Here is a 144179-nt window from a genome sequence, read left to right on the forward strand (position 1 = left end):
CCTTAGGGTTAACTGGTATTAGTAGTCTAAATCCTTTAATCTCCCTGAAACCACAGAAATTAGAAAATGTATGTATTCTATAAAAGTGCTCAGACAAGCAATTTGAATCAGGTTTTCATTCAATTTCTATTTGGGTTTAGATTCCCTTTAAGCAATTGTTTTAATGCTAAAGAGTGACTGATATCAGTGAGCCTCCAGGTGTCATAACATCGGTCACAAGCAATAAATATAAATAGAGCAGATGAAACTGAGAAATGTTTATGATGTTTTAGGTCCACTGGGGTTTTTTTTTGCTTTTCATTAATTAACTATTCTGTCCAGTTATTAAATACATTTTTCAATACATTTGTGCTGAAGTGTATATAACAAAAGTAAAGTACAATGGCAATGAAGTTGTAAGTTCTATAGATTTGTATGGGGGGGTAAAACGTGAGGGATGCATATGTTGGACGATAGAATGGATTATTGTGAACAGACTGGAGGGAGTTCTACATTGAATATTCAGTTTCTTAAGCCAAATTAGAAAGAATGCTGCCGCATAAAATATTATTTTTTTTCTAGGGATGCACCAAATCCACTATATTGGATTTGGTCGAACCCCCGAATTCTTCTCAAAAGATTTGGCAGAATACTGAACCAAATCCTAATTTGCATATGCAAATTAGGGGTGGGAAGGGAAAAACATTTTTTACTTCCTTGTTTTGTGACAAAAAGTCACATGATTTCCCTTCCTGCTCCCTAATTTGCATATGCATAGGCAAATTAGGATTCGGATTCGTTTCGGCTGGGCAGAAGGATTTGCCCGAATCCAAATCCTGCTGAAAAAGGCTGAATCCCGGTGCATCCCTATTTTTTTCACAATGCCAGCGGAACTGACCTGGGTTGGCCCACTCAACGCTAGGGTCCACATTTACCTATATAGTATACATCACTGAATAATAGAAATTAAAACAATTTCATTCTAAACCAGATATTGGGACACAACAAAATCAGGACCATAGCTATATATAAGGTTAATAAATTAGGCAATACATTAGGGCTGTAGTGATTCTGCTTGTAGATATAGGCCTGTGTCAGCAACCCATGCTGCATTCACTTCCCTGCAGTGAACTCTATCATATAGACCTTTACTGCATCCAGGGAGAACATAAGAAAGGCAACAATGTGACTGGTCTGTTTCCCAGTTAGAATCTCTTCCTTGGTTCTGATCCATAAATGGGATGTTCCCCAGACATCTTGTATTATTGCTGGAGAAGCAGTCAGTGTGTGGAGAGCAGTGTTTATTGGAGATTGGGGACTTCATTCGTTCTTTTAGGAATCCATTTTTTTTTCATGTAGGATTGTGCTAAATGCACTACTGTAAGTGGCTGGCAAACAGGTACATTTTTTCAGAGGAAATTCAGTGCTTTGCTATTAAAGGAGTTGTTCACCTTTGAGTTAACTTTTAGTATGATGTAGAGAGGGATATTGTAAGACAATTTGCAATTGGTTTTCATTTTTTTTTATTATTTGTGGTTTTTCGCTTTTTATTCAGCAGATTTCAATGTTTGCAATTTTGGCAGTCTGCAAGCATACATTGATTTGAATAAGAGACTGGAATATGGACGGGGAGGGCCTGTATACAAAGATGAATAATTCTAAAGTTGCAATAGTAATACATTTGTAGCCTTACAGATCATTTGTTTTCTTAAGATGTGGTCAGTGACTCCCAAATAATAATGAAGAGCAATTGAAAAGTTGCTTAGACTTGGCCATTAAATAACATATTATAAGTTAACTTAAAGGTGAACCACCCCTTTAAGCTCGTGTGGAGTTTGGAATATTCCCGCCGCCTGAGGCAGCAGCAGTTGCTGCTGCCCCCTCCCCCGTGCGCTTAGCTTTTTGCACTTGAGTAGGTCCAGGGGGGTCCACGCGGGCGGCTGAGACGGCCAGGAAGCTAGCACAGAGAGCCTAACTGCGCTAGAAGAGCCGAATTTCTGGTTTGAAAACCGGAAATTTGGCTCTTAAAGTACCAGGAGCTGCATTTTTGCCTCCCCGGTACCTAGTGGGCTGCTGCCGCCAGAGGCGACAGCCTCAACTCGCCTTATTGGCGAAGTGCCCCTGTTCCCCTAGAACTTCTGTTGGGGCCTTAGGTTTTGTCTGCTTACACATTAGCTATACGATTTCACTCTAATCACTGCCTTACAGGCAAAGCAAACATTTGTGGCCTAATAGTGGGTTCTTTGATTGTAAATGATTCTGGCATGTTTTTCTCTACTGGCTTCATGGGTTGTTGTCACATAATCGCATATTAAACCCAGGGGTTATGCCAAGCCTCGGATTAAGTGCTGCATATGTGAAACGTTAAGGTTATGCTGTAGCCTACATAAAATCACATGAATTTTTGATATCTTACACCCAACCGTGGGATGTGTTACTGCCTGCTGTTACTGGTGAGCCTCTGACTGTGGCTTTATCTCCTTGCCTTTGACACTGCAGAGCTTAAATAGATAAAGAATTCATTCATCATACTACTTATAGATAATACAGAATTTATGTTTTATATGTCCAGTACTAAAGCCATAGAAATAGCCATTCATGGAGTAATTTATGCTTTCCCCCCATATCCTTTGGCCACCCTAAGATAAGGGTTGCCTCCTGTCTGGTTTTGACCTGGACAGCCCAGTTTTCAGGAAGTAGGGTTGCCACCTTTTCTGGGAAAAAATACCGGCCTTCCTATATATTTATCTTTTTTTTCCTATTAATAACATTGGGATCAGCTATCATTTTTACCGGCCATACCGACCAGGTGGCAACCCTATCAGGAGGGCTTTTCAGGTCAAAACTGCCTGCCCGGTTTTGCTAATTTGGAAAACCGGGCAGGATTCCCTAAAATTGTCACGCGATTGGCCAATCTCCAAGTCATAGCTTTATCCACTGACCCACCCATGTGACATCACTGCCCACCCACAACCGCCCCCTGCCTGGAGTTCCTAGCAGGGAAAGGTGGCAACCCTGCCCCAGAACCTCAGTATCTTTTTATGCCCCATGTCTAGATATAAATTCAGTTCTAGCATGTCCTGAAGCTAGAATTAGCTTCCCCAAAAACATTATCTGGTAAACTGTTGTAGGGTTAGGCATCTTCACGGGCAGTTTGGACACCTAAAGTGGTCCTTTAATCCACCATCTATAATGCATCTTTTGTCCCTTTCCATTGTAAAGCACTGCGTATCTTGACAGCGCTATATAAATAAATGATGATGATAATTGCATTTAGTTCAGTGGTTGCCCAGTAGGTGGCAGTGATTAAAAGTATAAAAGGATATAGTACATGTGCTCAGGTCTCTCTCTTCCTGAATCCCACCTTGCAGGGAGGTGGGTACAGGAGTGGGCCTGAGCAGGTTACAGGCCCTGGTTAGGGTGAGTTATTTAGTGTCAGAAGTTCTGTATTTTCACTAGGAGTGAAAGTTACAAGCAGTTTATTTAGTGAGCAGCTTTCTGGCTCCAACAAGGAGAGTAGTTGGGGTTAGCACCCTTGCGGTGATCAAGCTGCCAGACAGGGACACGAGTGGGTGAGCTCAGGATCAAGGACAGTGCCAAGGAGCAAGATACAACGTGGGATCCCTAATGCTGGGGAAAATCAACAAGGCAGGTTGCACTACCCAATATTCAATGTGTGAAGGTTTTCCACTGATTGATTTTATATGAAGATTTTATTGCCTGAATGCTGTGAGACAGATCCACTGCCACTGTTCAATAAACAAGGTATTTGTTTCAAACAACACTCTGGCCTGCTGTCACTTTCATCCTTGTGCACCAATGGACACATATACTGCTGGGAGTTGCCCAAATCACAGAGGTATCTGGGAGGCACTGGGAGGAAAGCACACCAAGATCACACTACATAAACGCCATTCTCATGCCCACCCACGGTTGTGCTACTCTGTATTTTCTTACTCCCACCCTGGGAAATAGACTTTTTTCTCATGCCCATGCATTACTGTTAGGGTTGCCACCTTTTCTGGAAAAAAATACCGGCCTTCCTATATTCTTGCCATTTTTTCCTATTAACATTGGCATCAAGCTTAATTTTTACCGACCAGGTGGCAACCCTAATTACTGTCTGCACCCCCCATAGCTCCATCTGAAATATCTCTGCAATTATATTGATGGTTTTGGCACACATTAGTAATAGTATATGCTCTGTCCCCATGTAAGGCAACTACTAGCATGTCTGTGCATTTAAAGAAGTATTTCCCGGCATTGAGACTTTATAGTGTTTTTTCCCCAGGACTGTGAGTCATTTTACAAGGTGGCTTTAGCTGCGGTGGTGAAACAGCTGTGCCTCTAGACAGGAGGTGGTCTCCGGAGCGGGAAAGGGAAGATCCCAGCCGAGGGCCTGCTGATGTTTTTGTACAGAGCAGGGGAAGGTTGCACCACACTTGTAAATAAAGCTTCAAATTTGGCCTTTGTTTCCTCTGAATTGTGTGTTTCTTATTGTATGTCTGTGCTGATGTGTGATAAGAGTGGTGCTCTATAGCCACAAAAACATCAGGCTTGGCCCCATCCCTACGGAACTTACATTGGCTGATGCCCAAATATGAAGCTGTGTTTTCACCAGTCCCAACAAAGGCAAGTGATGTATCGCTGGTGAGTTAATGATGTAGCATTGACCTCTGCGCTGCCTCATTTGCTGAACCAAGACTGTACTTGGCAGCAGCTGGGAATCATTTCAGGATCATATAAGATACATAGACTATGAACAGATTGATTGTGTGTACAGAGCCACTAAATGCTCTTAGGCTATTGACACATGAGTTCATTCAGCCGATCGATCCTGTGTCTGCACTCACCGGAACTGTGTTGGCTGCGTTCACGCATTTTAAACCAAAATCCGTTCCATTTATTCTGAACATGTTTCAAACACATAAAATTCAGTGTGTTACAGTGAGAAAAATGCAGTGGAACACGACTGATCTAAAGCAGGTCTGAACAGATCTGGACTGGGATTCAAACTAGGCCCTAACATTTCAAGGACACAGAGACCAAAACAGCCCCCACACCAGTCCACTAAATAGTAACTGTCTATGGCAAATTACAGCACCCCTCTGGCATTTTTCCGAATCCACAGATTGCCAGTCCTGATCTGGATCCAACCAGGCAAAATAAAATGATAATATTTATTATTTGTGTTTTTTTTTTATTATTTCACTTTTTTGTTCAGCAACTCTCCAGATTGCTAGGGTCCAAATGACCTATGCAACTAGGCAGTGGTTGGAATGAGAGACTGGAATATGAATAGGAAAGGGCCTGAGTAGAAAGATAAGTAGTAAAAAGGAGGAATAACAACACAATTGTATCCTCACATTGCAATAGATTTTGGCTGCCTGGTCTGAAAAAAAGAAGGCAAATAATTCAAAAACTAGAAAAAATGAAGACCAATTAAAAAGTTGATTAGAATTTATCATTATATAACATACAAAAAGTTACCTTAAGGGTCAGGGCACTCAGATTCGGGGAGATTAGTCACCGATTGATAAATCTCCTCTTCTTCTGGCGACTAATCCCCCCCCCCAGAATTGCTTCCCCTGCCTCGTTTTCCGAAGTTGCCCGACTTCGGAAAACCAATTGCTCCGAGTGCCGATTTACATTTTAGCCGGTGGGAAGGCAGAACAGGCAGTTCAGGAAGATTAGTCGCCCCAAAGAGGAGATTTGTCGTCGGGCGACTAATCTCCCCGAATCTGCCTGTGTGCCCTGACCCTAAAGGTGAACTACCCTTTGTAGTTTGTTGATAATAAAGCTAAACTGTGCCCTTCCACCAGTACATCTGTACAAAAATGAAGAGAAACTAATGACAAAGGCAACCTATGTTGTAAAACTCTACCCCTAAAGTGGCCAAGCAGATGGTTCTATTTTTCATGAAGTGCCTGGAACAAGAGGCCTCCAAATGAAAAGCGGATATGCGCTAATCATTAAAAACCCATTAACTAACCATCTCCTTGTTTTCTTATTAAATGCACCAAGCCTGCCGAGTCTCCAATGGTGAGTAACATTTTCTCTTTGATGTGCCGTATTATTAATGGGGTGTGTTTTTAAAAGGGTAAAACCTTGTATTGGAATTATCTGCAAATGTGAGCACATCATTTTTTCAATAACCACTAGTCCGCAAGTTAGATACCACTATGAAGAATATATTTACCAAAATTGAAACAAAACTGGATGAGATGTGCTAAACCCACATCCTAATCCTGTTGCTTCCCGCAAACCAGTTCAGCCAGTGGTTAATAAAGTATTGATAAAACGTAACCTTTAATCACCAGTTAAAACATATAAAGTGTGGGCTTAGCACATCTCATACAGCTTTGTTTCATTTTTGGTATTTATATTGGAATTATCTTCTGGACAGTTGTTAAAGGGGTAGTTCAGCTTTCAGTTAATTTTTAGTTATATGTCATAGAATGGCCAGTTCTAAGCAACTTTTCAATTGGTCTTCATTATTTCTTTATTTTATAGTTTTTAAATGATTTGCCTTTTTCTTCTGATTTTTTCCAGCTTTCAAATGGGGGTCACTGACCCATCGAAAAAAATAAGCTCTGTAAAGCTACAAATGTTTTGTTATTGTTACATTTTATTATTAGTCTTTCTATTCAGGTCCTGTCCTATTCATATTCCAGTCTCTTATTCAAATCAAGTCATGGTTGCTAGGGTAGTTTGAACCCTAGCCACTAGATTGCTGAAATATCAAACTAGAGAGCTGCTGAATAAAAAGCTAAATAACTCAAAAACCATAATTAATTAAAAATGAAAAGCAGAATATCACTCTCTACATCATACTAAAAGTTAACCCAAAGGTGAACAACCCCTCAAAAAAAAATGATTATCACGTTCAGTCCCTTCCTAAGAGAATACAGTGGCAAGTCTCATGTACAGATATAAGACCTGTTATTGAGAATATTCTTCTGGATAAGGGATCTTCCTGTGATTTAGATCTCCATACTTTATGTCTACGTTTTATATTGCTAATTTAATAAATTGGAAACAACATTGGCACCCACTGGTCATTTTAGCTGATTGGCTGCAGTTGGGCACAATTAATTTCCAGAATTTAAGAACAGTGAAACAATGCAGGGTGTTTTCTTTCTCAGAAAATTGATTTTCAGCCTACTATAGCCAGTTTGCCAAAATGACCAGCAGGTGGCACTGTTTAACTTAGAAGAGCTCTCAGAGCAATTTTATGGTCGTATGTTTTGAGGATTTATATTCCTTTGATAATTTGATATTTTTCTAAGTTTTTATGCCATTATAAAGCACTCCAACTTCTCCCCCTTTAAAATTTAATCTGTTTAAAAGGAGACACTGAGCTCTGTAAAATCAGATACTATGCTGCAGCCTTTGCTAAGCTTTAAAAAAAAAAAGGGGGTTCCGTTTATTATACAGAGAGCTTATCAATGGACTGGTTGTGTTTACTACATGACACTCTGCAAACAGTGACTCGGCAGAACCAGGTGCCTTGCCTTGTATTTAGCATTAACAACATTATTTTTTTGAAGGTGGAGTTTTCATCATAAAAAGATCCGCACAAAGCCATTTCCAGCTATTTTTGGATGAGTGATATTGCAGGGTTGTGGCTATGGAGACAACAGTGATGTGGTGCCACTTCCCCAAGTGTTATTCATGGGTTTGTGCAAACACTGCGGGGAACTAGCAGGACGGGCGGTTGCTGTACAGTGGATGAATGAGCAGCAGCCAAATGTTTGTTCTATCTACAGGCAGGAGGAAAAGGATGCCATTTGCTACACTTTAATCTCTCCAATTGCCCTGTTGTGTTATCTGTTAAAGGAGAACCAAAGCCTAACTAAAGAAGTAGCTAGAAATGTTGTACATTAGGTTTTGGGCTTCTGTGTCAGCCCAAGGCAACCACAGCCCTTTAGCAGGGAAGATCTGTTCCTCTAAAAATGCCCCAGTAGCTCCCCATCTTCTTTTCTGCTGATTCACTGCACATGATCTGTGCTGCTGCCACTTACTGAGCTTAGGGACCCACTCACAATATACAGTACACATAGAATAGAAATGTCACAATTTAAGGCTGAATAGTAATTAATACAGACAATGACTACACGGCAGCACAGAAATGGTACTGCAATGGTACAATATAGAACCTGTGACTTTAGGTGGTCCACCTTTAAGTTAACTTTTACTATATTATAGAATAGCCATTTTTTTTCAATTGCCCTTCATTTTTTATAGTTTTTGAATTATTTGCTGCCTTCTGACTTCCAGCTTTCAAATGGGGGTCACTAACCCCATCTAAAAAACAAATGCTCTATAAGGGCAGAGACAGACGCGAAGATTCGGGGAGATTTAATTGCCTCATCTCCCCTAAAAGCCTTCCACTGGCTAGAATCAAAATGGCCGACGGGATAGCACTCAGAGCGCTTTGTTTTCCGAAGTTGCCAGAAGTTGCCTCACGAGGAAACTTCGGACGACCTTGGAAAACGAATCGATCCGAGCCCGTTCGATTTTAGCTGGCCTCTCCTATACATATTCCTGTCTCTAGGGTAATTAGACCCAAGCAACCGAACTGGAGAGCTGCTGATGAAAAAGCTAAATAATTAAAAAAATGAAAACTATATATAAATAATAAAAATTAAAACCAATTGCAAATTGTCTCCCTATAGTGGGATATCAGTGTGCAAAGTGGGCTGGAGGCAAAAGCAGAGGGGCCCACCAGGATTTTTCCCAGTGTCCCGGTGGGCCAGTCCGACCCTGTCCTTACATTATACTAAAAGTTACTGACCCCATGTTAAGTGTTCCTCAACCTAACATGTTTCTTTTTTACTGCTGCAAATGATTTGCTGCGAATCACAGACTGGCATTGGCAAACAGATTCATTATACCTCCTCCACAGTTCACCTGTGCCCCCCTTCCAACCCCCAGTATAATGACAAATAACACAGGAAAAGGCTCTATAAGAGAACATTTTTAGTTTTGAACATTTTATTACAAAGCCTTTTAAAAACATCTGCTCAGCACAACTGGAATGGCAAAAAAAAAAAAAAAAAAAAAGGATTTTGTTGACAATTTCATTTTGGCAAAGTGTGCTCCTTGTTTTATAGAGGGACACATCAATCTGTTTTATTCCACAACTGGCATCAAATCCCACTAAAGGCTAGCAAAAAGCAAATCATACAAAAACAAATACGACACAGTACAATTTACATCGTTACAATGAATCCAAGTGCTGGGCTTACTTTTTAATGGAGGGAAGGAGTAAACGTTGGGTCCATGTACAGATTGGGCATCGGATGGGAATGGGAAAGACAACTTTTACATTAAATATGCGCCTGATGTTGTAGAACATAAACTAAAAAAGACTGAATGTTAATTACATATAAAGAGGGGGTTGTTCTTACACTCTGTTGCTGTAGGGGGCGCTGTTGTGTTTTAAGGGGGGGAATGCAACAATGTTTTTCAGCTTCGGCACAATTGCAGTCATTTATGAAATGTGGTAGTCAGCCGCGCCTGTGCAGCCATGTGACTGTTGGCATGTTATATATATATATCTCTCTCTATACAATACTATTGTAAGAAAGCCTCAGACAACACTAGATGTCTTGCTCAGAGCACAGACTGATGGGAATTCCACGTGGGCAGTTTCACAAGCTACACAAATGAAAAACAGATTTCTTAGAAAAAAAAATCCAGAACAGGAAGCTTTTGTTTTTTTTTGCTGAAAAAGGTGACTTAAACCCCTAATAAAATAGACATCGTTCCTAAAATCTGATATATAAAAGCATTCAAGTTTCATGGAGAATAAACAATAACATGGTAAAAAAAAAAGAAAAAGAAATAACAGTTGATCCATTTGCTCCGTTTTTTAAATAAAAGAGGTTTTTGTCTCCTCCATGTTACATGTCCAAGGTCAGCGCTCTGTGCGTCGCGGGGAGCGTCACATACATGTGGAATTCTCCAGGAGGGAATGATGGGACAGGAGGAACTTTGCTTCTCTAATAATCCAAGTCTTCGTGTGGGGGGGGGATATGGATCTGGTGTGTGAGGCCAGGCTGATGGCAGGGGTTCCAGACATTTAGGCAGTGATTGTCTATGCAGTACATTGTCTCTTGAGCTGACTCGTCCATGTCATTAGCAGGCTCCTAGGGGAATAGCGGAGCTGCTTATGGAGACAATGGGAAATTTAACAAGCGCCCATCTCCAGAAGTCCTCCTGCACTTGCTGCCTTTGTTTTACAGGTTGAGAATGTGTTCTTCTTTCCTCCTGCAAAGAAACCAGACAGGAATTAATCACATGTGCAATGCAGCTAATAATAATAATAATAATAATAATAATGCTGCCCATCACTACCAAAGCTTTTATAAAGGCCCTTTAAAGAGATACTGACACCAGAAAATAATCTTTTTTTATATCCATCATAACATTATCATTGAATACTATTTATAATTTTGCCATAAAACTTTTCACCTGATGCTTTTATATTACCATTCTTACCCCCATGTTCCTCTATGAGGGGGCGGCCATATTTGTGCAGCAGTAGTTGGTTAACATTAGAAACCTTAACTGACAGGTTGAGAATATCTGACACAGGCAGCAGGGGTCTTAGTATCAGACACAGGCAGTGGGGGTCTCAGTATCAGACACGAGCAGTGGGCATCTCAGTATCAGACATCGGCAGTGGGGGTCTCAATATCAGACATCGGCAGTGGGGGTCTCAATATCAGACATCGGCAGTGGGGGTCTCAGTATCAGACATCGGCAGTGGGGGTCTCAATATCAGACATCGGCAGTGGGGGTCTCAGTATCAGACATCGGCAGTGGGGGTCTCAGTATCAGACATCGGCAGTGGGGGTCTCAATATCAGACATCGGCAGTGGGGGTCTCAGTATCAGACACAGGCAGTGGGGGTCTCAGTATCAGACACGGGCAGCGGGGGTCTCAGTATCAGACACAGGCAGTGGGGGTCTCAGTATCAGACACAGGCAGTGGGGGTCTCAATATCAGACACAGGCAGTGGGGGTCTCAGTATCAGACACAGGCAGTGGGGGTCTCAGTATCAGACACAGGCAGTGGGGGTCTCAGTATCAGACACAGGCAGTGGGGGTCTCAGTATCAGACACAGGCAGTGGGGGTCTCAGTATCAGACACAGGCAGTGGGGGTCTCAGTATCAGACACAGGCAGTGGGGGTCTCAGTATCAGACACAGGCAGTGGGGGTCTCAGTATCAGACACAGGCAGTGGGGGTCTCAGTATCAGACACAGGCAGTGGGGGTCTCAATATCAGACACAGGCAGTGGGGGTCTCAGTATCAGACACAGGCAGTGGGGGGTCTCAGTATCAGACACAGGCAGTGGGGGTCTCAGTATCAGACACAGGCAGTGGGGGTCTCAGTATCAGACACAGGCAGTGGGGGTCTCAGTATCAGACACAGGCAGTGGGGGTCTCAGTATAACACAGGGGCAATAGGGATCTCACAGGGATCTCACAGTTCAGTGTATTTTTTCTCTACCCATGTAATGTACAGGCCCTTCCCCTGCTGAATGTGTATACAAACACACCACACTGGTGAGGGAACATTGGTTACACTATAGTTTTTATTCACATCAATGAAATGTTAGGAGCAAGTGATGTGTGTGCTGTGAGTCATTCCCCTAATAACCATAACCATATATTGCGTTGTTGTGTGACAGTTAATAGAGGATGTCCAGGCAAGTCATTTGGCAGCTCCCACTCATATGTATTAATGCAAATGTGCAGCAAATGAATATGGAATTCAGCCAATAACCTCAGCCCTAAGTAAGGTGAAGCCGACATGTAGAAAAAAAATGGCAACAAAAAGGGGCTAACACATTGACCCCCCGCAGCTCCAAGCAGTAGCGCAGCCAATGTCATGCGGCAGAAAAGCTCTACAAAGCTCCCACTTGAAGAGAGCTTAAAGGCTGGCCAAACAAAGTGGCGAGAAACAGCAGCAGGAGCACCCCACCGATTCTATTTACTCTCAGCCTTTTCATCCCAGACTTTCAAAGAGCCGGGCCCAGGTTGCTCTTCCTGGGAAGGTTTTCCTCTGAGCCCTACAAAAAACATTGCGCTTCCTGTTGAGGAACGGCCCACAGGCGCCAGGCCACGGGTTCACAAGAGTCTCATTCAAAAGCCTGTGATTCAGAGCCGCTCTCCATTTCCAGCCAGGAATTTCTACTGCACTGGGAAAAATAAAATGCTGCTCTTTTCAGTCTCTCTTCCCCCGACTGCCTTTGAAGTCAAAAGGTTATAATAACTAGGCCCATTTGCACTGAGTCTCCACTCACCAACACAGACTCTATCTATCTATCTATCTATCTATCTATCTATCTATCTATCTATCTCTATTTATCTATATATATCTATTTATCTATCTATTGAATATATCTATCTATCTATCTATCTATCTATCTATCTATCTATCTATCTATCTATCTATCTATCTATCTATCTATCCATCTATCTATATCTATTTATCTATCTATTGCATATCTATCTATCTATCTATCTATCTATCTATCTATCTATCTATCTATCTATCTATCTATCTATCTATCTATCTATATCTATCTATCTATCTATCTATATCTATTTATCTATCTATTGAATATATCTATCTATCTATCTATCTATCTATCTATCTATCTATCTATCTATCTATCTATCTATCTATCTATCTATCTATCTATCTATCTATCTATCTATCTATCTATCTATCTATCTATCATCTATCTATCTATCTATATCTATCTATCTATCTATCTATATCTATTTATCTATCTATTGAATATATCTATCTATCTATCTATCTATCTATCTATCTATCTATCTATCTATATCTATTTATCTATCTATTGAATCTATCTATCTATCTGTCTGTCTGTCTGTCTGTCTGTCTCTCTCTCTAATCTATCTAATCTATCTAATCTATCTATCTATCTATCTATCTATCTATCTATCTATCTATCTATATCTATTTATCTATCTATTGAATCTATCTATTGAATCTATCTATTGAATCTATCTATTGAATCTATCTATCTATCTATCTATCTATCTATCTATCTATCTATCTATCTATCTATCTATCAATCAATCTATCTATCAATCATGTATCTATCTACCTATCCTATCTATGTATCTCTTGCCAGTGTCCATAGAAGCAGACAGAACATGGCAAGATAGTGTTACATAAATACAAGTAGTAAATGAAGTATACAGTGTAGAAGAATTTCCTTTGCATGTATATTCCCATTAACCCCTTGCACGCCATGACACCAGTACGGTACTATGGGGGATTGGGACTTTCTGCTGAGGTCCCTTGTGCAACACTTACAGTTGGTAACTACACATGACAAGTATCTCAAGAAGCAAACGGGGCTTTAGCACATGTAAAGGGCCTGGTAAACAGGAAGAAAGCTCAGAGGATGAGTCCCAAGCACATATTAGGAGTAAGGCATGTAACAGGGAAAACTGGGAATGCCTGGATTTAGTATAAGCACACTAAAAATAGAACCCCAGACCTTTCTGAATACTGGTCCAGTGTTGCTAACAGAAAAAATGCTTATTGTGCCTTTGTAACAATATTTTTCTTTTAGCTTTATTAATGACTACAACTTTGCTCAGGCTCTCTTTTATCTCCTATGTTACAGGTACATGAAAACAGGGATCCTTAAAAGTGGGCCTGGACCCTAAAATGGATCCCTGTATTGTTTAGAGTGGTCTTCATACCCTAAAATTCCAAACCAATTCTTTAGGTCGGTAACAAAAAGAATTATAATAATGTTAGGGAATAAACTGTCAGTTTCCAGCAAATACAGTACATGTGCTCAGGTAAGAGAGGGGTTAAGGAAACACCTTCAGTAACGGCTGCATTGCTTTGTTTGACAGAAAACAGGTCAAATCAGGATTCTTTTCAAGAAACCACAGGCATGCAACAAGCAGACGGAGCAATGGCCACATCTGAGACTTCACTGGGGGCTTTGTGCTGAAGTCTGGCCAAGTCAGGCATGCTGCTGCACGGCCCAATCCACAAGGAAAGGCGGCACAATCAAAGGCTGCAATTACAGCTCCCTGGCTGCGGTTAGGCTTCAAAGAAAGTGCTGCAAGTCACGTTTTACATATGCCTAGTCCTCGACTACATGCAAAATAAAAGCCACTGCATATTTATCATTTGGATTTCCGATTTGATGCTACCGCTGTGAAAGCACAGATAAAGCCAAACCTGCAACGTTATTTAGTTGTTCAACTGAGAAACACAACCTACTGCTGCTGCTGGAGCATGCTGGGAGTTGCTGGCTGATTTGTGAATTGTTTATTTAGAATAATATGGTAAATCTGGAAGCATTTAGCTGCAGTGCTACATTATGGGAAGTCTTATGGAATCTTGTGTGCAGGGCAGTGATAATATCACCCTTATTCAGTGTATTCCTTCCAACTTCTATAAACAGGAACACATGGACTAGGTTGTGTTGCAGCCTCCATGCAGATGGATCACAATTAGAAATCCCATAACGCTCAGCCAGCTGCTGGTTGGAGCTTCTGCTGGCATTGATACCCCTCCTACTTGAACCTCTTGCCTATCCAGCAACATTTCTGCAAAGATCTGTCCATGCAAAAAGCAATAACAGGGAAGCGCTGCTTGAGTCTTTGGGTACATTCTCTCCATCTTTCATTGTTTCCCACCCAACCTTCCTTTTGTGTTACAATACATTAACAAAAGGTCACATGCATGGTATGATGTTATTTAGGGAATAAAATGGTCTCTCTACAGCACTGATAATACTCTTGGTTTGTCTGTTGCCTGTACAGTAAAATACAGTGAATGTACAAAAGCATAGACATTTCCATTTTATTGTACAATTCTGCAGGTCACTGTCTCTAATAGCCAAGTCGCAACCCCAGGCAAGCTTGTAGGAGGAAAGCAGCACCCACAGCCCATGAACTAGTATGTAAGGAAAAGGTAACATGCTTGAGGTGTAATGGCGGCCACCCATTCAGCAATATTCTTAGTCAGTGGCTCCCGAGAGACCGTTTAGAGATGTCTAAAGGAACAATAACACAGAAAAATAAAAGTGCTTTGAAGTAATGAGAAAATAATATACTGTAGTGATGGTACAACTGGTGTGTTTACTTCAGAAACACTACTATAGTTTATATAAACAAACTGTTGTGTAGCAATGGGGGCAGCCATTCAAGCTGGAAAGGAAGAAAAGGCACAGGAGACACAGCAGATAACAGATACAAGTTCTGTAGCATAAAATGGAATTCTTCAGAACTATTATCTGAAGAATATATTATCTACTGTGTATCCTGTGCTTGTATGGCTGCTCCCATGGCTACACAGCAGCTTGTTTATATAAACTATATATAAACTATAGAAGTCTTTCTGAAGCAAACACACCAGTTTTGTTAGTGCAGTGCCACAATACATTGTATTGCCATTCCATTAAAACAATTTCATGTTTTGGTGTTACTGTTCCTTTAAAGTAGAAGGAAAGGCTAAAATGAAGTAAGCTTTACCAGAAAGGTCTATATAAATACATCAGGAAACCCTCAAAGTAATGCTGCTCTGAGTCCTCTGTCAAAATAAACACTTCATTTCTTTCATTTTATTGTGTACACATGGGCTTCTTTATCAGACTTCCTGTTTTCAGCATAAACCTCCAGGGCTAAGGCTTGAGCATGCTTAGTTTGCTCTTCTCTCCCTCCCTTCTCCCATCCCTGCTGTAATCTGAGTTCAGAGCTGTAAGTGAGCAGGGATAGACTCAGGCAGGAAGTGATGTCACACCAAGCTTATACGGCAGCTTCTATCCTAAACAAACAGACACAGTGTCTAGAGCTGTTTACTCAGGTACGGTAAAGCATTCTGCAGAATAAATATAGCATTCTAGCTTGCACTATTGTGGCTAATCTGTTGGCAAAAAACCGTCTTGGAGCTTTCCTTCTCCTTTAAGAGCTTTTACCAAGTGATTTTCTTGCCAAATAAAACGTTATAATGCTAGTTTCCTACATGACAAATGAGTGGCTATGTAAGACCTCCAGGGTCCTTTACTGTTTCCCCACAACAAACCATTAAATACCACAAAGAATTCATGTAATATTCTACAAGTACAATACTTGCCCTCTGGGTCCATGTTACTTAGGGAAATGAGAGTTGGGGCTTTTGAGCAAAAAAAACCTCCCAGACAAATAAAAAGAATGTGTTTTCCATTTTAGGGACAACATTGAAGTAACTGGACTCCACATGTGGTGGAAGCAACAGCAGCACGGAACTCCTTCCCTGTCTTTGGCTGGATTCTTGCCTCTTACACAGACTCCCTGTTTTATTCTCTATTTACCATTTGGAACAGCAAAGTCTTATCTGTTACAACTCAAACATATTTGGGTCATCGTTGATTCTTTTAAACACACAGATCAGTATTAGTCTATGCAAAGTGAATCTGCAGAAGTAATCAATATGGCAGCTTGAATTGAAAAGTAAAACAATAAATGTGCAAAGCGGGAGTACCGTTGGAAATATGGAAATATATTGGGGCCCATCACTATACATGTGCACCTGTTGTGGGCATACATGAGGCCCATAGCAGATCTATGAAGTTTATTTTAACTGGATGCCAATTGCAATTCAGCAAGAGATGTGGGGGCTAAATGATATTTCTTTCCTGTAAGAGAATGTATGTTCCTGTGTTCATGCCCACAAATAGCAACGGCATATGCCAAGGTTAAAATGTGACCCCCCTCTTCTCGTCCTGCAACAGTTTGCCCTTGTAGCTGACACAACGAGATCTGTTTCAGTGAAGGATTATTCAAAACATCCTCCCTAGTTCCAATAAAAATTCCGTCAGAAAGCAATCCAAGTAATTCATTACTGAACCAACAAACCACAATAGTCTATAATGACAGAGGCTTGTGAAAGCTAACTAGGTTCATCTTTCTTCAGAGCAAACAAAATCTTAAGTGAGACAGATGTGCTGGTCAGATGTGTGCAAGGAGGCCCCTGGGGATTGGTTCCATGGGGGGGGGTGTGCAAGGGAGTGGACAGGGAAAGGAGCCAATCAAAATACAGAGTGTGTAAATTCTGTTACTGCTTTAAACTCTCCCTGACTTATACAGCAGCATCGGGCTCCTCCCCTTTACATGGTATGTGTATACATTGAACAGGAAAAATTATACAAGTATTTATAAAGTATTAATATACTGCACAATTCTGTATCACACATATTTCATACCAATCCTGACAGATAAAGGGGGTTAGCGGGCCCTGTCTGCTGGAAATGAATGCTTGTCGCTATAATTTTGTCAAATTCTATATAATATACATTCTTATCTTATTCATTTGCACAGGATATTGTGGAGAAGAGGGTCCGGACTAGGGGTAAGTAGACAGAAGAGGTATGTGCCCATTGCCCCCTTCACCTTTGCACCCTAGTCACATGACTCTTCTGCCTACCCCTAGTTCCAGCCCTGTACCATTGACATAGACATTATGTATACAAGGAAGCAATTTTGTCAGCTGAAATACACCAAGAACAAAAGCCCTACAACTGAAATTATAGTAAATAAAATATATCAAGCTTTCTAAAATAAAACAATACAGAGTTTTCAGTGTTGGAGTGGACCTTTTAGGATGTGGGCAATAGGAAAGGTGTATTGTGAAATTTTCCCAGACTGTGGCCCACTGCTAATATGGAACTATCAAAGGTGTTTACTTCTCCTTTCAAGGTAGATCATTCTATTCCATGGTGCAGACTGCAGAGGATTATCCGTGAGCTAGTGATCTATTTATCTACATGGTAAAGACATTGAGTAGCTTCAGTTTTCTTGGCTGTCCTGTCAAAAACCATAATTGTTTTAAAAAAATATACAAAAGTATCTTTGGGGTACAGACTCATAATGCAGAATTTCAATCAGCTACAGTGAATGGTTACAACATGAATACAGTGTTGTATAAATACAAGACAAGGCAAAAATAACTCTGTAAAGTACATGAGAATGGGAGGCCTTGGGTTCTGCAACTCTGTGCAATACAAAAGTGATATTTTGTCAAGTTTTTCTTGTTTAGTATGACACAACAGCTACCTGTATATATAGCCATTAGTGTTCCAGAGGAACTAGGAAAGTGTTTTGTTTGGAAAGGTGGAATACTGACTTCTACCATTAGGTGGTAGCAAATTACTAAAGTTAGGCTGACAACACAGCGTGGGATCAGTGTATTTTCTAACAGTTTAATTAGGCTTTACCATTTAAAAGTTGACAGACAACTTCTTTAAGGTGTTGGCATAAATACAGACAACTTATATGCTGGGACCAGCAACTTGTTTTACTATAAATACAGACAAGACTACAATGGTACTAGACCAAGCAGAAAATAAACCAATCAAACATTGCATTTAATTTCTCTAAAAGCAATAAACTCAAACTACAAGGCCGGTTATTATTAGGATTGGGCTGTTTGGGTGATTCTTCGTGCAAGTGTAGTAAGCTGCTAGATAATGCTGTTTCTGCAAGCAACGGTAATGGCAACAATAAGGTGAATAAGAATTCTCCATAGACACCATCAGATACCCCATGTTAACTGGAAGTCTTTTTAAATAACCTGTGTTTCTGAAGCACAGGTTTGTAAAAGCATCAGCTGTTAAATGAGAGGGATGATCTGGCCTGCTTATCATATTGCCATCTGCTTTGCCTACAATTACTAGATGAATGGAAAATATAAGAAGGAATATTAAAAGCACATGCAGCAGAGCTGACTAACAGACAGTGGAGTTTAAATGCAGTCTGTACAGTGCTATTATGTGATTCATTTAATTTGTATAGTAACCCTAGTTAAGTATGCCAGATAGTCGGTCCAATGGTGTATGTGATCGACTGAAAGCCCAGATTAACAACGGCCCAATTAGTTAGTCACAGTGCTTAGAAAGGCACCAACATCTGCTCAGTTTAAATACAGTTCTAATTATATTTATCTGCATTAGTCCCTTGCCTGAAATACATTCATCCCACTAAAACCTGACATTAGAGACAAATTCCACCAAGTATGCCCTCCAGCATACAGTAACAGGTATTACCACACTTCAGACAGAGAGGCACACCAACCTAAACAACTGCCTCTCTGGCTACAAACTAGCATTCCCTTTAACAATCCCCTTCCAATACATTCATTTATGCAACATGCAGCAGTTGGATGGAAACACCAGTGGAACTGCAGGGGTTTCACCGAACCCAGTATAAGTCTACAAAATCAGAATAAAATGTTCTTTTTTAACTTGATAAAAATGTTCATCATTAATCATGGATTTCATTGGCACCCCCCAGTTATGTGGCTATAAGGATGATACAGATTGTAGTTTAACAGCTGGAAGGTCCCAGATATTGAATGTCTCTTCTCCTATTCACAGAACTGCTTGCCTTCGTTACACATATAAAAAGGTAAATGACACACTTTTCACTTCCAAACAGGATATAAACACAATTTTGCATTACTATTTATATTATTCAATTAAGTAACAGGAGGACAATGGCATCTTTATTTATAAGAGAAACATATTCTGAAAAAGAAATCTGTCCAAAAATGAATACTGCATACCGAGGATGCCGCAGATCTGGCTAAAGGTGGCCCTAGACATTACAATTATGATCTTTCCTGGAAAAGATCTTTTTGAGGAAAGATTGTTTGTTTCAATAAACACGTGTAGAGCTGAATATACAAGATAAACAGGTAGAAACAATAGAATTCTACCTGTATCTAATGATTCAGCATTAACAATGGCCGATGTTCAGGTGGCCGATCGACGAGCTGAACAATATCCAAGTCTTCTGCCAATATCGGTCGGCTCGTCTCCCACCACACTCACCAAATATCGTACGGAAATTTGTTCATGAGATATTATCGGTGTGTGTATATGGCCACCTTAAGACTACTGCATATAAGGGATGTAACAAGGTACTGGGCTAAACTAATAAAAGGGGTTCAGAGTAAAGTTATGTGCAGTGTTAAATCTGCAAATAATTGAGGCAGAAGATTCCATTGTGTTTACAGAATCCATTAGGTTGCACAATGAAAACCAGAAATTGGAGAGGGAACTTTCTACCATGATTAAAGACAAATGGAACAGCATAAGGTTGGCTCTGAGACACAGCTCTTAATTACAGCACTCTTACACTACTGCTCCATGTTCATTATGTGACATAATATAACCCACAGAGGAAAAAAACACACATGGTAATCTTCTCACATAATGAAGGGAACCAAGACATTGTTACATTACAGTCTCATGTACATTAAGGTTAGATGCTAGGATGATGTCACCTTACCTGAAACAGAAATAGGCTATATACAGTAGGAAGGGTGCGGATTAGGGTGTTACTGCAGAAGAGTTTCTGGAAAATCACTGGTGACATCCAATGACATTGACATGAAGGGCAAGTTGCTATATGTAAAGTCTCTAGCCTCTGAGGCCAAACTAAATTCTGCGCAATAAGCAGCTACTCTACACTGAGTGCATTGTTTTCCCCACCTATCTGTACCAGTCTGGGTAAATCTGTTTGTGTGACTGTCAGATAGCTTAAAGGAAAACTATACCCCCAAAATGAATACTTAAGCAACAGATAGTTTATATCATATTAAGTGGCATATTACAGAATCTTACCAAACTGGAATATATATTAAAGTAGATATTGTCCTTTTACATCTCTTGCATTGAACTACCATTTTGTGATGGTCTGTGTGCTGTGAGATCACCTGACCAGAAATACTGCAGCTCTAACTGTAACAGGAAGAAGTGTGGAAGCAAAAGACAGAACTCTGTCTGTTAATTGGTTCATGTGACCTAACATGTATGGTTTGTTTGTGTGCACCTGTGAATCATACGATCCCAGGGGGCTGCCCTAGTTTAAAGGTTTTGGATCTTTATCTTACCTTTAGTAAGGGTAAACCCAGCCTGTGGTAAATGCCGCCCCCCCCCAGCACGATTACATTTCCAGGTGGGGAGGCAGCAACGCTAGTGCAGAGAGCGCGATTGTGCTTTCTCGCCCTAGTAAAGCCGAATTTCCGGTTTAAAACCGGAAATTCGGCTCTTAAAGGCACCAGGAGCGGCTTTTTGCCGCCCCTGGAAACCTAGTTGGCGCTGCCGTCTGAGGCGAGCGCCTCAGCTCTCCTCATTGGCGGATCGCCCCTGGGTAAACCTATAAGCAGAGATCTATTCAAAAACTTTAAAAGAGTTGAATATCTACCTGCCTTGCTTGGTTCTCTAGACGGGTCACTTTAAAAAGCTTATTTTACATTCCCCCTTTAATCTAAAACACAGCCTATTAGTTCATGCTATTATATATAATAGCCAAGATTTGCAAAGCAGTGAGACAAACAGAGAGCCATCTGTTTTTTATGAAAGCTGAGCTCACTAATAAAAGCATCAAGGTTTACTTGTTGAATCAGCAACACAGAGTAATTTGTAATTTGGCAAGAACCTCCCACTAAAGAGATTTTCTCAGGCCTTGCTTAAATTAAGCTATTGTGTGAGCTGTATACACCTTTTTAAATGTTACTGTAAAGATATTGGCAGTCTTATGTGAAAAGAGGTAGACTGGTCACTGGTTCTGCTGTATTGGCTAAGACTTCTAGGTTTTTTTAGGACATCTAAGCTGAACGCATAATCATTATTTATTTACACCACGGCCGCATCTTACGGAATAGACAAAGGCTAAAATGCCAGTACTACGGGACTGATTACAGAGAAGAATCAGGACACATTAGCATCTCTGCTTCCATACCTATCTGATAATGCTGTTGAACTGCTCTGTACAACTTCTGTTTATGATTAAAGGGTGTTGTTATTAGCCCTACTTTTATAGGTGTTCAATTGAAGGATGAAGTGACAATCAAACAAAAAAAAAAACCAGAACCAGTTTGGCTCCTCCAAAGAAGTGTTTCAAACCAGTAGTTCTGGTGAGGCCTCAGCGTACCTCTGAGAAACTGCACTGCTCTAGCTTCAATACGGTAACCATGCCTCTCTGTTGAAACTGGGGTTAAACTGTTTTTTTTAGGCAGTGTTCATTCAATAGTAGGTCTTCTACTGTAGTACAGAGGTGGCCAAATGCTTTTTGTGCCATTAGAGCAAGGACACATGAAGCATATAGAACGCTTCTCTCAGCCTGTGGATTTTAATGAGGTGGAGAGAAGCGGATCAGCTCAATCGTCTATCTGCAGTGAAAAGTACAGCTTCCACCTTCTACAGCAGAGATCACATTGAAAATGTCTGTTTTCATGTGTTTCAGGCCGATCCCTGTTAATTGTAGCCTGAACGTTGCAACTTTGGGCGACTCCGGAAAACGAAGCGATCCGAGTGCCATCCCGCCTGCGATTTCCATTCTAGCCGGTGGGAAGGCAGTTTGGAGAGATTAGACGCCCCAAAGAAGAGGAGATTTGTCGACAGGTTACTAATCTTCCCGAATCGCAGCGTGTGTCTCTGCCCTTAGCCTTAAGACTCAGTTGAAGACCTAGTGCCAGAGCTGCTGATGAGAAGAATGGAGCAAGGCTCTGAGGCTTGAAACTGGGGTTCTTCTTTCTCTATATGTCAAATTAGAATTTAATTACCTGCTGGAAGTCCTGCACTAAAATCTAATTTCAACTGCCTAGCGTTTTAGAATTATATATCATTGTGTAATGTTTGTGCTACATAAATGTATGTGCACCAATAAGATGTGTGATAAAGTGGTCATAAAGGCATTAACTGGTTGTTTATGATCTGCCCCAGTCCCATCCCAAACACTGCTCACATTTAAACCAGCATTTCCATCTGATTTGCTGGGCACTAGTCTGGTGTGTCTATTGCATCCAGCAACACGCTGTGAGGACCTTGGAACTACTGGTAGGTTCTGGATGGTGGTAGTTCCAGAGTCCCCCAACATAAATACCTGCACACCGTTCATCAGAAGTGTCTTACTCACACTAGTAATTTTAACACTGATTATGGATGCTGTTTTTCTAAAGAAGATTTAGAAATAACTAGACTATAAGTTACAGTCAAAATGATCAAATGATCAAACATACCAGCAGAGATCAGTAAGGAGGGCAAGGTGCAACTCTCTGTTTCAGTCAGTACTGCTGGTGTGAACAGACCAAGTATATCTTCCCTTATAGGAATGTGCATGGGCAACAAGTAAGTGAAACATATTCTGGTAACAAGGCCAGTGAAAAATGATCACTTACAAGCAGCATGTATACCTTGTCTTGTATATACCTTGTCTACAGGAACACTTGGAAACCAAATGGCAGTAACATTTTATCAGTACAAGGTGTTCCTAGAGGTTTTGAGGAAGATTCAAATAACATAAAAATGTTTCCAGAAATATGGTGGAACTGGCAAGCTGTCCAGAACACTGCACTGAAGATTCTGAACAGAAAGTTCTTGTGTCGTATGTTAAAATAGGGCACGTCTGCCAACTGACATTTTGAAAGCTATCAGGCCCCACAGTCAACAATGGAAAGATTCCAAAAGAAGGGCCATTCTAAAATAAAATGTTTGTTCTATGAGCATGAGAAAATAGTAGTTAGCTGCAAGTGTGCAAATAACACATTTTCCCATTTCACTTGGATGTTACGGAACATAACTTTAGTGTGTGTGGGCTGAACTAGAAGATCTTGGGAATCAGTGGTCTGGAAAACTGCTGAGCAAATATCCAACAGTAGCCAAAATGGAGATGCTTCTTAGCTGCAGGCAGACAGCCAATATTCCTGCAGTTAAAGCTCTCTTCATCGGTTTTCTGGCTGCAAAGCTTGATTCAGACTAGTCCTAGGTTCAGAAGAGTCATTTGAGATTTTTCAGTTTCTGGTATTACAGTGCACTATGATAAAATAATACATGCTCATTTTTACAGAAGAATATGAAAAATAATACTGCTCTACTTAAAGGGATTGTTCACCTTTGAGATAACTTTTAATATGATGTAGAAAATGATATTCTAAGGCAATTTGCAATTTGTTTTAATTTTTTATTATCTGTGGTTTTTGAGTTATTTAGCTTTTTATTCAGCAGCTCTTCAATTTGCATCTTAAGAAATCTAGTAACTAGGGTCTAAACTACCCTAGCAACCATGCATTGATTTGAATAACAGACTGGAATATGAATAGGAGAGGGCCTATAGAAGGGAGTCAGTGACGCCCATTTGAAAGCTGCAAAGAGTCAGAAGAAAAAGGCAAATAACTATAAAACTATAAAAAATAAATAATATAAACCAATTGAAAAATCACTCTATTCTCATTTGATTCTCTTCCTCCCTTCTCCTGCCTTCTAAATACAACTCGGGAGATATTGTGGACATTATTGAACTATAACTCACACATATAATTTTGAAAAAGTTGAATTCCGGATTAAGAACTTTGGGGGTTCCATGAATGAATTTTATCTCAGAGGAAATCATTAATTAGCTACTGATTGCCTTGATTCGTAACAAGTGACCATTCATTTTATCAATTTTTTTATGAATTTGTATGGATTAACTTGGGGTCCTGGCCGGCCAGGTTTTAAGTGATTAAGTGTTTTATATAAGGATGAATAAAACTGTTGTGTATAAATATACAGTATATATCAATTCAGTTACACCTTTTAATTATTTATTGCTATCCTCAAAGGTATTAAGGACTGATTGTAGCGAAATCTTTCCCTTTAATGACACATTACTTTTTGGTTTTTTCTTTCACACAATTTACTTCACTTGAAATTAGAATAGCCCAAACTAAATGCAAGGTGGCATACATATAGAGCCACTGAAACTGAAAACTTTTTGCACATAGCCAGGCAGTGCCCACCAGTGGCTCAGTTATGGGCTGCAGTTAGCAACCTCCTATAAGAGAAAGAAAATCCCAGGTCTGTATCCTAGGGGCAATATATGAGCTAGTGGCCACAAACCATACAGCAGTTAGGTACCATTCTCTATAAATGTATACCAGAAAACTTCTCTTAGTAGGCTTACATTAACCCTTTACCTGCCAGTGTTTCGCCACGTTAAGATCCCTTTGGGAAAAGGGTGTTGCTAGGCAGAGTAAATTTTCCATAGTTTCCTTAAACCAAGAAAAGTGACTCACATCCTTATATGCTGTTTTACTGGTAATGAAATTAAATGAGCAGAAATAGCAATCTACATTTATATTAGAAAAAGTGTTAAGTTTCAGGACTCAGTTTACGGTCACGTCTGCATGCCGTTTCAACTTTACTGTCTTACACTATAATAATCAATCTTTGTAGGAATCCTAAAAATAGGCAACATTAACTTTGCTGAGCAATGTAGCAGTAGCAACTGGGGTTGGATTGTGACCCTACCTGCCACCCTGAGAAACTAATAGCAGTATGTCTTTTCATGGGTGTGTCCCTTTATATTAGACAAATCTAAAAGCAATATAAATATATATGTTCGGATGCTGTGTGTCTGTGTGTGACATGTATAATATCGAGGTAATGAAAGCATGTGTCTTGAATTGTGGCTAGTCATTTTATAAAGTTCAATATCTTATAGAAAACATTTTTAAACACCAAAGATATCATGTTTTCCAGTTTACTTTTCTCTGTGGCTGGCCCTTTAATAAAATAATCTAAAGGCTGTTCTGTAACTATTTGCAGCTGAGCATATGGGGTGGCTAGCACCACCCTTGATGTGGCAAACAATTATATGGTGCTTACTAATGTGCTTTCTGCATCACATTAGCACCTGATACATGTCTCTATTGGTTGCTAGGCTCTGCTAAACAATACTACAAATGGAGAGACTTTTCCAGCCACAGCACTTAGGTCGTAGAGCTTAGAGAAACACTTTGTAAGAGCGCAGCTTCAATGTCCGTCAGCTGTTTTGTAGGAATGGTTCCAGCTGATAACAGACAACCGAACAGAGCGTAAATCAGGAATCTACACAATGGGCTTTGCCAGCTTTTGATACACTACATTTCCCAACCACCTAAGCAAATGACATGCATCCTTACATTTACTCAATTCTCAATAGGCATTATTAGTGTAACACTATCTATAATTCAATGTTGATGAAAATTTGGGAAATGTGATAAAACCTCCAAGCGCTCACAGGTCATCTCCAATCTTTTACTGTGGACTTAAAGAGGAACTATCAAGAAAATTAAAATATAACATAAGCTTAATAATGGTGAAATTTTCTGAAATAAGCTAGTATGCCTTTACGTTATGCAGGAGTTAAGAGTCAGATTTAGGTTAGACCTAATATGTCCTTTGGGGGCAGGTTTGCACTTTTTGCCTAAAAGATGTATTAAAGCTCACTCTTTCAAAATAAATACCTGATAGAAACCATGTCTCACTTCATAAAGGACATGTGCCAGAGTCAGTTATTTTGTTTACTTTTGTTTGTGCTGGAATCAGTTATGGTACCACATTTATAATTGATTATAATAAGAAAGTTTCAGATTGCTATAAGATAAGGATTATATTAAACTTTCATTCTCGCAATAGTAAGAATTATCCTATAACAAATAAGACAATGGGCAGGCATGATTTGTACCATGCATACAATAAGTGCTCTCCTTAATCTTGGTGCATACTTGTACCACTGTTGCAGCAACCTATAGCAACTGACTATTATTCCATGTAGTGTTGCTAGAATAAAGAACATAAAACCATAACTGCTATGGATCACTGATTTGGAGCCAATTTGCACCAACACTAGTAAATGAGGGTCTATCCGTTTATAGTAAATTTATGAATGATAAACTGTACTTAATGCACTTTTTTAAATTTAACCTTATATCATCCTGCAATCCATCCCACAGCCGGTATAAGAACCATCTTGTTTTTTTAAAGTTTAACAATATGTAGGCATTTTTCATCATGAAGATCAACAACATCATTAGTATTAAAAGGATTTCTCTTTAGCAGAAAAAGGGTTATTTTCGATTAGATGGGAAATTTACAAGCAATCTGCATCCCAAAGCTAAAGAGATGTTCTTACCATGTTTCAGATGTAGGCAGCTGTCATTCTTGGGGGGCCTGCACCTGTAGGAGATTTTTTTTTCTTTAACAAAATTTTAAATTCAGAAGTGTACACTGTATATTTATTTATACATTAAACATGGTTTTTATACCAGCCATTAGGTTTTTTTTGTTTTTTTTTGAATGAATAGTTTTTTCTTTTTAAAATGCTGTTTGTAGTTTACCTTTGAAAGATATGAGGTAGTTTGGCATCTAAATCAATGTAGTATCTGCAATGCTTTGTACTGGGATGTAACACTTGGCAACCTGAGGCTGAAGGCTTGTGACAAATTTTGGCTATGTGTCCCTCACACAAAAATACCTTTCAAGTCAAATGTCATTTATTAATATAATATAGATAGTTTAAGATCTGAAGGACAACCTATAGGGCACATCTTCTGGTCAGTATCTACAGATGGAGCCAGCAGACCTCTAGCTGACAATGGTGCACTTGACCTTTATATAAAAAATATGATTCTTCCATCAAAACATCTTCTGAACATTGAATCATAATCATTAGATAAAAGAGGTAAGTGGGTTCTGGATATACAACTAAAGATGGCCATATGTCGCCAAATGAGCGGATCTCTCCCCGATATGCCCACCTTGAGGTGGGCTATATTGGGCTGATCCGATCATGGGCCCTAGGGCCCAACGATCAGATCCTAAAAATTGTAACGGGCGGTCGGATCGTGGGACGGCATCAACGAACAGATGCGGCCGTGATCCGACGGGATTTTTAGTCCCATCCGATCGAGATCTGCCTGACTTTCGGCCAGATCTCGATTGGGGAAGCCCGTCGGGGTGCCCCATACACGGGCCAATAAGCTGCCGACTCTGTCTGTTGGAAGCTTTTATCGGCCCGTGTATGGCCACCTTAATACAAAACTGTCTTCCCTCCAGCTGTAACATCTGGAATCCTGCAGGTAGCTCATCATAGCACTAAATAGTAGGAATGGTTTGTGCTAAACTCTAAACTTAAATTCTTCCATATAACAAGAACATTATATAGTTAATAAAGTACCCCCTCTTGTAAAATATAAAGATATTATAAGTTACAGGGGAGTTCCATGACCATATAAAAGTACGAGGCCAAAGGCAGAGTGTTTTTATACAGGCCATGGAAGTCCAAGGTAACTTCTAATTTCCTCATATTTTGCAACAGGGGGGACTTAATTTATTATAATACACAAGTTTCAGTGAGTCATTAAGCACTGTTTATATGGATGTAATTTACAGGATATGCATGGCTCCTATGTATTATATGAATAAAGCCCCCCAATCATTAGGCATCTTGGATAAAAGAAGAATAAATGCACAAATGTAAGCCATAATTTTACTGTTTATATAAAGCAAAGTGTTAACAAGCAAATTCCCATGATCCACGTTTGTTTTATAGACTACAGTATCCTTCTCTCACAGATAAGGGGTTATGTATTTTGGCCTGCCAACATTGCATCTGCGAAAACACAATATTCAGTGTCTGCAGAAGAATCACCAGTTCAGTAAGCTAACAGAAATATTTTTAGTTTTGGGTCCTCCAGACAGAAGTATAAAAATAGATGGAACTTTACTGAATTATGATGGGAAGGGCACGGAACCGTTTGCCCTACAGTATTTACTGAAAAGCAAAAAATGACACAACAAATGACAATGTTGCAGGGCAATAGCCCACACAAAAGAAGTCCATGACTAACGGGAAATTCTGAGCTGAACTAAATTTGAAACTGAATTTCCTTTAATATCCCTTCACCCGCAAGCTCTCCAGAAGTAAATGGGTTAATGTTTTTGTGTGTCCAAATGTGGCAGTTGGGATTTTTGTCGGAACGATGCTTTTAATTCCGCAGGAACAAATGTGACTTTCAACCTTCCCGATAATATTACATAATGTTTGGGATAGTTTGACAGCTGCTCAGAGAAATTAACTGCCAATAAATATGACATGCAAACCAAATGGTTAGACAGAATCTGAACTTAAGGGCGTTGGAGGTCAAAGCAAGAGAATGCCATAAATGTCAGTTGCATTTGTCTTTCCTACTGTCTTTCTCAAAGCTTAAGGATACCTGTGCCTAACTGAAAGCTCCCCCAGACATTGCGTAAACACTTCATAGTAAAAATCCATGAAAGGGGAACTATGGTGAAAATACACACCAGGAAATCTAGCACAGTCTAAAGGCAAAACCAATATGGCTTTGTTTATACATATCTCATGCCATAGGGCTGTTCAAAAAAAAATCTGATGTTGGACATAACTAAGACCTGATCAGGTGTTCCTCTTTGCTAAATACCCACTGGCCCAGGGTACTATTTTAGTGAGTGGTGCACTGCAATCTGGCCTTCTGCACGGTTGTGGCTGCCTGTGCTCATGTGCAGTAGAGTAAAAGTTTGGCTTTTACTGTCCAAGTTCCAATTTTATACATAAAGCCAAAGGCAGACTCTAGTGTGTCCCCAATCTAGGTGCATATTTGCAACACTATTGAAATAAGCTATAACAGCCAACAATCATTCTGTGTAATGCTTCTCCTTTAACATTAGCTGTCTCAAGGACCTGTAATATATATTCTAATCTGTCATATATAGGGTAACACTAATGTATAGTAATGTAAATAATACATCAAAATAAAGATAATTGTATGCTCATGGGAAAACATGGTTTAGCTTACAAACAATGCATAGTAAAAGGCATTATATTAGAAATGGATGTTGTCAGTACTATTGAAAATGTCTTTAATATATGAAAATCTTATTACTGGTTCTGAATAATATAAGGGCTCATATAAATGCACCATTTACTCATTTAAATGTTACACTTGTAGGAGGTAGCACGTGGGCATCCACTTGCATGCCTTACTTGCACATCATCGGAAATATGGTGTATTTGAAGGCCTATCATATATAGTTACAAAGCCAGAGTGGATTACGTGCATTTCTTGAGCTAAGAAGTAGAGGTTGTGTTTCTACAATCAACAAGAGCCATTGTTGAATTAATGGGACCCAAGAGCCAGCAATATGTAAGTGATTGAATATGCTGGGAATAAGTGATTGAATATGCTGGGAATTGTATGCAGCGTCCCAACAATTGGGCTTAATCCCTCTACTAGATAAAGTATAAGCAAGTTGCTGATATCTGTGATGGATCGCTGGATTTATTGCAGGGGCATAAAGAGAAGCTCTTGGTACATGGTTCCATCCTTGCTGCTTCAATAACAGATGCAACACTACTTTTAACAACAGGTTTCAGGAGTAACCAATGCATCCTGCAGGGGAATTATCCTAATTTGCACATAAATACAGTTAGGTCCATAAATATTTGGACAGACAACTTTTTTCTAATTTTGGTTCTGTACATTACCACAATGAATTTGAAATAAAACAACTAAGATGCAGTGGAACTGCAGACATTCATCTTAAATTCAGTGGGTTGAACAAAAAGATAGCATAAAAATGTGAGGAACTAAAGCCTTTTTTTTAACACAATCACTTCATTTCAGGGGCTCAAAAGTAATTGGAGAAATTGAAAAACTGAAAATAAAATGTTAATTTCTAATACTTGGTTGAAAACCCTTTGCTGGCAAGGACAGCCTGAAGTCTTGAACTCATGGACATCAACAGATTCTGGGTGTCATTTATTTATGGACCTAACTGTAGCTGATTAAGTGTTTTTAACACAAAACGCGTAAGGCGGAGGACACAATAAATCTTTTCTACTTGATTTCTACAATTTGTTGGATTATTGCCTTTATTTGAGTGCCTGCCACCAGATTCATTCACTAACTGTAGATTCTCCAAAAAGAAACACAGGGGCTGAGAAACTGATTTGTCTGCACAAATCCTAAGTGAGAGAATTTTCTCTGCCACAAATAATCATATTTTGCCATAGTCCAGAGTACAACTGATTCTATGTGTAAAAGAAAAGTATGGAAGCATGACTAATGAATTTAAAGAATACGGCAGCCTATATACCCCGAATTAGTGCAAATTAGCACACGCACCTGATGTGGATTCCTGCAACTTCTCCCGCTTCCTCTTCTTTTTTTTACCCTACAAACAAAAGTAACATTTGTTAAATGTCAGCAAATTAAGCACTTGCTGGGGACCTGGGGAGAAGGGTGAAATTTGTGATTGGGGAGGCTAGCTATTGATGGATATTGGTCTCTTTTTGGGGATCCCAAGCTTCCATTAATGTTTACAATTCTGGAGCTATGAGCTATTTCTGGAGCTACTTCTGTCGGATATGCTGCATTCACAATATGGGCAAGTAGTATACCCAACCAGCCACCAGCCAGGACAATGTTGTAAATGGTTCTCTTCATTCCTCAGCTATTGATGGATACCAATTTAGGACAGATTAAGTTGACTTCACTGAGGCAAGCACATAAGGCACATGGTGAAAATAATTTATTTCAATGAGAAAAATTATCTGGCTGTGTGTGCCAGTGGTTTCCATTAAGGGCAATGACAAGGAAGATTTTGCCACCCAAGCTTACTCTGCTACAGCACCTTTGTATTGGTGTCACGGTAAATTGGAGGTAGAACATTTGAATCGCGTAAGTGCTGGAATATGCAGGACAAGGCAATTTCCAAATGTAGCTGTTTTACTGACAGCGATTCACATTGAGGCAAAGTTTTTTTCCTGATGTAATATACCGTGTGGCATCACTCTTAACCTCCATTTGTATATATAAGGATTCCCTTGAAATCAAATTAATTTCAGTCTTGTTTGTTATTATCTCCGTAAATTGAGCATATACACAACCATACAGAATATACGGTGTCCCAGCTGATAAGTGGCATAACTCCTCAGGGGTTTGCAATATCCTATGACAAGACAAAGGGTAAACTGGTACGGCTACGGCCAAACATCTTCTTGCTACGCAAGAGAGTCAATTGGAAGTCACCCATCAGAGTTTCAGCCTAATAACCTGTTCCTTCTGTACAAACCTGTGCCAAGTACATTCACCTCTAGTCAGGTCTTCCTGATAAGTAGCTATGGTTAAGCTATATTAACATAAACCTGCAGTATACAAATACAACTGATTATTGTTGGTGCAAAATAAAGTTCTATGAGTAAGGTCCCAGACAACCCAGGTGCTCCCATTCTGCTAACAGGTCACCCTTTGTTTTGTAGTTATAAAAACTCTCATGAGCAAATACTCAACAAAACAGATTTCAAGATCAGACCAGTTAAAGCAATTTAATGAAATTACATGTTTTTCTTGTGTGAAAGTCTATTAAATACTCATTAAACTTTTATTAAAAAGATTTCATGATTAAACTCCCTTTGCGCTGTTAACTTTACAATCTCTGAGTAATGTCTGGCTGTATTTTTCACCCTCCTGACAATAGGAAGCCACAACCAACTTCCTGTCCTGAAAAACCATGACTGATATGAGTAACTAGGAAGTTTGCTTCCCTAAAGCTGCAGAATTCATTTATCAAGAATTTATTTTAAAATTACCACTGAATAATACATGGGCAATCAGGACTACAAAAACATTTTGAGAAACGTGCATTATGCTTATTGAGTTGATAAGAAAAGATAGGAAATGACTTACGTAGTTGTCCCTTGCAGACCATCCTGGATAGAGCTGCATGTGTAGTTGCCTTTCTTTGCGAGCTAACTCATAATATTTGGCCTGGTCCTCCCGGGACAATGCATGCCACTGTAGAAGGAAATGAGATTTTGGTAAGTGTGGAGGGAAAGCATCCTACAGCCCACTTTAAATCCTCTTATCAATCCTTAAAAACATTAGGCATTTTGTCTGTTGTATGGGTATTAAGACAATTAAATAATATTAAAAAAAGACATGAAAAAGACAAAATACAATAACCAATAATTAATAACAAATATTAGGCCAATATGGTACTGGAATGGGATCCATTATCTGGAAAACCGTTATCCAGAAAGCTCCGAATTGCGGAAAGGCCGTCTCCCCAAGACTCCATATTATCCAAATTTTTAAAAATGATTTCCTTTTTCTCTGTAATAATAAAATAAAGTACCTTGAACTTGATCCAAACTAAGATATCAAGCCTTATTGGAAGCAAAACCAGCCTATTGGGTTTATTTAATGTTTACATGAATTTCTAGTAGACTTAGGGGCAGATGTATGAAGGGTCAAATATTAAGGGTTAATTAACCCTCGATATTCGACTAGGAACTAAAATCGTTCGACTTCGAATATCGAAGTCAAACGATTTAGCGCAAATCCTGCGATCGAACGATCGAAGGATTATTCCTTCGATCGAACGATTAAATCCTTTGAATCGAACGATTCGAAGGATTTTAATCCAACGATCGAAGGAATATCCTTCGATCAAAAAATCTCAGGCGAGCCTATGGGGACCTTCCCCATAGGCTAACATTGACTTCGGTAGCTTTTAGCTGCCGAAGTAGGGGGTCGAAGTTTTTCTTAAAGAGACAGTACTTCGACTATCGAATGGTCGAATAGTCGAACGATTTTTAGTTCGAATCGTTCGATTCGTAGTCGTAGGTCGAAGTAGCCCATTCGATGGTCGAAGTAGCCCAAAAAACACTTCGAAATTCTAAGTTTTTTTAATTCGAATCCTTCACTCGAGCTTCATGAATCGGCCCCTGTAGGTATGAAGATCCAAATTATGGAAAGATTCATTGTTCGGCAAAGCCCAGGTCCCAAGCATTTCGGATAACAGGTCCCATACCTGTACTATATAATCACACTCGTGCAGCTTATATAAAATAAGCAGTATAATACACCATCCTTTCTTTCTCTTAAGCCTCCAAGTTATTTTGATCAGGCTTATTACAACCGGAACAGGGCCCAGAGTTTGTTGGAGAACAGAGGTGTTTAGGGCTCAGTGAGAGTTCTAACTGATACACAGTATCAGTATACCTTTGTATGTAGGCCTAACTAATTATCATTCCTATAAAATTGCTCACGTTATATCACTGTTTCGGCATCTTTGTTCAGGTGTTAATTATATTTTGAGACAAAAGACAATACATTCCGACTTAAAGTGCTATTTATTGCTGTAAACTACATTCCATACACATTCAGATACCTTTACATAAATTAGCATATGCCCTTGTGCTCTAATGTCAAAACTTTCAAATGATGTCACCATAATCCATTTTTCTGGCTCTATCTCCCCTCAGCCAGTGTGACACATGTGCCTAGGAAGTGAATGGGAGTTATGTTGCCATGGAAAATGGATCTTGGCTGTACAGGGTTTAAGACAGGGAATATAGATAGCCTTAGGCACGGGCATTAGACATCTCCAACGGGAGTAATATAAATGCTTATCCCAAAAAACATGTATCTTAAAAATAATAAAGTATAGGGAATTATTTCAAGGTCAAAACAAGCTTGCATCCAAAATGAAGAAAAAGCCCCATAAAATACCTGAACTGGAAAAAAATAGAACTATAAGGATATAATATTATGATTTTAAAAATATTTCGGCATCATGTATTAGTTTTGCATTTTATTAATCTAAAAGAAAATGCCTCAACTAACTATCTATCTCTATCTTGAACCAGGAATGCATGATATAGGATATCACTTCATAGGGTCTCCTATTGAAAGGCCATAATAAATGAAAACCATATCATGGGATGAATTTATGAAATAAGCACTCAATTTCACATGCTCTACCATCTAAAATTGCATGTGCACTTCAAGACACAAGAAAACACACAACTTAAATGTAACAAAGTATTCTTTCAGCTAGAAGCAAGTATTAGCTACAGATTTTTTAAGATGAGTATATTTTTCCCTCAGAAAACACACAAATTGGTTACAAATGTGCTTTTAGAATGAAAGAGAACATTGTGCTGGGTGAATATTTGATCCAGAACGACTGTGACGTGAAAGTCAGTCTTATATACAGCTAGGCATCTGAGGAGCTGCGCAAACCTCTGCAAATGCAGAAAAAAACTGTGGTTTACCAGAAGAGATCATCAAAATAGATAGAATAACTGCTGGGTCTCACACTTCCAAAGAAAAAGAAAATGCCGCTTTCTGATTTTGCTAGCTCTTGAGGTTAATTATTGAATACATGTTCCTTTAGTTTGTAAATTCTAGAATCTAATAAACTGGCTATCAACATTGTACATTCTACATACCCTGGCTTCTCTTTGATCTAAGCTGTGCCGCATGTCTGGCAGTAGCTAAAAGGTTAAAACAGCAGGGCTTCTGTGTATACTGATTTTACCATAACTGCTTTTTCTAATCTATAACTGCGATTTCTTTTCACATATATAGCACATAAACATAAATAACAGACATAGTATCCTATACCTATGACTGCAACTCGCTTACAGAAAGAAGCAAAGGCTGCCTTTCATTGACTGCGCCAAGTTACATATTACATAGGTATCCTGAAACGGTAAATGTAAGATTCATTAGTAAAAGAGCTATTTCACTGCTAGCAATTGTGGCAGTTTGGGGAACAGTGGACATGTTTTCCTGTTGATTCAAAAACGTAGATTCTAGATCTGGCATTCTGTTAAATCCCTTGTGGACTATGTGGAATCACTGTTGGCAAAGAAAGTGCTAAACCATTTTTGGTTTACTTCAGAGTTAAGTTATAGTTAAGAAAAAATGTTTTTGACGAATTTCACAACAGCTCTTAAAATGTCCATTTTCATTACATAACCTACAGATCTATTAGTTTTAAGCAGAGCTGGCGTATATGCTGATCAGATCCCAAATACTGAGCTTTTAAAGGAAAACTATACCTATGAACAATGTAGGTCTCTTTACAAATATATTGCATAACAGCTCATATATAAAACCCTGCTTCATAAAATAAATTTAAAAAATAAGGGCCACCCCCTGGGATCCTAGCATTCAAGGTGCACATAAACAAACCAACTAATGCATACATGGTATGTCACATGAGCCAATTAACAGACAAGGTTCTGACTTTTGCTTCCACACTTCTTCCCGTTAGGGCTAGGCCACACGGGAAGATTTCAGGGAGATTAGTCGCCTGGCGACTAATCACCGTGTCTAATCTCCCTGAATGGCTTGCTGGTATCTCGCACCCGCTAGCGCTAAAGTCGCCTGCGCCTATTCACACGCGGTGATACGTTTTTCAAAGTCTCTCGAAATTGCCTCACAAGGCAATTTCGAGCGACTTTGAAAAACGTGTCTAGCGGGTGCGAGATACAAGCAAGCCATTGAGGGAGATTAGTCACCTCAAAGACGCGGCGATTAGTTAAATATAGTATTTCTGGTCAGGTGATCTCTGAGGCAGCACACAGACCATCGCAAAATGGTGGTTCAAGATAAGAGATGTAAAAGGGTAATATTTACTTAAATATATATATAACACCACTTTTGTAAGATTCTTTAATATGCCCCTTAATATGATATAAACTATCTGTTGCTTAACTATTCATTTTGGGGGTATAGTTTTCCTTTAAGGGTTTCTGGGGAAAAAAGCAACAATATGCTAATATATCTTAATAACAAACTATGTGATGTGTGATTATAAAATCCGTTTAATTATACCCCAAGCTTTGCTCATGACCAAAGAAGTGATGAAAAAGCAGTAAATAAAGAGTGTATGTCTCTCATGTCTTAGTTTCAATGACAGAAATGTTTTTGGTATGCATTTGCTGTTCTCACACTGTAGTTTTCCAGACAAGACCAACCGGTATTTCAGCATTACGGTAATTTTACTTTAATTTATCGCTGAACATCAAACAACTTTGACGAGCCTACTTCAGATGTTTCATTTTTGGTGCCATTTAGGTCTGTGAACAATATGCTGAATTCCAAACCACTTTAATTAGTGTTTCTTCCGCAACAGGCACGCGGAAATATAGGATGATAGAGACACTGTGCTAATAAGTAGCTGGTAAGTCTATATACGAACAAGAAAATATTGCCATAGGATGTATCTGTTTTTAGATCAAATCAAACTGGTTTAGGGAATACTTTCGGAAATACACTTTTATACACATTTGTATCACAATGCAACTGCTTTACAGCATAGGTTATAAAGTTAAAATTAGCCTTGTTGCAATTAAACAATAGCGAACACAGTGGCACAATAGTGAACATAGTGGCGCAAAATGCAACCATATTCATGCTTTTTTGTGTCTCTGAACAACTGCTGTTGAGTAATGCAGTCTTACTCAGCAAGCCCAAGGCTATCATTTCAGTAGCAAGGTTCTACTACTTACCCTCCTTCCCAGAATCTGGTTGATGGCAGCACTTTCTTTGAGAGTACATTCTGCTACTACATTCGCTCTCATTTCTTTCATATACAACATGAAAGCATTCAAAGGTTTCTTTATGTGAGGTCTTTTGGGTTCCTGCTCTTTTCTCTGTTCGTGGTGTGGTTTCCTAGAATGTAAAACCAGGAACAACAAATGAAGCTTGCAATTAAACAAATCGCATGTAGTTGCATGACACTGTACTTAGAAGCAACTCAGAAACCTGGGACACATAAGAAGGTGCACTAGCTTTCCTGTAATCATGTGTGTGATGTATAGAATATAGATTCATTCTCTGGATCAAGTTACATCAGACATGTCCAAAGTCAGGCCCGGGGCCAAATGTGGCCCGTTTTCAAATTTACATCATGAAATTAATAATAATGTGGCCCGCCAGCACAATGCAATCAGTAATCACGTAGCCTTAGCAGTAATATTTGGGCACATTAGTGAAATGATCTGCCACTTGGTCTATACTGCTGCCTGTGTGCTGAAGGTGTTGGCAATAGACATGTACTGGCACATAGTGACGCGCCGCTTCACATTCTTCATTAGGGTTGAAGGTGTCAATAGAGGTACTGACGTGCCATTACTGTAAACTAAAGAATTATGCGAGAGCAGGGAGTCACTCCGTGACAGTACGTGTCTATTACTAACACCTTCAGCACACAGGCAGCAGTATAAACCAAGTGACAGATCATTTCACTAATGTGCCCAAATATTACTGCTACAGCTATGCGATTCCTTGTTTAAATTAGTTAAATGATGTTAATGGTTCAAAGAATGTCGGGCTGAATGGTCGGCCCCCACATATTTTCACATCACCAAATCTGGTCCTTGTTGCTAAAAGTTTGGACACCCATGAGTTACATTAAAGAGTTAGCCCAAAATGTTAGAGTAAAATAACAGCAGGGATATACAACTGGTATATACCTAACAATTGTCCAAAACCATATTTATATAAAAATGATCTGTGAATTTGCAGCTTTAAAGATTTCCTCCAGATGTTTCCATCTAAATAAATGATAATTAGAAGGGAAATAATACTCAGTGTACTCATTATGGGATTCCCTTATACATTTTGTTTACTGTCTAATTAAAGAAGCAAAGGATATTTTCTGAAAAGCATGTACAGGGTGGAACCCACCAGCACCACAAAAAGAAATCACATTGTAGAAGAAACACTTACATGTGCATTAGGTCATGGTCATTGTGTGAATGTTCTTGTTTAACCTGAGGATTGACAATAGCTGGGTGAGGAATTCCAGTTGCGTGAGGGCCCGGAGGACCAGAAACCATATGGTGTGGATACCTAAAAATAGGTTACACAATAAAATTGTAGCAAACCTTGGAACAGAAGTAGCATGTGCAATGTTTGCCTGAACTTATTAAAGGATTCTGAGTAAATGTAGAATTGATTTATTGGTTTGGAAGCATACAAGAAAATACATGTCTTGCGTACTCAAAAGGAAACGTATGACCTGCAGTATGTAAATAATACCATTACAAACAATCATTTATAATCATTTATGCTCAGTTAGAAAGATATCTTCTTTTATAAGTCAAAGACATTGCTGCAATATATATATTTAAATATATAAAGTTTCAACATATCAAACTTATGCTAAAGAGTTAGAATCAATGAGTATACTTCTATTTAGTTACCTCTATTTCTTATGTTACTTGCTTATTCTGCCTGACTTATGACTTCTGTCATGTAAGTTGTCTGCTTCTATCACTTTATCTGTTTCCATCACTATAGCACTTCACTTGACATTTATGTTGATGCATGAAAGTAGATTAAAAAATATACATTGGGGAACATGCTTCAGTGCTGCATTGTGATTTGCTAGTTATAAAATGTAAAAAAAAAAAGACTGCCTAGCAATCTGACTGTAAGTAGCACAGTAGCACCACTCCAAAAATAAGAGCACTAAAGCTTCTACAGATTTCAAATAAGAGGTGGTACAATATATTTTAGTATGCAAATAACAAACACATTCCTTGACCAATGCTTGTCTAAAAGCAATTTTGCTCTGTCCATTTTTGCTGATCCCTGGCTTTAAAAAAAAAGATAAGATTTGAACCCAGGACTGCAAGTATTATTGTATTATAGCTACTTTGAACTGCATGGATTTCATTGTGTTTTCTTTTGATTGGGAATGCTCTACACTTTGAACTGGATTAACATATTTAAAAAGAACAGTTCACACAGAATAATTGATTCATTCTTTGCTGACTTGGCTCAATCAATTTAGTTCAAACAATGTTATTGATTGGCAGATTTCATGTAACACTGGCTTTAAAAGCTGCAGGAGTCAGTAATGCCCCTACCCTGACAATCCTTGCACTTAGTGAATTATCTTTAGTGGCGGGTATGAAATGGAAGTGTGGGAGATTATGCTTTTGGGAATGATTAAAAGTTAAAGGCAGCTCTCTGCACAAGTATGTTCACTCAAGACAGTAAGTTTATAGTACACTTAGGATAATGACACACTGGTAGTATTTTGTTGCCTTGTCTCTTAGTAGCTCAATGGGTGGAGGAGATACAAATGAATGGAGGTTAAAACTCTTGAAATTGACTAACTGTGCCACTGGAGGCTGTAATGCTTAATTCTGTGAGCAGGGTTGTTTTTGCCTTTGTAGAAGAGCTGACACGGAGTGTGCGTTCAACCAAGGGTGAATGCCCTGGGTTTAAACATTGGGAGTCCCCATGGATCATGTAGATTAGAAGAGAGTGAGCATGTACTATGATAACACACCACAAACCAATCCCTTCACAATGTTGCAGCATCTCTTGAATGGTGTTCGTTTTTCCTTTTGAGGGCTTGAACAAGTTAATGTACTATGTATGATAAATAGCAGGTATAGTACAGGCAGCCAAAAACACTTAAAAACAATAACACCAAAAAAAATGAAATTGTTTTACAGTAATGAAAATATCATGTAGCGTTGCCCTGCACTGGTAAAACTGATGTCTTTGCTTCAGAAACACTACTATAGTTCATATAAACAAGCTGCTGAATAGCAATGGCGGAAATTGAAAAAAAGCTAAAAAAATTAGTTAGTATACATTGAACAAAACCCCACTAATTAAACTTTCAAATTGCAAAGTCTTTATTAAGAAATAACTTACCAAAACTCTTTTGCGCTCCTCTTCAGAAAAGGCGACGATCCATCGTGCAGCACTCGAGTTCTCCTCCCTGGCTATCTCCTATAAGGAAGGCAGGGAGGAGAAATCGCGCACTGCATGATGAATCACCCGATAGCTTTCTGAAGAGGAGCGCAAGTGGAGTTTTTCTTAATAAAGGCTTTGCGATTTGAAGGTTTAATTTGTCTTAGTGTTTTTCTTTCGATGTATACTAACAAATTTCTTTAAAAATTTTTTTGATGTTACAAGTCCTTTGAATAGTGGATAACAGATAACACCATTATGTTCTACAGAGCTTATATGTTATCTGCTGTGCAACCTTTTCTCCTTTGAATAGCTGCCCCCATGGCTACACAGCAGCTTATTTATTTAAACAATAGTAGTGTTTCTGAAGCAAACACAGCAGGTTTACCAGGGCAGGGCAACAATGAATAATATTTGCCTTACTTTAAAACATTTTCATTTTTTGATGTTAGTGTTCCTTTAAAGGAACACTAACACCAAAAAAATTTGAGTGTACTGAAGTAATGAAAATATAATGTATTGCTGTCCTGCACTGGTACAACTGGCATGTTTGCTTCAGAAAAACTGCTTTAGTAGCCATGGGGGCAGCCATTCAAAGCTGAAAAAGGAGAAAAGGCACAAGATACTCAGCAGATAACAGATTACCTCTGTAATATACAATGGGATTCTTCAGAATTTATCTGCAATCTACTGTGTATCCTGTGCTTGAATGGCTGCCCGCATGGCTACACAGCAGCTTGTTTATATAAACTATACATGTGTTTCAATAGCAAACACACCAGTTTTACCAGTGCAGGGAAACAGTAAATTATATAGACATACCTTTAAGCAACTTTTTTGGTGTTACTGTTCCTTTAATATTAGTGTTTCTGTGCCTGGGGTCCTCAGCTTGCAGTTGCAGTTAAATAGCAGCTGAAGGGACATATGTTGGACATTCCAACCTATTGTAAATAATGTGGCCCTGCAAAGCCTGGTTTACAGTTGATACTGTAATGGCCAGGATATATATTACATACAGCAAGGGGGAACCAGCTCAAGGGAACATGTCTGCCTGCAACTATGACTTTTCTGTAGCAGTATATTTTTAAAGTTTCCACAATGTGATCTACAAATAAAAAGGACATTATCCTAGATATGGATCAGAGAAATAAAAATAATCTCCCAGCACATAAATATTTGATTGCACTATTATTATTATTTTTACCAAATGAATAAGATCATTTGGATGTAATTACAAAACAATAAATTACTAAAAAGAGAACAACTGCATTAATGCATGCTGGTTAAAACAAATCATGGTTTAAACCCACAAAAACAAACATCTGACTTAGATTCTTCTTCAATGAACACCCGTGGAGTCAGGAAGTTATTTTTTCTTGTGTCGCATAATTAAGTTTGGTGCCACGTTAAAAAAAAAAAAAGATCTGAGCAAGTGCATGTAGAGACTATGTGCAGCTTAACAAACTAACACTATTTAATATCAAGGCGGGCCTATTAACCTCCCATGTTTTACAACAATGTAACATCCTGTTTTCTTGTCCTGTACCTAGCATGGTGTGAAACACCTCATGGAATGTCTCATGTATAACTTGAGGGTGAGAAATTCATTCCAAACCACTTCAACGAGAGATTTTTCTTGCAATTAACTTTTCATATTTTTGTTAGATAATACAGCTCATAGATAATTCACAACTGGGCTTTAAGTTTTATATGTATTACATATAATTATTATAAATTATTTAACTTTTCTGTTTTGCATCTCACCCGTTTCTACAATTTAGACTCTGGTCACTAGGCTCACAGACTGTTACTTCCAGATATTTGTTTAACTGTCAGATTGAACAGCAAATAGGGAGTACTTGAGAAGAAAGATAATCAAACAAATTATAATAACATCATAGCAATGATAATTATCTACCCTCACAATTAATCTAATTTAATTTTAGTTGCAAGAACTGCTGTTTTTAATTAAAGGAACAGTTCAGTGTAAAAATTAAAACTGGATAAATAGATATAATAGAATAAAAAAAAAATTCTAATATAGTTAGCCAAAAATGTAATGGATGTCTAACATAATAGCCAGACCACTACTTCCTGCTTTGCAGCTCTCTAACTCTGAGTTAGTCAGCGACTTGAAGTGGGGGGCACATGGGACATAACTGTTCACTGAGTTTTCATTTGATCTTTAGGATGCAGGTTAGATTCAAATTCAAACAATTATGACCCATATGGCCCCCCTTCAAGTCACTGACTGGTTACTGCCTGGTAACCAATCAGTGGAAACCAAAAGAGTTGCAAAGCAGGAAGTAGTGTTCTGCCTATTATGTTAGAAATCCAGTCACTGCAGCCTTTATACATTACATTTTTAGCTAACTAACTATATTGAAAACATTATTTATTTTGCACAGCCATTCACCCAGTTTTTTTATTCTGAACAATTCTTTTAAAGGTTGATGAAATAACAGAACAAAGTAGAAAGTACATGGTGATACCATTATTGGAGTCCCCTTCTGAAAAGCTATTGTTTCACTAAACATATTTATTTAGATCTAGAATAATATGCTATTATTTAGATCAGTGCCATTCATGGGGCCATAGGGTGGCAAAATAGAAGAGCTGCATTAAGCCCTGTGGCTGGGGGGAACCTTGTGCTGACTGCAGAACCGCCTGCTTACTGACTGCTCCATAATTGGGCTCCACACTCGGGCAGATTTATCAAGGGTCGAATTTCAAAGTGCAAAAAAAGTCGAAATTCGATCATCGAATAGGCTAGTTCATCATTCGAAGTCGAATTCGTAGGATTTTTAAGATCGCCCAATCATACTACAATCATACTATGATTGTACGATCTTACTTCGAATCGAAAGATTTAAGCTTACGATTTCACTTTGACTTCTAAAAACTTAGCCAAATGTTGGCTATATGTTCTAGGAGGTCCCCATAGGCTAACATAGCAATTCGGCAGGTTTAAGATGACGAAGTGCCGAAGTCAACGTTTTTTAAAGAGACAGTACTTCGATTATCGAATGGTCGAATAGTCTAAGCATTTTCACTTCGAATCAAAGTCGAATTTGGCCTTTTCGATGGTCGAACTGGCCAAAAATTACTTCAAAATTCGAAGTTTTTCAATTTGAATATTCACTTCTAATTCACTTCGACCCTTAGTAAATGTGCCCTTCAGTATCTTGTCCTGGACCCCTCAAACTTTTACAACTGCCCAGTAATAGAAAGTAGCAATAACAATATGTGTAGCCTTACAGAGCATTTGCAAGCTGGAAACAGTCAGAAGAAACAGCCAGAAGAAGAAGAATAACTCAAAAACCACAAAAAAGAAAAATTAAGGCCAATAAAAAAGTTGTTTAGAATTAGCCATTGTACCGTTATGTCATATGTAACATACTGATAGTTAACGTAAAACGGAACTATTGTGAAAATAAATGAAAAATTTATATAAGCTTCATCATACTGACATAAGAAACTTTCTAAATAAAATCAATTAAAAATTCTGCATTGTTTCTGAAATAAACAAGTTTATCTTCACTATTCCTCTCTCAGCATCTGTTTCTCTTCATTCTGTCTTCATGTAGGAGTTGGGTGTCAGATGAATGATCCAATATATCTTATAGGGGGGGCTCCCTTTCCTAGCAGATGTATTAGAGCTCACTCAAATAACTGATTCCAGTACAAACACAATCTAACAAAATAACTGCCTTTTGCACAAATCCTGCACGTAGAGAGACAGGATTTCTTGTGATTTTAATAGAGTGAGTTCTAAACCATCTTCGAGGCAAAATGAGTCCCATATAAGATATATTGGATCATTAATCTGACACCCAATGATGATCCTCTATTTGGAATGCTTATTTACAGCACCCATGTCTCAATCACATTTACCGTTAGGTAACTTACCAGCCCAATGGTGGTGTCATCTGGCCCACACTTCCTGGGGACATTGGGTAAAATGTAGGTAGGTCTGGTGCTTGAGGATGCCTGTGCATGCCTGGCAGTAAAGAAAAGAACATGTGTTGATACAGCTCCAAAGCATAACTTCCAAAAACTTTAGCTCACATGTCTATCCACAATAACCCCCATGCAAATTTCATAAACTGGGACATCTTTGAGGTATGCCAAAGGGTATTCTGGTACTTGTAGTTCTACAGCCCACAGTCTGGGCACTGCTACTTTAAGTATATGTAAGTAGATAGATCATTTGGAAAAGCAACAGATTATATTAAAAAAGTAAAATTATTTTATTTTACCCCTAAAGACATTAATTCCTACTCAACTCTCAACGGATTATTGAGTGTCCTCCAGTTCTGTGCTATTTTTGTTGGATGAGGAAAAATATACACGAGCAACGTGCATAATGGAATAACCATGAAATTTACATTTCTAAGGTGCTTAGGCACTTTCTAATCTCAGTTTTAACCCTCGCAACACACTGCCTTCAGGAATGGCCCTGTACCAATAAACTCTAAATAATGTTATGTGAGTGTATATGTATATCTCAAAGCTTATGAATAAAATTGGATGCTTTTAACCTATTTCTATAAAATAAAGATGAAGAAATTAAGAGCTCCAGAAATGTCACTCATAAAATAATGCTAAAATATGTAAGTGTATGTAATGTATAATTGGGCTTGTCCATTAATACCCTTTCCCTAAAGGTTGTGTGGATTTCCCATGCTCTACATATCCAACCACAGAGGATCAGGAGCTAATTATGAATAATTTCTAGTCTTCTAATGCATACACTTGATATAATTCACTTGGCACCCGAGTGTCACTCTGGCTTTTACTAAGCTTAGCATCGGCTTCACTCTAAGAGGCTGCAAGGTCATGCTGCTCAGAAGTGTTACTACTCCAAAACCAAAATAACAGTGTAATAAAGGCAAACCTCCCACTAGAAATGGCACTTTGTCTCATAGCCTTGGGAATGCAGAGCGCGGCAAGACCAAGAATCAGGGCATTGGAGCTAATCCCATTCCCAAATGGCAGTGTGCTCTTCTGTGCCATAAATCTCAGTTTTATTATGCGTCTCTCAGTTAGCACTTCAGATACTGCTTTTAGCAGTCAAAGCTCTCCTTGGGGTGCTCTTATGGAAGTTTGCTTGATCAAAGTAACAAAAACAACTATACGTAAGTTTACTTACATTTTAAAGGATATTATGCAAAGCAGCAAAACAAATAAAAACTGAACAAAGTTATATAGTTGATTTCATACCGAGAGGCAATGTGCACCTTACCCTGTTGAGAACCAAAGTTCCTTTCTGCAGACCAGAAATTCAGCAATTGCCCTGTTTGCACTAGCGGCCCTCGTCCCCGTCATGAGTGCATGGGTGGGGTGAGGGGGGCAGCACTGGGAAGACCCTCGGCTGCTTTAGTGTATGACGCCACAATGGGTGCCATATTTTGCCCCTAGCATGGCAACTGCTTTTAATTTAAGTATGCTATCTGATGCAATCTGATTCAGTTTGTAGGACAAAACGCGAAAAGTTTTTCAAGACTAGCCAACTCACAACTCAATAGATGTGCCATGTTCGTGTTTAAGTCTACTTACTATATTCTTCCATTCTTAAGCATTTTTTCCCATAAATAAATAGGGAATGACTATGAAATAGGCTAAATAGTTAGAAGCAAGAGGGCCCGCTGACACCTGGGCCAGTCTGACACTGTTTGTAGTGCACCAAATGGGCCAAATGATTAGAAAACGTATGTCTTAAACTTATTCTTATGGTTTATCTTGCAAAAAAGCAACTGATTTCTATGGAATTAAATGAAAGCAGCAGTTTCAATTCACACAAACATATTACATGAATATTCTTTAATCTGCTACTGGAAAACATCCTTGTTATACCTAAAGGAAGAAACATTACTAGAGAACTATGTGTTCCTAGGACATTTAGGACCTATTTGTTAAAACTCAAATTTTTCTGTTCGAGTTTTTAAGGGAACAAATCAGAATAATTTGATGGAAATCTTATTTTCTTACGCTCCAAAGGCACTAAAAATCCGAATCCGAAATGACTCCAGCTAAAACCTGTCAAAGTCATGTAAAAGTCAATGGCAAATGTGCCTTTTACAATTTGAAGATGTTTTTTTTGCCTTCATGGTTTTCAAGGATTTTGGGCTGTTTGGCGATGGTTTTCGTCCGAAAAATGTGTTGTTTTTTGGACGACAATTCCAAAAAATCGTGTGATTTGAATTGCAGCAACCTTTGACACACTTTTTTTTTTCGATCTGATTATTTAGTAAATTATGGCAATTCGTGTTTAAGCATTAGGTTGAATTTATTTTACTAAAAAAAGAGAAAAACATGAGTTTGAGTAACTAGGCCCCTTAAAGTGATTTTTTTAAAAAAAAACAAAAAACATTGGTCTCCTTATATCTGTTGTCTTTCTTTCTTATGAATAACATTGGCATTAAGTATCATTTTACAGGCTGGGCATGTAAAATACCAGTCAAGCATTAACCCTAAAATTGGAAGTTAAATTGAATGGTTTTTATTTGAAAAGATAAGGGTAAAGTGATCGATAGCTTTTGCTCACAATGCTTTCTACAGAGAAGGGGGCAAGAAGATCATTAGCACAGCCTAATATCAAGTAGTTCATTATGGGAATGGCCATCTGCAAAAGGTCAGTGACTAATGAGGAACAACAGAGGCCTAACCATTAGGAATCAGGAAGAGCAGGAGCCAAGTTTGCTTTGCCATAAACCCTAATGGAATGCAGCAGGCAGTACATGACTATGTTGCAATACCTCAGGCAGTGGCACCAAATGAGACACATGAATTTGTGTCCCAACAGTACTTTAGCTTCTCGTTTGATTTACACTTTAATCTGCTAGCACTTGTACTATAAATGGACACCAACATCTTTTTACTATTGCCCGTTTTTGACATATTCATTAACAGGAAATTAGGTCTTGAGGATTACAATTTTTTTTAAAATGTCTGATATTGGGTCCTAGATATTAAATCACAATAATTATTATTTTTTAAATGTCTGTCGTTGATATCAACATGAAATTCTGGTGGATTCTTAAAAATTGTTTTTTTTACAAATATTTTTATTTTTTTCTGGTAGTTTTCTGTTTTTTGTTTTTTTTAACAAAGGGTTTATGAATCTGCCTCCTCAACTTAATATGTTTAACTATGCTAAGTGTCAGCAGATCTGTCTGTGCCCAGAGCCGTTTTAAGGGGGGGGCCACATCGCTAGTGTAGAGAGCGCAATTGTGATCTTTCACTCTAGAAGGGCAGAATTTCTGGTTTCAAAACAGGAAATTTGGCCCTCAAGGTACCCGGAGCGGCTTTTTGCTACCCTTGTAACCGGAAGGGCATGAAGCCTGAGGCAAAGTTTTTTCCAAATACAAAAATTAGTTCAAGTCATGGAATGGAGTTAGGTTGACTTTTTTAAAGAAAAAAATAGATTAATTTGCGTTATAGCAAATAGGCCTCTTGCTGTATGAAATGACAGGACAGCTTACCTTGCTTTGTGTTGATATCTGATGGGATGTGTGATGGGTGTACTCCTGGTGCAAAGTGCTCGTCACTGTAAGTGATGAGTGGGGTTAGAGGATGGACGGCGTGCGATGGCTGCACCACTGGGACTTTGTTTGACTGTAATAAAATAATAAAAAAATTTGCATTTTCAGTGCAGGGTAATATTTTCAACATGCAACATTATTTCCAGTTTCTTTGTACCTGATGACAGCATCGCTATTAGCCAATGCCTTAAGTTTTCAGGAATATGCCGAGCAGCAAATCTATGACAACATAATTTTTGCCCAGTAACATAGGTGCAGGTCTCCCGCTTTTGTGGGTGGCTTCCACCGATATTTTACAGGATATCAGTGCATATATGTGGTAGATTTCAGGCAAAAAGCAAAAGTATGAATTTGTGCCAAATCCACCTCATGTGTACTAATTTCATGCAAACTAAAGGAGGTGGCAGAAAGCAGTGTTTGAGACGCTAACCTAAAGGTGGCCAAAGACGGAACAATTACAATCTTTCCTTTCAATACATATGTGCAGAGCTGAATAGTCAGATATACAGGTAGAAACAATAGAATTCTACTTGTATGGGACGATTCAGCACTAACAATGGCCGATATTTGGGTGCCTTCAGAGGCAGCCAATCAAAATTTTCCATCCAGCCTGATCGACGACATTACCAGATCTAGCAGCCGGAGCTCCAACAGCACATTGCTTTATTTTAAAGCTAACAGCATGGAGGTCATTTTGTGTCTATGACAATGTCTATCACAAAACATCACAACACATCCTGAGTTCCATTAACCCAAAATGGTTCCACTACAAAAGAACATGTTTAATTTTTTCTGAAGAACTGGTTAGGAAAAGTACAGTATAAAGAGGACACTTGCAATGCACAGCTTCTAAAATGAACACTGAATTTATTTAGCTTTATTTAGTACCAAAGTTAAATATTTATATGAAACTACAAGTTTAAAAGGGATACTATATCCTGAAATATCAAGAATTCCTAAGCTTTGGACGAACATGGGGGTGTTTCATCTGCAGCTAGGTCTATATAGTTCAATTTATGGGAGGAGCAAGGTCAAAATTTACCAAACTGTACTTCCAAATATGGGCATATATGGCAAGGCAGGGGGTCCATTGTGAAAGCTAATTCTGCAATATTCAGTCAGATTACCATGGGAGGTGGAGTCTGTGTAAGGGCAGTTTAAAGGGATCCTGTCATCAGAAAACATGTTTTTTTCAAAACGCATCAGTTAATAGTGCTACTCCAGCAGAATTCTGCACTGAAATCCATTTCTCAAAAGAGCAAACAGATTTTTTTTTATATTCAATTTTAAAATCTGACATGAGGCTAGACATTTTGTCAATTTCCCAGCTGCCCCAGGTCATGTGACTTGTGCCTGCACTTTAGGAGAGAAATGCTTTCTGGCAGACTGCTGTTTTTCTTCCTTCTCAATGTAACTGAAGGAGTCTCAGTGGGACATGGGTTTTTACTATTTAGTGTTGTCCTTAGATCTACCAGGCAGCTGTTATCTTGTGTTAGGGAGCTGTTATCTAGTTACCTTCCTATTGTTCTTTTGTTTGGCTGCTGGGGGGGGGGGAAAGGGAGGGGGGTGATATCATTCCAACTTGCAGTACAGCAGTAAAGAGTGATTGAAGTTTATCAGAGCACAAGTCACATGACTTGGGGCAGCTTGGAAATTGACAATATGTCTAGCCCCATGTCAGATTTTAAAATTGAATATAAAAAAATCTGTTTTTTTTCCCATGACAGTATCTCTTTAAGGCTAATGCACACTGGGCTGTGCCTCAGCTTTTCTCGACACTGAGAAGCTGATGTGCTCCTATCCCCTCTTCTGAGGCACAGAGTGGATGGGAACTCCTTAACTTCTCAGCACCTGTGGATAACGCTAAAGTATGCATTTTAAATGTAATATATCCATTCTGGAATGGAAGAGCGAATTTGAGCACTGGGGCACAGACCAAGACACAAGTACAAATATTGTCATCAGATACAACGTTTTATGCGTGTTGAGCAGGTATTTGGAAATACAGTTTACTTTGTACACAACAATATCTGTACTTGTCAGGCCACCTTAAAACAGCAAGCCAGTAACATGTTTAAAAGAACTTAAAGCAAAAGGAAATCGCTATACATTCTTCTTTTAATATTTCCATTACATGAATACAAAGGAAAAATAAAAATTAGAGGTTGTTTTAAATCAGGAATTAAGGGCCAACAGTTGCTCTTCTAGATTATTAAAGATCTTGGACTTGAAGCTCTTGAAATTTTTATCTCATAACATCATCATTATAATTTGCAGCTTGTGAACTGGTGTACATTAAAGGTAACTGCCCCAAATACAAATAAATAAAATATTTAATAGCACAAAAATACATTCTCTACAACAGTTTTATTTGTTTTAAACCATATTAAGCAAATGCCATATTATAAGCAAATGCCTATAATATTTTAGTTTAGTGATTTCATATTTGTCTTACTTTACATAAAATCATGTATTTCCCATACTATTTATCTCCTTGTTCCGGAGCCCCTGTAGACCGCAAGCTTCATCATTACATCCTTTTGTTTTGTACCAGACAGTTCTTATCTGCCATTGTCTCTGTTGGGCAGCTTAAATTTTTATTAATAAACTGCAATACTGCAGTCTTCACTGATTGTATCAGCTTTTCTTTTCTCTGGATTCATTATTCAAAAACTGGTCTTCTTTGGCACTGGGAAACGTTATACTCCTCCAGTGTGTAAAAACATTTAATTATATTACATGATCCATTAAACTATGTAAGTAGATCAAAAATTTTTCCACCCAGAACCTAACTCTGACCTGCACCCAATGCAGTCTAAGGGTAAGGGCACAACTGGCGATTCGGGGAGATTTAGTCGCCTGGCGACTAATCACCTCGTCTTTGCAGCGACTAATCTCCCCGAACGCCTTACCTCTGTCTTGCGCCGGCTATAATGAAAAGTCGCCTGGGGCATGGCACACGCAGAGCTTCGTATTCTGAAGTCACCAGAAGTCTCCTCGTGAGGCCATGCCATGTCACAGGCAACTTTTCATTATAGCCGGTGCAAGACAGAGGGAAGGCGTTCAGGGAGATTAATCGCTGCAAAGATGCGGTGATTAGTCGCCAGGCGACTAAATCTCCCTGAATCACCAGGTGTGCCCTTACCCTTAAGTTCTCTACTTTATGAGCAGCATTGAATCCAACTCACTCATATATGGGTGGGATCATTCACCATGGGGGTCAGCACAATTACCTAACCAAAATGGGAGGGCCCCTGCTTCAAGTCTGACCAGCTACCTGCCCAAACCCGTACCTGGGGCCCAACCTTCTTGTCCCAAACCCACCCAGCCTGCGGGTTTCAGGTCAACCCATTCATGAGTACTGTGGTGCAGGAAATAGCATATTTTTCAGCTTATTTTAATGATAAATAATATAAAACCGTGCATGGGAATTTGGTCAAGCTTTCTTTATTAAAAAAAATATTAGTACAATTTTAGTAAATAACCCCCTTAAAGTGGGTAACTGCATGTAACATCAGATTATTTGTCCGTCTCTGTTTATATATATATATTGCCAACAATTTACCATTGCAAGGCACACAATTAAAAGGGTTGAAAAAGAATGTAAGCAACCTCTCAAAATATATTTATTACACATTTTCAATGGTTTCAAAGTTGTAAATGTAATTGCTATTGAAAGTCATAGCTGTCTGTTACTACCAATTTTGGTATCATTGCTGGTTCTGACAATTTAAACAACAGAAGGAAACAGACTAGCAGATCTGTAAACCTACTTCAAATGCAGCTACCTTTACAAATAACTTAATACCAGTTTTTTTAAACAGTATTTTAATTCCATTTTTAAAGTGCTAACAATTACAGTTCTTATTGTTTGTTTTCTCCAAACATTCATGAAAACAAAAGTCTTACAAACTATTACATTAAGTAATAACAATAATATTCATAATGTATAGCTTGATCCAATTCTATCAAGGATGGCTTTACAGAGAAATACATTGTTAGTAGAGGTGAGTTGCCAATAATCTGTTTGTACAGTGACAACTGTGTGGTAAACATCAGTTTTAATGAATGTATACTGGAAATTTGTAAATAATTACATTTTATTTTACTAGGCAAAATGTTATCTTTGAGTTTATATCCTCTTTAGTATTTATCATATGTCTCTCTCTCTCTCTCTCTCTCTCTCTCTCTCTCTCTCTCTCTCTCTCTATATATTTATACATACACACACACAGGCTCTATCATTTGAAGGTGACATTGGGGGTGGGGATGCAAGAATAAAACATGTATTGTTTCTGCTTTATTTTCAAATTCTGCTATTTTTCCACCCACTATGTGTTAGAAGCTGCATTATTATTCTTATTAATGCCTGCCCTATCCCTCCAGCAATAGAGCTCAAAAAAAAATCTGGTACCATGAATTCTCTCTAAATTATGCTATCCTAGCTCTCTTCTTAATTTTACGGTTTTCAACACAGATTTGCATTCCTGTGAGAAGGAGATAAGAACCTAAGGATTTTAATTTAAGCTTTGGCCTTGTTTTATATTTTGCCGGGTGGAAAGAGAAAGCAGTGCCGGTAGGTGTGTATATATAAGATCCCCCTTTTGTTCCGAAATAACAAAAGAATGGTAAAATCCCACTAATATGTATGAGATAAATTCCAAAGGGAAGATATTCTGCTTGACATTATGCTGTCCCCTTTGGATGCTCTGCATAAAAAGTGGGGTCTAAGGTCTGTGAGGAAAAAAAAAGGTTGATTATGCTGTTACTTTTCAATAAGTTAAGTAATATGTCTCTTATCAGCAGCAACATTTTGTTTTTGTAGTCTTTACAGTTTATATTCTGAATATACATATCTCCGAGCAGCTGACATGGGGAAACGCCAAAAGCAGTGCTATTGGTTATAATGGGAAGCAAATACTTTATAGTGGGGAATATCTGTCTACTTCCCCCATTTTTATTTTCCAAAGTAATGTAAGAAGCAAATGTGGCTCATAAGCACTTCCTGCATTTTACTACAAAGAGGATTGAGGCGTTCAGCTTCTTTATGTGCCAAATAGTACCTGTACATCTGATAATGTGATTCTTCCCAAAACATTCTGTGTGTTTTCCATAAATATATATGGGACCACTAAAGAGCCTCTACACCTCCATTTTCTTTGTACTACAGCAGACCTTGCCTATGCACATGTTGAGCACTGGTAATTTATAGCACATATTGACTATTTTATTGAATTTAATTCTTGCATTTCTGGGCAGAAGGTACTGGCATGTCCACTAAACTGCACCTACATGCTACATGTTAGCCTAGGCAACCTAAGGACCAACAAATATTAATACACCTACTTTGTGGTTATAGATAGAATCCCCCTTTTAACATTTATGCAGATTATCAAAAACTTTTTTGATGTTCCATCCAGGATAAATTATATGTTTGTGGTAGTGCAACGGCAACTGCTGGCCTAAGGCCATACATGTTTATAAATGGGGCACATGTTAAAATATTACCACAAATCTTTAAAACCCACAAAAGCACAACAGAATGATTTCTCCCAAACATATGCCATACACGTCTCACTTCATCATCTCCCTTCAATTCATTAAATGAATGAAAATAAGAAATCCCCTATCTGCATACTTCCATGGGGCTAATTATCACAGCAAAGCGTTGTCAATAGGTATCCGCAATCAATGCCTGCAGTCATTCCTGAAGAAATAATCCTCAAAGCCCTTCAGTTGACATGATCGATAATGACCTGCCCTCTGACCCCATGTCAGCTACACAAGTCTCTAATACAGAAGCAGAAGTAATTACTCTAACTAGCTTCTTGTCCTTTGGCTAAATCACTGCAAGCTCATGGCTGACGTGCAGCATCAAACTCAGCAAAGACAGTTTTTTATTTTTTATTAACACATCTGTTTTTTCCTATGTGTCTCTTCAATCTCCAAGGCAAACCCCCTGAAATGCCATCCCCAGAGCAGAACAAAAGAAACCAAGCCTTTACTGAATTATTATTTTCAAAGTCTCCTTGGCTGAAAAAAGAAAAAAAAAAGGGGGGGGGGTGACATTTTTCCCTTCCAAAACAAAGTGTTTGTTCTCTTTCCATGTCTTAAATAATTAATCCTTTTTTCTTGTTAGTCTTATTTGTTGAAGTTAATACTTCTGAGAGGAAAAGCATAATTGCTCATGGTTATTAGCTAGAAGTGTTCAAATTGGCACTAATACAGGAGCATTTCCTTCAGTCACAACAATTATCTGTAATGGACAATTTTAAGGTAGATACATTTCCAGGCACCTACACTGGCCACTCACTTTTGGCGCAGTGGTTGTGGGGGAGCTGGAAACTCGCTGCAGACAACCTGACCATCCGGACCTCTCTCTCTACTTATTTAATAGTTTTGCCACTGTTTATATAGTGCCAGCATATTCTACAGTGCAAAACATCATTCACATTTGTGTCTATGGTCAGTTTTATTGGTAGCAGATGTACTAAAGAGAGAATTGTGGGTGAAAATTCACACTTCGCAGCAACAACGGCAATTTACTGAAATGCGAGTAACACACTTCGCTAGCGGAAAGCCTCAGTGCTACACTATTTGGCCAGGTGAATTTTTGCTCAGGTGAAGGATCGTTAATCCGCTAATCCGTGAAAGTTTCTATACGTTACCCTTTTCACCAAAGTCTATTTCGCCAGGTTCCAACTGGCGAATTAATAAAATGAAGCTACAGCTTTTTTAAATATTTAAAGTGGGATTATGTTAAATATAGCTTATTAACACTTTTGTTTAACATTGGAAGCTCTTGCCACATTTGTTTTAGGGTGGGCTCATGGCCTAGGACAATAGAGGATCTCTATTGTCTTCATTTTGCTTTCCTGACATTTTTTAATAAAAACTGGCAATTTCACCAACATCACTAATATAAAAATAATAATAAACAATATAAATAAAATACATACATATGACCTTTATATACCCACTGAATTAAAACTGAAGTAAGCGTAAGTAAATTAACAAATTCTCTTTCCAAGATGAAATTGCGCATCCCACTCCATTTTATTCTCTACATCGCCCGCCAACAACCCACCAGTATAAGAAACACTACTACATGTTTACAGTATTGGCAGATGGGACATTATGTTGCCCACAAGAAATGGCCTTGTAAGCAGTTAGAAAAATGCTTGTAAACACCTTTTCATTCAGTAGCAATATCACACACTTTAGTGCTCAAAAAAGCCCACTACAGCAACTCCAATGTCACTGGAAAGTAATATACTTTTGCCAATGTTGTTGCCTGCCTGAAAGGTTAAATTGCCCGGGTAAGAAAAAACCAAAACCACAGATAACTAAAAAGTAAAGAAAAGCAGTGTGGTGGTTTTAACAAGGGTCAAGTAGCATCCATGGCTCTCTATAGAACTGTCGATTAAATACCCATCATCCACCTCGTTGTGCAGAACCATTGTGACCCACTGTGTAAAAATTCATTACTAAAAACCCGTCATTAAAATCTATTACTTCCCTATACCAAAGTGCCTGGTGTTTTGAAACAATGCCTATTTAATATTTGCAGTATAGCTGCCAGCTAGATTATTGATAACAAGAGAACAAAGTCAACCTTGTGATATATCTTTAGATATAAAGGTTCTATTTCTTCCTGCAAGTGACCTCAGAGAACATACAGTGCTAAACTGAACAATCCTATCTCCAGCCTATCCTTCCGGTGGTCAGCTAATGTCAGAGTTCAAGATTACTCTAAGATGAAGAACAAAAAATTCAATTGATACTTGATCAATGCATTTTTTGAAAGGATTGTTTATTTATTTTGTGTATTGCAAACATATAACAAGAGAATATAAGGGGAGATAGAACGGAAGGAAGGAGAATCAATGCATTCTTCAATGACCACACTTATATAAACAGAATATTGTTTCCTCGTCTAGGACGAGGCCACTGGTACCTCACCTTTGACATGTCATCAAAAATACTACATTCTTAGTTAGTTTACAGGCTAAAATCAAAGAGTTTATTTGAATATAAGCTACAAAAAAAAGAGTATTTTAGGCCCCCACTAGCACAACTACTGATTTCACAATGAGGTGGATGGAGCTGTGGCCCTAAGGTCCCAAAAATAAGCCCTTCATAAATACCTGGAATCCCCAGGCACAAGGAGAATCGAGCTGGACCAACACTATTATTATGGAAATTGTCTATTCTGTTTTTAATATTATTGTGTCTTTTCATTGGTTATGGAAGTATGCCTGTGCTAAGGTGCATTATTTTGGGGTACTTTAGGCCATCAGAGAACCTGACCTCTAGAGCACCCTCATCCTGAGCAAAACAGAGTTCCTTGTCAGTTCTGCAGTCTGTGGCTCTCATCACCTAATAACAGATAGCCAGTGGAAGAAATCACTCATGTCAAGTGTCACACATTTAGCTTTAACACTCATGCAGTTTGACTATGACCCCATTAACCAAAAACATATTAACAATGAAATTGAAGCCTTACAGTCAGTCAGATTTTGTATTGCTTTTTGTATGGGCCCTCCACTAATCACATTTAAAGAAAAAAGGCCAATCTGCTTGGGGTGCCAAAAGTTAGGCACCCCCAAGCGATTATATATACACTTACCTCACACCCCAGGCCGTGCTCCTATCAAGAGAAAACTGCACCGGTCCGGGGGGTTCTCCCAGCAAGCACCACGGATCGATCGGCTTCCTTTGTCGTCTTTCTTCAAATTTCCCGGGGAAGACGCATGCACAGTAGAATGAAATAGCCAAATTCTTCGCTAAAGTTTGGCTTTTCACGCTACTGTGCATGCGCATCTGCGCAAATAAAGAACCCGGAAGCCAATTGATCTGTGGTGCTTGCTGGAAAACCCCTGGACCGGTGCACCTGCCCAAGGTTTCAGGTAAGTAAATACAATCACTTGGGGTTGCCTAACTTGTGGCACCCCCAAGTAAATACAGCCTTTTCTTCTTCTTTAAGGGTGGTGGCACACGGGGAGATTAGTCGCCCAGCAACAAATCTCCTGTACTGCTGGCGACTAATCTCCCCAAAATGCCTTCCCGCCGGCAAGAATGCTAATCACCATCGGGATGGCATTTGGATCGATTTCCGGAGTCTTCCGAAAACCGAAGCAATCCGTATGCCATCCCGCTAGCTAGCATTCTTGCCGGCGGGAAGCCATTTCGGGGAGCTTAGTCGACCACAGTAGAGGCGACTAATCTCACCAATCTTCACATGTGCCACCACCCTAAAGGAACAAAAACACCAAAAAAATTAAAGTGTTTTAAAGTAAAGAAAATATCATGTATTGTTATGCTGCACTGGTACAGCAGATGTATTTGCTTTAGAAACACATGATACACAGCAGATAACAGATAAGCTCTTTTGTATACAATGGGAAGCTTCGGAAAATATCTGTTATCTACTGTGTATCCTGTCTGTTGAAATGGCTGCCCCCATTGTTACACAGCAGCTTGTTTTTATAAACTATAGTAGTCTTTCTGAAGCAAACACACCATTTGTACCATTGTAGCGCAACAGTACATTTTACAGTACTGTCATTCCTATAAGACACTTTTTGGTGTTACTGCTCCTTTAAAGCTACCGCCTGTTTTCTAGGCTAGACAAGCCTTAGCACAAAATATCTGTTACAGAGCAGCACAACAACAATGTGCATAATTAAAAAAAACACACACACAAAAAAATCAAGACAATTGGCACATTCTCTTACAATACTACTGCTGGCAATATAGTAAAAGTACCTTTTAGGTGACCAAGCCCTTAAATGCCCTTGAGAGTTTGATTCAATCTCAGTTTACCAGCAGAGGAAACATAAGCTTTTAATTACTCTTTATAATACAAACAGTTCAATTAAACATATTAAAGTAAATTGAAATAGTGTCCAGGGAAGCATATCCTACATATTTCCTTCATTTTATAGCTATTTAATTTAACCTGGAGAAAAGGACGATCCCCATTTACTTATGGGGACACAGTGCTAGACACAAACATGAGCATAAACCCAATGCTTCATTCCTACAATGCAGTGTTCTTCCTAGATTTCTGGAATAAATACACCCGATGCGAACTTTGTTGAAGGTGCTAGGTGGGAGCTATGGTGTGCAACTTTTTTTGAGCACCACACAGGCAGGCCACAGTTTGCACTCAATTGAATGCAATTACACAGGTATATTTAAAAATAACATATCTGTGCCGCGTGCAAAGGGAGCTTTGTAATATATACCTTGTGTCTCATTTACCATAACAACCCAACTGGCAGAATGGACACTGCCACAGAAAACTGTCACTGCCTTTTGTGCCCACATTCGATTCTGTGTATTAGAAAAGTCTCAGTAAACAGTTAACAATGACATCAGTGAGGATAAAGGCAAAAATTCCACATATTACAATCCCTCAGTGTAAAAACATGGGTCTTTCCCAACTTTGTTTTTACTCCACATCTTATTCATTAGCTCACTGTTTGCCAGCCTGATCAAAGGCATGGGAAAGGTCAAGCATTTCTCTGGGACAGATACACTGTTACACTGAAGGGAAACAACTATCTTCCTACTTGTCTGCTTCTGACTTGCAAGGCCCGGGTCAAAAAAAATTGTCATTTTTTTTGTAACTGCTGTGACTGTTTCTTAATATAGTGATTTACTCTCACTCATTAGAAAGCAGCTACTACTTTCACTTCCACATTTTCAGAAACTTTTTAGAGCTTGGTGTTAGTTTGGGCCAATCAAAATGCAGTCCTTTAGCGAAATCTCCCACCAACCTCTGAGAGCAGAACCCTCCTCATGTACAGAGTGTAGAATGACAAGATCCTGTGTTAAATGAAAACTGTCTTCCTGTATGAAATTAGCATGTGGTAATACTCGCTATAGTTATGTGCACTCGTAAATTTCCTCAAGTCAAGTTATATGATATAGCTGAATGGCTCACTTCCTTCCAGGGGCAGAAGAAATGTAGGAACTCATACATATGTGGTTAGGTTGAATAAACAGCCAACAGAGTGGGGATATTGTTCAAATTCAGCTAGTGTGTTGCCATGTTAAATACATTCTCAAAAGGTTAAAGCTACATTACGGAAATGGAACATATAATGGTTCAGGCCATTTTATTCCTAAGGTGATTAATAGCTCCATGGCCAGGTGACAATTATTCTTATTTGACCATGACAGCACCCTGTTGTGGAAGGCTGTCTTTTAAATAATGGGGGAGCAATCAGTGACGTAACTAGATATTACTGGGCCCCACAGCAAATCATTTTTCAAACCCCCAAAATGTCTAGAGGTTGACCTGTTTTACCAGTATTTATTGAAATTGTATATGATGTAGGGCCTCATGGGGCCCTTATACCTCCTGGCAACCCCTCTGCTTCCTCTGTAGTTATGCCCCTGGGAGCAATTTTTTGTGAAGCCTGGCCAAAAAAAAAATCAGGATAAACCCCTTTACATATGCTATTTGTTCTGGTTTTAAAGTCTTAGACAACTGGGTCCAAAGATAATTCTTCATTCAGAAGAACACTGTCACACACAAGTGAGTCCCACTTTTAATACATTAAGTAAAATAATGGATAAAAATCTCAATGTGATACTCCATGTATACTTCCAGTCCAGGTTTCGGCATATGGTCTGTACACTATGGCGCAGATTTGGCCTTGAATGTTCACGGATGCCATCTTCTTTTTTCGGTCTTCTTCGGAATCTGAGCGGAGTTTCGGCGCATGCACAGTGGGAGTAAACTTCCGGTCATGACTGCACATGCACCGAAAGTCACAAAAATTTCCGAAAATATTTTGGAAATTATCGTGACTTTCAGTGCATGCGCAGTTGTTTACTCCAAATGCGCATGTGGCGAAACTCCACTCAGATTCTGAAGAAGAATGAAAAAAGAAGATGGCGCTTGTGAACTCCCGAGGCCAGATCTGCACAGAGGGGTAAGTAAAAAATTAGTGGCATTTGCCCGGGGGGCACTTAGGCTGTGGGGGAGGAGGGAGGTTGGTCTATGCAGGGTAGTGTTTTTTTCTAGTACGGGTTTGTTTCTCCTTTAAGGAGGAAAGGACATTTATAAGAAGAAGTGTTAACTTCAAGCATTTGCAGCAACATTTATAATAAAGACCTCCATACAACTTTAAATTACCGCCCTATGCAAATTGACATAAGTGCAAGATCACTAGTGAATTTTCGCTAGGCACAAATGAACTAGCACATCTTCGCTATGAAATGCTTGCACTGCTGAAGTAACGATAGCGAAAGGTCGCCAGCTTTCAGCGATCAGGGCGCAACTTCGCATATTAGTGAATTAGCGCAGTGGTAGCGAATTTGAGCCTGGAGAAGTGGTGCGATGTGTACGAATCGGTCGCTGGCGGCAATTTGCCCTTAAGATAATCTGCCCCTATATATATATATATATATATTTACACAAAGTGTGTTTCTCCTGGAAACAGCAAACTTGCTAAAATTTCAATTAGGAGTAGTTAAATGGCCTTCAGTGTGGTACTATATATTCCAGGTCCCATGTGACTATGTAAAAAAAACTGTGAAGAGAAAGATGGAAAGAAAAAAAAGAGATAGTTTACAAAAGCCACCCCTTTAGGCAGCCCTAGAGCGCATTGGATCTTACGGAAAAGAGTTGGCAAGAGCAACCATTTTTGATGAGAAGGCTCATTGATGTTGGCTCATCCAAGGTCCACTTCAGCTCTGCCCAAGTTCTTTGGTATTTCTGTTCCTTTTCCCAACTCTGCTTTAGCATAACTTTATTTTTGTCTTTTATCTCTAGATAACTGCTCCAAGGGACTGGAGGGATTGATTTTTTGTTTTGACTTATATTGTTTGAAGATCTGTAACTCAAAGCATTGCTCAGATCTCTGATGTCTCTGCTTGAGGAGCATAAAAGGTAAGCGTGGCCCTGTGTACTAAACTCAGCATCAGTGCTCTTCATAATCATTCATTTTCCTTGTTTCTACCTTTCATTTTCAGTTTTCCCTATGAGGAAAATATGACAACAATGCCGATATTACTGTATGTGGCTGTGAAAAAGACTGCCAGGAACCCAAAACAAAGAGATCTTTCTTTATACCCAAATAATAAACAAGGCATTCTTACAAAGACAGTGCTGTAGAAAATGAGCTTCTTTCACAATTTGTCTTTGGTTCATAAAAATAAAAAAAATAAAAACAAAAAGTCAGTTTAAAAAATGGAGTTGAAATATCCCATCAGAAAGTGACCCAGATACCAAAGTACAAATATCCGTGTGAGTATGGCTGTGTTTGTATAAATGATCTGGGGTTCCTATCATAAAGCTCTTCAAAAAGCATTTATCTCTTCAGCTTAGTGACCACCATCGTTAAAGTTGTTCGTGATCTGGCGTGCACTCCTGCTTGATGCAGACAAACATGCCGCAACAAAGCTATATTGAGTATTACAAGACACTGCCAGCTATCTAAGCTTCTAAAGCCTGGTTTCCTAATTGGCCTTTCCCCTGAGGGATAAGAAGCAAATTGGCACCTTGCGCTTACTCTGGCTACAATGTTTATCAGAAAGGATTTATATTTTGCAAATACTATGGCTCTGAGGAGGACAGCCGCTGCGTATACTGAGGCCCAAGCCTGATTAGAAGAAACAGAAGTTTCTTACCATTATGTGCACAAAGGGATGTCCCTTTACAGGCACAGAAAATGCCAATTATGAATGTAAAACCATTGTACGACACATGGAAATCAGACAGAAGGATTTCATTCAGTGGAAACACTGCCTGCAGTGTATTATCCAGCATCCAACCCATTGTCTTTTGTGGTATCTTCCGTTGACCAGATACATTTTGCAGGAGAACCGCTGTAAGCAGAGACAAGTAAATATATAGGGAGATACTTACACAAAGACAGGCACGGCACCTACTGCTTGATAAGCTTCCAAACCACCAGGAGGTCACTTTTGTAACAGAATGCATGAATGACCCACTGAAGACCCATCTCCCTATGCTCTCTGGAATCATCTCCAGCCACCCAAAATTCTGTAGCTTGCTCTAAATGAGACAGGAACATACTCACAGCTGGCCACAAAGAGGGACCAGATCATTCAACTTGGTCATTTTCAGATAAACCAAATGACCATCAGGCATATTCAGATGTTACTACAACAATACAGTGAACCTCTCTCTGACCCAATGAACATCATCACAAGGGGTGACATGTCAGAGGCCGGAGCTTGATGATGCTCCACTTTTGTAGTGATCTGGTGACTTTGCCCATAGCTGCACTTGAACTAGGTCTGATTCATCCTAACTGTGGGAACCGTTATTAACCTGTGTGGCACAGGTATGTGGCGCAGTTGCAGGACTCAGTATTCCTTGGTATTGGTATTAAAAATATGAAATTAGCCATTGAGACTGAGAAGCACAGCAATCTTTCTTTATGATTTTACTTTATGATCACTTGCTCAACAACCTATATATTAACTGCTACTAAATAAAACAGCACAAGCAATATCAGCGAGGAAAATACATGAGCTATTTTAAGATTTGCATTAGGAAATGTTCTGTTATATAGTGCAAAAATGCAGAGTTACTACAAAGACACTGCTTTAAGTGCCTGGACTGATGAATGGTTACAATATAGGTGTACAAAATTGAGCTGATTCCCTGAAACATGGGTAATAAAAAAGCTTTAGCTGTGGGGCCACTTTCAATGCTGGAAACAGTCGCTGTAGCTTTTGTATCCACAGTTATGATGCAGTTGGAGTGTCCTGGACAAAATATCTCCATGCCAGTTGTTCCAAAGGGAACATTTTATATAGTACTGTAAAGCAACCTAACAAAGAACCTGAAGTACCCTTACACTTTACAGAATGTTGTCAGTACTATGTACATTTTCCCTGCAAACACAAACGAAGCCAAGCCATGTGCCAGACCGCTGAATGGCTATACTTATGCCTTGCTTCACATGCCCTTGTGTGTCTCTCTGAACACACTCGCAGGTGTGAACTGAACATTTCCAAAACAAACACGCACAGTCTTATCTCATGCAGCAGTCATTTTTTCTCGGTTGCACGTCAATGATCTATGTTGTATGCATTCCTGCCAGTTGCCCAGCTTGCTAAAATACGCTTACATATTCAAGCATTATTTGCCAATTGTAACCTTATTTTCTGCTCTGCTGGACAGCATGACCAACATTTGTCATTGTGTTCCCCCTACACACTACATCACTCATGTGCCTATTATTGTCATCAGAATGTGGCGTGTCAGCAGGACTCTGCTCCCCATCACCACGCAGTCACTCAGGTAACAAACCCATAATCTCGTCCTGTTTCCATGATGGTTGAATTACACATAATTGTTCCTGCACAGTGATTGATTTCTGCCTGAATAGAGACCTCTGCCTTTTTTCAATGCAAGTGAGCGGCAGCCAAGTCTCCTCAACTGGGAGGAGGCAGCAGCCTTTGAAGAGATCAAAGCCAAGGCCGCAAGCAGTTGTGCACCCTGGGAATACGGAAAGCCTTTATGCTCTCACAACCCCATTTCCAGCATCATGTTGGATTGCAGCTGCATTATATCCTGCCAGGATTCTCAATGCTTTTAGTGCTGGCTCTGACATCACCCGTAGCTGTTTTCTTTAAGTAAAAAAAGCTGAAAAAGATTACTTATTTCACAGCTCGGTAATTGAATCATGCAACATCTATGCAGCAACCATTTGTTTTGGATTCCAGTGCCATGAACATTTAATGGATAAATATATCTTGCTTTTTTAGGTAAATATTTTCAGGATTCTCTATATGGACTGCTCAGTACAAACTGCAGCCAAAAAGGCAATAATTATTATATGGTAGGGCTACAGGCTATGGTAATACACAGCGTGTTTACTATTTCATCTGGCTGGCATTATATTAACTAGGAGCAAGAACCCGAGGAAACCGGATTACAGATACATGATACTCTTCACACATTACTCTGAATTTTTGCACAAGAGTGCTGCATTGAAATAAGCACAGCAATACTTTTATTTAAGATTTTAGCTTATACACAGGAAACTAGAAGAACACAATGGTTAAGAGACCTGTGTAATTGTTTCATAATTCAAAATCATCGCTCTAAAATTCCATTCCACTCGTTTCTACAGACACTTGTCTTTATGAAATACAGATAGACATCCTCCATCTTTTTAGAGGCACCTTTATCAAGGGTCGAATTTTAATTCATGTGAGTTTTTTAAGACTCCCTTTGAATTTGAAATTCGACTTGGGGAAATGTATTAATAAAATCAAATTTTTTAAGCTCGGACGAATTTAAACTACCCGAAAATTCTAATCGAATTCGAACAAGCTCTATTTGAGTTTTTTCCCCTGAAAAAAACGTGAATGTCAGGAAGGCTGCAAACATCTCCACCTTGATTCCTGGACCTCTCCCATTGACTTAAACAGTAATTCGGCAGCTTTTAGGTGGCGAATAATTCTTTAAGGACCAGAGTATGATAAATCTCTAAAAAATGTATTCGAATTGAGTTTGGATAATTCCCTAGTCGAATTTGAGTTTTGACCATAAAAAAAATTTGAAAATTCTAATTTTCAATTCAATCCTTCAACATCCAACATCATTTGGCTTCAGTCATATATATTGATAAAAAGGATTTCTCCACAAGCTTGACAAATTAATAGGCTGGGGTTCATTAACTGCTTAAATAGCGATACTTTTGTGGGTTAAAACATACTAGTTCCAAGTACTTGTAAGAAGACTTGGTTAAAACAGCCATTCTGCTATAATTCTAGGGATATCCAAAATTGTACCTAAGCATTCACCCAACTGGCATTTGGCAACCACTGTACTACATGGTTAATGTCAGATTGGTTTTCATTTGCCAAAAGATTTCCTTTTGGCCCACAAAAACAGGCAGCAAGGCTGACAGAGCTGTCTTACTGGAAAGGTAGGTTCACCAACACATACATATATCTTAGTTGACATCTTGTAATTTTTTACATGATTTTCTTCAATGCTGGAGAAAACCGGCCTTGACATAATAACACATCTTGTACCACTTTTATGTGAGAGGGTAATACCTGCTTGGTGCTCCTCTTTAAATGCTGATCAGAGTTTACACAGGATTAAGTGAACTATAGATGCAATATAATAAATTCTAGGTTGGCTTATCTATACCTGCTGGCCTATCTATACCTGCCTAGAGATTGACCCCCATCTAAAAACAAATGCTCTGTAAGGCTAATAAATGTATTGTAATTAATACTTTTTAATGCTCATCTTTCTTTTCAGGCCCTCTCCTATTCACAGTCCAGACTCTTATTCAAATCAGTGCATGGTTGCAAGGGTAACTTGGACCGTTGAAACTGCAAACTGGAGAGCTACTGAAAAAAAGGCTAAATAACTCATCAACCACAAATAATAAAAAATGGAAACCAATTGTAAAGTGTCTCAGGATATCACATATTGGAGAAACTACCCGGTATATTTATACACATATATATAAATATATATATATATATTCAAGATAAGTGGGCGCACACCAGGAACGTTTTAAACAAGTTTTAAAATTTAACAGGCCAATGTTTCGGTCTCCTCCTCAGACCTTTATCAAGGTCTTGATAAAGGTCTGAGGAGGAGACCAAATCGTTGGCCTGTTTTTAATTACTCTAATAAAATATGTTTACATTTTAAAACTTGTGCAAATGTTCCTGGTGTGCACCCACTTATCTTGAATATTTATTACTTACTTTATTGTGGGTAGCACCCGGGTCATTTACCACCATTTGGAGTGCAGAAAAAACACAAGGACTATTTATATATGACCAAACTTTTTTCAATAAATTATGCCCTGCATCTTTTATTTTCACCCCAGAGCTAAGCATACAATTATTATTATTTATTGTATTTTTACAGAAGTATTTTATACCAGCCATACCTAAAATGCTGCATATGGCATTGAGATATATGATTAGTGGTCACTGGTCCTATGTATGTATCCTAATTATCACCCCAGGTGCTTTTGTAATCCTGACAAAAAAGAGGAAACAGATGGTGCAGCGGTGGGCTTCTTATCTGACAGCAGAGCCAGCTCAGATCTCTGTATCACCACTTGGTGGGTATAACGGCCAGACAGACATTGTCACTCATTGTTGTCACACATCAGAAGTATAAGCGCTGCGTCTGTATGCATCCCACTTTGGGTTAAAAAGCAGTTGACAGTTGAAAAGCGCAACAGTTAAAAAGCAAGGCAAGGTAATAGCATAGAGATTGAGAGAGGAAAGGCCCCATTGTTTACTACCAAGGCTGTGGTTAATAGTATAATATGTCAGCTGGCTTCCGCTTCATAGATCAGATACAGCCAAACAGCCAGTAAAGCGGCTTACTGATGAATATAAGGGAAAAACTGTAAAAAAAAAAAAAAAAAGTAGTAACCATACTAGCTTTGGTTTCCAAGAAATGTGAAAACCATTAAAGGGGTTGTTCACCTTGCAACCCTTTTTTTCAATTCCGTTGGTTTCAGATATTTCACCAGAAATGAAGACTTTTTTTTTTTCAATTACTTTCCATTTTCTATGTGTAACTGTTCTAATATTAAAGTGTAAAGTTTTATTTTTTACCTTCTAATATCTTTCTAAAGCAACCATAGGAGGGGGTCGCCAACTCTGTAAATTGTTTTAAATTGATCACTTTAGTTGATTTATTACTTATCTTTGCAGAATCCCTGAATTTCCAATTGATACAATAGTTGGTAATATTCCACAGATGCTGCTGAGAAATGTACCAATTTATATGTAGAAAATTTTATACGGTCATAATCTGCACCTGGATCACTGAGCGGCCATACTGAAACACAGCCACAATAAACTTTAAAAGGATTGTTCACCTATAAATTAACTTTTAGTATGATGTGGAGTGATATTCTGAGACAATTTGCAATTGGCTTTCTTTTTTTTTCTTTTTTTTTTGTGGTTTTTGAGTTACCGTATTTAACTTTTTATTTAGCAGCTCTCCGGTTTGCAATATCAGCAAACTGATTGCTAGGGTCCAAATTACCATGGCATCCATGCATTGAATTGAATGAGAATATGAAATATAATTAGAGGAGGGTCTGAATAGAAAGATGAGTAATAAAAAGTAGCAATAACAATACATTTGTAGCCTTACAGATCATTTGTTTTTAGATGGGGTCAGCAGCCCCCATTTGAAAGCTGGAAAGAGTCAGAAGAAACTTGAAAATAATTCAAAAATTGTAAAAAATAAATAATGAAGACCAACTGAAAGGTTGCTTAGAACTGGCCATTCTATAACACACTAAAGTTAACTTAAAGGTGAACCACCCCTTTAAACATACATTTTGGAAAAACTAAAGAAATAAAAGATGCAGACCAATTGAAAAAGAAAATCTATATTTCTGGTGATCTGAAAACAACTGAAGTAAAAACCTTTAGAAAGAAAAACAAAGCAATTTACTCAATTAGCAGGTGTTGCTCATGTTATGTAAAATATTTCTTAGCACACCCATGTGCAGGAATACTATAATCATGGAATATATAATGGAATTTAGAATGAGTGTGACACAAAGGAGAACAGAGCCAACTGGCAATACAATAGAAACAGCACCCATTCACACTCACTAGTGTATGCATCCCATTTGTCAGTAATTATCTAATAGTAAAGTTGGTTATAAATAACAGACAAGGATGCCTATGGGGACCAAACTAACAAGTTTATTGCAGTTTCTGCCAACAAAAATAAAATGAATCTCTAAATTTTTTAAAATTATGAATGCGGCAAAATGCCCTTCCTAGGAGTTCTCATAACTTACATTCCAAATTTAGCTGGTGCCTTCTTTGCAACGTGACCAGAATACAGCCTTTCATGATTTTTGCAGCCCTCTGCCATACCTAAAGTTTGTATCTGCTCCTGTATATATTGAATGCTGCTGGGTCCATCACCTTATCAGATGCTTCCCTACAGCTGCCTCTCTAAATGAATCTCTACACTGGTACCCTTCAGCTTCCAGAATTCTATTTATGCTAGTAACACTAATATTTAAAATCCCATTCTGTATTGATCGTTACATTTTCACTACTGCATGGCCAGCTTCCTGACAACTTCCTCTCATCACCTTCAGGCATTTACCAGACATCGGAATTCTTGGATCTCCGTTTGATCCTCTATAAGTCAATAACTTGGGTGATTAGTAATAAGAGTATTAGGCAAAAATTATAAACTGGCACACTCATGATTTGTACAAAATGCAAATAGGAGATTTTTATTTATTCCATTTGTACTCTTTTGTGTCTGAGCTTAGGCAACAGCTGCTAAATCTTTTTAAATATATACCGGTATACAGTATATATAGTTATATATAGTGAGTACCCCTTGTAAATTATAAGGATATCATAAGTTATCGAGGAGTTTCATGACCTTGTTTTTATACAGGTCATGGAACTCTGAGGTAACTTCTAATATCCTCATATTTTGCAACAGGGGGTACTTTATTATAATACACAAGTTTTACTGAGACAAAAATGACATCACTACTCACCGTTTATAACTGATGACATCACTAGTCACGGTTTATAAGGATATAATTTGTGTACTATATATATATATATATATATATATATATATATATATATACAAGGATTGGAAAAACCGCACACACAGGACTTGTATTGAATGAAAGAAAACAAAATTTTATTGCGACGTTTCGGCTCTGATACTAGAGCCTTCCTCAGGTGCTGAGGAAGGCTCTAGTATCAGAGCCGAAACGTCGCAATAAAATTTTGTTTTCTTTCATTCAATACAAGTCCTGTGTCCAGATTCAAGGTTGGAAAATACCTTTATTGAAGCTCAACGTTTCGATCCTCCACAGGGATCTTCGTCACGAAGATCCCTGTGGGGGATCGAAACGTTGAGCTTCAATAAAGATTTTTTCCAACCTTGAATCTGTCGCAAATCCTGTGAGTGCCGCTATCCTCTACATTTGACTCTATTACATACCGGCAGGCACCCAGGTCTGTAACAATGGAAACGGTGTGCACCTTGGGACAGTGTATATATATATATATATATATATATATATATATATATATATATATATATATATATATATATATATATATATATATATATATATATATAAGCCTCCAATGTCCGCACACGCTATCAGACGATCGATAAATATCGGGTGCTGTGCAGGAACAGAGATTCGCACGCACACCAAATCCTCTTTTCTCCAAGGGATTTATGAGGATACAAAAAGCGTTACATAGTATTTACATCGACGTTTCAGTTGTGCTATCTACTTGAAAAAGGTTGTAGAGCACAACCGAAACGTCGATGTAAATACGATGTAACGATTTTTGTATCCTAATAAATCGTTTGGAGAAAAGAGGATTCGGTGTGCGTGCGAATCTCTGTTCCTAAATATATATATATATACATATATATATATATATATATATATATATATATATATATATATATATATATAAAGGTTGGAAGGATCAGCACACTCCATTTTGCGATGAACAAAGTGTTTTTTATTAAACACACATAACTCCAACGTTTCGGTTCCGCCTGGGAACCTTTATCAAGGTTCCCAGGCGGAACCGAAACGTTGGAGTTATGTGTGTTTAATAAAAAACACTTTGTTCATCGCAAAATGGAGTGTGCTGATCCTTCCAACCTTTATTTATGATTTATTGATCGTGCACCTCGAACTCACAAGCTAAGGAGTGCGGACACCACAGACAACTTTATATATATATATATATATATATATATATATATATATATATATATATATATATATATATATATACAAGCAATCCAAGAAGATCCGCACTCACAGGTCTTACTACTTAAATAAAAATGTTTTATTGCAGAGCTTACAGCCTAACGTTTCGCCTCATCCGAGGCCTTTCTCAAAGTGCATTAATCACAAACATGGATGCATTATATACATGGGTGAGGAGGATTAACTACTGGATCAGAGGCCATACTGATTATACATATATATAACACATGTAAGAAAAGGCAATCACTTTACATGGGGCTTTTAAATTGAGAGAGCCAAGAGAGAATTATGTCCACGCGTTTATAGTTACATCCTCAGATTTGGCAACATTAGTAGCCCTAGTAACTTTAAAAAATTATACATAAGTAGTTTTTAAAAAAGAAAAAAAGAAAAAGTCGATATGGGTAACTATGTGAGTTGTTTTTCAACATGTTTTTTATTGGGGAGGTTGGGGTTAAATGAATCACAGAAAGGGCCATGATGACATCCAAGTAATTTAAATATATGTAGGGGGGTTCTTTTGTAATATATAATAACCTGATTATGTTAATTACCAGCAAGCATCGTCATCGCAATTTCCTGCCAGTGTATGTATATATTGCATTCATGTTTATGATTAATACACTTTGAGAAAGGCCTTGAATGAGGCCGAAACGTTAGGCTTTAAGCTCTGCAATAAAAACATTTTTATTTAAGTAGTAAGACCTTTGATTGCGGATCTTCTTGGATTGCTTGTATATCTATCTATCTATCTATCTATCTATCTATCTATCTATCTATCTATCTATCTATCTATATATATATATATATATATATATATATATATATATATATATTGCATTGCAAAAAGAAGAGTATAAATCAAGTATACAAATATTGATGGATAAAGGTATTGTTGTAGGCCCTGGAAAAAACACCAAAAACAAGAATGATCTCTACTTTCCTTCAGATAAAACAATAACTCTGAACAAATCTGTTGATATTTTGGTTAGTGTCCACGTGAATATGATTTTTACATTTAATAAGTGTTGCACAATGATTTCTCTCTGCTGGACAACAAAACAAATGCACAAATGTTTACAATTAAAAGGCAAAAACATGCAATCCACTCAATGTGCTAGACCGCATTTGCTGCTTAAATCATCAGTGGGGGAAAAATGCTACACAAAGTATCTTTCAACACAAGCCAACCCTTTCAACACAAGCCCTATGCGGCACAGAGGGAGAATGCTTTAGATTAAATCTATGTAGGCTCACTCACTAACTGGAAGAATATAAAGAATGCTAAGACCATGTTTTTCCTTATCCGAAGCAGATTTTCCCTCCTCTATGAAACTGGCACATTTGGAAGTGAGAGCTCATGGGTTAAAGAAATCTATTACAGAAGCCAGGGGATCGTGCTTTACATTTTCACTTCTGGCTCCCTTGTTTGAGTAATGCAGCCCTCAAATTGCACCATTGACAGTTCTTATTCAGCATCGGAGGGACGAAATTTGACGTTTCTTTTTTGTATGTTTCATACGTTAAAACACATTTGGCTGCCTTATTTAGAAAACACTTTGCAGCACCTGATCCACAGAATATGCATCTGAAAAACTTAAAAGACATACTTTACTGAATATGAAGGCTACAAAGAATTCAGCCTCTGTATTCTCTACTGCTTCAGCTGTCAGTGGACCCTAGCAACCAGATAGCTGCCAAAATTCCAAACTAGAAAGCTGCAGAAGAAAACCTAAACAATTCAACAAATGTAACAAATAAAAAATGAAGAACAATTGCATATTGTTAGAGAATATCACAACTGCAGCATGCACAGAAACACTAAGGCTTGTCCCAGCGCAAATACCTAACAAGTCTGCAGACTATGGGAACATTTGTATTTGAACATCCCACTTGGGTGCGATGACACTTACAGTTGCTATAATGAACAATTGGCCGGCACACAGAAACGTGCTAAAATAATCACTTTGTAGTACCGTTTTTTCAGTGATAAATTGAGGTTTCTCCTCCTGCCACATTGTAGCTTTTGTCATCTGCCAAATTTTTCACACTTCATCATTGCTTCCATGAAAATGTTCAACATATACCAGCATACATATTCTTCGGCACACCACTTACTTTTCCTTTTTTCTTTAGGGTGCATTCAACTCCTCCAGCTACTTCCAAGCCTGGTTTTCATACAACGATTCCCATAGGGAGGAAGCACACCAAACATATGATTTTGCCTTTTAGGACATTTATTCAGCAGTGTTGGCACAAGCTTTCGGGGTCAACCCCTTCCTCAGGTGCAATAATGAGGAAGGGGTTGACCCCGAAAGCTTGTGCCAACACTGCTGAATAAATGTCCTAAAAGGCAAAATCATATGTTTGGTGTGCTTCCTCCCTATGGGAATCGTTCCATGAAAAGGTGCCAGACACCAAACTTGTAATGCCTTTCTCATTGTAAAAAATCAACCAAACTGCTGAGAAATTGGTGCAACTGACCATAACTTTTACCCATAATGTAGCAGTCTTTCCCAGAATTTCACAAACACAACCATGCTCAAAAATATTGTGCCATATAAAGGAAGCGCAAACATATGCATGAAAATAGGTGCAACTTGCACCTAAAAGAGAAGAGGCAACATGTGGGACACAAACATACATGTACATGGCCTTTGATTGCATGTGATGCAACTGGTGCCACATGGAGGTTAGGTACCAGGTTTGCACAGGAGTGAGCTGTGTATTGTGTTTTGTGCCTCACCGATTAAATCAGGCACAACTGGCTAATTGTCTGAGTGCGAGTAGGCCAAGCATGTTGTGTATGGAGTTTTAAAGGGGTGGTTCACCTTTAGTATGTTAAAGAATGGCTAATTCTAAGCAACGTCTCAATTGGCCTACATTTTCTTTTTTATAGTTTTTGAACGATTTGCCTTCTTCTTCTAACTCTTTCCAGCTTTCAAATGGGGGGTCACTGACCCCATCTATAAACAAATGCTCTATTGCTACTTTTTTACTCAATGTTCTATTTAGGCCCTCCCCTATTGATATTCCAGTCTCTATCCAATGCATGGTTCCAAGTTGGACCCTAGCAACCAGAATGCTGAAACTGCAAACTGGAGAGCTGCTGAAGAAAAACCTAAATAACTCAAAAACCACAAATAAAAAATGAAAATTGCAAATTGATGATTGTCTCAGAGTATCACTCTGTACATCATACTAAAAGTTAAAAGTGATCAAGCTCTTTAATGGGTGCAATTCCATGGCCATTTCTGTGCCTACATATTGTACATGAGCCCATATGTTTTTCTTATTTCTTACTTATAATTTTTAGAATGATCTATTAGGAAACTCCCTCCACCAAATATGTTTTTTTCTGCTGAAACACCTGAATCTTGCCATGAGTCTAAGGGGTATGCTTATCAAAGAGTGAAGTTAGCAGTCGCCATGGTCCGCTAGAGTGAAATTCCGCCCCTCTCCATTCATTTCTATGGGATTTTGAAAGGCGTATTTATCAAAGGATGAACTTTCACTTTCACCCATTGATAAATACTCTTTTAAAAATCCCATAGAAATGAACGGAGAGTGGCGGAATTTCACTCTAGCGGACTGTGGCGATCTCTAACTTCCCTCTTTGATAAATATACAACTATGACTATTAGTATAAGCAATTGGTTGTACTGCAAGAAAACCTTACCTAGAGAAAAAAAATTGTCTGTGATTTCTACTTGGTCTAACAGAATGATACTTAAAGGTATGTGGTATGGGATTCACAGTAAAATAATGGTCTTTCATTGATTTAGAAAGGTAAAGTTACCCTTCAAAAGACAAATCAAACAGTTACCCTTAAATACAAATCAATATAAAATACACAAATCTGTAAATAGTGACTACAGCACACAGCTATAAGGGCTATAAGTGAAATGTGTCATTTAGTTGTATATAATAAAACAGCTTACTGAAGTTCTATATTGCATTAACAACTGACACAAAAAAAAATGTCTTTAGAAGAAGCTAGCAGACAATAAATGCACAGTTCCAGTAGTAAAGAAGTGATTTTATGCTTCGTACTGCCAAATAGAACTTGAAGACTCATAAATGTTACACAGAAATGTGACCTGGCCCCCGCCTCACAAGAAACAACACAGCTTGACTAAATAACACAGTGGACTTACTGTTCTTGGAATGGGTGGAGACAAAGATCCATTTGACATGTAAGGCTCATTATTCATATTTGGCATCATGATATAGCTTGGGTATCCAGTATAAGAAGGGCCTTTGCTGTATAAGCCTCCATCCGGATGTTTTCCTGCTTTTGGACCCAAATAAAAAGGAAAGAGAGTTACAAGTCATGTTGATTATACCTATAAATTTTTAAATTCTGCAAGACCTCATACGGTTAACACAGCATTGCGCAATTTTGGGCCAACTGCACTTGTGCCATAGGATATTATTAGATGTACAGACTACAGACAGATGCTGTAAATCTGTATGTTCCGTATTAACACCCATTTATTGTACAGCACTGCAGAATATGTTGGCAATTTATTAATACAGGTATAGGATCGGTTATCCAAATTACGGGAAGGTCATGTCCCATAGACTTAATTTTAAATCAATAATTCAAATTTTCCTCTGTAATAATAAAAATGTACCTTGTACTTGATTCTAACAAAGATAAAGTTAATCTGGACCCAATTTTTTTTTATTCAATATAAAATAATTTTATAATACACTTATGGGTATATTTATTAAAGAGTAAAGTTAGAGATCGCCACAGTCAGCTAGAGTGAAATACCGTCTCTCTCCATTCATTTCTATGGGATTTTTAAAGGCGTACTTATCAAATGGTAAACTTTCACTTTCACCCTTTGATAAATATGCATTTAAAAATTCCATAGAAATGAATGGAAAGAGGCGGTATTTCACTCTAGCGGACCGTGATGAGCTCTAACTTCCCTCTTTGATAAATATACCCCTTAGGGGGTTATTTATCAAAGGTCGAGTTTTTTTTCTACCTCAAATGAACTCACAACATGAATGTTTGCTTATTCATGGAAAAACTTGAATGAAAAAAACTCAAATCAATGCAATCGGGAGGGGAGGGGGAGAACCTGAAACCCAAATACTAAATTGTTCTAGTTATCAGCCAAAAAACTTCTACATGATCTTGACAGGTTTTAGCTGGAGTGTTTATGTATTTGAGCTATTTGTAGTTTCAGTGCATAATAAATCTCAAAAAGCTTTTGTCATCTTGAAAAATTACTAAAATTACCCTAGAAAAACTCGAACTTTTTCATGAAAAACACAACTTAACCGTTGATAAATAACCCCCTTAAAGTATGGTGATCCAAATTACAGGCCCTAAGCATTCTGGATAAAAGCTCCCATTCCTTTAACTGTTATTAATAATATAGTGGTGACTGGGATGCACAAATGACTTTCTGCTTGCTGGGCATTGTTCTGTTGTGGAGTTCTTTCTCTCACTGGCCAAGTGTACTTATACACTATATACAAGGAAATCATTTGCTGGGCACCAGATAAAAACAAAATTGAACTAAATAACACATGCATTAGGCTGCTGGCCTGGTGAATAGTTTTGTGTGCATTGCACAATAATATTTTGTACACCTGCATGTGTACTATAGGGTAAAGGCCTCACTGTGGCAAAAATGTTATTCACACAGGGAAGGGCTGACGGAAAATGTAATTGTGAAATGAGGTAATCCACCAACAGGTCATGTATATGTTGGGGACCTTGAACCCTCCCAAAAATGTCTGCAAGTGACCCAGTGAGTGTCTGTAATTATAAGCTGCTCACATTGTCTGCTTCAGGTCACAAAACCAGTTTTCTAAAGTTCTTCTTTTGATAGGACTGCGGACCCAGCATCATAATATATATTTTAATCTAACAATGAAGGTTATTTATTATATGATTTTTTAAAATATAGCTTTCAGAGCATATACACCAGAATTGTAGTTACACACGCACATACATATGTGTGTAATAAATTTGACATGGATATTGTGTAAACGATATCCTTAAAGTGATACTGACACTAGGGGGCAGATTTATCACGGGTCGAATTTCGAAGATAAAAATACTTCGAAATTCGACCATCGAATTAAAATACTTCGACTTCGAATATCGAATTCGAAGGTTTTTCAGCAAATTTGGGTATCCTTCGGTCGAAGAAAAATCGTTCAATCGAACAATTAAATCTTTCGAATCAAAGATTCGAAGGATTTCATCGATCGATCGAACGATTTTTCTTTGACTTAAAAAAACTTAGAAAACTGCTCTAGAAGGTCCCCATAGGCTAACATAGCACTTTGGCAGGTTTAATTTGGCGAAGCATTGAATTCAAGACAGTACTTCGATTATCGAATGGTCGAATATTCAAACTATTTTACTTCAAACAGAATTCGAAGTTGTAGTATCCTATTGGATGGTCGAAGTATCCAAAAAATTACTTCGATTTTTTTTTTCTTTGAAAATTCCGTCTAATTCACTTCGACCCTTGATAAATCTGCCCCTAAATATTTTCTTTTCAAAATATTTATCTACATCAAAAGTTACCTATAGGTCATGTTGAATGTTTTTCACAGATAGTTCTGCTTTTGTAGATAGTCGTTTGACGTTCCTAAACCTGACCTGACTGTCCCTTCTTAACCTGTCATGTTATGATAGATAATAAAAAAGGTTATTTTCTGATTTCAGTATCTCTAAATTCTGGTGCTTAGTAATGTCATCAGTTATTGTCACTGCTTAGAATATCCACGACAAGTATAAAAATATTTATCCCATTTATATGGCCATGAAACTTCACTGTGTCTTACTATAGCATGTAGCCTTATTTTTGGTTTTATTTTATTCCTTGTACTGTATATCTTGTATTACATGATAACTTCTTAATTAGTGTGTCAGTAAACATGACCTGAGAAAAAATAAGCACATAAATCAAATAAAATAATGTCTGTCTGAGCATGCCGAAAACCTTTCAACAACTCTTTGAAAAAGAAAATAATTGTGTTACCACAGCTTTTCCATGCTGATTAAAACTCTTAGTGTGCCACAAGCCCAATGTGTAAGTTAGACATGGAGACTATTCCCAGGCAAAACAAAAACAGCTGGAATTCCTTCAAGTAAAGTCTATTAGAAGCAGATTGTTTTGGCAACTAATATCCCTAAAAAGGTGGGTATTTGTAACACTGAAAAAGTTAAAGTGCACTATGCCTGTATGTTTAATATATGCCAGTGTTCAAAATAGAGCTTATTCTGGGTATTCCTTCTGGATATTGTTTCAACATATCCCCGTTTAGCGAGGTCTGAAAACGAGTAGATCTTTTCCCAATATCCCCACCTTGAGGTGGGCGATATTGGGCTGATCATGGGCCCTATCACGACGAGGAGAATATGGGCGGCAGGAACGAGGACCAAATCAACAAACCGTTTCGACTTTCAGCCAGATATCAATTGGGGGAGCCCATCTAAGGGCCCCATACACTGCCCAATAAATTGCCGACTTAATCTGTTGCCAGATTATATCTATTCGTGTATGGGGGCCTTTAGGCTCACAGAATCATTCAACCCCTCCCTTACGTTTGAAGTGGTGGATTGTGGGACTTCTGTTTGCCATTGTGGGTGGCGCACAGATTCTCTGGAAAGCAGAGAGACTTCAAGGAATCCATTACTTCATAATGGAACAAGGTGAGGGAAGGGTTAAATGTAAACCTAAGGGTGGTAGGGAGATGGTTCCTACAAGTCACAGGCAGACTATCATAGTTCCATCTCAGTCTGAGCAATCAAGTATGTAGGGTTGCTACTTGTCTGGTTTTGACCTTGACAGCCTGGTTTTTGTAAGGGCTGCTCGGGTCAAAACTACCTATATGTTTTTCCAAATTAGGAGAACAGGGCATTCTTTTAGACTGGCGCATCAATCGGCCAATCGCTGATCTCCATCTGATAGCCCTGGCCCATGACATCACTGACCCTCCCACCTGCCAAGGTTGTGAAAGGTGGCAACCCTACATGTATGTAAAGTATGTATGCATTGGAAAAAAATTATATTTATTTCTGAAGTTGAAAAAAGGTGTAATTGTTGACACATGAGACCCTTGAGAGAAAGCAAATTACTTATTGGTTGTTTTAGGTCACTGCACAACGCATAGTTTCCACCATGTTTGTGAATTCCTCCCTGTTTTGCTTCATTTATAGAAAAAAACATAACATATTTATTTAAAGCTATTTTCAATTTCTCTTTGCCTTGACCCAGGACTTTAATGAATTAATAATTATTAATACATTTTATTTAAAACTCAAAACCCAACAGTTTCTGTGAGCAGAATGATGGAATATCACTATAAATAATTTTCAATATTTTCACAGGTCCTCAAAAGAAAAATATAGCAATCATGCTGACAGCTAATGTGGTGATAGGCTTATAAACTCTAGGCCAGAGTAGGGTTAAGACCCTAGAACAATATGTTCCAGGTATATAAGAACAATTTCAGAACATTATGTTCCAGGAATATGAGGATTATTAAAGAACATTACATTCCTGGAATAAATTAATAATTTAATAAAACTACACATTGTAGTTTAGATACAAGATTGGGAAAAGCTACGGCTGCTGCAAGAGTTAGTCACAATTGCTGGGGGGGCCTGTGACACACCCTTTGGCCCTGTTTTGTAACCTTGTGTCCCAGGCAACTTCCAGCATTTCCATGGATTCTACATTGGTAGTTGTTGGGAGCTATAGATCAACATTATTAGGGCTTGCTTCCATAACAGCTCATTTCAATTCAAAGCCATGGTCTAACAATGGGTAAAAAACAATAAACATATGCCAATGCTACATTGTGGGTGATCAGGCCAAATTTCCTGACAATTTGCAGTCATTCATACACCATGAATGACAATATTCTTTTTGCCATGCACTCTTGCTAACGCAACGGCTCAAACACTATCTAGGGTGACAGCAATACAACAACTGTGTAACTCACCATCCTCTGGATGTTCTCTTGATTTTTCATGGTAAGAGTCTAGTCTTCTCCTGGAAATCTAACATTAAAAACAAACAAAAAAAAGCATATAAATTACTGAAGAACAACTTCTGGACTGCTACACAAAAAAGAGAAATATATTGTGAGCCCATATCTGAGAATGATTGCAAGTATGTGCTTCTCCATTTCTAGCTGAACTACAGTCTGATTACTGATGCAAGCAGTTGCACTTTATGAATAGCTGGACAGGTTGATGACCCATTATTGAATTATTTCATCAAGTTAAAGATATATAATTTTCAGATCAGTAGTGTAATCCATACACATACATCCATACAAAACATTAGTTAGGTTTAGGTTTAATGGTTTATGTTATTTGTTGCCTTGGATATTGCTATTAATATATCAAGTTGATGGATATGAAAATGCGGTTATGTATTTGTAATATTGTTATAATGAAGTGTAAAAATCTCTCTCATCTCTAACCCATAAGTTATTGTAACTACTGTATAAAGTCATATAATACACAAAAGCCATGAAAATCTTGTAATATCCTTATAAACGGTGAGTTCTGATGTTGGTGAGTTCTGATGTCATTTCTGTCACATGACTCACTGAAATTTATGTATTATAATAAATAAAGTACCCCAGTTGTAAAATATGGCCTTCGCCACGTGTTTTTATATGGTCATGAAACTCCTCGGTAACTTATAATATTAATTTACAAGAGGGGGTACTTTATTCACTATATAATACACAAAAGCCATGAATATCTTGTAAATTATATCCTTATAAACGGTGAGTTCTGATATCATCAGTTATAAATGGTGAGTTCTGATGTAATTTCTGTCACATGACTCACTGAAACTTGTGTATTATGATAAATAAAGTACCCCAGTTGCAAAATATATTATAAGTAGCCTTGGAGTCCCATGACCTGTATATATGGTCACAATAGGGGTACTTTATTTATTCACTATATTATACTGCAGACCATCAAACAAACTTTGGATTTTAGCTCCATGATTATCCATTGTCTAGAAATGTATTTCTGGATGGGTGACTGAGATGCTTCTGATACGTATGCTGTCTAAAGAGACAGAACTTGCCAGTTTATGGGTTTAGTGGTTGCAGTGGAAGCTTGCGCTGCAGGAGACAGGTACCTGCGCTTACTAAACAGAGGGCGCTACCATCTGACAGCAGGAATACAAGTTTGTAGCTCTTCATGAATTCACTTCCTGGAAGCTGAAGGTTCCAGATGGGTCTGAATAAATATTATAGTAGGGAAGGGTTTTTTAAAGCTGTGGCATGTGATTAAGTATAATCTCGGAATACACATTAGCATGCACCACACAAATTGAGGTAAAATAATGATAGAAAGACCTCCCTTTCTATATATTTTGCAGGTTTTGCATCAAGACAGTCAAAACAGTGAAAATTTAATTTTATGCTAATATGGTTTTGCTGTTAATTCACATCTCTGATGTATGTATGTATGTATGTAAAATATACTGGCACATGCAACGGCATTGCCTTCTAATTGTTTTTAATATAAATATTAAAAAAAAACACAATACCTACTTGCCATAGAAATACATAATGCCCAATATTATGAAACAGTACTGTGCCACAGAAAATACAATATATCTTTCAGACAAGACTAGAATTATACAAAGTGTCATCACATACTGTTTTTTACAGTATCATAAATGTAAGTTAATTAATTGTGCTAAATACACAGATTGTCATATAAAATTCAAACTCCTGATTCTCTGTATGTTGCCCTCCATATCTTGTTTGTTGGGTTATGTCAAATCTCTCCACCTCTGTTAAAGAAACAAACAGTACAAGGAGAAAACTATACAATGAGGGACTATTTCAGCATTTTTTATGTTGTTCAGCTGCAGCATCACCAACCAGTTAAAGGAGAACTAAACCCTAAAAACAAATATGGCTAAAAATGCCATATTTTATATACTGAGCTTAAAGGAGAACTAAACTCTAAAATATGGCTAAAAAGTTATATGCTGCACTTATTGCACCAGCCTAAATTTTAAGCTTGTCAATAGCAGCAATGATCCAGGACTTCAAACTAGTCACAGGGGGTCACCATCTTGGAAAGTGTCTGCGACACTCACAGCTGTTGAGAAGATGAGCTTAGGGGTTGTCTCAAATTATCAGGCAGAAAATGAAGTTGGCCTTAAATATAAACTGATGTTACAAGGCTGATTATTAAATTCTGATGCTAGTTGCACTGATTTCTGTGCTGCCATGTACTAATTATCTATATTAATTACTAATCAGTCTCTTATTGTGACAGTTATATTCTATGTGTACTGTATATTGTGAGTCAGTCCTTAAGCTCAATAATATCAGAGCATGTGCAGTGAATCAGTAGAAAAGAAGATGGGGAGCAACTGGGGCATCTTCAGAGGTACAGATCTTCCCTGCTAAAGGGCTGTGGTTGCATTGGGCTGGTACAGAAGCTCAAACCATAATGTACAACATTTCTAGCCTACTTCATTAGTTAAGCTTTAGTTATCCTTTAAAGCACCAGCCTAAAGGTTCAGCATCTCTGTAACAGTAATGTTCCATGCCTTCAAAGGTGTGCACAGGAGCTGACCATCTTGGCAGACTCTGCACATTGCAGAGTGTTGCTGGGAATCAGCAGAAAATAAAACTGGGAGCTACTAGGAGCATCTTTGGACACAGATCTAAAGAACTGTGCTTGCCATGTGTACCTTGTCTATTCTTGAAAGGGTTACTCAAGCTTGAAGGTGTAGTTCAGCAAAAAAAAACTGGTAAGATAAAGATTGAGGAACCTTAGGATGTGGCTTTTTAAAGTTGTCTTAAGTATGTCTTAAAACCAAAGGGAGCTCTGAGCATCATCTCATATTAACTGTATGTGACCAACCACCCACTCATAAATAGACTAAAGTGTAAATATATTAACTGTAGCTTGCACTGTTGAAATGTTAAAGGTTTGGATAAATTATATATATATAAATTAGTTACCACCAGCCATACTATTTTAGGTGCCAGACATATTTTCCTTGGAGCCACAGGAAGGGTGCAGGCTGTAATTATTATTTTTTTCTTTATGGGAAGTAGAAAAAAACAATTTAACTTCTGGTAAGTGTGGAGGCAAAATAGCTAACTTGGATACCTGGTTCCTGGGATTCGTCCAGACACGATCTGGAGGAAGAAGGGGGGTTAACCGAAAGATAAATGGCATACTGAAAGACTGAGCAATTAAACAACTGTACACTAAGGTTAGTGTAAATAAGCTAGGTAAAATGCAAGACTGAAGGTTGTGGTTAAAGGCACCCTTAACCAAGGAATTTTAATGGGACTGAAAATGCCCTTAAAATCATTCATACATCAGCTCATTTACTAACAGCAGACGCAAGCTCTGTGCTTGCTTGCACATACTGTAACTCTAGTGCAAATGCAGGATTTTCGTATCTGCTTCATATTGGTCAGGCAGACTTGCCATTTTGGCTCCATACACAGGTAAACAAGTTACTTGCATATGGCTGTGCACTTATGACCATCCTTAGCCTGCACTTTGGATATTTCAGAACAATTTTAGGAAACATATCTTATGTGAAAAAGCTTTTCTGGTAAGGCACCAAATGAATATATAAATTCATATCTTGATTAACATAATATATCATGTGGAACTTTGACTAGATAAAAGATGGATGAATACAGTAGAGCAGATGCAAAAAAACTGATGCTTCAATGAAAAGATTGTAATTGTACCTAATTGATATATGTAGTAAATCAAGCCAATTTCTAATGTGTTGGCATTGCGTTGGTTAGCCTTGCAAAGCTGGGGTCCAAGGTTTGATTCCGACCAAGGCACAATCTGCCAGCAATTTGTATGTTTTGCATGGGTATTCTGGTTTACGCCCACCCTTCAGGTGTATGTGGTAGGGAGCTTAGATTGCAAGCTCCACAGATGCAAGCACTGATGGAAATCATGAACAGTCTCTGTAAAAAACATGTTGGTTCTATATATATGAAGGATAATAATACAAATATCTTCATTAAAAGTTGTGTAGTTTGTAGAAACTGCATTCGTGCAGTGACATTGTTATCCTTTTAAAATGAATGGCAGCTTTGACATTCTGTGATATATTTAAACCAGTGTTTTGCAGTTATATAATTTTGCTTAGAACACTGCATACCTAAAATATTTCTCTTTTCTGTGTCAAGCGTTGGTGCTTTTTCTGGTGTACACCCTGAGTGTGTTAAAGGCAGCAAAGCCTATGCCAGGCATGTTTGCCCACATGAAATGGAACACTCACAACCTACTGAAATGACACCTTGGAGAGCAGTGCATATAGTAGTTACTGGCTTTCCACAGTATTGTATGGGAAACGTGGCCTAAAGAAGCTGTGGCAGTGACAGGTGGAAATTATCACTACAGGCTTCCTCAGTGGAGCTTCATTTGTCACCACTAGGTCTGATTTTTAGAACACTAAGGGAAGGTGGATTAGGGGAGTTTTGATCATTGCTACAGTGTCAGTCAAAATGCCTATTGTGCTATAGTCATTAGGAACTGAATGCACAGTTAATTTCATTTTTATTCCTTAATTACACTGTTTACACTGCAAATAATTCACTCTACCATATAAAATGTCATTCCTAACACAACAAGTGTATTTTTTAGTTGTAATATTGGTGTGTAGGCAGCCATCTCAGGTCATTTTGCCTGGTCATGTGCTTTCAGAAAGTGCCAGTGCTGCACTATGGAACTGCTTTCTGATAGGCTGTTATTTCTCCTACTCAATGTATCTGAAGGAGTCGCAGTGGTATATGGGTTTTAACTATTGAGTGCTGTTCTTATATCTACCAGGGAGCTGTTATCTGCGTGCCTTCCCATTGTTTTGCTGATGGGCTGCTGGGGGGTGGGGAGTGATATCCCTCCAACTTGCAGTGCAGCAGTAAAGAAAGACTGAGGTTTATCAGAGCACAAGTCACATAACTGGGGGCAGCTGGGAAACTGAAAATATGTCTAGCCCCATGGCAGATTTCAAAATGATATGTAAAAAATTGATTTTAGTGAAGAAGTCTGCTGGAGCAGCACTATTATATTGATTACCAGTATATATTAAAGATGTTTGGTGGGGTTTTCCCAAAAATTCAAAAAACAAAAGTGTAAAACCTTTAGGAAAAACCCACCATACATCTTTATTCTTTAACGTGATTTCCAACCTTGGACTAGGGTGGGTTGTGGGATTCCCTTGGACTATTACTTGTGTGGTGCCTTAGCTTTATTTAAACTTTATTATGGGCTAAATATGCTTATCAGCTTTTTTTACCAGTATATATATACAGTATATATAGCTATGGCCACTATTCGGTTAGCCAGTTTGGCTAATCTAGACTACACTGGCCAGTCCACTAGCCACATATGACTGTTCAATGAATTGTTTTGACAAACTATACTTTAATACCACAGTCTGTTGAAATTCAAAATCTTATCTGCTCATGCCTCATTTTAGTGGGAAAATGGGGCATAAGCAGATGTGGCAGGAACCTAGACACTTCCTCTGCCTAAACAAACAACTGGTGCTATTTGACCATCAGTGTGGATGGAAAATGGCACAATATCTGACTATTTTGCTGCAAGGATCTGTTTATGGCCACCTTTAACACAATGGGTCGGTGAGCACCCAGGATATTCACATATGAAAACAAGGAAAGATGAATGTGCAAGTACAGTGAATAACATAACCATACAAAACCAGAGCTAACTGCATTTTTTAGAGACACAAGCGTGATACCATGTTAACTGGCACTTACTTTAACATGTAAAATACACACAGTGCCTCTACTATGGCTGCTGCAAACATACAAGTAGTGATGAATGACATTCTAGGCCTTAATGACACCCAAAGCAACTAATAAAACACTGGCTTTTTGTGCTTCCTTTGATGAGCTTTTATGTCTGTCTGAAAATCAACCAGAAAGAAAAGTATTGTCTGGTCTTCCAACCATGACAGCGCTAGACTGCCAACCTAAAAGATTAACCCTATCCCTTTATATAGGTCTCTTTGGCAGCTAAAACACCACAGGAAGAAATACTGTAGTAGACAAACAAAAATCTTAGGCTAATCTCCTGCTTGGCGTTTCCTTCTTTCACTGCGGACATGTGCCAGATTTAGGCCTGAAAATGCACATTTGAGTGACAGAAAGATGCTACTGATGTCCAGAAGAGAAGTGCACTGTGGTGCTCACTGGAATAACCCCGGGCCGGTGCAGTTTTCTGCTGATAGGAGCACCGGCCCGGGGTTTCAGGTAAGTATATACAATCACTTGGGGCTGCCTAACACCCCCAAGTGCTAAACGACTTTTCTTATCCTTTCAGCCAGTACATATTCATGGATTCAATACTAAAACTAAAAGCTGCCATACACAGATATTTTCGTATAACTAATGAATGGTCATATGATAAAAATGGTACAGATATGGGACCTATTATTCAGAATACTCGGGACCTGAGGCTTTCTGGATAACAGATCTTTCCAATATTTAGATTGTCATACCATAAGTCTTTTAGAAAATCATGTAAACCTTAAGGCTAGGGCCACACGGGAAGATTCAGGGAGATTGGTCGCCTGGCGACTAATCGCCGTGTCTTTGAGGCGACTAATCTCCCTGGTATCTCGCACCCACTAGTGCTAAAGTCGTCTGCGCCTATTCACACGCGGCGATACGTTTTTCAAAGTCGAGCGACTTTGAAAAACGTGTCGCCACATGTGAATAGGCGCAGGTGACTTTAGCGCTAGCGGGTGCGAGATACCAGCAAGCCATTCAGGGAGATTAGACGGGGCAATTAGTCGCCAGGTGACTAATCTCCCTGAAATCTTCCCGTGTGGCCTAGCCCTAAATAAACCTAATAGGCTGGCTCTGCTTCCAATAAGGATTAATTACATCTTAGTTTAATTCATGTACAAGGTATTGTTTTAATTTTTTAAAATACAGGTAAATGGAGGGCACACCTAATTACAGTTATAAAGGAACAAATATGCAATGAGAGGTGCAAAAGAACCATAAGTCGCCCCTACCGAGCAACTAGATATAACATATACAGAAAATCAGGTCTGCACACTCAAAAAAATCTTTTGACTCAGGTGGTAAAATTGAAATATGCTTTACTAATAAAAGAACAACAAAACAGCTGCTTAATGTTCACAAAAAAACAAAAAACATTTCACATGATAATGATATACATACCACCCTTAAGTACAGAAAAAGGCAGACAAGAAATTACAAGTAGCGGATACACCTGCCAAGATGAGAATAACCCCAACGTTTCGGCAAAATAGCCTTTGTCAAGGGGATTGTCAGCTATTTTGCCGAAAAGTTGGGGTTATTCTCATCTTGGCAGGTGTATCCGCTACTTGTAATTTCTTGTCTGCCTTTTTCTGTACTTAAAGGGGAAGGAAACCTCGTCGGCGCTAACCCCCCCTCCCGTGTATTGCCCCCCCTCCCTCCTCCCCCCTGGCCTACCCCTCCCGCTGGGCAAATGCCCCTAACTTGTTACTTACCCTTCTGCGCAGGTCCAGTCCAGGGAGTTCACAGGCGACATCTTCTTCCACGCGATCTTCTTCCTCCTTTGACCGGCGCATGCGCAGTAGGATCGTTTCGCCGGTACGATCTACTGCGCATGCGCGTGACTTTTGGCGCATGCGCAGTAGATCCGTACCGGCGAACCGATCCTACTGCGCAGGCGCCAAAACGCCGGTCAAAGGAGGAAGAAGATCGCGTGGAAGAAGATGTCGCCTGTGAACTCCCTGGACTGGACCTGCGCAGAAGGGTAAGTAACAAGTTAGGGGCATTTGCCCAGCGGGAGGGGTAGGCCAGGGGGGAGGAGGGAGGTGGGGCAATACACGGGAGGGGGGAGGGGGGTTAGCGCCAACGAGGTTTCCTTCCCCTTTAAGGGTGGTATGTATATCATTATCATGTGAAATTTTTTTTGTGAACATTAAGCAGCTGTTTTGTTGTTCTTTTATTAGTAAAGCATATTTAAATTTTACCACCTGAGTCAAAAGATTTTTTTGAGTGTGCAGACCTGATTTTCTGTAATTGTTTTAATTTTTACAAGGAAAAACGATGTGATTTTTTTAAAAAATGGATAAAATGGAGTCTATGGGAGACAGGCTTTCAGTAATTCAGAACTTTCTGGATAACGGGTTTCCGGATAATGGATCCCATACCTGTATATAGAACAATAAATCATTTAACACAAAACTGCTATCATGGAGGTCAGAATTCAGTTTTTTTAATACAATAATAGATTTGCCCTTTTATGACAGTTAAACTGCCCAGAGTGGACTCCTCTGAGATTTGGTCTTTCACTTATAATATCCATAGATTATTTACACTTTACTTACAATCTTTTCTGTCTATACAATTATGTTATGCAACCTGGTGTAGGCCAGGGGCAGAAAAATGGCTCTCCTGGTAACTTAAAAAGCGGAACTATCGTGAAAATGAAAATGTAATATTAGCTTCAGTATACTGGAATAAGAAACTTTCTTAATACAATCAATTAGAAATTCTGCATTGTTTCTGAAATAATCAAGTTTATCTTCACTATTCCTCTCTCAGCATCTGTTTCTCTTCATTCTCTCTTCATGCAGCAGTTGGGTGTCAGATGAATAATCCAATACATTTTATAGGGGGGGCTCCCTTTCCAAGCAGATGTATTATAGCTCACTTAAATAACTGATTCCAGTACAAACATAATCTAACAAAATAACTGCTTTTTGCACAAATTCTGCATGTAGAGAGACAGGATTTCTGGTGATTTTAAAGGACACCTGTTGGGTAAAAATGTTATCCCCAACCAAAGGTGAGGGTTTATAGGGCTAATCCCCAGTTGGGGATAACAGTAGTTTTGTTTTGTTTTTGTTTTTTTAAAAATGCCCCCCGCCAGCGACATGTCCGGTCACTCACATACGCATAATGGAAAGCTGCCACGAATTGCTCATTATGCACATGCATGTGACATCACATGTGCGTTATACGCATGCAAGTGATACATCGTGGCTGCTCGCACCGTGAGGTCATGTAGAAGTCAATGCCAGATGTCTTTGAAGTTGTTTCTTCTTTCTTCAGGGGTTTGCCTGATAAGCCAAAAAAGTAGAGTTTTCACACCAAAAACTCAAAAGAATTCGAAATGGAGATTTTTTTTCAGGGTATCCTCAGGAAAACGTATAAGAAGGGGGAAATATGCTACCATGTCCAAAAGACCAAAGACTAATGCTTGTTTTTGGCGTATTTCAGCCCATTTGACAGCACCTTAAACCACATTTGCCAACTCCAGTTGTGCTCTACTGTTCCTTTTTTTGCCAAAAAAAATCTACCAATACTTGTGAGGTTTGGTGGTATTTGGATAGGAGGCAGTAGGCATGTTTTTTAGCACTTATCTGTAAACTGGAATACACCAGTATATGAAGTGCCTTGTGTTCTGTTGGGAGTATCACACATTCTTTTGCTGTTTTCACCCACACACAATTTAATGGCACATTTCCTTCCCTAATGAAGATTTAAACTGGCCATAATTTATAAGAACTTTTTCATTTAGAGGTCAACGAATGAGCAGATATTTCACCGATCTGCCCATCTTTGTAGGCCATATCAACTTCATCTGATACCTTCTGCTTCCTGAATGTGTGTGCACATGGCACAGGATCAGCACACTCACACACAGCTAATTTCTGAATATTTTAGCATTTCTACATTAAAATCCACCTTGTTTGCTGAGAGCTGATCCTGTGCCTGTCATTGCACACCATGGCCGGAACTAGGGGTAGGCAGAAGAGGCAGCTGCCAACGATTGGGGGCGCTGGTCAGGTACCTCTTCTGTCTACCCCTAGACCGGACTCACCTGCCAGTCGGCTTGCACGCTCCTTGACCCACATGTAAGTGTGTGAGAGCAATGGCACCACACATGCGCGCCCCAAGGGAAGCGGGGGAGGGGGGCACACATTGGTCCAGGAAAGATTGTTTGTTTACAAAACAGACATGTTAGAGCTGAATCGCATACCTGCCAACTGTCCTGTTTTTGTTGGACAGTCATAATTTTGACAGCTCAACCGACAGTTCCGGATTGTTACTAAAATATCCTGACTTTCTTTTAAATCTCCTGCACTAAACTGCCAGAAGAAGATGCCAAGTTTCTAAAACTTAATTGTTTTTTTTTGGCAGAGAACCCTGGATACATGGCAGGTGCACTTATAGTTACTTTTGTAAAACTTTTAGATAAGCAAAGAAGCAACTGTAACAATTTAAGATAAGCAGGTCTCTCGGGGAAACTGTGACTTGCAGCTTAAAAGGCAATTCACCTTCATTAGCAAAACTGTAATAACACATAAAAACCACTGAAATGTGTTCAAACTTTTATAACCTGCCAAATTTTGTAAAGTGAACATGTTAATTAGGAAGTGTGGCCACAAAAAATGGGCATGGTCAAACATTTGCGGCAATTCTTTTTGTTCCTTTTTCAATTTCCAAAATGTTGGGAGGTATGGAATTGGCAGATATACAGGTGAAAACAACAGAATTCTAATTGTATCTGACAATTCAGCAGTAACAGTAGCCGATGTTCAGGCGCCTTCAAAGGTGCCCAATCAAAATGTTCCAACCTGTCCAATAGGAGACTCGACCAAGTCTTCTGATGATATTGCTTGTCTCCAACCATATACGCAACAAATATCATACAAAACTTCTTTCGTACGATATTATCTGTGCATCTATGGCCACCTAAAGGCTACTGTCAGATGGCTCAGTTCTTGGTCTGCATATAAACTACAAAACACCCAGTGTGTCATTCATCTAACTGTTATATAAAAAGTCAGGCAGTGTGACCAATGTCAGGCATGGCACACATCTACTCACACGCACCTTTTACATTCATCTGAATAAAAAGCAATTTCCCTGAATGAGTTGGCCTAAACAAATAAATGAGTTTTACGAAATTCAGACGGCTGGTGGGAAGCTGAAACATAAAAAGGTTAAGCTTAGATTAGATATGCATTAGAATAATTAACATACAGCTAGGGAAAGCAGACACCTAACAGCAAAAGATAAGAGAGACTCCAGTCAATAAACAGCCTTTGTGAAGCCCTTCCTACTGTTGGCACTCATAAGAAAACACTGAATTTTGTGATTCAGGACAGCAATTAGCAAATTAACAAAAGGGCAAGGATCACATACTGTAGTTGGTCACTCAGACACAGACTGCTGCCAAATGCATAGGTTTTATTTTGTTTTCTGACTTTTTTGGTTACCTTTCCCTTTGAGAGGCAACACTTGGTCAAGACGCTCCAATGCTTACAGCAAGGTTATCTATGATATAGCAAAACATCACTGTATCAGTCATGCAGTCATTATTCCAAAAACACCTATGACAGAATGACTTGATTATGGTATTCTGTTTCCTCCAATCATATCCATAACAACTACATGACCCACTGACAGTGTTAAAGAACTCTGTATAGAATAGAATACATATATTTATATTACGGGCTATTAAATTTGATTTGAAAACATATTTATTGATTAATATATATAAACATTAACTAAAATTGTTCAAATGGTTTCATTGTGTATATGTAACTAAACTGAAATCAGTATTTGTTTTAGGGATACAATGAATCCAGGAATCAGTTCGGTATTTGGCCAGGATTCTGCCTTTTTCAGCAGGCTTCGGATTCGGACGAATACTTGTGCCTGCTCGAACCGAATCTGAAAAATCATGTGACTTTTTGTCACAAAACAAGGAAGTAAAACAATTTTCAGCTGCACGCTCAGTTCTCTTTTCCAATCGCCCTCCCTGATTTGCATATGCAAATTAGGGCTTGGATTCAGTGTGGTATTTACACAAATCTTTCAGGGGTTCAACCAAATCCAAAATATTGGATTTAGTGCATCCCTAATTTGTTTATCCATTTCAGTTTCAGTCCTATAATTGTGACTCTTAAAACAATGCACCAGGTCTGTAAATCCATTATCTTCTGATACAGTTTCAAGAGTCAGAACCAACAGTGCTAAAACCAGTAAGGGACACATACCGCTTTCAATTGCAATTAGACTAACAAATAACATTAAAACTACTGAGCATTTAATTAACATATATTGCAGAAAGTTTAGCCATCCCCTTTAATGGAGGCACCATGCATTTCTCTGCAGCTTTGCAAGTACATTAGTAGTGAAGGGAGCAGACAGGATCAATGCTCATAACCAGCTCAGATGCAGTTGCAACTGAATGCAGATAAATGATTAGTTTAGGACAGTGTTATAATCACCACAGTACTCTCAGGCAGAGCCAAATTGGTGTCTGTCTGTCAGAATTAATGTCTGCTACAGGCAGTGCATTTCCCATGCATTTCCACAGAAAGCAGCGATAGTCAATTAAAAGTGTTCTGACCACAGCAGGTTTCTCTGAGAGCAAGACCACAAGGTGTGCTTAGGCCTAACAAGGAATGCCATTTATATGAGTTAATGTACTGATACAGTTTCTATAAATAATCAGAACATTAGAAGTCACTAAAGAGTTTAGTGTCCAAATGAAGGTAAAGGGCAGCAGGTAAAGACAAAACATGCAGGTCAGAGATCTCTGATGTGACTTCTGAGTACCTTATCTATTACAATGTATACATGGCAACTTTACAAAATGTAAACAACTATGTTTTGTCTGTCATAGAATACTGAGCAGTTTTACTGGTACAGGTACAGGATCTATTACCCGGAATGCTCCGGGTAAGAGATCTCTCTGTAATCTGTTTTACCATACCTTAAATCTGCTAAAAATCATTTTCAAAATGAATAAGATTTTTTGCCACCAATATGGATTCTATACATTTATATAGTGAATAAAGTACCCCCTCTTGTAAAATATAAGGATATTATTAGTTACCGAGGAGTTTCATGACCATATAAAAACACGAGGCCGAAGGCCGAGTGTTTTTATACAGGTCATGGAACTCCGAGGTAACTTCTAATATCCTCATATTTTACAACTGGGGGTACTTTATTTATTATAATACACAAATTTTAGTGAGTCATGTGACAGAAATGACATCACTACTCACCGTTTATAACTGATGACATCACTACTCACCGTTTATAAGGATATAATTTACAGGATATTCATGGCTTTTGTGTATTATATGTTTATAATACAGAAAAGTTACTTTACAGATGCCTCTAACCTGAGACTAATAATAAAAATACTAAGGTGTATAAGGATATATCTGCCATGATTTCACAACAATCCATTTTCATGTTCAGATTCATGCATCACAGAGATGAGAATCAGTTCCCAGACATCCAGTTATGGTTTCCCTTACTATACTGTTTTCATATCACACCACTGCAAACAATTTAATTCTGTATGTACTCAGTGGATTTTTTTTTCAGTACAAAGGAATACAATGATTTTACTCCCCCCCCCAAGCCCAGTTTACATAATGTATAATGATTAGTATCTTAGCACAATGTATGTGGGAATAAACATATTTGTAACAATTACAGCCTCAGTGCTGTATTTTCAAAACATATTTATTTAAAAGAAATGCATAATTTCCAAGCTACAATATACATTTTCTGCTAAAGTAAACTGCATGACTGCACCAGAAAAGTGTCTTGGAGGAAGTCAAAACCTGTATCACTTACTGTACACCTTTTCAAACACAAAAGCCACTTCCTCTACACAGACAGAAAATGTATGTCATTTGCTAGCTGGAACCCTTGTGTATTATTACAAATTGTCTGTGTGATTGGTGGTGGCCTGCTCGTTATTATTGCAAATGCTGAATAGAACTATTACATTTTTACTAATTCCTATATGCAGATTCTCTAATATCTCTGTTTCTCTGATTTGATATGAAATTCTATGTATCTTCTACCCATTTCACCCTCTTATATCAAAAGATACTGTATGTATATGTGTGTGTGTTTTCAGGAAGCATATAAAGGAATTCTGTTAAACATCTGATCAGAAAGTTAGTGGCAGTTATTAGGGGAAAAACAGCAGGAGGGCTGCAGTTTCATCGTTCTTGATTCTATTACAGGTATGAGACCTGTTACGCAGAATGCTTAGGACCTAGGGTTTTCCGGATAATGGATTTTTCCATAATTTGGATCTAAGTCTTCTAGAAAATCATGTAAACATTAAATAAACCCAATAGGCTGGTTTTGTTTCTAATAAGGATTACTTACATTTTAGTTTGGCTCAAGTAAAAGGAACTGTTTTATTTTTACAGAGAAAAAGGAAATCATTTTTAAAAATTCGACTAAAATTGAGTCTATGGGAGACAGCCTATCCGTAATTCAGAGCTTTCTGGATATCGGGTTCCCGGATAAAGGATCCCATACCTGTATTGTTTTTCTTCTTGGTCCACTCAAGAGAACATGTTGGGCAAGAATATGCTGAAGCTGAAACTGTTTATAATTGTGCTTAAAGTGTATTTTGACCAGCCTGGGTGTCTCCAGCTAGATCTTTAAAACTGTTAAAAGGAGACACAGGTTAAGCTTCAAAAAACGGAGGCAATTTAGTGTGTGTCAGAAATTAGCTTCAGATATTTAAAGGCATCAGTGCTTCTGCTGTTGTTTATTCATTGAACTGGGGATATCGAATGTACCTCTAGAAAAGATTTATTGTAGGCTCAGCCAGTTAGTGTAGCCTATGGAAAAGGCTCAAACACCGAGCCCCCACATGACCTGGGACTGTTCTCCTAGGGGTCTTTGAGTCTTTAATCCCTGATCAAATATCATGTAAATTGAGGCAGGTCACTTTGAAGGGGGTTTTTTTGCCTATGGCATCAAATATTATACTGGGAGCTACCTGAAATAGAAATTTACTTACAAACAGGTAAGGTTTCTTTTCTAAGGAAACAATACAAACAGTAAAGAGGTGCTTAAAACAAGTGACTGGATTCAATCAGTAGTTTAAAACAAAAACAGAATAAATTGAGGCTGAAAAAAGAATACCACCCATCTAGTCTTCTGTTACAGCACATTCTGCATGCACATTATTCCAATCTGAATTCCTTACAGCCAGAGAAAGTAGTTCTAGTCACTTCTATAAATATTATATCAGCATAAGGTTAAGTAACCAGTGGTGAATAATGGCATGGCGCCTCCCTGACACTATTACGTGAATCTTTTGGAACCTCCATCATTAAGGCATGCATGGGCAACGTGTGCTATTCCATTAAATGTTACAAACTGGATACTTTTTGGTTTTTTAATTCAACAAATGCAATCATAGGTGAGCTATTAATGTGTTGCAATGACTTTATAAAGGACACAAGGAAAGACATTGTGATGTTTTTTTTCCCCCCACAGCTTCTTGGAAAAAAAACCAAAAAAAACCCCAGGGGTTCTTGCTTAGTTATAAATGCACACGATTAGCGCTTTAAATGAATTCCACTGCTTACCTCGTGACTGTTGCTGCTGGGGATAATCTCAGTCTCATTGACCAGAGACGACTTGATATCTGCGAGGTCTCCTTCCTCCTCTGGGTTGCTGATCTCGGCATAGATCTTCTCCTTTTGGGGATCCCCTTCATCTTTAAAGGGGATCATCTCATCGGTGGCACACAGCTCAGGATCCCCCCCACCCCCATTGCCGCCCCCTGCTCCAGAGAGCTGAGGCATGGCTCTACAACACGACTTCTGTGTAACAGGTCACAAATCAAACACCAAAAAAAAAAAACTTCAAAGTTTCCCTCCCTAAAATGCCCAAAAATCCAAGGGTGAAATGCCAAGACTGACTGGACACTTGTGCCCCCCAAATCAGTCAAATAAGGTCACAAATCTTCATAGGAAGACACTTTTGCTTATGAAAAGTTCTGCCAAGGCTGCAAGTCCCAGTCCTGCAAATCTTTGCTCTGCTCCAATCCTGTCTCCTGTGGTCCAGGGGCTCCTGTAATCCCCAGTATCCAAAGCCTCCCGCAACTGATAGGCTTTTATCTCATTCTGTTCCCATTCAGACGAGAGCGTGTGTGCAATCACATGAGAAACTACAGTGTTTGTTATGGTTGTGACTAACTGCAAATTACAGGGTTTTTTTCTGCTTTCTGCAGTCAGTGACTCACAGGTGACTAACCCAGAAAGGATGCCGTAATTTCAATAAAGCGGCTACACAAATAACTCAAAGCAGCCTCGCTTTGCCCTGCTAACACTGGCAGCGAGCTGGGTGCAAGTAAGAGCAAAGTTTGGAGCGCGCAGAGAGCTTCTGGCAGGCAGCGGACTCAACTCCTCCTCCTCTGGACCCTCAGGTAAAACTGAGTCACCTCAACCGCGTACAGAGGGGGGACAGGCACAGCACAGCATATCCTCTCTACGGGACCTGTCCACAAATCCCCCCGTGGAATGTACCTCTTGCCAGCGACCCAGCGGGACTACTTTCTTCAGTTTAGCGTCGCCTCTGATTAAGTCCTGGGGGAATCAGTTGGGCTCCTTTCTTTCCACCATGTAAAACTCTCCCAAAAGTCCCGTCCTACCACAGTGACTGTAAGAGGCACATTGCCGTCCCTTGCTCTCAATGAAGGGGCACGCCGTGTGTGTTTGTGTAATGTAACTTTAACATCCCCCTCCTCCTGTGCCCCCCTCTTTCTGTCTCTCCTTCTACCCCTCCCTCTCTCTTTCTGTCTGCTGGAGGGGAGGAGGCGGTGGAAAGAGATGAAAGGAAAGCCGCCGCGGTGATTGACAGTTTGCTGATAGAGGAGGGAAACAGACTCCTCACACACACACACACAGCAACTCAGCAAATGAAGGGACAGCAGAGGAAGGGAGAGGGGGAGGCAAATAGTCCAAAATGAAATAATCCTAATAATAGCAATTAACAAAACCAGAGTGGAAAGCCCTAATAAGTAGGGCAGGTGTACTTGTCAAGGGGCAGAGGAAAAGATTTCTTTTTATTCAGGAGTTTGGGGGGGAGGTGAGTGCAGCAAAGAACTTCAACTGGGGGTACAATTACTAGACAGATTATTTCCTTTCCTGCCTCTGCAAACGTCAATGATAACAATAAATCATTTAGCCTTGTCAGCATTTCTAGTCTGTATAATCTGAGAATTTCTTTTTTTTTTTTTACAATAAAAGATTTATGGCATTTGGAAATAAAGTACTGAACGTTACTAATAGTTTGATTCAAGGCAACAGGGCAGATGGAACCAAATGTACTGCATGGGTATGTTTCATCTGGGACTTTTTAGCTGCTGCCGCTGCTGCTGAACTACCAACATCCCCTGACAGCCAAGGTTTGTAATGTATGCTGGGAAATGTAGTTTAGCAAAAGACAACCATTTTGAAGGGAATTATATGTGTCTGTGTGTGTGTTCAAATACTCCTTTTCATGTGTATAAATATATAAATAGATACTCCCTATATCTATCTATCTATCTATCTATCTATCGTCTATCCATCTATCTATCTATCTATCTATCTATCTATCTATCTATCGTCTATTCATCAACTATCACATCTTTTTTATCTGTGTGGCAATATATATATATATATATATATATATATATATATATATATATATATATATATATATATATATATATAAAATATACTGTTTATAATGGGTGCTATTGTCATATCGCTGCTATAATATCCCAACACCCCAGAGGCATTCAGCAGGAGAGCTTATGTGAAGGAAAAGCTAAGATCAAACAGAAATAACACCATCCAGACCCCATCTGAATGATGGATATAGATGGGAAAGAGAAAACCTTCCTGAGTACCGGGTAAAGATCCACAAAAAATCGAGGGGAGAAGAAGGAGACTGGTTATATAATGGGAAAGACACCTGGGATCTGCTAGTGAGTATATTTATTGAACCCTCTCCACTTGGACCAACTGCACACATTCAGCACACAACAGTGCCAAAGACAAACACAAAAGGCATTCTTGCTGTCTTTTGATCTTTTTCACATTTTTAGCTGCAGGGAAACATATAGATGAGCTACGTTTTACGAGAATTTGTAAATATCACTCTTGCTTCCCATTATATGCCCTAAAATGAGTAAATGCTTTCATTTGAGTTTTAGTCTTGTACTGCTACTATCATACCATTTTTCCCTCTGCCGATTCAGATTTAAAGGTGTCAGATAATCTATGGATACTTTTAGTGTTTAATGGGTTAAAGTGTTTGTATCTATAATGCCATCCATCCAGTAATGCTAAAAAAGAAATGAAAGTGTTTTATTGTTCCTTGCAGAAGTGGGCTTTAAACCTGTACATGATGGCTTGATGGATAGGCAAGTGATTTGTAAGTTAGTGATACATTGTTACAGGATCCCACCTATTGCCAATGCAAATCCCATTTTCTTCCTCATGCTAATTGCAGGGATTTACATACTAATTTTTTTAGAGCACCTTCCTCTTGTCCCAGACTTCATTGGAGGCACTGAGATAGGACAATAAATGCATAGAATAATTAGTGGAAGCTGTCTGATTGTTTTGTCAACATTGGCAATAAATAGACTACGGATACTAAAATCCTCGTACAGACTTCGGGAAGACCGTCAGATCCTCCTTTTATTGCCTTCTAAATACTCAGTAGAATTAGCAAAATGAGAGCAAAAAAAAACAAGACCAAGAAAAAAATAAACAATAAAAATCTTGTCTGGGAAAAAGCACTATATATATATATATATATATATATATATATATATATATATATATATATATATATATATATATATATATTATATATATACATATTTTGATGATCCTCAAAGCCTTGTACATGTGAAATTATATTAGCATTTGCTGCCATTCTTTTTGGCACCATAATTAGAGTGTGAGATTTGCATGGCAAGAACTAACTGTGGGTACAACACTTATACAACACTAATATATATATATATATATATATATATATATATATATATATATATATATATATATATATATATATATATATATATATATATAGATAGATAGATAGATATATAGATAGATTGAGATATAATCATAAATATATTTATGATCATATCTCATTGTAGCAGAGAATGAAGTGAAGATCCAGTTTAATGCATTTTGCTGAGTGTGCGTTTAAAAATGAAAATAATTAAACATTTTTCTTTAAATACATTAACTAGTTAGAGGTTTTTTTTACCAAGGCATCTCTTTATTAAGGCATTTATTGGTCTAAAATGGAGGTTATTTAAGGAATATTGCTGGTAGGGGATGTTGTGGTGGCTGGAGTGTAAATTTTGCTTAGTACAATCCAATCTCCCTTTCCCAAACCAAGTTTAATGAAATTTGGAGGATGAGCGCCTCCCCTACGTCTAAACTCTTTTATGTGGGCTGGAATTTTTTTTGCTGAAGGATTCTTCATTTTCATAAACATAAATGCTCTGGAGAGAGCAACACATGATTTATGTCAGTAGGATTATAAAAAAAGGAAATGTCAGTACCCTGGCCAGCTTGTCTGTAAAATATACAAACCTTTAGTATCATATCAGAGGATAGGAGAAAAATAAAATAATAAAGGAGAGTAGGACAGGACATTATTAAGTGAAGAAGCAGAATGATTATTAAAAGAAGAAGCAGGAAAGGAAACAGCAAAGGGGGAAAAACATACATAAATTGCTTCCTTTCAAATTGCATCATCTGCACTTGAGACAGTCCTACAAGGATTTCGTTTGTGGGTGAAGCTGCTCCATGAAATTGAACTGTTTTCTAAAGCAGCATGAGCTAATTCATGATAACCCTGGGATATTAAGAAATTATATATATAGCCAGCATTTATTTATGCTACTGGCAGCAACATTTAGATTTTGATCAAAACAAAATTAAAGTCTATGCTTCTCGTACAATACTGTTATAAAAAGATGGTTTTGTTTAAATTGTCATTGTTTTAAGGATGTACTGGCCCTTATATTTGCCTGCCCATTATATATAATGTATTTCTAACACAGTGTATCTGTATATCCCTAAAAGAATTTAACGAATTTGGTTTGGCAGCATCGATTTTTCAGTTCTACACAAGGATTGTATATTCCGCACAGAAATATATATAGATACAGATATTATCTGTATACAGAAATTATCAGATACAGAAATCACAGAAGCAGCGTTAAATAATTCATCAAATTTGCTGCTGTGTTGCATTACTTATCAAACCATAAACCATAAGTCACTGGCGGAGGAATGGGATCTATTACCCTGACCTAAGGTTTATCAGATAAGGGGGTCTTTTCGTAATGCGGAGCAACATGCCTTAGGGGAAGAAAAAACACTTAAACATTAGAAAGCACAATACAAATGTTTTGCAATCAGTGTATAATTATGCTAGTTTGGTTAATATGAAGTACAAGTTTCTGTCTTATTACAAAGAAAAGGCTAACCTGTCAGAAAGAAGATTTTTTTTGTCTAAATAGGACATTATAGGAAATAACCATGCTGAATTTGTAGATTTCTGGATAATATATTCTATGACAGTGTTATGTATCACATGGCAACAACAAGGCAATTATTGCTTATTAAATGATAATTATCTAATATTGAATAGTGTGTGATCTGCACATTTCAAACAATTTATGAAATTGCATCTTTTGACCAAAATACAACTGGGGCAGTTACAATAATAGTCATATATTTTACTGGTTTGTTTTCTCTGTATGTAAAGACATATACATTTATATATTTATACATTTATACATTTATATATTTAGAGCCAAATATCCATTAAGCACTTACAATGCAAGCAAAATAGAATATTTTTCTGCTTTCAGAAAAAAATGGTCCAGGAAGATCAGAAAAATCAGGGAAATGTCTTATGTATAATATATAGGTGGGACCACAGAAAATGATTTAAAATGAGAGGAAACTTCAAATCAGGGGATCTAAAATTGAGATTTCACTTTAGTAATAATAGTATTGATCAGCCCTCCTTCAGTTTGACTTCCATCCATAGATCTGTTTGATGGCATGAAGAAGCAGGCATTTTCTCATTCTATATCCTATTCCTCATCTGCCTCAGCATTTTTATTATCTTAAATGCAGTCATGCAACCCATATCATGCTTGTGTACACTACCTAGAATCAGCCTTAACACAAAGAAGCCAAATACTGTTTAATACTGGATAGAGTCAATTTTATATACCCTGATTTTAGAATTTCCAATATTTTACATATTTTATACGTGGCCCTTTTATATATTATGCATAATACATTTCCCTGATTTCGCAGATATTTTTCTGGTCCCCTGAAATGTTCTACTGCATTTAATTGAAATGTAATATCAATATTTTGGTTCTTTTAGCACCAAATCTTCCAAATTGTAAAATTGTATTCACTCCAGCAGCAGCACAGACACTATGACTAAAGCTGGCCATAGACGCAAAGATCTCATCGTACGAATCGAGGATTCGTACGATTTTCGGAACGTGTGTGGAGAGTACCGACATTTTTCGTCCGGTGGAGATCGATCTTTTGGTCGATCGGACAGGTTAGAAAATTTCTGTTGGCTGCCGATAATATCTCTGCTTGTATTGCTGATCGTATGATTTTCTGTGGGAGACTATCCCTAGCTGTTGTCTATCGTACGATTGCTTTCAGGGGCAGAACATCGGCTGGTCTGTTCTTTAACTACTTTATTTGGTCGGAATGGTAAGACTTTGATCTGAATGGTTAGTGGCAGGTCAGGAGATGGGAAAGTCCTATCGTACATTGATGCGTACGATCGGATCTTTGCGTCTGTGGCCAGCTTAAGTGTCCCTAGTCTTAATTTAGGTTATATGCTGCATGCCAATTTAGCCTGTGTTCCAGGCTCTTCAGGACTGCATTATCCAGAAGGTACAACCCATTGTTAAAGAGCTTCCTGTGCCTTGCATGTAAAACCCTAGACCTACATTCCACCATTGTCTGTGATGCAATATTATGGAGTTTGTCGGTATTCTATTCCTAGTTCCTGGCTTCTAGGTTCCTGTGCCCCAGGTTCCTGGCACCTGTTTCTGTTCACTGCCCTTCCATTTATCCAGCCGTGGTTACATCTAAGAATGGTTTCTGAATATTCTTTTGCCTTATGTTTGTCTGCATTTTCACTCTGAGCTGTATTCTGCACCTGAAGAATGTCCCAATCATGGGTTGTTTGGTTCACCTCAGATGACAGAGGTACTATAAGATACCTTCTTCAGAGACAAATCAGTATAGCTGGGTCCATGTACTGAACCAGACTGAATTTACTATAATACAATAACCCATAGCAACTTGACCAAACCTAATTTTTAAATGGTTTCTATGGCTTACTGCACTGATCAAAGCTAATTCCTAAATGGTTTAGATGGGTTACTGAACTAGGGCAGTATTAGTAAATGAGCCTCAAGTGAATAACATGGGATTAAAATATCACAGTCTTCATCAGATTTTAAGGGAAATGCACATAGGGGCTTTATCAGCCATGCGAAACTGCATACCCCATAGCAGACAAAACTACACAAAACAAGCCCCTTTGTGCCAATGCAGGGCACACTTCTGCCCATGGTCTGGTTGCACTCTGCATCTCACACTGAATATAAAATCCTGTGCAAAGTGCAGTGTCCATAGGCTTAGGCCAGCCCTATTCTTATTGCCTGCCACATGGCACTGCCAAAGTAGACAGGGCTGTATTTACAACAGTGGCCCAAGTCTCTGTTCTTTTGAAACTGAGCCCAAAAACCTGTAGCAATTTAAATAGATTGGAAAGATTGGTTCAAAGTTAAATAAATAAATAAATAAATAAATAAATAAATAAATAAATAAAATGTTGTCTTCTTACTGTTTTTGCACTTTGCACACTGGCTTCCACAATATAAATGAACCCTATTGGCTTAGCGCAGGTCTTCCTTGCTGCTCATTGCCACTTCCAACCTGAGCACTAAACAAAATTGGTATGTCATCCCTGGGAATCCTTATTTGGGTTTCATCTAGATACTCTGGTTTCTTCCCAAGCTCCAAAAACAAGATCAATAACCCAGAGTGAGAGGAACATACACTACCGATTGACCATACTTCCATACTTGGTTCAGTTTGTTCCTGTTTATTGCACTGTTTATATAGCTGAAGAGAAAGTTTGTATTTGCTAAATAAACTATAACATTAATAAAGGCGTGGTGGCTGTTCTGTGTTAAAGTTCTCGTTGTGCATATAAACAGCATGCTGTCTCTTGTATTGAAGCAAGGGTTCATCACGTATGGCTTCAACCCCAAAAATGGGTCACAATGGTATCAACAATGAATAATTAATCAAACAAAGAAAATCATTCACTCAAAATTATGACCCCCACTTTGAATACAGTACAATAAAAATACAGTAGAGTTAAACAAACAATTAGAGCTTGTGGAGAAGGAAATAAAGTCTGTGACATGTTAGAAGGTTTCCACTTAGTTGAGGGTTCTTTGGGCCCCTGCAAGTATCAAAATTTGATCAGCATGCCGTTCTTCAGCCCTTCGGTATCCCTGGTCTACCTACTTCTGCTGGAGATCTATTACCTGCCCCTACACAACTCATATCTGAAATAAATGACCCAACAAGCATATTCCCAATCATATATATATATAAGGATCTCTGGATTCAACCTATGGCCAGTTTGCACCTTTTTAGATTAATTAAATTGTTGCTTGTGTAGCTGTATATCAGATTGAGTACGAGTGTGCTACAACAGCCAGAATAGTTTGCAAATATTAACTGCTATCTCTGTCATTCTTTTTTTTTCTTTCACAGTTTACTTTTATAAGAAAGTGTAAGTACCTTCTCTACATTTTGTACAGCAGATTTACAGAAAAAAAATAAATAAAAAAAAAATAAAAAAAAAAAATATATATATATATATATATATATATACAGCCAGAGGTGGTGTAATCCCATCACTAGTTAACAGAACTTAGTTTTTAATTAGCTATATTTAACTATACTATAATCCTACTTTCAACTCAGGTGATTCATCCAACAGGACTTATAAGGATTTTTTAGCAGCAGGATGCCGATGCCACGAAAAAACAGGGTGGACCCCGTTTTTTTTTAAAAGACATAACAGTGTGGTGCTGGATGTCTGAAAAGGTACCGTAATCAGAGAGGTAGCCAGGGTCAGAGCTAGGAATCAGTCACCCAAGAGATCTACAGAGGCATAGTAAAGGGATGGAAGTCAGAGATGAGTCACAGATAAAGTTAGTCAGCCAAGCAAATAGCCAGGTAATGAATTGGCAAACTTTAGAGACCTAGATTGTGCAAAATAACAGCTCAGTGTAAGTTTATATTCTACTTACTTGTGTCTGGACAGTTAACAAGAAAAGTTGTGTTTCTCCTCATGTGCTCATGTACCCTTTAGCAGGCCATAAACATGCAGATTATAGCCTATATTGGATGAACAATCATCTGTGCCAATCTTCCAACCTGCAACTAACCAATCAGATTAATATGAAGTAGTAAAGAGAACAAATCACACGATGCTCGGGCCATTAATTGACAGACAGCAATCTATGAAAGTAATGTCCGACAAATAGTAATGACAATCTCCCATTGATATTGTCAGATAGGCAATACATGCAGAGATCTTATAGCTGATATCTGGCCCGGACTGGCAATCTGTGGGTTCTGGCAAATGCCAGAGGGGCTGCTATCAGGTGCCATAGAAAGTCAGTATTTAATGGGCTGCTGGGATCTGTTTGGGCCTCTTTATACTTAGAATGCAAGGGTGTATTTTGACTCCCAGGCCAGACCTGGCTGATATACATCTTTTAACCTGTCTGATCGACTGAACAACTGATCACTATGATCCAAAAATCGTACAAACATGTTTTGTTCGGTTTGTTTTGTACGATGATATCTTTGTGTCTATGGCCAGCTTTAGACAGTATTCCACTGAACTTCCATAGTTTCTAAGCTCCCTAACTAACAGTAATGCAAAGAATCCAGAAGGTAAAAATGTAATTATGCAATTAAATCCTAAATTTGAATTCTAATGATTTCTGAGAACAACAGAAAATGGAATAAACTACACAATACCATTGTTTGCTATTGGAGGTATGCATTAGCAAGTCAGATATACCAAAAGTTGGTCAAAGTGGAGACAACACTTCCTGGGGGTATAGTGAAAAGACAAAATCTAGAATTATTCTGTAGATGTAAGTAGTAAAATGTAATTAAAGGGCTACTGTCATGGGAAAAAAATTTTTTTTCAAAATGAATCAGTTAATAGTGGTGCTCCAGCAGAATTCTGCATTGAAATCCATTTCTCAAAAGAGCAAACAGATTTTTTTATATTCAATTCTGAAATCTGACATGGGGCTAGACATTTTGTCAATTTCCCAGCTGCCCCTGGTCATGTGACTTGTGCCTGCACTTCAGGAGAGAAATGCTTTCTGGCAGGCTGCTGTTTTTCCTTCTCAATGTAACTGAATGTGTCTCAGTGGGACATGGGTTTTTACTATTGAGTGTTGTTCTTAGATCTACCAGGCAGCTGTTATCTTGTGTTAGGGAGCTGCTATCTGGTTACCTTCCCATTGTTCTTTTGTTTGGCTGCTGCTGATGAAAGGGAGGAGGGTGATATCACTCCAACTTGCAGTACAGCAGTAAAGAGTGATTGAAGTTTATCAGCGCACAAGTCACATGACTGGGAAATTGACAATATGTCTAGCCCCATGTCAGATTTCAAAATTGAATATAAAAAAATCTGTTTGCTCTTTTGAGAAATGGATTTCAGTACAGAATTCTGCTGGAGCAGCACTATTAACTGATTCATTTTGGAAAAAATTTTTTTTTCCCATGACAGTATCCCTTTACGTACAGAGAAGAACAGAAGATATGTTGCAGGGGCAGTTATAGCCTATAAGCAGCAAATATGTCAGGTATAGCCTCATTCTTTAATACAGTTAAACACATGTTGCTTGCATACTACCTAGCAAACATAGAACTTTTGATGCTTTCAAAAATTCTATGGAGAGACTGGGACCATGCAGATGGCCTATAAAATATTTTGGTCCTAACAGCTGGTTTTACTTCCTCTTTTATAAGTTTTTCTATGCTAATTTTTCTTTCATTTTCTCCCCAGGTACCTCTGTGACTATCTACTTTTTATATCTAGTAATGCAATAGCACACTGGTCATTTAGTTGCCTGCTCAAAATTGCCTTCTCAAGCTAAAAAAAAGTAGTATTGCAAACACAGGAATTAGCATGTTCAAACCAGTCCACTGCAATTTCATATAATTGGACTGGTTTGAATAGGGTGATACCATGTTCTGTAATACTAAGGTATTGTTGGGTGTCTTTTTGCCCATACAAGAGCGAGTTCATGTGGGCTACAAAATGCTTCATGTGCTATTGCCTTTATTTCTCAGAATTTTCCTGTTCTGGCTCTGAGAGGAATGGATTTGATGACCAGAAACTTATGGAGATACAAGTAAAGAAATTTAGTGAAGTGTGCAAAGCATTTAGAAGTTTTTTTTTAAAAGTTATACTTTATCTTGACAGGGAACAAAGATAGACTGAACAAGGGAGAAGTGAGAGGCTGGCTGGTAGTAAATTAATGAATGGCTCATTAACATTTGTTACGCTGATACTTGCCTAAGCCTGGTTGAAAGGCTATGGCAGGGATGCCCAAAAGGTAGATCAGGATCTACCAGTAGACCTTTAGATCTCAAAAGACCAGTAACATGAATTTTTTTTTAAATGAGCAAAGTCTTTATTAAGAAATTACTTACCGATTCTCTGCTTGCGCTCCTCTTCAGAAACGGCGACAGGGCGACGATCCATCATGCGTTGCTTGATTTCTCCTTCCTGTTTTCTATTGGAGATAGCCAGAGAGGAGAAGTCGAGTGCCACACAATGGATAGTCGCCCTGTCGCCATTTCTGAAGAGGAGCGCAAGCAGAGAAACGGTACGTAATTTCTTAATAAAGACTATGCTAATTTAAGTTAAAACTGCCTTGGTGTTTTTTTTTGTTAAGTAGAAACAGATTTTAATTTTTTTTTATGTTATTGGTCCTTTAAGGCACTGTCAACAAACAGCTTATCTACAGAAAATCACCCTCCTGTTTCATGCTTTATTTCAGATATTTATTATATTAAGGTTACATAAGAAATAGTTGTTAAATATAGCAATATAAATTCTCTCATAAATCAATATCACATTTAAGTAATATTTCCCATGGAACAGAATGCTAAAAATGCTTTTATGGATGTAGATCATAATGGGACAACATCACTAAAAGTAGACCTCCCATTAGTAAAGTATGGGCACTCCTGGGCTATGGCATACAGAGCTATATTATCTTTTTCACTATCATTGTTAGGTAAATGGCATACAGGTAAAATTCACCACCACTGGCTATTCCTTTACACCAGTGATCCCCAACCAGTAGCTCGTGAGCAACATGTTGCTCCCCAACCCCTTGGATGTTGCTCCCATGGCCTCAAAGCAGGTGCTTATTTTTGAATTCCAGGTTCGGAGGCAAGTTTTGGTTGTATAAAAAACAGATGCACTGCCAAACAGAACCTTAATGTAGGTTGACAATCCACATAGGGGCTACCAAATACCCAATCACAGCACTTATTTGGCACCCGAAAACATTTTTCATGCTAGTGTTGCTCCCCATCTCCTCTTACTTCTGAATGTTGCTCACGGGTTCTAAAGGTTGGGGATCCCTGCTTTACACTATAGTGGGAAACACATGGCAATAATGGAACTGTTACTTTTTTGGCCCGTTTTTCGTCAGAAAAGGGACAAAACCTGTGCTGTCACGTGAATGGGCGGTGCAGTTGGCATAATTCAAAATGGAATACAGTCCACTCAGAACTAATTAAATAAGATTTTCTATTGCAAATCAAAATTTTTGTCCAAACCTACTATAATCCATTCTTTGGTTGGAAATCTATCACCCCACTTACTAGAATGTTAGATAGAGATATGAATGGATATATAGATAGATAGATAGATAGATAGATAGATAGATAGATAGCTATTGATCTTCAGTTGTTTCAGTGTGAGCTAGAATTTTTATTAATATATAGCATTTCAGAGGTTGTAATAATATACAACCCAATATCAGAAAGTTGTGTGACTTTCAATGCAGTATTAGTAATTCTGTATTATTATGTACAATTATGTTTGGTGTGTGTCCAAATGAGCAATGGATAAGAAAAAGATCAACTTTAATGACTATGGCCATTGCAAAACAGATTTGGTTTGTTTACACTAATGCAATAGGCAGGCATGTGTCAAGTCAGGTGACATCTTCTAAAGGTTTTATTACCTTACAATGACTCAACACAGTAGGATACTATCACTTCAAAGGGATTTGCAGAGTACACTGGGACAAAACCGAAACTCTCAAGTGACACACAGTCTGGGCATGCACAGGTATGCAGCACAGGTATACATTGCATGTGAGAATTCACTTACCGTAAATTAGGTTTTATTTCTAACCAGAAACTCACACACACAAAAATTGTGACATGGTATTTCTCAACAGTTTTTCAAAATATAAATTATACAAAAATATAAACATTTTTTTACTGAAGTACACTTAGCTGCAGCTATACACATGACCATTAATGTAAAGATGCGAGATAGATAGATGATAGATAGTCGCATAGACCTAGATAAAATTATATACAGGTAGAGATTTGGAGTTAAGTTGGTCATAGACGTGCAGATTACCTGCAATATCGGATGAACGATTGGTCGGTGCACTTTCCCGACCTGCCACTAACCATTCAGATAAAATAAAGCAACAAAGAGAACAAACCAGCCGATGTCCTGAGAGACAATAGATAAGAAGTTAGATCTATATCTATACTATATATATATAGTCACTTCCTGAAGACGGCCCAAGTTATTGTGCCGAAACGTTGAAATAAAATTTTTGAACTTTTTTTCCACCATTAACAAGACCTTGGAGTGCTTTTTTTTCTTTTGTGGTTTGTTATGCTATGCTATAACCAGCACCCAGGCAATTACGCACTAAGATTGAGAGTGCACCACTGTGAACTGTATATATATATATATATGTATATATATATATATATATATATATATATATATATATATATATATATATATATATATATATATATATACTGTATATATATATATATATATATATATATATATAAATACAAGAGTCCTCTGCACTCAACCCATTATAAATATATTTAAAACATTGAGACATTTTGGGCATACAGCTACTAAAAAATACCTTACCCTTTAAACAAAACAGTTTGTCCATATATTGCAATATATTTAAGCTGTCCAACTACGTCAAGGTCATCCCATATCTGGCCAGTCCTACACTAAAATTGCATCTGATTCATTAAGATTTGTATTGCTTCATTATACATTTTACAAAGGGACTAAGTTTTACCCGCAACTTACTTGCTGCTTTAAAAAGTAAAACTCCCAAACTTGGCTGCCCTTTTATTATCCACCAGTGGGATCACCTGACTATAGCTGGGAAGGGTGGAAGCTACAACATGGAGCTGGTCACTGCTCCTGTATAAACTATAACAAACAAGGGAAAGTTGTGCTCACCGCTAATTATATATACAGTATATACTTTACATTCATTTGTGTTTGATTTTCACAAACCCATGGTGTTGCTGGTCTTTTGGTGACACTTTGTGCACTGATGTGAATGTATTCTGTGTAGTACATTTGAATGTAATGATCCTTAATGTTCCATGAAATATTACAAATTTAGGGAAGTAAACTGAAGGAACATGCTATTCAATCATCGCCCTTCAGTCTTGCCAAAGTAGTCTTACTGGTCTTAGGGTCCTCCCCTTAATTAATGTATTTCTATGAATTACTTAAAGTGTATAAAGTCAGGTATTTGGTCAGACGAAGGGGCCTGTGTGCTCCAAAAGCTTGCAATTGTTACTTACTTTACTTTTTCTGCATTTTTTCAATGGCTAACATGGTACAACAAAAACTACACAAAGTGCAGGACACAGTGGGTAAATGGAAGATAGCAAATGAAATGCAAGTTTATAGATCTCAGATGAATTGTGCATATGAAATTATTTCACAGTATCTGTAAATATAACACATCAGTTCAAAATAACTTCAAAATCCAGCAATATATATGGCACAGTATTATATTATATAATTAAAAATACTTTGTTCGATCTTTTATTAAGCGTGCTGTGAAGTTTGTGGAACTTTCATTAAATACTGAAATAGAACATTTTTGTTGTAAATAATTGAACCCTATATAATTCCAGTATTCTCCTGGGAAGCAGCGTTGTTTTGGAGCACAGAGACCAGCAGCCATGCCTCAACAGCAAAAAGCAGTGTAGAAAGTACACCTAATAAAATTGTCCATTTGCAGATTACAGATTAAACAGTAAGGGGCTGATTCACTAAGCTCGAGTGAAGGATTCGAATGAAAAATACTTCGAATTTCAAAGTATTTTTTGGGTACTTCGACCATCGAATTGGTTAAATTCGTTCGAATTCGAACGAAATCGAACGAATCGAACGAAAAATCGTTTGACTATTCGACCATTCGATAGTCGAAGTACTTCCCCTTTAAAAAAAACTTCGACCCCCTACTTCGGCAGCTAAAAGCTACCGAAGTCAATGTTAGCCTATGGGGAAGGTCCCCATAGGCTTGCCTGTGATTTTTTGATCGAAGGATTTTCCTTCGATCGTTGGATTAAAATCCTTCGAATCGTTCGATTCGAAGGATTTAATCGTTCGATCGAACGGAAAATCCTTCGATCGATCGATCGCAGGATTAGCGCTAAATCCTTCGACTTCAATATTCGAAGTCGAAGGATTTCAATCCGAGGGTCGAATTTCGAAGTATTTTTAACTTCGAAATTCGACCCTTAGTGAATCGGCCCCTTAATGATGAAATTATGTTTACGCTTGATATTTTGGGTGGAACAGTTATTTCAAATCTAAAAGCACCATTCTCTTTTCAAATTATAGACATTAGCAGCTAAACAGAGTTTCTGAGCAATTAAATATGGCCTCATACAGGATTTCCTCTGTACCTTGTAGCTAGGTGTGGTACATATAGTGTATTGGCTAGTGGTAGCTCAGTCATTTAGTACTAAACTTTTGTGACCCTCACAATATATTTGAAGATCTTTTCTAGATTGTTCTCCCTGGTTCTTCCATGGGTATAGGGTTGCCACCTTTTCTGAAAAAAAAATACCGGCCTTCCTATTTAATATTTTTTCCTATTAATAACATAGGGATCAACTATAATTCGTACCGGCCAGGTGGCAACCCTTCATGGGTAGTCTGAATTGTTTTTCTTGACTTTTGTTTTCTTCTTTAGCTGTATTCCCATTTTCACTCTGTTCTTTAACTCTTCTTATAAAAGACTTTAGGTTTGCTTTTTCAGTTGTGAACTGATCTTTCTTCCACCAGTCTCCTCAATTATGTTTTCTGCAATTTTGCTTCTTAAAATTACATGTTACAGGTTGAATAAGTATGGTGATATTATGCAGCACTTTGCTAATCTGGAACCAGTCTGTTTCATCATTTTTCAGTTTTGACAGTGGCTTTTGTCCAGTGTAGAGGTTCCTCATATGAAGAAGGAAATGATTAGGTACAACCATTTTCCTGAGGACATACCATAAGGAACTGGAGTTAAATAACCATAGATTAGATTCAGTATACTGTGCAGAAAGCTTTTTTTTAAAAACTTTTTTAAAATCTTTATTCTGCCCATACAATGCTCCAAATGCTCAATTTGTATTACAAATCCATTTGCTTATTAATTGTTATGATGCCATGTGAAGCTTGGCAACTAGGGCTCTTACCCATGGGCATTTGTAGTGAGTCTCCCCTATGGGCAATGTATACTTAATAGGATCTTATATAAATGCTGAACACAGATATAATTGTACATGTTCAATTTTATCTCTGTTAACAATTTGGATGCTCTCCTGTGGGTACAGTCCTCTTGGCACAGACTCAGGTTAGCTAACTTCTTAATTTCCTTGTGGTATAATTAAAACATGCTATTTGCTTTTTTTGGTAGTAGTATTATATGGGTAAGTTTTCAGTGTCTTTTAAGGACCATAAAATAGTGCTGATGTCACGATCGCCGCCCGGAGCTCCGGGCGGCGCGTCCCTCCTTGCCGGCGTCGCTCCCAAAATGGCGGCGCCCATGGCCGCCACGTGGGTAGCGGCGCCGGCGCGATGACGTCAGCGTGCCGACGTCGGCGCAAGAGCGTCAATGACGTCAGAATGGCGCCAAATTTGAAAATAAAAGCGCCAACTAGACGCCAGAATGGCGCCCAAGAATAGGATTTCTTCCCTAAAGAGTATCCTGGGTTTCCTGTCTGCCTTATTGCCTAAATCGTGTTCCTGATCTGTTTCCTGACCCTTTGCCTGGACTTTGGACTTTGTTTGTATTCTGCCTGCCTGTGAACTCTTGCCTGATCCTGACTATTCTTCGTTTAACCCTTTGGACACCGCGACCTTGTTCCCTCAAGAGGGCTTCCTCCTTGATCCTGACAACCTCCCTGGAGGGAGCTCCCGGCTCCCTGACATTATTCTTGGGCCATGGATCCTACTGAGGAAGCTACGCCTGATGTCGGACGAGCGCTCCGCGGACTGGCATCCCGCATGGAGGAATATGAAGCCCAGCAGTACCACATTGCACAGGCACTCGATACCCTTCTCTCCCGTGTGCCTCCAGCGCCTCCTGCTTCCCAAGCGGCTGCAAATCCTCCCATGGCGGACGTCTCATCTAACACAGGTTTCTCGTCTGGTGAGCCTCGTATTCCGCCTCCTCCTCGCTTCAGTGGGGACCCACAGGCCTGCAGAGGTTTTGCTACACAGTGCCAGATCCAGTTCGAGTTTCAACCCTCGCACTTCCCCAATGAACGTTCCAAGGTGGGGTATGTGATGTCTCGTTTGGTGGGCAAACCGCTTGAGTGGGCAACATCTCTTTGGGAGAAGAATTCTCCACTGACTTTTGATGCCAAGGCTTTTCTTCAAGCATTCCGTACTGTGTTTGATGCCCCGGGTCGGGTCACTAATGCTCCTTCTCGTCTCCTGCAACTCCGACAGGGAAACCGCAGCGTCAGTGACTATGCTATTGACTTTAGAACTTTGATGGCTGAAACTTCCTGGAATGACGATGCCTATAAGGCCGTATTCTATCAAGGTCTGTCTATTCGCATTAAAGATGATCTTGTCTCCAGGGAGTTCCCTGATCTGCTGGAAGATCTGATTGCACTATCCATTAAGGTGGACACTCGTCTCAGAGAGCATCAAGTAGAGAGGGAGCATTGTAAACGATTTCAACCCGTGTTGGCACCTCGCTTCCAGAGACCTCTCTTGCAAACTCCAGCTGCTCAAGCTTCTCCTTCTCCTCCGGAGGAACCGATGCAGGTTGGAAGGGCTCGTCTCTCCGAACAAGAAAGACTCCGTAGACGAATGGCTGGCTTATGTCTGTATTGTGGCGGGCAGTCTCATTTTGCGAATTCTTGTCCGGTGAAGCCCACGAGTTCTGTTCCCCGAGGTATATCTAGGGTAACTCATGTAGGGGGCACTACTCCAAAGTCTCAAGAGAACACTCACAGGTTTCTCCTTCCTTTACAGATTCGCCTAGCCACTAAGACTATTGTTGGCTCTGCTTTCATTGACTCTGGAGCTGCTGGGAACTTCATGGACGCTCTGTTCGCCAAACACTTGGAAGTTCCCTTATTCCCATTGTCTACTCCTCTCCGAGTCACAGCCATTGACGACAGACCCCTGGAGGCTGAATTTATCTCCATGACGACTGGGGAATTGCCTGTGCAGGTTGGGACGCTGCATAAAGAAAGACTTTCGTTCCTAATTATTTCCTGCCCATCCGTTCCAGTTGTGTTGGGTCTTCCTTGGCTGCGCCTGCATAATCCTTCCATTGATTGGTCCGCAGGACAGATTTCCCGTTGGAGCCCATTTTGCCAGCAGCACTGTCTTCCTGCTGAACCCCTCCGGAGGGTGAATATCTCTTTGTCTGATCTGAAGACTCTACCCCCCTTTTACAAGGAATTCGCTGATGTGTTCTGTAAGAAGTCTGCAGAATTCCTTCCTCCACATCGACAATACGATTGTCCTGTCGATCTCCTGCCTGGAACCATGCCCCCTAGAGGTCGTACTTATCCTCTCTCTCCAGCGGAGACCACTGCTATGAAGCAGTATATCCAAGAAAATCTTCAGCGGGGGTTTATTCGCCCTTCTACCTCTCCTGCCGGGGCTGGATTCTTCTTCGTGGAAAAGAAGGATGGAGGCCTTCGTCCTTGCATCGACTACCGGGGTCTTAATAAGATTACGGTTAAGAACCGGTATCCCTTGCCCTTGATTGCCGAACTCTTTGACCAACTGAAGGGGGCTAAAATCTTCACTAAGTTGGATCTCCGTGGGGCGTACAACCTCATTCGCATCCGTGAGGGTGATGAATGGAAGACGGCTTTCAACACTCGTGACGGGCACTATGAATATCTCGTTATGCCCTTCGGCCTTTGCAATGCCCCTGCCGTCTTCCAGGAGTTTGTTAATGATGTGTTCCGGGATCTCCTAGGAAGGTTCGTAGTCGTGTACCTGGACGACATCCTGATCTTTTCTAAAGACCTAGAAAGCCATCGCTCCCAGGTGAAGGAGGTACTCTCTCGTTTGAGGAAGAACTCTCTCTTCGCCAAGTTGGAGAAGTGCGTCTTCGAGGTTTCCAAGATCCCCTTCCTAGGATACATTATCTCTCCTGAGGGTTTTGAGATGGACCCCGTGAAGGTGTCTGCCATCCAGGAGTGGCCTCTCCCGCTGAGTACCAAGGCAATCCAGAGATTTATCGGATTTGCTAACTACTATCGACAGTTCATCCGGGGGTTCTCTTCCCGCATTGCACCTATCCTGGCCCTCATCCGGAAAGGGGGTAAACCCAGCTTGTGGCCTCCATCTGCCATTGAAGCTTTTCAGTCCTTGAAAGAGGCCTTCACGTCCGCTTCTGTCCTCCGACACCCCAATCCCGAAATACCCTTCTGCATCGAAGTTGATGCTTCTGAAGTCGGAGCCGGAGCCATCCTGTCTCAGAGACACCCCGCTGATGGGAAGTTGCATCCCTGTGCTTATTTCTCCAAGAAATTCTCGTCCGCAGAGCAGAACTACGATGTCGGGAACCGAGAACTCTTGGCTGTTAAACTTGCCCTTGAAGAGTGGCGTCACCTCCTGGAGGGTTCTCTGATTCCTGTTCAGATTTACACCGATCATAAGAATCTCGAGTTCATCCAGTCCCTCAAAAGGCTAAACCCCAGACAAGCAAGGTGGGCTCTCTTCTTCTCTCGATTTAATTTTATCTTGACTTATCGCCCAGGCTCCAAGAATCGGAAGGCCGATGCCTTGTCTCGTAGCTTCACTCCGGTGGACCGCTCTCCTGAGAGACAAGAGCCAATCATCCCTCCAGTCAAGATTATTGCCTCCCTGTATCCACAGTTTGCCGACCAAATCCTGGCTGGTCAGTCTTCTGCTCCTTCAGATACTCCCATTGGAATGGCATTTGTTCCTCCTGAGCTGCGTCTGTCTATCCTGCAACAGACCCATTGCTCCAGGCAAGCCGGACACCCTGGCCCAGCTAAGACTCTTGAACTCTTACGACGCCTGGTCTGGTGGCCTGATATCCGCAAAGATGTGAAGGACTTTGTTGCTGCTTGTAATGTTTGTGCCACATCTAAGTCAAGCCACTCCCTGCCCCAGTGGGTTACTACAGCCTTTGCCGGTTCCTTCCCGTCCCTGGACCCACCTGTCCATGGACTTCATTGTCGAACTTCCTCCCTCTTGTGGGAACACTGTGATCTGGGTTGTCATTGATCGATTCTCCAAAATGGCCCATTTCATCCCTCTGAAGAAGTTGCCCTCTGCGGTGGAGTTGTCCCAGCTATTTATCCAGTACATCTTCCGCCTGCATGGTTTCCCGGTGGAGATCGTCTCCGATAGAGGCACCCAGTTTACTGCCAAATTCTGGCGTTCCCTATGCAAAGACCTGGGAATTGTTCTTCAGTTTTCATCTGCATACCATCCGCAGACGAATGGGGCAGCCGAACGTGTCAACCAAGCCCTGGAACAGTTCCTGAGGAACCACGTATCCCTCTGCCAGGATGACTGGTCTGATCTCCTCCCATGGGCGGAATTCGCTCATAATAATGCTTGTCATTCCTCTACAGGGAGGTCTCCGTTCATGTCGGTGTATGGTCAGCATCCTCAAGCTTTTCCCCAAGACTTTGTGCTATCTGACGTCCCGGCTGCTGACGATTCCGCAGCCCATATGTCTGCTATTTGGGCTGCTACCAAGTTGAACCTAGAGAAGAGCGCTCTTGTTCATAAGACTTTCGCGGATCGTCGTCGAAGATCCTCTCCTCCCTACAAGGTGGGTGATAATGTCTGGCTCTCTTCCAGAAATATCCGGTTGAAGATACCATCTCCCAAGTTGGGTCCAAAATTCGTGGGTCCATTTCCCATCTTGGAGATAATCAACCCTGTGGCTGTCAGACTCCAGCTTCCACCAGAGATGAGAATCCCCAACGTGTTCCACGTGTCTCTGGTGAAACCCGCCATCACCAACCGGTTCTCTGGCGGTCAATCTCCTCCTCCTGCCATCTCTGTGGAGGGTCAACTCGAGTACGAGGTGGAGAAAATCCTAGACTCCAGGATCTCCAGAGGGTCCCTTCAGTACCTCATTCAGTGGAGGGGCTTTGGCCCTGAAGAATGCTCCTGGGAAGGACACCGTGATGTTCACGCTCCTCGTCTGGTGAGGGAGTTCCACTCCAAATTTCCCCAGAAGCCAAGTCCTGGTGGTCCGGAGGCCCCCCGTGAGGGGGGGGGGGTACTGTCACGATCGCCGCCCGGAGCTCCGGGCGGCGCGTCCCTCCTTGCCGGCGTCGCTCCCAAAATGGCGGCGCCCATGGCCGCCACGTGGGTAGCGGCGCCGGCGCGATGACGTCAGCGCGCCGACGTCGCAAGAGTCGCAAGAGCGTCAATGACGTCAGAATGGCGCCAAATTTGAAAATAAAAGCGCCAACTAGACGCCAGAATGGCGCCCAAGAATAGGATTTCTTCCCTAAAGAGTATCCTGGGTTTCCTGTCTGCCTTATTGCCTAAATCGTGTTCCTGATCTGTTTCCTGACCCTTTGCCTGGACTTTGGACTTTGTTTGTATTCTGCCTGCCTGTGAACTCTTGCCTGATCCTGACTATTCTTCGTTTAACCCTTTGGACACCGCGACCTTGTTCCCTCAAGAGGGCTTCCTCCTTGATCCTGACAACCTCCCTGGAGGGAGCTCCCAGCTCCCTGACAGCTGATAAGTAGAGCCCTTCATTTATCTCATTAGAGAATAACCTGAAAATGTAAGCGCCAGTGTTTGACAGGCATTTCCTACCTGAAAACGAACACAGGTCAGTTCTCTATACATTCTTCAATGCTGTTTGCATTCTTTTTTTTATTACAGACACTTCTTATAATTAATGTAGTTTACAACAATAACTCTGGCTTAGATTTTCCAGCTGTTCCACAATGCAGCTTGCTGGTGTTTTCATGTATATTATTTCTGCTTTATTGTTATGATTATCAAAAGAAAGGATCACAGAGAAGCAATTGAAAAATGTCCACCATGGCACATTACTAATAAAATGTTTCTTATTGTACTCAAACAGGTTTGGCAAACAGATATGCTTTGAGACTGCTTTTAAAAACATAGTCTTGGGCTATGTAGGCCAGTGAATTCCATATTGTGAGTGCTGTGTGATAGATAGAAGGAGATCCAAAGGATTTAAGTGCTACTATGGGTACTTTGTGCATTCCTGACTCTAAAGAACAGAGGAAATGAGTGGATAAATGGGGTATCAGAATTTCTTCCTGATAAACAGGGCCTTGAATATTTAGAAATTTAAAAGCAAGAAGACAGATTTTGAAGAGAATTTCCTATTTATTTGGAAGGCAATGTAGAGAATGTAGAATTGGTTTTATGTGGCATGACAATGCTGATAGGTAAGTAGCCTGGCTTCTGCATTTTGTACATTTTCTGCATATGGGGGGGTGGCATAACATAGGGCATTAGAGGTCATCGAGTCTCGAGGATACAAATACTTGGATTCAATATCCTGAAGTGGTATATGATGATTTTGTTTTCTTGCAGTGTTGCTGAGATGGAAGAATTGTAACCTGATGTTAGCTGACAGCTTGGGGGTTATATATCAAAGGTCAAATGTTAGGGTCAGGGCACACAGGCAGATTCAGGGCGACAAATCTCCTCTTCTTCGGGGCGACTAATCTCCCCAAACTGCCTCCACTGCCTTCCGGCCAGCTAAAATGTAAATCGCAGACTGGAAGGCACTTGGATCGAGTCGTTTTCCTAAGTCGCCAAAAGTTCCCGTGTCAGGCAACTTCAGAAAATGAAACGCTCCGAGTGCCATCCCAATTTACATTTTAGCTGGCGGGAAGGCAGGGTAGGCAGTTCGGGGAGATTAGTTGCCCCGAGGAAGAGGAAATCTGCCTGTGTGCCCTGACCCTTAGAGTTTTTTATACCTCAAATGAACTTGCAACTCAAGAAGTATCTCATTTAAGAAAAAAACTTGAATGCACAAAAACTGATTTTCTGAATTTGAGTTGCGAAACCCGAAAACTCAAGTTTTCCGTGGGAAATAACTTGTATCACTCGAATGATTTGAGTTTTCAGGCAAAACATCTTGGTTCAAGGGACCTCTGCCATTGACTCCTACATGACCTTGACAGGTTTTAGATGGTGTATTTTCGGATTCAAACTATTTCCAGGGACGGGGTATAATAAATCTATAAATCTTGAAACATTCGAATTTCCAAGGAAAACACAACTGGAATCTTAATAAAGTTAGGGAAGAAGAGATCAATCACACTAGGCTGTGCATCGGATGTGCCATATGTAGACAGTTTTTATACACTATCTGTGCTCCCTGCCACCATGTTAGTAGCCACTGCCCTCCTCTTAGCCTTCCTGTCCTTGCCCTTCATTTAGAAAGATTCAGGATTTGTCCAAATCCCAAAAAGTGGATAATATGCAGTGGATGCAGAGTAAAATTAAAGTGAACAAGAACATTCTAATTGTGGGTGACTGAGATGTTACTGCAGGCGACCGAGTGAGAAGGGGGTAAATCAGGATGACTGATGTCAGGGTGATTGATATTTTAAGAATTTTTTCTCCAAAATGGCCTAGAAAGACAGAATGATGATCACATTTATTTTGGACAGTTTACATTGCTTTTAATAAATCAGCCTCCTGCCCCTTTAGAATCAAATGCAGATTGCACTTGATTCTAAGGGTAAGGTCACACTGGGCGTTTCGGGGAGATGTAGTCGTCTGGCGACTAATCGCCTTGTTTTTGCGGCGACCAATCTCCCCGAACGCCTTCCCTCATTATGCGCTGACTAAAATGAAAAATCGCCAGCGCCAATCACATGCGGCGAATTGTTTTCCGAAGTTGCCTCACGGCGATTTTCATTTTAGTCAGCGCATAGTGAGGGAAGGCGTTCGGGGAGATTGGTCACCACAAAAATGAGGGGATCTCCCCGAAACGCCCAGTGTGCCCCTGCCCTTAGGGTAGTCCAAAGCTCACTGCCCTCCGAAGCAAAGTCAGCATGAAAAGTCTTTTGGACTTTGCATGCTATGTTTCTCTTTGCAAATAAGCCCTATCTTATCTTATCCGGTACCGGCACTTCTCTGACCATCCCTGTACACCACCTTTCCTCCTCAGTACACCTATCCCATTGATCTATGTATGTATGTTATCCACCCATTTAGATTGGAAGCTCTATGGGCATGGACACGTATATGGTTTCGCCATAGAAACAAGGCACGGTTTTTAAAAAAGCTAACCTAGTGTGCCATTGCTTGAAACCGCTTAGCATATTTACGCAGTGATCATCTTTTTTAAAAACTGCACAATAAAGCCTAGCCGCATGTGTATTCACAGCTTAGGGAAAAACCCAGTGAGCCCCGGCCGTCATGGGCCCTGCCGACACAGGCCCCCTCTCCCAATCTGCGGGGCCCCCCAAAAAACCATTGGTGATGGCGTGCGCTGGACTTTGCACATGTACAACGGCGTTTACGCGCCGATCCGTCGTTTGTGCATGCATGCCACCCAGAGTTTGTGCATGCGCGAGGGGAGGCCCCAGAGGTTTGGAACCCAGTGGGCCCCACAATGTCCAGTCCGACCCCGAGTACATGGTTTTTAACCTCTGTATATTGATCACTATGCTTGTTTATTATGCTCGTCCTTCCTGTGTGTGCCTTTCTACTGTGTAAAATTGTAAAGCACTGCATTTTCAAGCTGCACTTTATAAATAATGTTATAAATACATACAAAGTATTTTCTTGTTGTATGTTACAAATACAACAAGTATTTCTGTCAGAATGTCAAACCAGGGTAGTGTATACTTTCACTGTAACTATTTGGCACAGGTCTATAGGGCTGAAACGGAAGCGCTTCCTGGAAGCAGATCTGACAGTAGCGTCACTAGTAGCTGCCAGGCAGTGGCTGAGGCCCTGGGACCCATAGTCCGGCCCTACAAACAGTGCAGCGGAGCTTCCCATGTCCTGTCCTGTGAGGTAGAGCCTCGCGTGAGAAGCAGTGGGGCTGCAGTCTGAGTTGGAGGACTGGCCGCACACACACACAGGGGCGGGCTCTGGCTTCTCAAGCTGGATCCTTTCATCTCCAGGCGGCTGCCTCTTTCATCTCCCTCTCCTCCTCCCCCGCCCTCCTCCTCCCTGTTTTTTCTCTTAGGTCCCCTTTGTGTGACTAAATTTGGAAGAAGGGGGAAAAAAACTCTTGAAGCTTGTGTTTTTTCCCTTCGTTTCCACGTGTGCTCCCAGCTGAGCGAGCAAAAGGGTTTTCTTCCGGGTAAGGGAGACTGAGCAGAAGATCAAAGGGGCTGAGGCTGGATCAGAACTGAGGACTGAAAGAAAAAAAAAACAAGACTGGACAGATTCCAACAATAAATGTCTAAGCCAAACACACAGCAGTGAGAAAGGAAGGGAGGGTGCAGGGAAAGGCTGCAGCAACTGAAGGGGTAGTTCAGTCTTGGCTATGACTTTCAAACTCAGGCATGCTAGCTACAAGAATCCCTCCTAGTAACTAAAACCAACAAGTTACATGCCGCCGGCCCCCCCTCCCCAACCGGATTCATGCTTAATTTTCACAAATGCTGCTAGACTGTATCACTTAAAACCCTCAGGATCAGTGCCAAAAACACCCACTGGTATTCTTCCACCCGATCCAGTGCCCACTGTGTAAATGACTGAATCCTGCAAGAATGATGTGCCTTAAACACAATTACACAACAACATCTGATGGTGACTAATCCATAGGCCTTTACTCACTGCATTAAGAGAAGTGGAAAGCAATTATAGGTATAGATAGCTGATTAAATCACAGCTAAAATTACATGGTTCACCTTATTTTGGCGTTTAGAAAGAAATATTTGTGTACTTTGTAGCAAATGTGTAAATTTGTGGGCCTGAGCCCCCATAAAGAAGTTTCAGCAATCCCCATGGACAAAATTGAGGGTGACTCTCTCTGTATTTACACCACTGCATTGCAGCTTGGCCATTGCAAACAAATGGAATCCAAAACCATTATTTGTATTGTATTTTATCCTTAAGCTCTGCATATTCTGCATATAGGGTGGGGGGGGGGGTTAGTACTGGCAGATTCCCACTGTGGCTAACTTCTGCCTGCAAGAGAAAGTAAACTCCATAGGTCCCCCTGCAAGGCTGTATAATTGAATTGGGACATCAAAAAACAGATGGAGGAGAGAGAGAAAAATGTGGATGTGGCCTATATAGTAAATGGCTATTTTTTGTGTGGCCATGTTACCTCTCTGTATGTACAATTTATATATGAGAATTGAGAATTATACAGGCTCTGTTATTCAGAATGCTTGGGACCTGGGGTTTTTATGATAAGGGATCTTTCTGTAATTTGGATCACCGTACATTAAGGGGCCTATTTATTATTATGATGTGTAAAATGAAATTTGCCAGAAAACAATAGTTGTTTTAAACAAGTTATTTGGGTGTGAACAATGCTCTTCTCATAGGGATGCATATTCTTATTTGCTTTTTGCATTTTGGTGGACACGGTGCAGTTCAAAACACCAGAAATGTGTCTCTAAATACACTTGGAATGTCCTTGTGTATATGATCCTGGAGTTTGGGCATAAAGAGGAGTAGTAGAATGGGTTAGAGGTTATCAAGGCAGAGGGCGTTTAGTGAGAGTTCTGCTAATATAGGTGATTAGTATGTGTCCCATTTAGAAGTAGAAGGTTGACTAATATATAACTTAGTTTATAATATATAGCTGAGGGATTGCAAATTGCAAAGCAGTATTATGGAAAGGAATCTAATTTGGCCCAGAGGTGGAACCACATTTTGAAAATTAATATTTGATCTATGCAGTGAAAGTTTAAGGCTTTGATCACATAGGACAGGGATATTCGACCAAAAGCCTATGGGCTGGATGTAGACTTTTAAGAGATTTTTATGGCCTTCAGAATGGCCAAGAACTCCATTGATGTATAAAATCATCATTCAACAGTAATTCTGCCCCAGACAAGACAAATATTGCATAATGGAGAATCTAGGACAGCACAGCCATAAGATATTTATTTATAGGTACCTGCTGCTAAATATTTTACCTACCAAATCACTTGTGACAATCATTTTATCATATGTGAAATTTGAGTATATAAGATAAGAAAGAAAAAATAAGAAGATAATTGGTTCATTCTTTTTAAGAAAACAGTTAACTTTCTATTAAATTTAGTGGAAAATAGGGGTCAGCTTCAACAATAACAGACTGCACAAATTACCAAATTAACTCTTTTCATTATTTATAATGAATATATATTGAATGTCCCCTTTTAGGAAGGCTAAACATGTTTAAATTGACAGAAAGGGTCACCTAAATATTTTAAAACAGTAAGTTAGATCCTGTTCAGTGCACTTTCATGCAGAAACAGCAAGGTGAAGAATGAAAGCAGGTTACAATGCTGGACACTGCAGGTATTTATTATTGTTAAAACATTTTTAAAGGAGAAGGAAAGTGTTCTTGCACTTGCCCAAGAGATTGAATTGACTTACCTGAAACCCGCGGCTGGTGCTCCTATCTGCAGAAAACTGCACCAGCCTGAGGTTCTTCCAGCGAGCTTTTAGCTTTCAGTAATCCATTAAGTATATACTATGTATACCCTTGCATTTACTGACATTGTATCTAATCTATCAGCAGCCTAGAACACCAGTTTGTTATAGATCCAACTGCAAGGATAACACATCCTGGATGGATTCTGCAAATTTTGTCAAGGATAAAAACATATACACAACTGCCCATTTTCTTGCTTATTACAAAGTAAAAAACGACCATGTTTGTTTGACGTGATCTATCTCATCATTAAACCAATGTCATTCTCTAGAACAAAATGTTCTAGATGTGATCACTTAACAAATCTTAAAACACATATCCTATATTACTATGTGGACTGGCAGACTACAGGAGGCTTTATTTGGCAGTACACTTGGTTTTTATGCAACCAAAACTTGCCTCCAAGCTAGAAATTCAAAAATAAGCACCTGCTTTGAAACCACTGGGAGTACCAGCCAAGGGGTTGGTGAGCAACATGTTGCTAGCGAGCCACTGGTTGGGAATCACTACTCAGTTGGTACCATACCAGATGAGAGAGTCTCTGAGAAAATAAGGAATAATGGCCTGGCTAAAACTCAACCAAAGCTCTTTTATTACTTGTATGTGTATACTGTCTAGCTCTAGAGCTAAGTTCCCATTAAATGTGCTTAAATGTGAGAGTCTTGTGACAACTTGTTTGAACTAACCCTTCTGTATTATAGTATGAGTCCTCCAAATCTGGCTCCTTTATTGCGTGTACTGAGGAAAATGTTAATTTTTAAAGAAACTACCTGTAGAATATTTCATTTTTTAGAAGACTCCAGCTCTTAACCAGCATCTTTTTATTGTCAGTATATTTACAGCAATTGGTCTTTGCAAGTGAGACAATTAATTCATTGCTTTCTGAATTTGCCTTCTTGATTGCTGCTTTATGTTTGTTGTAATATTTATAGGCTCTAAATGTTGCAGCTGGCACTTTTGACTTTTTTCTGTTGCTTTGCTTACACCAGAGTTGAGCCATGTAGTGCTTTTATATTTATACAGCAATGACAGCAATAATAGTTTAATATCAGTTTAAATGACAGCCATTTTCATCTGTGTTTTTAGCTGAAAAGTTATCGCTTTAATTCATGCTTTGAAGTATTTTAAGTGAAAAACTATCTTTCCTGCAGTTACTGTTGACCCATTGCAGGTTTGGTTCTGTTACATATTACTTCATATTCTAGATTGTTAGAGATTACAAGATCCTGAATAGCAACATCAACATTCTGAAATAAAAAATTATCTTGCAGCAATTTTTAAACATGCTTCCACTAAGGGATTATAATTTGCCCCGAATTTGCAACCCATTATATCCGTATGTGGCATACGCTTGAGTGCTGTTGCATTAGAATTTCTAAAATGCTCTAGCCATATGACTTCAGCCTTATCACTTCTTTCCAACATACATTTTTCCTTTATAAAAGGTTTTAGATCATGCTAAAACCTTTGCTGATTCATTTGTTCCTAGGGCGGAGTTTGCTGGGTGACACATACTTTACAATCTCTTCTCAGTACCGTAACTGTCTTGTTTCTATGGGATCCCATTTGTTAATTGGAGTCTAAATATTTAGCAATTTTATTTAATCAAATCATTAAATTTGTAGATTTTATTTGGTGTATTCCAGCCTATGTTTTCAGCAGCGATTTGTTTTCTAAAGTAACCTTAACTTTTATATATTTGCTTCTTTAAATTTTTTTCAATCTGTACTAGTACTTGTGTTGACATATGTTTTCTCTTAATGATATCTCAGTGGAAGCAGACATAGAGAGACAAAGGAATATAATTAATAGGGATTTAACAGAAACATCAGGTTACACAAACTCCAGATAATGACTAGTTATGAAATGGGAAAAGCTATGTGACTACTTCTGATTTTGGCTTGATAAAAGACCAATGTCGGTCTGAAACGTTGTGTTTTTCTAGGTCGGTGCCCATGTCTTAATAAAGGCATTTAAAAGAAAACTTTCCTGTGAATGGTGCTGTCCATGACGAAAAGTACTTCTGATTTTGCATCAGAAGTAGTCTATATATATATATATATATATATATATATATATATATATATATATATACGTCAACTGTAAATTTACATTCTTTTTATTCTTAATTTATAGGTAACTAAGATAATTGATGTGGCATCATTTCATGGATCTTAGTCAAGTAATGTTCAAGGGTAAGAGCACATGAAAATCTCTCCATTGTTAGTGATGAAACATCAAAAAAACTCCCATCAAACATAAAAATACCATTATGACTGATGTGAGTGGGCAATTATAAAAATATTAATAGCATAATCAAAAAAAATCCTTCTTCCCAGTCTGAGAATCAAGGAACCACTGACTTTTTGATTTTTTAGCTATTATTGTGACATTCGGATCTTCTGAACATCAAGATATCTACCCCAATAAGATCAATGTGGACGTACTGCATGTATCTTACTCCAGTAATGTTTATGGGTAAGTGCACAAGGTATGTTGTGTCTTCTGTGCCGGTGACGAAACACCAGAAATATTGTGATGGATAATTCTGTTGCCTTCATTGTCATAGTTTAATCCTTTGGCCAGCTAGGCACACACTCTGTTTATCAGTATACATTTGAATTCTGCACTGTGACTGCTAAGACTGGCAGGAAAAATAAGGTTAATGTCACACTGGGCTTTTACACAGGCCAAGAAACAGCTCAAGGCTCTGGTTACAGCCTTCTGGCCTTTTGGGGGTCTGCTTGTTGACCTTCCTTGGTTTTTGAAATGTCCCTTTTCCATAAAGGTTGATTCAGGGGCCATTGAGGAAGCTTCAGGACAAAGTTCAAGTTTGCGGTAACCAAAGGGATCAAGAATAAATGTAGTCAGGATATAGGCAATAGTTCAATAGGCTGGCAGCAAATTCAAAGTCCAGAGTTCCGGCACCCAGGAATACAACAAACAAATCCTATAATCGGGCATTGAATCAGCGTCCTGGGCATTTTTTTATTTCAAAAACACGAGTTTGCACGTGGACTTCGGCGTGCCGGCGCCAGAACCGACGCGGTAACCATGGGCACTGCCATCTTGGATGAGGACTCGAACTGGAACGCCGCAGCGGGTTCCTGACAATTCTTAGGTAAAGGTAGCTTGAGAGGTGCTCCTCTACCTAATCCTCTAGGGCTCCCTGACCCCATGGATGCAAATGCAAGAGTTCGAAAGAGCAGAAAACACCTCAAGACCTATTTACTAACCATTTGCATCAGTGAGATGCCATATGAGCCAAACAAGTGCATCTCTCGCCAATATTCCCACATTGAGGTAGGTGATATCTATCTGATCGTGGGCCCTAGGGCCCAACAATCGGATCACAATTAGAAGAATATGGGTGGTCGGATCGAGGATCGCATCAGCCAACCGATGCAGTCCTCGATCCAACGGGATTTTTAAACCCGGTGTTAAACATCTTGCCGAAGCCCATCGCAGGGCCCCCATACACTGTCCAATAAGCTGCTGTATAGCTGCTGTTGTCAGATACAACAAAGCTCCCATCATTATACAGACAGCTGGAATCCTATAAACTAATAAACATCCTGCAAACAAAGAATTGTGTGATACCCTTTAAAAAACATGAATCTATTTTGTTTCTCAATTAACTAAATATTTTATACAATTTTCTGGTGTAAATAAAAATCTTTTTTTTTTGGATGAGCATGTCCCTTTTGTGATCGATTTAAAGCTTCTCTTGTGTAACTTTGTATTTACCAGAATATATATTTGAAAAACATTTCACCTAGATATATTTTGGCACCATAAAGAGAAGTTGAAGGAATATTTGCAATTGAACCTAAATAGACTTATATGGTAATTGCCCTGACCATGGTGGTGTAAGTGTGAATCAGGCTGGACTTTCTGCAATATGTAGGTTAGCAAAATAAGCATCCATCAAAACTATCCTATTAATTAGCCTTAAACTGGATCCCTCATTAGAAAGAAATCACAGATAGCACAGAAAATGTTGTATGTACGCACATAATTCAGTACTAGATTAAACTCACGCACCCGAGTCCCAACGCAAATTCAATTTAGGGCCCTAAAACTTTGGTAAGCTGACCGATTCTAACAAGATATATTAAAATTGCAAATAAGGCCTATTGTTTGCTGTATATCTGGAACAGAAAAAGTAGTTGTGGCAATGACTGTCATGCATTGGTCTGCATACGCATTAGTTGTCATTGGTCAATGTTTACGTTTTTGGGAAAACATAGGGGCCGACTAAAATTTGGCAATATCCATTTTTTAGCATAAATATTTTTGCTCTAAAAATTCATGTTTTTTTATTTCTCTAAAACTCCAAAAATTCAAGATTTATTAAATCGAATACAAAACTTTGATAAATAAAAGCAGTCGAGGTCCCATAGAAGTCAATGGGAGCTACGCTGACCCTATTGGACCTTTTTTTTTAACCATGACTTTTAGAGGTTTTTGGATTTTTTTTCCGCTAGTAATTGTCAGAAAAGCTCACATTTTGTGAGGTTTTAGAGATATTCCTTTTTTATGATCGTTCAGTGTTTTTTTCGTTCAGATATTGTAATAACTTTCATGGCATTCATGGTTTAAGCGAAATAGAGTTTAATCGTGGTTATAAAAAGCTCTAATGTCACTAAAATTCTACCTCTAATAAATGGGCCTCACAATCTACAATAAACAAAGAATGGATCACCAGGAACTTTATTAAACAATATTGGTTTAGCATCATGAATAAGAGAGCAGTTAAATGCATATTATTCTTTATTCACTTACACCTCAGGTGGCCATATACTGCATGATCAGCTTGTTTTGCCACCCACACAAGGCCAAAGCAGATCATACTCGGGGGCTTACAGAATCCTGTTACATAAAGACTGCATTAATGTTGTTGGGCCCCATACATAAGCTTTTATTGCCCCATGTATATCTACCTTAAGTCTCAATAATTAATCTCTTTAAAGATTCTGGGGGATATTCATGCAGTGTGCAAAGTGCAACATATAGGCATAAATATGCATATGTGTTCAAATTGTTTTTCTTGTGATGCAGTGTTAAAATAATGTCTATAATGTTCCATTCACTGGCCACAAGTCACTTGTGCCTATTGACACAACCCAATAAGGGAACCCTGGAACTTTTATCAGGTCCAGGCTGACTGTGATTTCAGAGTTCTTTTACATCAATATGTGCAACTGCAGGTAAATAAAGCGGGCTGTGGGGCTTTCCACAAGTTGCCTTTCTCCCCTTTGTTGAGTTATGGTGCACACACACCCGCTCATTAAGCTATTTTACCACTTCTCTCTCACTCTTCATAACCACTCTTTAGCTATGTTCACAATAAACAGAAGGCCCAGAACTTGGGCAAGGCTGGTTGTGCCCTAGGCACGTGCCTCTTCTGCCTACCCTTAGTCTCAGCCCTGATGGTGCACACTGAGGTTCATGCGCATCTCCCGTGCCTGATATTAGAGCTATGCCAATGGCATGGTTTTAACCATCTCTGTTTCTAACTTAAAATTGATTATTGTACAGAAAACAAACAACTTCTATCACATTTAACTTTCCCAGAATTGTTCATACCCCACAGTGAGTAATCCCCATAAAAAGATAATCTCTTTCTTCCAAAACAGAGTGTTTTTTTCTTTTGGAGAGAAAGAAATTGTAATTGGGTTGTATAACTACCTTTTTTGTGAATTGGAGATAATGCTTTTTTTTGTCTACAACAGAAGTCAACATGTTATCTGTGATGAAAATGCAAATATGCTCTTTGATGTGTTATTCAGTGACTGGGAAGGATAAGCATCTGAAAGCTGTCTAGGTGTATTGGATAATAACTACATCTAGTATCAGACCCAACTGCACTATTTTTGCATCCCTGATTGCTTGAATTACAGGAAAGCATAATTCCACTGAAGTCTGGATATTTGTATATCTAGTCACAAAAAAACTCCCTTTATTAGTTTTTAGACAAAAGCTGATGAGTATTTATATGCATTTTCCAAACATTGATACTGTAGTAGCATAAGCCAACTGCCAAAAGGGGGCTGATTTATACGCAGGCCGAGAATCGCTCAGCTAGCTCCTGCGTTTGCACTGAGAGGCACTGCGTTGGCCTTGGTGTAGATGCACAGAGCAGATTTTGGCACAGAAACACTTGAGTATGCATTTTCATGCCAAAATCTGCTTTGTTCAGACACAGAAGCCAGCGGATCGACTGCTTCATCTCTGTCTGGCGGTAGCCTAAAGGCAAAATATAACCTATATATCCCTTTGATTTGCAATAATATATGCCTCAGTTATAGATTTTTTGTTGTTGTAGTAAATAGGGCAGAACAATGCTATCAAGGACACTGGTAGTATGGAGAGGAATGGACAGTCAGCTATAGTTCCAAGAATATCAGAGAGCAAATGTTCATCCCAAACCTTGCCATAACTGACCTTGAAGCTGGAAATTTGAAAGTGGAGAGCAAAGAGGCATTTTTGCAAAACTTATTCAGTCATAGGGACACCACAGAGCGAATTGTGTTTTTCTGACAAATTCTCACTAAAAAGACAATTCGGAGCAACATTGCTTATTTACTAAAAGTCTAGTAATACACTTTTCTAGCAAATTACCTTGTTGCAGAGAACTTTCACTGCATTTCGCTAGGCAAATTTTTGCTCTGGCGAATGATTGTAAATCTGCTAATCAAAGTCTGAAAATTTCAGCTTGTTAAACCTTTCACCAAACTCCACTTCACCAGGTTCTGACTGGTGAAATAATACAATGAAGCTACATCCTCAGCAATCTTATGTCAGTGACATCATATCCTGTATTCCAAAAAAGTCATAAGCAAAAGTCAAAACGTTGGTGTTTTGCCATATTTAAAGTGGGATTATGCTACAAGTTGTAACTAATATCTAATATCTTATTTACACTTTTGAAATTCATGCCACATTTGTTTTAGGGTGGCCTCATGTCTAGGACAATAGAGGAATTCTGTCTTTGTTTTGCTTCCTTGGACATTTTTAATAAAAAGTGGCCACTTCCAGCAATTTCACCAACATCACTAAGAGATACATACAAATGACCTTTATATACCCACTGAATTTAAACTGACATAAGCGTAAGTTAACGAAGTTTCACTAGGAAGAAACGTTAGTGAAAATTTGTTATGAAATTTTAATTAAATTGTCTCAATTAAAACTTGAATTGAATTTTGGATAATTCATAATTCAAATTTGAGAGTTTTGACCATTAAAAAATTAATAAATCTTCCCCTTAGGGGCACATTTACTATAGGTCGAATATAGAGGGCTAATTAACCCTCGATATTCGACCATCGAAGTTAAATCCTTCGACTTCGAATATCGAAGTCGAAAGATTTACCGCATTTCGTTCGATCGAACGATTCGAAGGATTTTAATCCATTGATCAAACGATTTTCCTTCGATAAAAAAATGCTTAGAAAGCTTATGGGGACCTTCCCCATAGGCTAACATTGGTGCTCGGTAGGTTTTAGGTGGCGAAGTAGGTGATCAAAGTTTTTTTTAAAGAGACAGTACTTCTACTATTGAATGGTCAAATAGTCGAACGATTTTTAGTTCGAATCGTTCGATTTGAAGTTGTAGTCGAAGGTCGAAGTAGCCAATTTGATCGTCCTTCAAACCTTCGAAATTCTAAGTTTTTTTCCTTCTAAACCTTCACTCGAGCTAAGTTAATGTGCCCCTTAGTGTCCCTAGTTAATGAGCAATTTCAACATATATTGGTAAAACACATCCTTTAAGGGCAGAGACACGCTGCTATTTGGGAGATTAGTTGCCCAGTGACAAATCGCTTCTTCTTTGGGCGACTAATCTCCCCAAACTGCGCTCCCGCCGATACTTGGAACGCATAGTTTTCCGAAGTCATCCGAAGTTGCCTCATGAAGAAACTTCGGGCGACTTTGTAAAGCCAAAACGATCAGAGTGCCATCCCGGCAGCGATTTACATTCCAGCCAGCGGAAAGGCAGTTCGTCACCCAAAGAAGAAGCGATTTGTCGCTGGGCGACTGATCTCCCGAAATAGCAGCGTGTGTCTCTGCCCTTAGGGGGTCCTAAAATTAATTTGCTGTTTGGTCCAGTATCATCTAGTTACACCTCTGATATATGCTATAGGCATTTAACAGGGCTCCTTCCTTCCTCTGTCTGCCACTGTTATCAACACAACCCACTTTCTTATGGACAATACAGCCTTCAGCATCTTTATGACTCTGATCAGTATCTGCTTCCTGAAAGAAGGAATCTCATATTGCACAAGAGCCCCAAACTCCAGCCCTCACTGAGCACCAACAGTGCTTGCTTTTAGGATATCCTGACCTGAGATTGGTTAGATAATTCAGAGTGTGGAAATTCTGACAACTTAAACTGTTCTTGTTTTGAGCATATTCTTAAAATGTACTCTGAAAGACATCATAGATGGGGAATAATATGCTACTACAGATTTACTATAGGGAGTAAAGCAGCAACAGTTATGTACAAATATAAAGGGACTTCAGGACTCATTTTTACAGAGACTTCTTTAAGCAGACGACCAGTGATCACTCTTCCATAAATGTAAAAAGCTGGGGTCCCTAGACTTCTAGTTATTAATGATTATTATTAATTCCACTATATTTCTCTGGAGCATTAGGCTCTTACCAAATGTACATATTTAATTGTATATGATCAGCTTTAGAATGGAATTGGCAGTTATTTGGCAAAAATGTTTTGCCATTAGAATGCAGATTGTGGGTGTGTTGTTCAAACTTAATTAAGTTGATCAGTATCAAACTAATAAGAAACAGTCTGGTGGGCTGAGATATCCTAAAAGGATGGCCGTATGTGAAGAGTTTTTTGACCCATACAATATTATTTTAAAGCTGATTAACAATAAGCGCAATATTGGTGTTTTTGTAACTTCTCATCTTTTATAAAATTAATTACTTAAAAAATTAATTCCTTTTATAAAATTAATTACTTATGCTTGGAGATAAAAGGATGTGGGGTGTGTGAAAAATGCAGACTTCCAGATATTGTTGAATACAACAGCCATCACCTTATGCTATAAACAGGGGCACACTTGCAGAGACAGTTACAAAAACATATACTCCCCCTCCATTTCTCCTGTATAGATCAATATTTCATGGAAGGAATCAGGAGAGCTCAGTGGTTAGAGGAAACATGACATTGTAGGGTGAAGACACACCAATGTGGATTTCATTATCATGGAGTGGAGATTATAGGGTACACTACTACACAGGAGTTATTACTCAGGAACATCTGGAGGGCTTCATCTTGGATATCCAATGTCAATGCTGAAATTACACACTATGTATGTACGCAACAGTGGTACAAGAGTAAAACTAATATGATTTATTGATTACAATGTCAGAATTAGAGACATAGTGCAAAGGTTGGATGGAGGTGATGTCCTAGGATTCCTTTGATATGTGCAATAATTACAAAGAAAACTTTTGAAGTTCAAGAGAACACCCTAAGGACACAATTTTAGAAAATAAAATTATATTCTGTTGGAATGATTATTTTGCACCAAGAGTTGCTTGTGAATCATGATGTAATTTTAAAAATCATCTCTCAACGAAAACACTCGAGGGTAAAGACAATTTTTCATCTTTGAGTATATAATCCGTACCTTTGGAATCTTATCTAAAAGAATCAACTGAAAATTAAAATTCCACAACATGTTCTTCAGAGGTATAAACAAAAAGCAAAACACTTCTAACATGTAATTAAAAGCAAATGAAAACCCTACTAGGATTTAACACAAAATATTGCATGACAAAATATACATTTTTATATTATTATGAGATACAGATTTATTAAACTGTGCTGGTGTTTTCATGAATAGCATAACTAGAAGTTACTAGGCCACACACACACATCTAAGCCTTATGTAAAATCATCTGTTTGTAAACAAATATTGAAATTTTGCATTATTCAGATTATAAATCTGGGTTAAATTAAGCAGTATTAGATAATACTACATAATTGGCCAAGCAGCTCTGTGCTCACCTCATAATGAAAGCAGCCGCTTCCCTATGGGCACAGAAGAAAGAGTTAAAGGAAAACTAAAGCTTAACTAGAGAAAAAGGGCATACAAATTGTATATTATGTTTTTGGGCCTCTATACCAGCCCAAGGCAAACACAGCCCTTTAGCAGTATATATCTGTGTCTCCAAAGATGCCCTAGTGAATCCCCATCTTTTTTTCTGCTGTTTCACTGTACATGCTTTGTGCTGCTAATATAAGACTGATTAGTAAATAATTCAAATTCTTATTACATGGCAGCTCAGAAACCAGTCCAATAGAATATGGAGAAGCCGCACACCACACACTCCCAAAGGTTCTTATCCTGGTGCCCAGTGATAGAGGAATCGGCAGCCTCACAACAAGGGTAAGAAGAATTTCACCGGCACACAGGAATTGTAGTAGCAGGGCAAGCCCTTGCAATTTTATTATGCAGTAGTGCAACGTTTCGGGGTCACGCCCCTTTGTCAAGCATCAGCTCAGAAACCAGCACAATTAGCAAAATAATGTAATAATCATCCCTGTAACATCATCAGTTTATTTGATAGACAAACCTCATTTTATGTTTGATGATTTGCGATGACCCCTAAACTTAGCTTCTCAACAGCTACTCAAAGCCCAATGAGCATCTACGTGCCACAGACATTCCTTACAAAATCCAATATGGGAAACTCCTGTGACAACTTTGAAGGCCTGGATCATTAAATTTCAATAAATTTAGTATATAAAATACTGAATCTCATATTTCTCACCAAGCATGAATTTCCTATAGGTGTCCAGTTTTAAGGCCCTAGCCTTAAAATGATAATGCTGTCACAATGCAAACTATATACTTTTACATGAAAATATTAGTGTGTAAAGTTGTTTGGATTTACTAGTTTTACTGGCTTTTTACTTGTATGGTGGAATACAGAAGCCTATATTGCATTATGTCAAGGATCTCCCAGAATGACCATTCCCACAAGACCAAGAAGGATCAACATCATTGCCCAAAGTGCAGCTTGAACAAAGAGAGGGGTTAGTTTATACAAAGTTCAATATCCTGAATCAAACTCTCATGACCACATGGTAACTAAATGATGAACTAGACTACAAAACTGAATCCTGTACCGAACCTTTAACAGTGATGAGACTTGTTTAGCAACAGGTGAATGCTTCAGTTTTGACATCCTTTTCAACAGGAGACCTAGAATATGAGACAGAAATTAGGTTAAGGGTGGAATTGCTATATTCAATATAAGCAATACAGAAGTTAAAAAGCTGATTTATAAAAAAATGAGGGTTACACTTTTACAGCATTTTGCATTGTTCACAGTGGAAAGTGTGATTTTTGAATTTGGGTTTTCTGATTTAGAATTTTCAAGATTTGTCAATTGAAAACTTGACTTTTAAAATTCAGCAGATAAAAGCTAATGTCTAGTGAGCTTCTGTAGAAGTCAGTCGGAGGTGTATTTTCAATAGTCAACCTATTTCAAATTCCACTTTTCAAAAAAAATTAGAGATTTTGCAGACTCATTGATAATGTATAGTATGAATGAATATTCTTATTCGGATTCCTTCTGTATTTTTATTTGTTTGTGCTTTTTATAGTTGGATCTTTTAATAAACAAGTAGACATTTGTGCTTTTTTAAAATGTAAGTTAAGTAGAGGTTGAAAAAAAACCTGTTCTGTGCCTAATAAAATAGGTGGGACACATGGCTCTGCCTCAGTGTCGGACTGAGATGGCCCAGGATCCACTGAGGCTGCAGGCTTTTTTGTAATTAAAGCAATGTACATACAATCAGTGTTGGACTGGCCCGGCGGGATACCGGAAAAAACCCGGTGTGCCCCGACCCTTAATGGGCCCCCGCCGGGCCAGTCCCCTCTCCCAGTCAGATTCAGGGGGGGGAAAAAGTTTTTCCAGGCGCTGCGCAGCGCTGCCTGCGCATGCGCTCAGCACCTGTTGATTTAGGAGCGCCGCGGCGCCTTCACGAAGGCGCGATGAGCGGCGCCTGCATATAGGGGCGAGGGGTCGGCAGGGGCCCTGGACATTAGTCCCGGTGGGCCTTGGGCCCCCCAGTCCAACTCTGCATACAATTGACAAGACAATTGGCTATGTTCAGTTCATTCAGAAAAGCTAATTTTTTTCCAATTTTTTCACTACAGATATATAAGAAATACTTCAAATATTAAATCTGATTCATAATTAAAGTTCGTAAATAGCTGGGGGGTATGTATGACGTAGGGTAAGTCAGAAGTTGTTTGCATTTCCTGTTCTGCACTAACATTTTTCAAAGCTCAATAAATAGCAAGTTAAGAAACACTTTAAAAGTGAGTTAATATAAATCTCTGAGCTCCCCAGAGCATGATATAGCACACTTCTATTTATTTTGAAACTGCCTCCATGCTCTTTGTCTTGCTTTGGAGTTTGTAATATCTCTGCGGGTTGATGGATGCCTTGAAGCAAACAATATGTTACAAACACCTAACAATTTCACAGATTTCAGCATCAAAGGAAGAATCAAATTCTTTTCGATTTGAGAGTTCTTACTGAAATTTTCACTGGTATGCAGGAGACCACTAAAGGAATGAGAGAATTGAAAAGAGTTATTGCCAAACCTCATCAGTTCACCAACGGGCCTAAAGATTTTAGAATACTTTGTGAAGCCTTATTCCCTGCAGTCCTCTTAAGCAAGGCTTTGAGCTCTCTAACAGTCCTGCAGGGACATAGATGGCTTGTTTCATAATGCATTTAAGTGCTACAATGATATAATGCAGTGTTGTACAGCTCTAAAAGTAATGTGGTGACAGCTCTGTGCTCTCAGGCACCATTCTGCTAGCTACTCATGCACATATCTGTTCATCTTTCAGTTTGATCAATAAGCCTCTGGTCTGACATCAACGAATCTTATAGAGCACAACAGAAAAACAGATCAACCGGTACAGAATTTGGTGCATGCACTAAGTCATCTGTCCATGTATGTATGGACTAAAACTGATCAACTTGATCAATCAGTCTCCGGTGTGATCTCAACAAAGCTGGGCTAAGAAGTAACCTGTACTGCTCTCTGTTCCTCCAAAGAGTCATTTGAGTTATTTGCCCTTTTTATATATCCCTCAGCTCTAGAGTTGTGATCTGGTAAATATAATACGGATGCCAGTTGTTATTAAGAGAATAAAAACAGATAAGAGAGATAGGACATTTTTAACTTTGGGATGATGAAAACTATCTGCTCTTAATAAAAATTTATTAAGAGCAGATAGTTTTCATCATACCAAAGTTAAAAAGGGCATCCCAAAAGGCCAGTTTCTTAGGGCTAGGCGATTAACTAGTGATAACAAATGATATGAAGAAGCAGCTACTGATCTAATTGAAAGATTCACGCAAAAAGGGTATGAGAAAAGAATTATGGAATCTACTGCAGCCCAAGTGGAACAAGTTACAAGGGACTCACTATTACTGACTAAATTAAATAAAAAAACCAATAAACATATACCATTTGTATCTACCTTTGATCATAGAAGTAACAAAATTGAAAGTGTAATTAAAAAGTACTGGCCTGCATTGCAAAGTGATGTAATGTATGGACATCTGTTTAAAGACAAACCTCTCTTTTCGTATAAAAGAGGCAGGTCACTTAGAGATAACTTATGTAGTTCTGATTTCAGGGTGAAGAACAAGGCTAAGAAATGTTTTAGTAAACCAAAAATGGGAACGTTCCCCTGTTTAAATTGTGGGCTGTGTAATTCTATCATAAAAGGGGATCAAGTGGCACACCCTTTTACAGGGTTCAACATACCGATAAGAACATATGCAACCTGTGAAAGTACACATGTGGTTTATTTAATTAAATGCCCGTGTGGGTATGCATATGTGGGACAAACCACTAGACCAGTCAAAGTGCGTATAGGAGAACATAAGGATATATAAGAAATTTTGACCCCCAAAAACCGAATGAGTCGTTACTAACTAAACATTTTTTTGAAGCTAAGCACCATATTTCACAATTAAGATGGAGAGTCCTGGATAAGGTTGAACTACCTCCCAGAGGGGGGATAGAGTAAAAGTGTTACTTCAAAAAGAAAATAAATGGATTAGGCAGCTTGATACAATGAAACCAAAAGGGTTTAATGATAAACTTAGTTACAAATGTTTTCTGTAACAAATTATTAATGTATCTTTGTTTTATGCAGGTCACAGAAATAAAAAGAGAACACTGCAAAAGTAAGTGTAGAGAAATTATTTATTGAGACTAGCTAGTCTATATAAAATAGCAGTGTGCGACATGCGAGGGTGATCCCTTCCTATGGGCAGACATTCACTTGTAGTGCTCATATGTTTTTACTTTTGATAGGCTTGGCACTGTTTCTTAAGTATTTAAAGTATTTAATTGTATTTATTCCAACAGGTTGGACTGTTATTTATGGACTATTTTTATGGGATTTTCTCACATTTTTTGTGATGGTATTCCTGTTATTGGTATATATTTTCACATGCAACAAAGGAATGTTGGAATCTAGGAATCTATCCATGATGTCACAGGTATCACCTGGAACACCAAAGGGGTGGGGTTACAATTGTTATTTAATGTGTGGTAATTGGGTTTTTTCTTCACTTGAAAAAGGGACTGGCTCCTGAAACATGTCGTGAGTGAAAATACACCAACACCAATAAAGGGTGTTTGCAGACTAAAGTACTGCCTGTTCCTGGTCTGTTTCTTATACCTTTAAATTGAATGCTTATCACATGATGGATGGTGTGTGTTGAAACAGCAGGTCTACACATATCTGATTTTGTTCGCTCACTCTGTTCTGAATAACATAATCCATGACTGTTTTGTTGTGGGTTTATTATTGTATGAATTACCAGATCTCCAATTTATACCTCACATCCAACATACCTCTTGGTATAGTTTTTTTTATGGCACATGTTTAAATGAAGCAAAGACTCTATTTGGATTTTTAAATTAATAATCAATTTGCTCCATTGTGGCAATGGTCATTTTAGCATTTTTTGGATCTGGACTGGAATGATGGCCGTCAGTTCTCCCAGACAGGTCTTTTACTGACACCACCGCACATCAACAACATTGAGTAGGTTAGCTTTTATATGGCTTTATCAAGTGGAAGATACGGTTATGAAGGCCCATTGAATTAACCCTTCTCCTGTATACTATACAACATCAACTTATTCTTTACAGACCTATGAGCAAATATTGTTTGTCTCTTAATACATTAAAAAAGAAGGTGGGAATACAATTATATTAGTATATTGTATCTGTTTTCTTTGTTCCATTTCTCTCCCCACATATCACTGGCATCAGCAATCTGAGTCCTTTGATTTACTGTACCATATTGGTGACTGTAACAGTCATCACAAAATGACAATGGAAAGCTGAGAAAACATAGGTGTATTCATATACAGTATTAATTCCTACATGATAGTTATGAGAACCAAGCAATGTAAACATGCTACACACCCACCTCCCACTATTGTTCTCTGGGTATAAGTGCAGTAATACTGCAACATGCAGTAAAGTTTAAACAATGGGATGTGCAACACCATAAAACTCTTAAAGACACCTTTTGTATAAGGATTGTTAATACACTTCTTAATTTTAGGCTACCTATTTGGGATTCACTCCCATACCACCTGTGGGATACCCATATAAATAGACAGCATCTTGTGTAGAGGGAATGGCAGCCAACGATTAGCTTTTAACATAGGAATGTCTTATTGAGATGCGTCTTTCAAACACAATTTTATACATTGCCTTTTGATCATTAAGTAGTTAAGGGGTCTCTTGTGTGCTAATGGTGTGTAAATAAATTGACCACATTAATGTCTAATGAATTATGACAAAAAATAATTTCATTTAAGCATCGGTGCGTTTTTTATTTTATGCATGTTAATCTATGGTTACCTCTATACAGTGAGGATAGAACCAAGGTTCCTTAAGTAGGAGGCACCTTACAGTTCAAAAGCGAGACAGGCTTTATTTAGGCTGCCTAATAATACCACTACTACTTATTATTATATAGTGTCATTAACTCCTGCATCACTTTACAGAGTAAGGGGATACACGAGGACAGAGGACACCAGTGAATATTTAATTCTATTATTATGAAAACAATATGTCCCTACCTACCAGCACAGTAACAACATTTGGGCACAGCAAGAATGAGCAAAGTAAGTTTCTACCCCTCACATCCTGCTTTGGGTACACAGGAATCTTAACCACCATATCCATGTATCCATGTATCTCGACAAAGCCGAGAAGCAGGGCTGTACTGTACAGAACAGGGCAGTATAACATTTATTTTAAAAGAGGAAACACATCAGCCCATTTAAAATGAGCTCATTTGAGGGGCGAGTGGAGTATATCATACTATAAAGATTGCAAAATCTGATTGCTTTTTTGATGTGGCCAGTCATTTTCTAAGCGTTAATTCTTCATAATGCCACAGTCTACTAGCCTTAAGGAGAAATGTAAGTATTACAACATTGTGCTGTGCTTTTGTTGGCTTGAAATTGTGTTTGGCTAACTGCACGGCTGATAATAAAAACAATCATCAGCGTGTGAAGATTTTTTGCCGCAAAGCTTTTTTTTTATCATTAGCTCAGCTACTAATAATTGCCAGCCATGCTACAACCCTATGAAGAATGAATCAGTAAGGGGTGTAATAGCCTGATGAATCATAAAATGCAAAGATATAATGGAACCTTATTGGATGCAGAACAATCCTATTGTGTTTAATTAATGTTTAAATAATTTAAAAACACACTCAGATTCGGGGAGATTAGTCGCTCAGCAACAAATCTCCTCTTCTTCGGGCGACTAATCCCCCTGAACTGCCTTCAGCCGGCTAGAAATCGCTGGTGGGATGGCGGCTTCATTTTCCGAAGCCTCACGAGGAAACTTCAGGCGACTTTGGAAAATGAATTTCTCCGAGAGCCATCCCGCCATCGATAGGGACCACTGCTCTAATAATAGGAAGTGATGACACACGCAGCTGAGCGTAAGTTGGGGGCGCTGTTTTGTCCGGTGCCTAGGGTGGCACCAGACCTAAATACATTGCTGCACAAAAGAAAGAGGTTGAGCAGACAAAAAGGACTTCTAGTGCTCAGTTTATATTATTAGTGTGCAGATTATACACTGCAGTTTACTACTACGCAGTCATTTAACTCACAGGTCAGAGCATCTAAACACTTGCACAAAACCCTTACTTCCATCATCTCATAAGTTTCCCACAAAGACAATCCTTGTATCCCCTGTCTCTCCTACAAAACACAGACAGTGCTTCTCCTCCTGCTAAGACATGTTTGCAATAATGAACCATAAAGCTGTATGGCTGGGCTCCGCTCTAATAGATACCTGTTGTCTTCCACACCCTAATTTAGCCATGTGCTTTTATGGTGTGTAATAACAGTGCATGTCTTACAGTACAGGAAGGGCTGCACTTTTATTGAGACCCACATCAAATTCAGGTCTCTGGTCTACAAAAATTACTACTATCCTGAAAATCAGTTTTATAGTTTTACCGTATCTGCCTATCTGCTCTTATTTGATTTCAGAGACAGAATTATATACAACCCCCAGCAGGGAGCATGACTGTGTGGCTACATATATAGGTATGGGACCTGTTATCCAGAATGTTCGGGACCTGGGGTTTTCCAGATAAACAGGTCTTTCCGTAATTTGGATCTTCATACCTTAAGTCTACTAGAAAATCATGTAAATATTAAAAAACGCCAATAGGCTGGATTTTCTTCCAATAATGATTACTTATTTCTTAGTTTGGATCAAGTACAAGGTACTGTTTTATTATTACAGAGAAAAGGAAAACTTTTAAATTTACGGATTATTTGGATAAAATGGAGTATATGGGAGATGGCATTTCTGTAATTCTGAGCTTTTGGATAATATCAGATCCCACCCTATAGCCCTTTTGTGAGGTAAAGTGGATTCTAACAATTTTTGACTGCAAAAGTGGACCTGAAACCAAAAATCTGGGGACTTCCAGCCAACTACATCAACCACAAGGAAAAACTCCAGAGACTAGACGTTAGAACAGGGGTGCCCAAAAGGTAGATCAGGATCTACCAATAGATCTTTAGTAGATCTCAAGACACTGTCAGCAAACAGCTTTTCTAAATCAGCCTCCTATTTCATGTTTTTCATTCAGATATTTATTATGTTATGGTTACATAAGAAATATTGTTTGTTAAATATAGCAATATACATTTCTCATAAATAAGTAATATTAAGTAATATTTAAGTAATATTTTCCATGGAACAGAATGCTAACAATGCTTTTATGGAGGTAGACCATAATGGGACAACATCACTAAAAGTAGACCTTGCATAAGTAAAGTATGGGCACTCCTGCGTTAGAACATAATGGTAGGCAGGAGCTATGGAGAACCTGCATTTCTAGAATTCAAGTACATTTTCAAGAAGTTCGTTATGAGCTGAGTTGATCATTGTCATTAAAGGCACTGACCTACTTAAACACCCACACTTCAATGATAACAAAAGGGTTGGTTCACCTTTAAGTTATTTTTTTGTATGTTATTGAATTTCCAATTCTAAGAGTGGTGAACAACCCATTTAATTTCTGCACCCATCTTGAATTATAACATTCTGGGTTTCCCCTGGGCTTGAATTGTTCATCGGGATTTAATTTCTATGGCATATTTCAAAAGTTTCATTCTATGGGGAGAGGAAAAGTATTTGAATTTCAAAGTGAGAATTAAATCCTAAAAAAAATGTTGCAAAGGAACTGAAATTCATTAGAGCAGCTAATGCGAATAAATTCAAATTGGTTGAGGAAAAACATTTACAGTTTTGAATAGATTCCTGCAAATTTCATTTTTTGCTGCAATGAATCATTCACTTCTTTTTTTTTAATCATTCGCTTCTAGTCTTACACAACTCACTTACCCTCAATAGCCAAAGATTTCAACACCTTCGAGGTTCAGCTTTATAGAGCCAGCAATTATTTCCTGTTCTAAATCACCTAAATCTGCCAGATTTCATTTCTTTCAAGCAAAGCCATTTTTTATTTAGCGTTTTTTTTTCTTTTTGGTTTTAATATATTTCTGTTATGGTTAGTGGTGCTTATGTTGCCCTGTGTAAAATCTATTAGATAAATTGTGAATTATTGCCAATAGCAACATAAGTTTAGCACAAGAAAAACAAGCAATACACAACGCTTTCACTAGAATTTTCATTTTCTAGAAGCTAATGAATGTTTGAAAAGTAGGGGGTTGTTTGGATCATTTTTTAGATATTATCCACTTAATTATTAATTGCTTCTGGGTAATAAAGAATAATAAATATTCATATGTTTCACATATGTATTGCGCATCTGGTCTGCCTGGGATTGGTTTATCCTGCTATTTATCTGTATAATCCTATTATATGCATGGCTACAATAAATCTATAGATTAAGTACCAGACAACAGCAGAATCTGTACTTATGCCAAAAAATTTGCATCTTCCATGGCTACCTATACAAAACTAGAGAATACATTTAAGATGATATATAGATGACAATATAAATGATAATTATATTAGTCCCGCTCATCAAACACCTGAAAATAGCGTCTGAAATCTGCCTTCTTTGGTAATAATGTTAACATTGATTCCCATTTATTAAACAAGGGACAAGTTTGCCTGCTTTATTAAAAAGCAAAACAAAAATCTATTTTTGTGTAAGTGAAAATGGCTACTGTTGCCAACACATTTATAACAGTCCTGTACACTGCAAGAGACCTCTATGTCCCCGTGCACCCTTTAGCTGTTAGCTGTTCTGCTCTCTTCCATAGTCTGTTGGGTGAAAGAGCAGATTTAAGCCACAGTGTTTAGTGTTAAACTGCACAAATGTATGCAGGAGAGGGGCATATTTTATACATACCGTAGGTCAAAAATCTTTGAGCCAATTTTCCATGTCAGCTCTTTACGATGCAGGTTAAGGGCCATAGAGTAGGACTGCATAATTGAAGGAGGAGTTTGTTTAGTCTTAAAGCCCTTTATGGCAAGGAATGTATCTAAAAATGTTACCAATTCTAGACGTTTCAGTCACCCTAACAGTCAGACCCCCATGCCTAATAAAAGACACTACATATTTCCCCTGGAAAACAAACCCTAACAACCGATAACACAATTTAGTTTTAAACAGGTAACCAGTAATACTTCCTGCTATTTGGTTGCTAAAGGTAAAAGCGCTGGGGCAAAGTATCTTTTATTACATAACCCCACAAGGAAGCAAAGAAAATATAAAAAGAGTATCTTCCATTTAGTTTAATAAACAGCATTACTGCAATAGATCATGTGTTTCCCCTTTTTTCTTAGCTAAGGTGAAATGATGGCAAATTCAAAATCTGAGATTCAGATGTTGTTTGCTCTTTTTGGTACTCCTATTTGCAGCACACAATCTCCAGTTAGCAAGTATTGGGAACAGCTTTCTATACAGAATTAATCCCAACCATGTATACAAGAATGCTATTACACATATTACCTTTCAGTTTTACCACTGGTTCTAACTATCTTCTGCTCTCCTCTTAAAGTATTTTAATTCCTTGGATGTATATTGTTCATGTTAAATTAACATACCCCTGTGGCATGCTTTGTGAGTTCCAATATGATCAACAACACTATTATAGGTATATACCCTTAAATACTGTCATTTACTGGGTATATTCCTAAATGTGTGTGTGGGGGGATGCTATTTTTTACCCTTGTGTGGAAAGCTCAGCCTAAAGATGACAATATATTGCAATGGTCTGGACAAAAAATGTGGAATATTTTTACTTTACTATCCAATAATCTCTGTAAGTATGGACACCCTCTACAAGCATTTTGGACAGACCCATCACACTGCAGTTATTCTGCCAGAAGAGAAAATTTGTCATGTCTCTTTTGGAGCATGTATGGAGTATTCCAAGATATGCAGTGACAGAGGCTCCCTCCTGCTTCTTTAGGCCTGCAAGTTAAGGTCATCAGTGCTATTAACCCATCCACATATATGGTAAAATCAAAAAATTAGCATCTTGGTTCTAAATGATACATTCACAGAGGGTGTTACTCGGTATCCAGGAAAGTGGAAGCATCTCTATTGTAAGCAGAACATTGAAACCATTGAGGTAGAGGCAACATAGGCCTTGACCATAAGGGTTTTTACAGGAAAAATGGGGGAATGTCCATCTGAGATGAGTGCATGAACTAAATACATTGTTGCTAAGATTTCTATAATAATATGAGGAAGATTAAAAGTAGATATACACCATGAGGAGGGAATATTTAGGCTTAAACTGCAAAGTACTGTATCAGAATTACCATTACTTTCATATGTACCAATTGTTTATATTGTATTGACTTTATTGCTGAAACCTTATAACAATGTTGTGTCATAACTTCTTCAATAAAACCTTCATTGAGCAAAGTAGATATACAGGTACTGGACCTGTTATCCAGAATGCTCGGGACCTGGGGTCTTCCGGATAACAGATCTTTCTGTAATTTGGATCTTTGTACCTTAAATCTACTAGAAATTCATGTAAACATTAAATAAGAAGATGAAGAGAGGAAGATGGCTGACGTGAACTCTGAGGCCAGAATCTGCATGGAGGGGTGAGTAAAAAATTAGGGGCATTTGCCTGGGGGGCAGGTAGGCTGGAGGGGAGGAGGGAGGGGTCTACCCACGGTAGGGGGAAGGGTTTTTTTTATTACCAGTTGAATTCTGCTTTAAGAACAACTTAAAACATAAATGTAGGTGTGATTTCCTGCAACCTCAAGACTTTGCATGAATATTAAGACAGCACCCAACTCCATTTTCAGACAGGCAATGATCAGGTCCAGGCATATTATGACCATTGTACCACATTACAGAGCAATAAATTGGTTAAACCAGGAATGGATAATTTCCTCACTGAATGCTAGGTGTTAGTTGATATGTCTGCATCTACCATTTCTCTATTCTGATTACCCTTTGACCGTTTCCATTCCCTTTAAGTACTGTCATAATAATTAGTCTAAAAGCATCTCTGAGAAATGTTTCAGCTTATTAAATGCTGCTTATTATGCCTCTCCATCTCTGCTCTTTTAAAAGAACCCTGCTCCTCCACATTATCAAATTGATCCAACAATGTATCTAATATGACTTTAGTTGAAAATGTATAAAAACAATCCATCAATTTGCTTTTGTCTCTAGGGAAAAAAAGGCCAGCGCATTCCCTTTTGAAAATTATCAAAATGGTCAG

At 38.7% G+C, this 144179-nt stretch overlaps 1 protein-coding gene across 5 annotated transcripts; it reads right to left on the minus strand.

Moving 5' to 3' along the window:
• Positions 1-8948: 8948 nt before the first annotated feature.
• On the minus strand, positions 8949-95324 carry lef1.L (lymphoid enhancer binding factor 1 L homeolog). Of its 5 annotated transcripts, none has more exons than XM_018236951.2 (11): positions 94160-95320; positions 78699-78756; positions 73868-74001; positions 47860-47992; positions 44285-44375; positions 38390-38512; positions 37168-37330; positions 32549-32656; positions 30986-31034; positions 26974-27017; positions 8949-10254 (listed from the first exon to the last, which is right to left on the minus strand). In XM_018236951.2, the coding sequence occupies exons 1-10, from the start codon at positions 94376-94378 to the stop codon at positions 26980-26982; spliced, it is 1116 nt and encodes a 371-aa protein (XP_018092440.1). In that variant the 5' UTR covers positions 94379-95320; the 3' UTR covers positions 8949-10254; positions 26974-26979. The 5 variants fall into 5 exon arrangements, with proteins under 5 accessions (XP_018092440.1, XP_018092380.1, XP_041427463.1 ...); XM_018236891.2 differs by having other exon boundaries at positions 73868-74004; positions 94160-95316; XM_041571529.1 differs by lacking the exon at positions 26974-27017 and having other exon boundaries at positions 94160-95324.
• Positions 95325-144179: the final 48855 nt, after the last annotated feature.

This window comes from Xenopus laevis, chromosome 1L (assembly GCF_017654675.1).
Source record: "Xenopus laevis strain J_2021 chromosome 1L, Xenopus_laevis_v10.1, whole genome shotgun sequence".
NCBI classification, from domain to species: Eukaryota; Metazoa; Chordata; class Amphibia; order Anura; family Pipidae; genus Xenopus; species Xenopus laevis.

What these genes read in the sequence shown, in the direction of transcription:
- lef1.L (XM_041571487.1), bottom strand. Translation starts at nt 94,378, where the DNA reads ATGCCTCAGCTCTCTGGAGCAGGGGGCGGCAATGGGGGTGGGGGGGAT. An exon ending in AAGAGAACATCCAGAGGATG is followed by an intron (nt 74,005 to 78,698) that starts GTGAGTTACACA and finishes TGGGTCCAAAAG; the next exon opens with CAGGAAAACATCCGGATGGA. An exon ending in GGTCTGCAAGGGACAACTAC is followed by an intron (nt 31,035 to 32,548) that starts GTAAGTCATTTC and finishes TTTTGTTTGTAG; the next exon opens with GGTAAAAAAAAGAAGAGGAA.